Below are 143,549 nucleotides of genomic sequence, written 5' to 3'. Positions count from 1 at the left end.
ATCTGTCTGGCATGCCTGGCTGCTGCCTGGAGTGGCACTCTGCTAATGCGCTATTACTCAGTGTCATTAACCCGCAGAAGTGATGCAAAGGTGAATTTATATTTGCATCACGCTGCTCCGAGCAGGCGGGACCCTGGAGTAACAGAGTGTCCTGTGAAATGGTGCTGCGCGGGGTAAAATGAGCCGTGCGTCTCACAAGCGCATCCCAAACTCTCGATGGTTTTTTTTGTCATCAGAAGGTGCCTGTGTGAGTGTGTGTTCATTAACTGCCTGCTCAGCATCTTTGGAAAGCCAAAGTTCTTGTAGTTCCTGTGCCAAGCTTCCCATCACTCTACTCATTGGCAGAAAAGCCACATCAGGGGTTTTGCAACTCCCCATTTAGAGAAAAAGGAGGGGATTGCTCTCAGGAACGCAGAGCTGGCGGATTTTGTTAGCAATAATCAAATTGTACCTGTTCACACATAAGTTGCTTGCCTAGAGGCGACCATGTATTTGCTCCTTCCTTCCAAGTGAGTGGGTCTTCCCAAAAGGAAAGTGTTGTCCTCAGGGTGGTTTGGGTGAAATCACAAGCTGGAGACTATTTAATGGTCTGGATCTCGGGTTATTTTTGAAAAATGTACTTGGAAAACAATTTTCCAGAAGAGTTTACTTAGTAAAAGCCCAAGTTGACAGGCTTTCATTTACACTTTTGTGCTTTTTTTTCTTTTGGAGCTGCAAATGGATTTGCTGCAATTTGTTTGCACTTGCAAGAGGGTAAAAACCTATAAAGCAAAACAGTTTCTTGCTGTAGAAAGTGGCAGGTGGTAGGAAAAGGGCAGAGAGGGAGGTTATTTCGCATCTTTCGCCACTCCTTTCTCTTTGGCTTTACATTAAAATTTGAGACTTGAAACAATTACTCTAGTGTTTATTTGGAGTGGGGTTTTTTTTCAGTAGTTTTTAAATACCTGTGTATCTGTCTCTYAAAAAAAAGGCACTAGGAGCCTGAGCTCTTTTGCTTCACAAGACATAGAGGAGTGTGACAGACCTCGATGGTCACCCTTGGGCATACCCCAGAACTGGAAACATTTCCGAGTACCGAATGAAAGGGGTTTTATTTACTCTGTTAGTGACTCTAGGCTCCCCCGCTCCCTTTTTCTGCAGCCAAAATCCCAGTTTCTTCCCCTTGCAAGAGTTTTGCCAGCCCAATCTCATAGTAAGAGGTTTTGCCTGTGCAGAACTGAGAAGAAAAGTTTAAGTATCATTAGCAAATCATAGCAAGAATAGAACTGCAGCGCTGGTATTAAATGAGACACGTTATGGTCTTTTTTTATGAAGCTCAGTCCTATTTCAGGGACTTAAAAATAATAGACTTGCAATTCTTCTCAATTAGCGCTTTGTTTTGTTTAATCAGACACAGATCGATTTTCTGTCATCGCTCCTTAATAACAATAAACGCATTAACGAGCTTAATTCTTCTAGTAATCAGACCTCAAACGCAGGAGCAGCAACCCCTAAGTTTTACTGTGTGGGAAAGGAAACGTGCAGAGCAGCCTTGAATATCATCCCGTGCCTTGCTGAGCAGCACAGCCCAAGGACTGGCAGTCTCGTGTGCGTTGCCTTTGCGGTTATTGAATGGCAAAACAAAGAGCAGAAATCCCAAGGAGTGCGTCTACATTGACATGATAGATTACAAGGGCTTCTCTGGGGGCATTTTTTCATCATATATAGATAAGCTTAATCTCTCTCTCCTTTTTTCTTTAATGGAAAGGTTGCCACGATGTGGGAGTTAATTAGCAGAGCTGTTTATGAAAAGAGTTTTCTTTGCGGACATGGGTAGATGGATGGATGGATTGATGGATGGCTAGAGAGATGCCAGGATGATTTGAAATTCCAAAGAAATTGGAGCATACTGTATACACAGAATTGCAAAAAGTGGCGTTAGCTCACATTTATAGAAAGAAAATTCCCACTTACTGTCACCCCTGGAAGRGCATTTTGCAACAAATGGTTTTGGTGGGTTTTGTGGACGCATGCGTGTCTSCATCAGCTGCAAAACACTGTCTGAGTGTTGCCTAACCAGGCTCAGCAACAGGCAAAGAAGGGACCTGCTCACTGACAGTAATAGTATTTACAAAGAAAAGGCAACTTTGCTCATGTGGCTTGGGCTTTTAAAGGCAAAACTCAATCATATTTAACTTCTTTATTTTACATTGTTGAAATTGGAAAAATACTAAGAATTGCAACTAATGCGTTTGATTTCTGCATTTTACTATAAAAAGGATAAGGTGATACTGTCCTAGTATTGGTAAGTAGATATTCCCAGGAAGGAGATACTTCTCATAGTTTCAATTTAATGACTAATACCAACATAAAGCTGAACAGACTCAGGCCTTTTCTGTTTCAGGCTGGTTTCCAGTCCTGCTTCTAATTCACTAAGAGAACACTCTTGTACTTGGGTTTCCATTGCTCTGTTACAATGTTTATTTCATTTTTCCTCTGTTCCAATGCTTATTTCAATTTATTTGGTTTCTTAATGAGGTCATTGTTCCAATTTAATTATAAAAAAGAAAAAAATCAAGGCGCTTGTGAAGTTGAGAGGGTGGATAAAATAATTTGTTCCTGTTGTAATTGTTTTTAAATAAATGCATATTTTAAAGAGATAGGTGAAAACTTTTTATAGATATCTAGGTTTAGCTCAACAGTGTTCTTGTGAGTTAGAGTAATTTTATTACAAATAYAGATGTTAAAAAAATATTCCCACCTCCTAAAAGCACTCAAGTTATTTGGGAAATTTCCTTTGTGAAAGCGTAAGGTTCAAAGTGAGAACTCAACCAAAATTTGTTTCAAGCTGGCCCATGTTYAATGGTATATGTAAACATATAGAGAAACATGGATGAGGGCTGCATAGAAATATCTTGAAAATTGCTGTGAGACAAATGATAATTGCCTTGCTCTGAATGTCTTATTAGCCGTTGATTGGGAAGAGACTGTTGTGTTGAACATGGGACCAGCATGTCCCTTAGCCACACAATTATTTCATTTTCCAAAAATTCAGTGCATAAGAAAAAAAGGGAGATTAGAAATATTGCTTAGGAGGGATCTTGAAGAAGAGTGAGCTCGTTTGTCTCCAGCATCAGAGCATAGCTGTGCCAGTCACTTGGCCATCACCCCACATTGGAATTGGGAAATCTCAGGACGTTTTCTGTGAACACCATTACTGCTYGGTAGAAATGAGCATCTCCTGCAATTAGCTCTCCCTACGCCAGTTCTTGGTGTCTGGGACRCACACTGTCTTCGGGGAGGCCATGGGATATGCAGGTGCCCAGGACCTTCCTCATGCAGCTAGGACATCTCCTCCGTGTCTCCCTTTCTTCCTTGAGCGGTGAATGCTTGATCACAAAGTGACATGATTTGGTCACCAACAGGCACTGTGGCCTGGCACTAATTATCAATAAATTGTGCCAGATCCTCCACAAGTTTTCTAAATGTAATGATAGCCATGATGGTGGGACTCCTTCCACCCAGAAGAGCATTATTTAGGTTCATACTGAGTGCTCATGTAAGCATGTCTTCAAACATCAGTGGCTGAGATCCTTCTCATTAATGGAATGAAAGATCACCAAGAGTTTTACAGGCCATAAACTGGTAAAACTCAGAGAGGGCAAAAATTTTGCTATGACATGGAAATTAAAGATGTATTTCACTGTGAATTAAAGATGTATTTCACGGTGCATGTGGAGAGGTCAGCCCTTGGGAGAGGTGGGGACTCAGTCCTTTGTCCACATGAGGAACCACCCCTGGTTGCTCCCCGCAGGTGCTGCTGGGGCTTTGCGAGTGTTGGATTTAAATTTTTTATTGTTTTGTTAGCTTAACCTGCAGCTGACCCATACAGATTTCATATAGAGTGGTGCCACTTAGCAGTAATGCGTTTTCTGACACCCTGCAGAAATTACGCTGCCAGCACCGTGGTTTGGGCCGGCGGCACCGGCGTAGCTGCTGGCTGCCTCGTCCCCTGGTGAGGAGCTTCGTACACGATTTCTTTTTTATTATTTAGCACCTTGCTTATGGCATTGCACTTGAACTCTGGAACTTTTCAAGTCGACCTCCCTGGAGCTTGAGGGCAATTATTAACTCTTGGAATGCCAAAAGGCTCAAAGAAATGGGCTGTGGTCATGGCCACCTAAAGGCAAAGTTTCCATTAATCTGAACGTGGCAAAACAGAGGTATTTAGTGCAGCTAATTCTAGCACCTGCCAACATACGTTACTGGTCGCTTCAAGTGGGACTTGTAGCAGTGTTTTAGGAAAATCTGTCTATGAGAGTGTAATGCATGCCAGCAAAATAGGCTCATTACCACACTGATTACTGGTGATATTCTGTGCTTGATGGCTTCTTGCAAACGTGATCCTTTAGGAAATCAGTTCTAATTAAAAAAAAAAAATCCAAATTAAAATTAATGTTTGCACTCTGCCTTAGCCTTTGAAACAACCAAAGGAACTCAGAATTCAGACTGTTTTCTAGACTGTGTGAGAAATGAGAATGTTTTATCTAATGAAGTAGAAGTTAAGAAAAATAAGTACATTCATTAACATTTTATTTTGAATTTAAAGTTGCTGCTTGGAAAAGAACCAAGCAAGAGAATTATAACAACAACAAGCTTGGCTCCAAGCAAGAAAGACTTTGGGGGCATTTTTCTTTTCCTGTGGTGGTGTCTTGTGCTTCTCCGAGGCTGTGTGCAAGTGTGGGGAGAAGAGAGGGAATTAAGGGATCTTTGTGTATTGCTGGTTTGTCAATCGTTGTGCAAACAAAGAGTGCACCAACGTACCACAGAGAGACACATCTCTTTGGTTCCATCTCATTCATACTTTGCCATAAGAAGCCAAGCTCCTTCCCAACCAACCACTGGCATTTCGTAGCATTTATTGTTTGCATAAAATACCTGCATTTTAATTCTTTAGCTCCCAGGGCTGTTTGGGGAATATAATTACTAATATTTATTCATTTTAGTATTATTTCATTAAGACTAATGTCTAACATTTTAATTTCTAACACCACTTCTAGCCTACCTGGTCCTGGAGGGAAAGTCAGGATGCTCTTGAGAAGCTTTCTAAATTCGCAGCTCACCTCCTGGTATGAACTAGCAGGCTTTAGAAGAATCGGAGCTTCATTTTGGTGCCTTCTTCTGCAGGCTTTTAATGGGCAGAAGCCCTGGGCTTCTGGCAGGTAAATGGAGGAAAATGATGACGRGCTGCAAGAGTCAACAAGGATCCCGTTCCAATGTCAGTGTTTAAATGTATGTCTTGGGTCCTCCCCACCAAATAGGGCAGCTGGGTGAGCGTGTGGAGATGACAGAAACGTTGCCTGTCTTGGACAGATGGTGGGGTCTAAGCAGGATCTTAACTGCAGTCCATGGACATGCATGTTCTGGCCTCTCTGCAAAGTTTTTGCTCACTTTATTTTCATTCTTTGCTTGCCATGCTAAAAAAAAACGCCTAGTAGCAGAAGGTCTGAGACTGACATTTCYGAGTGAAACAGAGAGTACAAAATTCCAGTTTGACCCTGGCACTGCAGCTGCTGAAATATTAACGGCGCTAAATGCAGGTGAATCGGAAATGTGTGCACAGGCCAAAGACTCCCCGAGGCGGTTTCCTGCGAGCCGCGCCGTTCCCGCCGGTGCCGGCGCCGCGGGACTGCAGGCCCGTCGGCCGCGCGAGGAGTGACAGGAGTGGTGAGGAGCGGGGATGCTGCTGGATTTCTGGCATGAACTTCCTCAGCGTGAAGCCTAGGAAGGGAAATACTGGGGTTTTTTGCACCAAAAGCCTGGGAAGGGAATTATTGGATTTTTTGCACAAAAATAGCCCCGGAGCTGTCCATTTCAAACAGTAAGGAGAGTGGTGCGGCTACACGGTTGTCAGGCCCCACGTTCCTGTTAGGCACCGGATTTCCATGGTGCTGAGAGGGGTGATATTTGGAGATGGATGCTCTTGTGGCTCCCCGAACCGTTTGAATTGTTAATTACCATCAATGTCATAGAGGCCTTTCCATGGAACCGGCTAATGAAGTGAAGCAGTCATTTTGGTATTGCCACATTTAGGCTGCTGGAAAATCTGCTGTGACACAAACGGGCTTAAAAAAGGAAACAAAATAACAGGAAGCTTCCTTAACTASCCCCTTTCCTTTATTTGAACAAAATGAAATGCTAAGAAGGGGGTTTTCAATTATTAAGTATATGCCCAAGGCATGAGTTTTACTCCTTTCCAGCCTAAGGACATGCATAAAACCACAGGAGTTTGTGTTCAAAGTTAGTTCTGTATCCGTTTGTTTGATTTTTCTTTGACTTCCCGTTCTGGAGCTTTCCCCCATCGCTCTTCCTTCCCCCAGCCGCCACCGCACACTGCTCCTGCTCGCTTTCTTGCAAAGCTGCCAAGAAACTGTGAGCAAATTTAATGTCTGAATAACTGCCTGGTCTCTCAGTGACCTTGAAAAAATTACTTTGCATCATTAAAAATTCATAGAAATGAAATTTTTGTGAGGAGACTGGCACATGCAAAATTAGTACTTGTTGAAATGCAGCTGGGGTAGTCCAACCTAGTGAACTTTCACAATTGTAATTCTTCCGGGAGCTAATTGCGGCCACCTTACAACTTGGATCAAGTGGTGCTGTTTGACTTCCTCGGAGAGCGTTGCCCTGCGCGCGCCGCCGCTGTGTAGCTTGTTCCAAACGTACGCGGGGAATGTGTGCCCAGGCGAGGACGTTGGAAGGTCATTGAGGGCGAGTTGTGTCTCTCCGTGCTCATACCAACCAGTTTGGGGTCCACAKGGTTCACCCCCAAGTTGCGGCTCTCCCCATTGTGTTGGTCACCCAAGCTGTGAAGCCTTGGGGGGCGTTTGGGGGCAGAAGGAGGAGAACACGGAGGAAAAGGCGGTGTTGGGAGCATGCTCGGACGCTAACGGCATTCCGTGTTTTCTCACTTTGCCGCTTCATGTGGGGAGTGTTTTGTCGGAGAGGAGCATAAACATAATTAAGTAATAAGCACTGACGGGCAGGGCAGGGCCCTTCACCGCGGGGTGCGAGAGCGGCTCTCGCACATGCTGCTCGGGAGCCATTTGGGGATTAAGACGAYGCTTAATCAGGGACAGCCGTTCCTGTGCCCAACTCTGAGGCTGCAGCCCCAGGATGCAAGGATTTCCTTGGAGCCGTTTGTAGCAAGGCGCTTCCAGGACACACAATTCGGGGAGCAGCCCTCGCTCCCTGTTGATTTTTGCCTTACGCCCAGGCCGGCCTCGTGTCCTGCCTTTGTCTGAGCGTGTCTGGGGCTCCTCCAAGGCGCCGCCGCCTCCGCCGCTCCCCGCTGCCATTAGCGAACGCGGGGCCGCCGCGGGTGCGGAGCTGTCCCCAGGTGAAGGGCCTGCTGGGCCGGCGGGGAGGGAGGCTGCAATTTGCCGAGTCCATTATCACCTCTGGACGTGTGGAATGATAATGGAAGTGACAGAGGTGCAGCTGGAAATTGGCTCTTAATATTTTATGCGTTAAAGCTGAAGATTGGAAATCTCACACTGCTCTTCTGGGAAAATGAAGTGTGTGCGCGTCCCTTCTCCCACCCGTCTCCCTCCCCCTTCCATCCAGCGCAGCCGCCGGGCACGTCGGCTCTCCTTTTACACCCACATGGGTCTTTTTGAATGAGATACTCCTGTTCTTTCCACAGTAAAGGCTTAGTATGTGCCCAGTTGTTGCCCCCGCAGATGAGTCTCRCCGTGACGGGCTCATGTGCCAGGCACTGGTGCTATTTAATGCCACCAATTGGCCAGAGTTGTCCTCGGCCCTAAATTCAGCTTGATGCCGTGGGTTGCCTTACTCGACGCTGAGCGGTGTTTCTGATGTCCTGCCCAAAGCTGGAAATGCTGAAATATTAACGTGGGCCACCACTTCGTGCCCGTCACTGCGGCGGTGGGCTGTGAGTTGTGTAGATAATATGTTAGATGAGGATTGTTTAAGGAAGCAAACACACTTTCTCCACAGATTTGCTGTGATTTAACAGTTCATAATTTGGGGATCGCCATTACAACAAGGGAAGTACTTCCAAAAATCTAACACTCCTCCTCACTTTATGCACCGCTCTGGAAAGAGCATCAGCACAGGAGAAGTTGTGGCCTTGTGGCTGTCCATGGTTTTATAGCATTGTGAACTAATTTCACAAAGCTGTAACCCACCCCACTCACATTTCCCGTCCCTCGTGTCAGCAGAGCTGAGTTAAGTTGCTCGAATCAGCATTAGATGTAGCTGGTTGGGCTGCAGGAGTGCCAGTTTGGAGGGGGGCAAATTGCCAGGGTAATAAACATCCTTCCCTCAGTGGCTCCCACTTGACTGTTGTGAAAGTTATAGGGGTTTTTTAATTAACATTTGTTATTACTGAAATGAGCAACCCTGCGTGCCATATGGGAACAGATAAAACATAAAGTCCACCCTTTCCCCGCTATTTGTATTCTACGTTTTTGCTTGTTCTCTGTTAAATAAAGAACTAAAGAATCGCCCCATTAAGATTTAATTGACTTGACACATGCACACCCACACCCCTAAAATCCTAGCTAAGAAGGAGGAGCCAATGATTCCAGTAATCCTGGGAATGTTTTATTTCACATTAAAAAAAGAAAAAGCCACATTGAGTTTTTGCTATTTAACAGCCATGTTTGTGCACAATTTCTGTGTCTCGTGCCAAGCCCTACTGCAAAGAGGGAAAGAGATTTCCTCATACAGATGGTGCGAAGGCTCTGTATATTTGCAGGACCTTACAAAAAGTCATAAAAAGTGCAAGAAGGGGCATGTGGGTTTGATTAGCTCAGGGTATGGACACTTGCAATAATATTTGAGTGCGTCAGCCTTTTTGAGGATGCTGCTAAGCTGTTCCTATGTGAGCTGCCAAGTGCGTCGGCTCCATTCGTTCTGGCCTCCCATGAAACACTGTTTTATGAACAGACAGGCTCCTATGGAACTGTGTGTCTCTCTCACTTCAGAAGGTGCAAACAGGCTAAGCTCCTTTTTTTAGGGCTTTCTGCAGCTGATGTTTTCTTGACACTTTCCAGTGTACGGATGTCTGTGTGTGTGGTAGCCTCTCGGGTTATCCATGTGTTGTGGCTGAGGCAGAGAATAGAAAGGGAATCGGTGGGAAGAAATCCTCAGGATTTACAAACAGAGAGGGGGCTGAGAAAGTAAAACACTCATCACAAATATTTTGTGTAAAGAGAAGCATTGATTTAAGAGAGGGAGAAGAATTCCACCGTAGCAGCTGGGTTTTCAGACACTTCTGTAGCAAATGGCTTAATGGTCTAAGCATCTGGTTTGAAATATCTACTTTCCCTCAGGCCATTCGCTCAAATTGAGGTGAGCTCAGTTTTATTTTCAAGCAGAACACCTCTGTTTTCAAGCAGAACATTTAGGCTGAATGTCTCCCTGGTTATATGAAATTTTTTTATCTAGATAGTTTCATTCCTTTTAGCTCACGGGGTTTTGTGCCAACTYCAGGGCAGATTTTTTTGACTTAACCTTAAAAATTGCAGTTCAGCCTGCTGTATTGGAGGGCTGTTTAAAAGGATCCTCATGCAGCAGAAGAGTTTGTTGAGAACTTCTCTCGTGTCACTGCTGCTGTGCAACGTTTCTTGYGTGGGTGAAGTATTGTTCTTGCTTCTCTTTCATGCATCTTAGAAGTGCTTCACCTTGGAAATTGTATCTCAGCTTGGACTGGAAGCTGATGTGTGAGATAATTGTTTGGCATGAAGAAAACCTTACCCTTAATCAGAGAGCAACACGGGGGTGTTGCATCCTTGGTGCAAGTTTCRTAAGTTTTTACAAAGTAAGACTTACTACATGCCTTGGGTCGCACTCAAGGCTGTGCGCTTTGCTATCTATCATGCAGAGCCCTCTCCCAGGCACATTCTAATAAAATCTGGAGGTATATTTTCCTGTAATAGGCAAATATGAAACAAGAGTCATCGTGATCATTTTTTTAAAAATTGCTTATGCTTTCATGTAGTGCTGATATAATGTTATTCTCATTGCTGAAATCATCCTTCTAACAGATTTCCTGCAAATTTTGTATTATGCCGCGCTACAGCTGGTGACCTACATGCTGCTGTCTGCATGTTGTTTTTATATTAGGAATTTGCGTTTGACTTCGTTTTCTTCTCTTTTACTTATTGATAGCTTGTTTTTGAGAAACCAAGGAGAAAAGATCAAATAGCAGGGAGCTTTATAAGTCAAATGCTGAGAACAGAATTTAGTTGTCTATATAGTAATTGAGTGGTGAAAGCAATTCCCCCTGTTGTAGAGAGATCCATCAAAAGATTAACCAAAAATACTTGCTAACGGCAGGTCTTAGGACCATCCAGAATATGTCCTAGACAAAACGAATCCTTCAAAATGGCAAAGAAACTCAAGGACTTCAAGATTTAACTCAAAGTGTTAGAGTCAATGAATCATTTCCAATCACTGTGTGAGATCTGTCGCTCTTTGCTTTTTATGTTTTGCATATATAAAATTGCACCCAAACTTTATCATTCATGTTGGTAATGGGATGAGATCTCCGAACTCAGTTGCCTTTGGGCTGTGCTGGACCCGTGGTCTGGAGATGCTCCGGGCAGCACCAGCATTATGTAACTAATACAAAATTGTGCAGCAGCTGCTGCTTTTTATGGCATATGGAGACTTCCTTCATCTTGTGCTCCGTTGCYGTCTTTTCCCATCTCTAGGACTAATCACAAAGCAGTTGACGTAGGCACAACCTTAATGGCTTTTAGTCACCTTAGGATCTCGCTATATAAGCAAAGGGATCCTTCATTAGTCAGCTGTATTGATTTTACATTGGTTTTATGCAATTGCAACCTGCTGCAAAAGAGGTCTTACTCCGCAGGGTTGGATGTCATGGAGCTTTGGTGAACACTGAATATCTCTAGGGATAGCTCTGCTGCTCRCAAGATCAAGGGCTCTGATGAAGAGCCTGCCTTCTTAGGGGGCATCTGTGTCCGCTAACTCAATAGGTGACCTCAATCATTCCATAGAAATATTTAGCCCAAATAACTCCTTCTGTGATCTGGATTTAATCTGATCTGTTTCTCCGGCTGAGTCCCCATGAGTTTATTACAATCAAAGGAAATTAGGGAAGAAATGAAAAATAAAACGTGCTGCAGAAGGAAATGGGAGCCTTGCAGAATTCATAGCGCCTTTTGTAGTGCAAGGGGAAAAAAAAGCAGCAGAAGGCAAATAGCTTCTGAAAAATTCACTGAAATGTTCTGTTGTCTTCAGCCTCTTTCCACTGCCAAAGCAAGCTGAAAATCACAGCAAACTGGGAGTGAGGTGACAGCTTTGTCATTTTTTTTAATTGGTTTTTCTCTTTATCTTCATGACTGACATGCTCAGTGCTTTACTTTCAGAACTGTCAACTTTCCTACCCAAAATGCTTTCGAATACTGTGGAGACCCTGTTAAGGATGTGCCCATCTGCTTCTGATACAGCAGTGTGCACAAGGACCTGAAAAGGGTGCTAATTCCTCCCTGTCTTGGCCCACTTTTCTCCAACTCAAATAATCCTAGCCCTGAAGCTCTGGTTCTCCTCCTCCATAAAGGGCTGTGAAAAGCCATGTAATGTGGGTCCCTGTCTTCYTGGGGTTAAGAAGTGGTCTAAAGAGCGGTTTTGCTTTTGGCATATTCCAGTTTTGAGCTGCGGGCCTGCCCCAAGACATTGGGTGGATTGAGGAGAGCTTTAGTTAAACTCGTTTTGATTCGGCACTCTTGGAGCTAAGGCCAAACAAAGCTTTCTTGTTTCCTGAAGAGCGTGTTATCCTGAAAACCCTTTATTTGCACCCTCCACTTTTCCTAGGAAGAGAGGCAGCACTGCTTTCCAAAGCCCGGGATACTAGCAGGATTTATTCCCTTCTGCCTCCTTTGCATCCTCATGTCAGCTATACCAGGGGGAGGGTGTTATTCACCTGTATTTGCCTGCAGGTCTTTACAAGTGTATCTTACCACTGAAGAGTACAGCCAGCAAGAAGAAAATGACAGGAATGGAGCTGGGGGGTGGATATTCTGTCCTGTTCACAGTGCACATCTGAGAGGCTGTTTTGTCAAGCTGTGGCTGCGCACAAGCAAATCTCCAGAGTTTAAGGGGGGAGAAAATGTGCATTAGTAAATAGGTGATAGCGTTTCGCAAATAAGACAAGGTGAAAATGCCCCTGCAGTGGCAGAGGAGCAAGAACATATTATCCATCAGCACTGAGAAATGGGTAGAAAGTCTGGCGGTGGAGCTAGGCAGACTATTGGAAAAGGAATCCTCTGGATATTTTCCCAGGACTAATCTGATGGTCTCGTTTTGCTGCTGAATGTTGTCCTTATTTTTAGCCTTGGCCACCACTTATGAAGCAAACTGTCATATCTAGGCACTACTACTAATAATAATGATAATAGTGGTAATTTGCAAGATGTCTTTTTCTAGAACTGGAGGGAGGAGTGGGGCTGATGAGCAAGGCAAGTCTAAGTGCCTGCAGTGCTCACAGAAGTGTTGCAGAGATGTTCTCTGGGAAGAAGAGGGCAAGAGCAGGGCATGTGCTTTTTCCATACAGCACAGCTCCTTTATTATCTTTTCTTCTGGGCGGGCTTGTTTGGTTTCAGCGACTCAATGAGATCTGCGCGGGTTATTAATGGAGTCAGGAGCACGAGTGAGCTGGCTCTTACCCGCCGCCCCRCCGTTATCGCTAGCGCACAAATAAACTACGGCTAAATTGCAGAATTAATCACACTAAATTCTTGGGCCCCGATAAGGAGATTGCCACTCTATTTTTATTTATTTGGAGCCTGGGAAACAATTCAGCTGCGTTCTTCCGGATGTGCTGTTTTTCTGGGCTCCTATGGGGTCACTTTAGATGTTATCGGGACTGTGTCAGGGCAGTGTTCCCATGATGATATCCACCTTATTCGGCCCCCCTGCTAAGTGAACTGGGACAGAAAAACTAGTTAGGCCTTTGCTATGGAGCAGGATTTTCTATTACTCAGTCTGCCTGCTGCAAGAGAGATTACAGGGCTACCTGAAATAGGCAGAATATTTGGGAGTAGTTTTCGTTGACCAAAACCTTTCAACTCTGAAAATTATACCTAGGTTAGAAGCCACATCCTTTATGGAGCATGTGTAGGTCTACTGTGTGCRCAGGCACACTCAGCACTGTAAGCATCGTAAACCAGAGTCATAAAAAATAACAAACATGTCTGAGGAAACCATGACCTGATTATAAAAAACATTTTAGTTTCACTGAATGAGCTATTTCCTGAAAATGATTAACTCGCATGTAGTAGTAAATGAACTAATAATTCTCTCCATTTGATCCTCTGAGTTTGGTCCACGAGAAAAGATTTACGAGTGGACCCATTAACTCTTGTGTTGGCAAAATGCTCTTTGTCTCCCATCTGCACGACTCAGCTTGGAAGGTTTATGTTTAGGCAGGTACTTCTTGAGTTTCACTTGGAGGAGGGAAAACTTTGTGAGTATTTCACAGAGTAAATGCTCAAGATAAGATATCAAAGCAATGCTCTGCTGATGTATGCAGTGTTGTGCTAAGCTTTATGAAATTAAGTTATGGTCTGACTGAGGCTTAAAAAAGGGAGGAAAATCCACTTAAAGCTTCCAGTCCATTCTGCATTCATGCTTCTGTTGCCAAATGGGATGGCTACGARATGACTTGTGTGTCTGTTCCTGCGTGAGAGAAGACCGTATGAAGAGCAATATCTCATCCTAACTGGGTGTATGATGAAGAGAATGGAAGACTTTGCGCTTCACTSTCTCTGTGGATTTCAGGCAGTCTACTGCAGTCACGTTAGGCAATTTGAGGAGACAGCATATATATTTATGCATTTTAGTAGTCCAAATTCCTGCAGTGAGAAAGATATTACAGCATATAAGTGTACTATATAGGAGATTCAGCCAAGCTGCAGTGCCAAATCTCAACAAATCTGGGCTTTAGGCTGGTTCAGCACCAGAGATCAGTTTTAGGCACTCGTGAGTGACAGAGAAATGCACTTGTGCAATGGCTTGGGTTGGAAACTCTATAAAAGACATCCTTGTTTCTTCCTTAAATTGTTTGAAAGTGACCTCTTAACAGCGTTAAAAAAAACACACCTAAACAACAGGAACACAGCTAAGCTAGAARCAATATCTCATTTTAGAGTTCATCATCAGTGAGAGCTTAACTAGGAAGTATCAGCTCCCCATAAGCAATGTTACGTGAGGGAGACATTCGGAAGGACAGCTCCAATTGCTCTGATGTCCCTTTGGCTGCTCAGAAGGCACCTACTCTCAAAGCACATGGGAAGGGGTGATGTGCCTGGCGTCTGAGCAGCCCACTGACACCAAAGCAAGTCTCTGGGAGATAAAAGGGAGATAAAATCTTAGCATCATACGGCCAGCTAGAATTTTACCTAGGGCTGCATGATTGAAAGCAGGTAGGCATTTTTTTTTCAGTAGATCTTGGACTTACGGCCAAGCAGTGTCCTGAGGTGGAGCTGCTCGAGCCTTCTGAAGGCAAAAAGACTACAGCTGGCGGCACTGCTAAATGTCTGGAAAAGAGAGAGTTTGTCCTCTTTTGTTCCCTTTTTTTACCCTTTCTTGTCCCTTTTTTTTTTCCCCTAAAGCTTCTGAGATGAGAACACTAAAGGATTGGATTTGGACAAGTATCTAGGAGGTGATTTAAGCTGCACACACATTTCCAACGAGCCTTATTTGATCATTTGTGGCACTCGGTGTTGAGTTGAAAAAAGCAACATGCTCAAAGGGTGTCCGGGATCACACCGTCAGTGCTGGGGTGCAGCTGACGTGGACAGGGTTGACACAAGTCTTTTGAGATCAGGATGACAGAGACTGAATGCCAGGAGCTTTTTGGGTCTGCCCATGGGGCGAGGGATGAGGGGGAACCTCAGGTAAGTGGTCTGAGAGGTGGTTCCTTGGCAAGCAAACTGGGCGACCCCTTTCTTGTCCTTGGGTTTACTCTTCCAACCTCTTGCACCTGGGAATAGTCTGTTTTGAGTTCGTTCTTCCACCTGCAATCAAAATGCCTGCTCACATCAGCTGTGTTTACAAGATCAGATCCCCTTCTTTGGGAAGATGAGTTAATCTCTGCTTTTCTTATTCAGCATATCTGCCCAAGAGAAAATGGCCAGAAAATGTGTTACTGGCCTGCAGACTCACTCACCTACCATTTAAAAATGGATGGAAAGAGTTTCTCTATTTTTATGTAGAGTGCAGATGAATAAATCTTTAATAAACATCCTTTTCTTTTTTTTTTAGATAATGCATCTTTTGAGCTATTGGGAATGCTAGATTACACAAACAAAGAAGGGCTTCAGTACCAAAAAGAATAGAAAAGCTCATACAAAATTTCAGCCCTGGGAATTTTACATTTTAATCAGTTTGCTTAATAAAATGCAATAAGGCTATTATAGTTGTCAACAGAATACTTTTCAGAAATCTAGCACTTACAGCTGTCTYATTTATTAATGTAAATCACAGAAATAAATGGTAAATACAAAGCATTCAGTTGAAGTTGCCCTCAACTCCCAAGATGCTTTTGTACGTGATGGCCTCTCCGGCTTAAGTTTATAATGACAGCACTGCCAAGCTGATGTCTTTACGCTGCTTTTTTAAATAACCCTTAGAAGAAAGGAAGAATCATGGCTGAGAGTTTGAACTTGGAGTTACAGACACCTCAAAGAGAGTTTGCCCCAAAAGACTTTTATTGCTGCGTTTTGTGTTTGTAAGCAAGATTGGCTGGTTGGCATTTAAAAGTCATCTCAACAAGCTTGAGATGGTGGTAGCCATGAAAAGTAGTTGTGTGTATTATAATAAGGTAATAAATAATACATCTCTGTCTATACCTATCCATCCATCCATCTATCTGTCCATCCATCCATGTAAAACTATTCCTCTTGACTGTGAAATCGCAAGCAGCAAATATCCGTAAGAGCCTGCGTTTCCTCCTGCAAAGGCTTCTGAACCTAAACCTGGGATTTAGTGGAACAAGGCWTGGTTAAGGAGCTACGTTTTGTGTGCGACACTGTGTATCATGTATACGCACTGCGTGTGTGCGGAGAGACGCTGGCCTCCCATCCAGCCCTCTCAAAGCAGAGACGGATGCGGTCGCAGGACCTACCCCGTCCTTTTATTCTGACTCGACTTTCGCTTCTAAAACGTGGCTGCCATGGGGTGCATTTCCCCGGTGATTTGCAGCGAGCTCAGGTTTTCAGCAGGGGATTTGTGGCTGGTTCCACCATTGGCCACTCTCCATGGAGCCCATTAGAGCTTTCACGCTATAGTTTAGGCTAAGAAATTCTATTTTATCAGTTTTATTGTCCTCAAGGTATCAGGGGAATGTCAGATGCGATTATACAAATGAAGATGGCTTTCCTGAAAGCCTGTGAAAGGCACTGCACTAATTTTATAACTTAGTTTATAAAGTGCTTCTGCTAATGCTGAGCGAAAGGGCCAGAGGGGCCCTGGCTCTGTGGGGAAGCTGGGTCTCCTGCCAGAGGTGCCCCAGTTGTGGAGCCTAGCGGAGAGACCCYGACCATTGCGCTGCATTCAGCTGCTTGCAATCCCCGTGCATTTTCTCTGCAAACATCTTCCCTTCTTGGATGTTTGTTTTCGCTGACCCTCTCCAGCGAGGAGGCAGCGCCGCTTTATTAATCTGTAAATCAGGGATGTTTAATTGGCTCCTCCGGTTTCAGCGTGGACTTGGTCACGTTCCAGGTGAAGTAACGTCGCTTTGAGCAGCCACTGTGATGTCTGCGCTCCCGAGCAGGAGACAGAAGAAAAAGCAGAGATAAGATAGAGCCAAACAGAACCGCTTTTGTCATTTCCAAGGCCCCTTCTGCTCTGTGCCGGGCAAAAGGCCAACTGCAATATATTACGTAATATAACAACATAACCATAACCATCTCTATATATATGGTTAATATAAGGGAAAACATGTGAGCTTACAGTGGCTTAAATAGAAGGAATGTGCATGTTTCTTTTGAATAAAGCAGTAATTGGTAGAAAGGAGGATTTTTCCTCCCTTCCCAGCTCGCTCTTGCCTCGCAACGTACTCGCAGTGCTGTTTACATGTACAGCCACCCGCAGATCAGTGGATAAGGGAGGCAGAGGAAGACAGGCTCCTCTAATGATCGAGAAGAGCCCAAAGAATGTCAGGAATGTCTGAGAATCTTCCTAGTGGGTACTGCAGATAATTAAAGACAAGGAGCAATAATAATGATCATTATAATAGTAATAATAAAAAAAACAGGGACTGCTGCACTAACCTCAAGGGTTGGTCCTGCACCCCAGCTATTTTCACTAGATGTTTTTCTTTTTAAAACAGAGAACTGCACTTATTTTCCCTTTTGTTTTCTTGTGTTGATCTCTCTAGCATCCCTATGTAGATCTTTCCTATCCAGCAAATATGAATTAGGGAAAGCAAATGGGCTGCTTCTTCCGTGGTAGGCAAGCATTAAAACGCACGCTCGAGCCCACCACCCGACACATCTTTTTGAGGAGAGAAAGGGGAGTGAGCAAGACAGAGCGGAGAGGTGCACGTGCCCTGCATGTGAGGCAGATCTCCTTCACCCAATCCCCTTTTTAACCAGGAACACAAGTGCTCCGGAGCACATTTTTCCTTTCTGCCGGTACAAGGCTTTGTCTCGAGATCAGACCTTGGCACTGCAGTGCAGCACTCTGAAGTTAAGGGCCTAAGAGCCTTGAGAGCAGGGCCAGTGTCAGAGCTGAATGATAAGTTGAGTTTGAAACCTGTTCTCAATTTAAAAATGGGTCTTTTCGGTGGTTTTTTATTATTTTATTATTTTTGTTTTTTTTTTTTTTCACTAGCAAAAGCTAGTGAAAAAAATGGAACTTTTCCATTTTATTTTTTAATGTTGTCTTCTATCCTCCAGACTTTGAAGGCTGGATATTTTCAGAAAAAAATAAAAAGTAATCCCATTGGGCTCCTAAGAACTGAAACTTTTAACAGTTTTCACTGTGCTGGCTTCCTAGCTTTCAGTCAAACTGTCAGTTTTTTATTCCTCTCTCTGTGTGTTGGCGATTCCCCCTCCCAAAGCAGTGTCTACTTGTTTTGCTGTTCTGCTGGCTTGAGGTCTTTCTTTCGCAGCCAGTCTCATACGTGGGCAGGGTGGGACAGTTCCTCTGACATTATAGGCTGCAGATTACAGCAAAATTCTCACGTAGAAGGTAACAATATAGTTTATAATCCCCAAACCTTGATTGCAAATCCTCTCGTAGCAGCGAGTACTGCACTGTTGGGTGCATGATGGCCATGTCTCTGGGGAGCACATGGGGTGCTCTTTGCCGAGCACCTCAGCATAGCTGCTGACATGGCTGATTTCTTCTCTGTGCAAGTTTATCCCAGAAGGAACCTGCCCTCCAAGAAATCAATAGGGTTTCTATATTTGCCCAGGAGTTTTTGTTGCGTTGCTTAGCCGCACCGACACAAATCCAAACCAGGAAAGTTACTGGAGCGGGAAGATGGATTTCTGCTGGCAATACCTCATTACTCAGAACGCATGGGGCCCACCAGGACGACGGTATCACGCTGTACATGCAATCTGCCTTGTCTGGCCTCACCAGCACTGAGGTGTACGTTCAAGGAGCTGGTTTTACATCTTAAAAAGAGAGAGAGGAAAAAAAAAAAACCAAAAAGACGACAGCAGTGCTTCATGCTGGCCCACGGTACCTTTGCTCCTAGGAAATATTCAGGGAGCAGGCAGGGCTTAGCCACACTGCCTCCCTGTTGAGGGGATCTGCTCTTCTTACCAGCAGCAACTGAATTTCTTATAAAATACCCACTCCTATCTTAGAGCTTGTTTTTTCTCTGACTTTTTCCTGCCTGCGCTTCTGTTCATCCAAGGGTTGTCTTTGCCCTTCCCTCTGCAACAGGGCGTAAAACCTGTAGACTCTGAATAACTCATCCTTGCCGTAAAAGTAATGAAGGAGCCTGCAGGATTAACATGCATGATGCGAAAGCAGATTGCATCCTCTCCCGAGACCCTGTGGAGAGAGAGATACCAGGACCTTATCGTAGGAGCACCGGGTCTTAGTCAGGACTAATTGAACTGTCATAAGCAGTACATCAGTTAAGAAGGTCGGATGCATCTCCACTGTGAAATCCACTATGTACAAAGCAGCTTGCTTCGGAGAAAATCCTGGCCTGTGGTGAGGCCTTTAGCTTCAGGGGTGGTGAGGGGTAGAGAGAAGGTCAAGGAAAAGAAAGAAGGAAAAAGAAAAAAAATACATATAAGACCTAACTGAAATTAGAAGTGATCTCATTTTAGAGCATGTTTTCCTAACAGATTGCTGCGAGCTTCTGCCTCGGGGCTTCTYGTTGCATTAATGGCGGTGGCAATAAGCACCATTAGCGTGGTTGTTCCAGAGGAGGATTTTGCACAGCCTTTCCGAGCGAGTCTCGGGTGTAAGCAGGGAAGCGTTAATTGGGGCCAGAGCAGGCAGCGAGGAAGGGCTTTGCATTACTATGCAAATGTGGGCAATCGAGGAAATTAACATTTCACAAGCGCATCTCTCCATCGCAGGAGCCTGGCTGGGAGGGAGGCCTTGAACCCCGGTCGTGTGTCATGTCGGCCATGTCATGTCGGCTGTACCGGAGCCTAGTGGATGGCTTACGCAAGGCCTTGCATGTCCTTCCCAAGGAGTGCGAGCCCACTCTGGCCCACACCGTGGTTTAATGAAGGGTTATCGTGTAGCAGATACTGGGAACTGGGACTGGGAACACCGCAGGTCGATGCAGGCCCCRGGCTGGGAGCRCGTGGGTGCCGCTCGGAGGCACTCRGCAAGAAGGAGCGAGAGCCTCCCACTGTGGTCAGCGCATTAATAAGCTTAAAGTGGGTTTGAAGGGGAAGGTAAGAGAATTGTGAATTAAATATTGATCCTGGAATCTCATTGTTAAATTACAGACGTTCAACTGCTCATGGATTATGCTGCCGGGGTGTTGTGGCGGCTCGGCATGGAAAAGCTTCCCAATTATCCCATTCATCTCCCTGCCAATGGAAGAGTGTTCCCCATAGCACGCTCTCTTAGTGGTTCGAGTTGATTACTTAATTCCAATTACTGACAGTCTACTAATTGCTTAGGCTGTATTCCAATTTTTGTCAGCCCTCCCATCATGTTAACTCCTTATCTAGAGGTCTGTCCTTCTGGAGGGAGATCGTGTGACTACTACTGAATGGGATTTTTCTATTAATATTTAAGCCAAAGATTTCACTTAATTTCCTTTTTTTTTTTTTTTTTTTTTTGTTCACCTTTATTTCTGACTATATATGCACTTTATCCACCTGCACTTTATGAAATAAACAGACAAACTAAAATGCCTCATCTAAGGGGAACGGGCATGTGTCAGCATTCCCCAGCCATGATTATTTTCCTCCATGTGTGCCCTGGTCACTAACCTCTTATGGATGAGTTTCTGATGCTTCATACTTCCAAATAAATTAATGCAAAAGACCTCTAGCATCAGATTTACCTCATTTTTTTCCTTACATTAGAAGATTACATCCTGTAGGAATCCTTAGTTTCAGAAATTAGTCTTGCCTAAAAGAAAACAGTAACTTTCTCCTGGGTGCCCTGGTAAGATTATACCTCAATCCTTCACCATCTTCTCTCTCCTAAAACTGCCATATTTTACCCTGGGCCATTTTACTGTCAGGGTAAAATTAGGTGTGCCCTGGTAAAAGTCAGAGGGCAACGGGCAGTTTTCTCACTGCCCACATTCCTTTAAATCACTGATTTATTCACTCACTTGTGTGTTTGGCTCGAGACTGTGCATGAAACCGGGCTTCTTGATGGTCCTGGGCAGCGGGAAGGGTAGCAGATGGAAAGGTTGGCAGACAGGCGGATCACTGGAGAGCAAGGACGAGTCTGTGAAGTTGGCTTAAACAGGAAAAGTGCTAGTGATGGGGCTTGGGGGGAAAGGTTGGCATGGATGCGGGAAGAGGTTGGAGGGAGAGGATGGACAGGGCTGCAGAGCTCCTGCTTCAAGAGGGCCTGCCCTATTGTCACAGCTCCGCTCTGTCATCCCAGGCTTTCCAAGGAGAATTTTCATCCCAATGAAGTCAGCTAAGCAAAAGGAAAGGGAAATGCGTGAAGGAAAAAAAATTATCTGTCTGCAACTCAAGTTGAGCCTACAGTTCAGATTACAGGGTGAAGCAAGTAAGGTCCCATTTCAGGTTGGTAGGAGTTAGATGAATATTTTGGTAATTTTGGCCAAGGTCATGGTTGTATTTATGACAGCCAGCATAGAAAAAAACTGCAAGAAAACATCTCTCCTGAAGAATAAACAGTCTAAGATAGGTCTGCTCTAAGTTAGCCCAGAGTGTAATATTAAAACGAACTAGTAATCTCCCATGATAGTTTGTTAGGAGAGAACTATATTGCCTGTCTCTGCAGTTATCCTCTGTAAAACCCAAAACAATTTCCACCATCACCTCCTTGCAGTACTTTATGGATTTTTATCTTCCTCTGTTTGATGATTCACATGGCTGTGCTCCCAAAACGTGAATTGTGTCTCCATCAGCTATGGCTGCCTACAGCAGGAAATCATCCTCCTGGCTCTCTGCACTTACCTTATGTTAGCCCCTATCTTATGGCACATTCCCTAGACACACTCAGACCTCAATATTGGCTGTATATTTCTATGTCCTTCGCAATCTGAGCCTAAGCTGGAAGTGTGATTGTGATCAACGCGGTTTTTGGTCATGCACTGTGACCATTTATGTTTGGACACCATATTTTTGTTTGGATAGTACATAATTTTATGCTTTCAGCTATGCCCTTCTTTAATTAGAGACTCTTCGTGTTTAAGAGGTTTTCAGAATTCACTTCCTTTCTGTTTTCCATTAATTTCCATACTGATTTTGATGGTGAGATATATGTATTTACACAGGCATAAAAGGCTACTATAAAGAAGAAGGGATTAAACATCTTTCTGTGTTCCCACAGGACAATGCATTGAGGCTTAGAATACAGAAAAGGGGATTTGGGCAGGTGTTATGAAAATCTTCCAAAAAGAGAAGGAGAATAATGGGGCAGGTTGATGCAACGTGTACAGGAAGACAAGAAATGCTTGCCCAAATGACACCTCCAAGATGAACAAGCCATATCATTTTTTCCCCCKATCCTCAGTGCTGAAAGCTCTGCCTTTCCTCCTTAATAGATGTCAGTGTTTGATGAAGCTTTTTGAACTGGCTAAATGGTCAGGTGCCGGGGATCTATAGGCAGCTGGTGTTTGCTTAGTAAATGATGTCCCTGTTATTGTAGTAAAAGGCAGGYCTCAGTGGGCTATAAATACTCTTGCTTCCCATTCATCATACCTCTGGCTAGGGGTGCGTTTCAGACCTTTGCTTGCTTGCTCTCYGGTTTCTTCCTTTCTCATTGTATTTCTTCCGCCCTCTCTTCCTCCAGATTACTACACTGAAACAAGCCCAAACCAAGTAATTTGTGTGATAACCCCTTCTGATTGAAGCAGAATCCTGCAGATGCAACAGTCTCATTTGCAAAGTGTCACTTCTGAGCAAGTGATGGTCCTAGGTTACTTCAATAACAGGACAACGATGACCATGAACACATATGAGTGGGTAGCASTGTTGCAAAAGGCACTTTTCTGCATTAATAAGTGTGAAATGGAAATAGCAGATGTTAATCCCTCTTCGGAAATGGGTTGTGTGTCTGCATGTTGCAGGGTTAGGAAGGAAGCTCAGCTGGTCAGAGAGTATATGAGGTTTTATGTAGATGGGTGCCCATAGAAAATGTGTATAGTAGGACTCTTTCCTGTCCCTTCCTCCTGCTACGAAGGTTGTTCTCATGGAGATATAGAGGAATTTCACCCAGATGTGAATCAAGAACCATTACCCTGTATATCTAAAGCTGCAAGGTCAGGAAAACAGTGGCTTTTTGGAGCCATTATTGTATGAGCACATAAAAGTTTCTGCTCTTTCTGGTTCCACATATACTCCCATTATTGTAAAAATAGCCTGACCTGTGGTGTCTCAGCCACTTTCTTTCTGGTTCTGTTTGGGACTTTCATAGGTAGCTGGATCCTGWTCTGTAAAAGTTGAAGCTTGGTCCAGGGCTTGAAAAATAATAAAAAAAGGGGACTCCTGCAGTAAATAGGAGCTAACTTTCTGTACATTTTTGCCTTGGCTAGTGCATGATCTCAAGGAGCCCTGACTTGTCCAGAGTCTAAGGGTTGTCTCATCTCTTTTGCCTTTTCCATCTTCTAGTGCTGCTGACTCACATAACTGAAACAGTAGATGCAGTCRAGTGCTGACATTGAATGGTATTTTAGATTCAAATCCATCCCCAATTTGAAGACATCTGAATCCAGAAGGAGAGGGTATTTGAAAGAGGAAAGCAAAATTTAAACACTTTGAACCTTGGGGAGATTCATGGTCTCATCAGACTCTGAGTGTAAGCTTTCTAAAAAAGAGCAGTCTCTGCACTTAACTCTTTACACAGTAAATCTGAATACCTGATAATTCACCTTTGGCGACTAACTGGCAGAAAGCCCAGGAACACGGAGACTCAGACTGTCCTCCAATTAATATCTCAAAGTCTMCAGACCTCTGAGTAGGAATTTGGCGTCCCATAGGATCTAGGCACATCCTGCAGCTAGGTACTTAGCAAATGCATTCATCATTTTAAAAAGAGATTCACAATCACATCTAGCTGCTCAAAGGAGTCCTCCCTTGGTTTGCAGAGAGTTAACTACTCTCCTTCCCAAAAGGTCATGGGGACAAGAGCGGGTGACATTGCAGGTTGTGAGATACCTTTCTGGAAGAAGTGAGCCGTTTGCTTGGTATGGAGGAAAATGCCTGACCCTTTTCTCTTTTTTTTTTTTTTTTTTTTTGCCCTTCAAGGATATCTGGCAGAATTAGATCTGCAAGAAGGCTATCCTGATAATGAAGCAAACTGGCAAAATTGCAGAGCTTCTTGAGGAACCCTTTGCTTTTGTTTCAGTCCTCTTTGGCTGTCAAACCTGCTGCTACTAAGCCTCTCCCTCCCCTAAAACAACATTTTATTGGAAAGAAATTTCACCACTTATTCCTGACTAAACTTTCCATCCTCTTCATTGATACTCCAAAGAAAAATCTTTGAGGGCACCAAATAATTGGGATCTTCAGGGTGCGGATTTCTCGTTTTTTACTAAATATGAAACTCATCATGATGAACTGTGAATACAGCAGGATACACTTAGAAGGTGTACAAAAATGAAAATAAAAGAACACCGATTGAAAGGAGAGGGGAAAAAAATCATGAAAGTGACATTTCCTCAACTCATCCTAAATATACAAAACTATTTTAACAGCTTTCATAACAGATACCATGCAAAGAGACACAATTAATTTTATCTTCATGCTGCTACACAATCCGTATAATTCTTTTGGTCACCAAAATGTCTGAGATACATTATATTATTCATACAGACTTCAATCTTTAGAAAAGAAATCACATTTAATCTCTTTTCTCTTTATCTATGGATTGATCTGTCCATGAACAGCTCCATATCTTAGCAGGAAAGAAGTGTGCGTAATAAGAGCCCGACAACTTCTGGAAGCAAACAGAAAGTATGTTCACATCAGACAGGGATTGACGGGCAAACAGAGGAGCACAGAACTGTGTGGAAGTGATTGTGTTTAAAGAAAAAATGTCCCCCAAGATCCTGTGTTGAAGAGATGAAGTTCTTTTGCAGGAGGTTGCGGCAGCCTTGCAGTTCCTGGGCTGGTAATGAAGGTTAATGAAGGCTGGTAATAAATGATGGCAAGTGAAGACCTAAATCTTTGTGTAGTTGCCGGTGCTTAATCAATTCCGGCAATTCCCTGGGCCAGACCCACTCTTGGTTTCCCCTGCTGGAAAGCAGGAGATGGGAGTAGCATAGCTTTCCTGGGGACCCAGCTGCTTTGGGACAAAGTCTGTGAATCAGTAAAGTGAGAGCCCCCAGGTTCATTTGAGCAGCGTGCAATGAGGAAAAAAAAAWAATGAAATTAATTAATTAGGGAACTCTGGRTACAGGGTCTCCAACCTCCTCATGTTGGAGAGAGGAAACAACACAGTCTACTGGAAGTCTGTTACGGCCACAAAAATGAACATGATGTGCAGGTGGGCGCATAGGTGGGTGGTGATTTGTTCTCCACAAGTGTCTAAGATGGATGGATCATTCATTTCTAAGTAAAAAGCACCTATAGGCCAATGCAGGCTGTTCTGCAGGGGGCTCAAAAGCTGGTGGTGCTGTGCAAGCCCACGTTATTCTTAAGCTCCAAAGAGAGAATATTTGAAGCTGGGTGCTTGCTGCCTGGTTTGAATGCAAGTGGCCGTGTTGGAGCCTGTGTGGGGCACAGCCAGGGGCAGCCTGCAGCCCTTTGGATGCAGGAGATACAGGAACTGCTGGCAGACATGGAAAACAGGGGTCACGGAGATGGGGGAGCATCTCAGTTCTCGCTGAGGATGTGGGGTGGCCACAGGGTCCCCTCCTTGTCAGGTCTCCCAAGACCCTGAGCGCCCTTCACAGATGACGGAGTTACGGCCTAGCCTACTTTCCCCTTTTTTAATTATTTTTAAGATAGCAGCATCTTTTCCGGTCTGGCCCGGTGTGAGCCACACACTAAGCATGTACCTGTTACGACGTGGGTGGGAAGCCGCCTGGAATATAGGACAGAGCCTGCCCTAGATTGCAGGTTTTTCCTCCTTTAACAAATGCTCATTTATCAAGCTGCTGAGGGGGGAACACAGCTGCTTCTGCACGCCCGCTAGGATTTAAACACCTTTGCAAGGTATAAACAGGCAGGGAATCCCTAGGGTTTGAAGCACAGACACAGAGCATAGGCAAGATTGTAGAAACGCAAGGCACTAGTCCGTGCTTCTACTGATTCAAAAAAAAATCATCATARAACAGAGATTTAAAAATGCTGCCTGGTAATACTCTTTGCTTGGCCGACTCATTTCAGGGATCYTTCCCTTGAAGCACTGGGTTTGGACAGTATATCTCTTTGTCCTTGTTTTTGGACATTTCCTTGGCACTGATWGCACTTCACTTCTATGCCTGAACGAATATGCTGAATGGATGTAATTGGGCACCAAGAGACTCAGGATTTTCTTCTCTTTAGCAGTCAAAGGCTAGCTGTGAAGTTTAAACAAATACGTTAGCCTAAAGTGAGCATCACAAGCTTGTGGGTGCCGACAGTTGCCTTTTGCAGGTCTTTTAATATATGTGGTATCTTTATGCTTCTGTGTGCAGCACACCCGTGCACACACAAAACTACTGGATGAACCATACGTACTTCTTCTATCACCTACTTGCCGTATTTATTTATAAGTATAAAGAACAGGAGAGTGGACCCTCCTTGGGCATCTGACTTGGATCATAAGATACTGAATAGAGGATCTAAATGGTTTTTGGAGGATCTGAAGAGAAAGAAGTCAAGGCAGTTGAGCGCAGCAAGGAGGGTCCTGTTAGGCAAAGGTAGGTTAAAGGTAGATCCCTCGGTACTGCTTTTCCCTTCCTGGTGCCTGATCCAACAYGCACATCCCAGCTCCATGTACGGCTGCACTTTCTCTTGCCCTCCCTCAGAGCCAGAAGCATAAATCTTGTTTCTCTAATAAAGGCATTTAAAGCGGAGCGTTATGATAATATTCTCTGTATTTCTGCGTCAGGTATGTCGCTGGCAGTAGGAAGCATTTATCTTCCCTGTCACTTARTTTCTCTGCGAAAGTCTCCAGGGACGGCAACATTTTTTGGAACTCTCAATAAAGGACAGGCAAATAACGTCTGTCTCTCCTACGCTGCCCACACTCGGTGTCTTGCAGGGGCGACTGAGCCGCGCTGAGGTGGGCACTGGTCCTTCGAGCACAGCCGTGTAGGTCACTCTTGTCACTRGAAAAGCAATGTGCTTCTCTCCCCAGGCAGGCTGCTTTGTGATCCTTCCTTGGAAGCTGGTGCTCTCCAGGAATCTGCAGAATCTGTCAATATTTGTTGGTAATATTTGTGTTCCTTGCAGGGGAGATGCACACACTGCCACCCTCATGTCCCACGGGTCCCTGCTGTTAGAACTGCACAGGTTTGGTGGCTAAGGACATGAATCACTTCTTTCCTCCCAGAAATCCCCTCCTTGCCTTGGGCACTAAGTACTCCCTTCATCAAGAGCCCCGGGCTCAAAATTCCAGGTCTCCTGGCATCTCCGGTACCACCGAGTGGGAAAGGCCTCCAGTTGCAGAGCCCTAAAGACATGGCATGAAGATGTGGCAGATTCCTCGAGTAAGAAGTGATAACACCTACGTATTTCACGGAAACTTATGAGCATTTAATAGGGATGTGAGAAGTCCCCTTTTTATGTGGAAGTTTTATCAGAGCTATAGGTTCCGGACCGCGATATTTATATCCCAAAGACATATGGGGGAGCCTGTGGGAACCTGAAGCTGTACAAGCATCAGAGTTGTTTTTAAAACATTATTCCTCCCTTCCCCCTTTCTGAAGGGTCTCATGAATCTAGTTGGAGCTAATACCTTAATGAGGATCATTATCTAGCTTGGGCTTGCGATAACATATGGGGGGAAAAGCGTCAGTTTGCAAATTAGATTTTACAAACTGAAGTAATTCAGCTTTTTCTGACATTAAGCATTTTCTCCAACCAGTCCYGTCTATTAGGAAGTTAACTTTCTGCTTTGGTGTGTTAACTGTGGCTAGAGAGTCTCCTTTCTCATCATCTCCCATCTCATGGGTAAATCTTGCTACTTGARAAAAGGCACTTAAAACAGTACGTAAAACAAAAATGGATTTTTAACTCAAGCCAAGCCAGTAAAAGCTTGTTTTTTAGGAGAGAGAATTTCAAATGGCCTTAGATACCTATGTTTAGGCAACTGATTTGAGCCCTTAACACGGTGCTGGCAATATAATTAATTCATACTATATAATGAAGTATGTATAAGTAATTCATACCGTAATGTAAAGTGACGTTCTTTTTGTCCAGTGTTCATAGAAAGCCCTGGCATTGGAACAAGCCTTCAAGATTTCCCTTATATACATGAACACATATGGAGAAAACATAAAAATACAGGTTTTTATCTTCTTCCAGTGTTTGGCCATAAAACCCAACACAAAAGAAACCAGTTTGTGTTACAAGAGGTATAGTGGATCTGAGCCTTGAAAGCACTGTTAAATATGGAAATTCATCTGAAGTTCTCTGTGTGTGTGCTTACAGGATGAAGTCAAAGCTATTGGCAGATAAGTTTGAAATAGGTGCTCAGGGAGGGCTAGGAAAAGTGTGGAAATCTGCATAACGAAAGGGAAATAGAAAGCTAATGCTGAAGTGTATCTGGAGCTGGAAGCTACACAAATCAGGGAGCAATCAGAGAAGATAAGAATACTGTAAATGCTTTGCATGATTTCTTTACTCGGTCTTTACTGCAGAGAACAATGAATAAATTCTCAGTGTGACAGTTCTGGAGGGTAAAGGTGCAGGGGTCTTTGACAGGCATCTGCTAAAAAAAAATTGTCTATATGTGTGCGTGCGTGTAAAATGGAAGAGCTCAGGAAATTAAATGTCAATAAATCATTGGGATCAGATGGCATTCATCCGAGACCTCTGGAATATCGAGGACCTCAATTGCCAAATTACTCTAAGTGTAGATTATCACTGAAAACAAGCTCAAGTATCTAACGAGAATGGCTCTCGGTTGCAAAGACTTTGTGAAGGAGAGGAGTGTTATGGTGGCCAGTGAATCTGTTCCCCGTGACAGGGAAAATCACTTGTTGTGTCACGTTGTACATTAATGCATTAATGTACCTCTGCATTTTAGGTACTACAGCCTTTGTTTAGCTTAGCTTAACAAAAATAGCCAGTAAAAATATATATTTTTTCAAAAGTCATGTTATAAAGTTCTTTCTACAAAGCCTGTGAGTGAGATTTGTTACCTAAGGGGGGAGGATGAAGTGAAGRCTGCGCGTGGGTGCGCGGGGGGAATTAGATTACCCAGATAGCGGACGGAGGAGAGGAGGACAAGGCCTCCTCTGTGCGTCCCGCGCGGGGGGCGGTGATTAATGCGGGCTGCAGGGTTCAACCCTGGAGCAGGTGCTGCCCAACATGTTTTGAGAAAGGTGGGGAGTAATGAGGTGCCTGCTGACACGGTAGAAACCCAGTTACTTCATAGCGGGAGTTCAGAAGGGCATCGAAAGTTCCTAGGAAAGCTGGGAAGGGGGGGCCATATAATTCAAGATAGGCAGTTGCAATGAAATACACAGGGCAGAGCCTACATGGCGAGCAATCACACGCATTTTGGGTTAAGTGTAGCCTCTCCTCGAGAAGCTACCAGGCTGCTTGTCACAAACCAGGCCATCTCTATGCGATCAGTGCTGCCCCAAGGCCTGCCAGCCATTCCCATTGAGGACGGACCTTGTCTGTGGAGCTGCTCTGTCAGGGGGATGTAGTGGTCGGAGATGACTGCTGCCTGTCTTATTTTTGTCAAGACWGCACTGGCAGCCCATACTGTGTCTCTGTAAGGAGCATAATTAATTAACCTTCTGGATCTAGGTTATTAGAGATAATGTGTGGCAGGGGCAGAGCACGGAAACACTGCACGGTGTTTGTGAAGGAGGAGATCACGTTGTCTGTTGCACGTTTTTTGCCTTTATTAAGGGACTCGTTTTGCTCTTYCGTTCTAACAAAAGAAGCAGCAAAAGATAGGAAAGAGGAGAGYGATGGGAGGCTTGCCAAAAAGGAGAGCTGTAGACGGGAGTGAGAAGAAAAGCTTGAGCAGTACAAACTCCACGCAGTGCTATGAAATGGATTTGTCTCCCTTTCTATGCACGGGCTGGAACTAATGATTTGGAGAAAGCTCCTGAAATAGGGACTCTCTATGTACCCCAGGCTGACTGAGCCATCTCTCTTCAAAGCATGTGGTAGGAGAAAAGYCGTCCGCATCGGCTCTGAGCAGGCTAGCGCTCGAGTCCTGCTCACACTCCTTTCACTTCCCGCAGGAAGTCGGCATCGTTGAGGCTTTCAAGCCAAGCTCTGCAAAGAAAACATCTCAAGACCATTTTTTTAAAATACAAGCTGAGATCTTGTTTCCTCCATGGGATCAAAAGGCTGGACTTTTCGCAAAAGATTTACAGGCGTCTCTTCCAAGAGACTCTTCCAAGTTCTCCGTGTTTGGCTGAATAGGGAGTCTGCCTGCTTAAGAGTTGAATTGATAACTCGATGCCGTGGGGATAAAATATTAAGCTTCTTAGGCTCGCCAAGAATTTTGCATGGGAGCATCCTAAAGGAGCGGGACTAAGAGCCTCTGGGCCTGACATTACAAAGCTCCTCTCCCCAATCGAGTACGTTGTAAGTGCAGAAGGGGCCACGTTTCGCTGTGTGGCGCTGAGCGGATCGGGGCGGTCAGCAGAGCGGGGCTTCCCACCACTGCCATCGCGGTCTCGTCAGACCAAAGCCAAGATCCCTTCGGAAGGCAAGGCGGCCTCCTCCGGATCCTCTGGCTCCCCGCGCTCTGTGCTGCTGGCAGAGCCTGTGCTTTCTTCTGCAATCATTGCTAGCAATTACACAGTAAAAGCCATCCCCCTGAGAAAGGGTAGACCAAACTTTATCTCAYTAAGACAAAGTCCAGATGCTCCGTTTATGTGTTTTAGAATCGGTGCAGTAAAGTCTTCCAGATACATGTAACTGGCAAGAGAACATGGAGTACAAAAGGGTAATAGTTCCACAGTGTTGTTTTAAATTAACAACTGTATTGCTATTCTCCTCTCCAAATAGAGATTTGAGCAAGGAAATACACTGCATGGCAAGACAAAAAAGCTTCAGAAGTTGCAGGAATGAAAGGCAAGGACTCTCTGATGGATAGGAGATGCGATGAAGGCGTCCTAAGACAGAGTACAATTGGAAAGAAATCAAGACGTCAAAGATGTGAGAAATTATGTCAAGTTTCAGGCTTCATTATTTTCAGGSTCCATGGAGGAAAAATATCCCTCCACGTATCCCACCCCATGGCAGGGGTGCATGGCTGGGAATGTGGGGTGGAAAGCCCCTCTCCTGCTCAGCCCCACGGCCTGCAAGCCCCAATGAGGAGACTCATTGCAGGCACCGGCTCCTTCATCTCCATTTAGATGTTCCCACCAGCCCCGCTTCCCTCCTGCCCTGTGGCAGCGAGCTTCCAGGTAATGGAGAATTGCATTTTACCCAGGAATGGGGGGAAAACAAGCCCTGAAATCCAGTGTCTAGACTGTTCTTGTTGGAAAAATTGTAGCCCAAGGGTGCAATAGGGATGCCAATTGCTTGAGCTGAAAGAAGCCGTTGACACGCTGAATTAGGAGGTCAGAGGAGTGCCAACAATTAATAGTAAAATTGCTGTTCACTATAAATCAGAATTTAGGATAATGCTTTTAATGATAATCCTCTTGTAATAGTGCTCGCCGTGCACAGGACTGGTTAAACGCCTTCTATTCCCCCAGGCCAGGCTCCGGCGTTTGTGGTAGGCCCTGGTGTCAGTCCTTATTTCCTGAGCTCCTGGACGAAGTTTGACTCCATTCAGGCTTAGTGATGAATTTGGCTGGGGCTCCCTTGGCTCCCGGTTGTATCAGCATAACCACCAGGATGTGGAAAATGATCCACAGGGCCGAGATGGTGCYGCCGCTGGAGCTTCCGCTTCCAAGGGAAACAGACGTGCAAGGGACTGGCCATTGGGCCTCAATCAGAAATACGAAAAAAACAGAAGAAAATGTTTGTTATGAGGGGTCTGCTTGGAAGGCAGATGCTGGGCAAATCACTCAGTCTCTTGCTCTGAGTAATCCTGCARGGTTTCTGAATGTGCCCCTTGGAATTCGTACCCTGGAACCACGGTGCTGGGATTGTTGCCTTATCTACTTGATGTTGGCTCTGCACAAGAGCCTGGCGTGAACGCAGGCCCCAGTGTGTGTCCCCATGGAAGGCTGCTAGCAGCCCAGTCTTGCTTCTGCTCGCCTTTACAGAGCATTGAWTTTTTCTCCTCTCTTAGGAGCAGATAAAGCTCTCAGTAAAATCAAGCACAAAATCCCTGTTGATATCAGTGGGAGCAGAATGCAGCCTTTGTGATTTAAGTGGTATGTGCAAGGATGGGCCTCTGTCCCGGAGAAGAAAATGTCTAACTTAGTTGCATTTGTCCTTACAGGCAATCCAAAATGGGTATTTTCAGCATCCTGATTCCCGGAAGTGCTTTCCCAGGGAGACATGAAGTGCACCGAGCTTCATGTTATTTCTCCTGCCTCCTTAGAAGAGCGGCTGACTAAGATGTGCCAATGCAGCAAAGAAGCAGGTCCCTTTCATGCTAAAAAATGTAGAATATTGCTGTGAAATGTGAGCACCGCTCATGTCCCTGCTTCTGGACCGTCTGTGCCGTAAGCAGGAGCGAAGGAAAGCAGTGCCTGGCCATTATCTTGCTGGGGACAGGGTTAATTAGCTTTTTTGGCGTTGGGAGAGAAAGGAGGAAAGTGTGACAGCTGTTTCATTAGGCGGGATGTTGAATAAAGCAGGCAGGACCCCGCAACCCCCTGGCGTCACCTCCCCTGCCTGCGCTTCAGCAGCGCGGCCCGCGGGTTGTGTTTGGAAAGGCTGGCGGGGTTCGGAAGCGGAGGTTAATGTGTTTTACTGGAGTCAGCTGAAGGAAAAAAAAATGCTTCGCTTTCTTGGTGACCTGAATTATTCTGTCCCGGTATAAATGAGATGACTTTCACCTGGGAAAAGAGAGAGGGGGTTTTCGAGCCAAATAATGCTTCATAAAATCTATTGCCACAAGATAAATAAGTTGCGAGGAACATCTAGTGCTCTGCCAGCTTTGCTACGAGCAGAAAGCTTATAGCTGAAGGCCATTAAGTGAATTAATACTGTGCCATACATCAGCGCTACTTCTCCCTGACGGAAGGTCAACTCAAGGGAACAGTGTCCCAGGGCGGCTGATTTACTCCAGCCAAGAAACCACRTCCCGGGGCCACAGCCTACTCATGTTGGGCACTCCGGGTTTGCATGGYTTGGGGCAACGGTCTCATTTTGGAGTGACTGCTGCCAAATACCAGCAAATCCCGCTCCCCTCCACATTGGCCTGAACCAGGCCGCAACGCGCGGCCTGAGGCGCTGGCGCTGTGGGGAGAAAGGGGGTGGCCGCAGTGGTTCTTCGGGATGAAGCGACACGTGGGGCCAGGTGTCTCCRTGGCCTTGTCAAAGGGCAGGCAGGCCTGCAGCGGGGAGCCGGGGCGGGGGACAGGCTCGCTTTGAATGTTTGCCCTTTGAATTAATGCTGGTTGACCTACTTCAGCAATGATTGAAGAATTTTTTATTCGGTTCGCCCCGATCTATCCCCTGGTGAGCGTGTGCTTGTTATTTTTTAATGAAACCATTTTCACAGGCTGTTGTTTTAGGTGTTGCRAATGGAGGGGAGCGAGGTTATTTTTTGTTTCGTACTCCTTTTTTTTTCATCGTTGTTGTTGTTTCTTCAGGATTCCCAGTGCCACGCAGTTACTTTTAACTGTGCCCACAGCGCACTTTGCACTCATAGCTTGCAGCTCAGCAGGATTGTTTTCACAGCAGATAAAAATAGTATAAAGATATAATCAATGACTTAGAAAAAACCCCAAAACTCCCTTACAGGAATCATAAGCGAATATTTTTGAGGCTTCCTGTGAGTCATGTGGTTGTAGCCTTGAGGAGCATCTCACTGCAGCACTTAGCTTCTCTGGAGCTTGGCACTGGAGTCTCCAGGCACACATAYGGGTGTAGGATGGAACAGGCTGATGTAACTGTGAAAAATACCTATTAATTTACACCTGGTGTTGAGGTCAGACACAAAGAACCTGCCATATGGGATGAGATCACTGATCCATCTCTTTTTTGGTCTTCCATGCCGAGGAAAAGGCAGCTTCTGTCATCTCCGCTCATGGCATGCGCGCACATACTGCCCCAGCAGCGCCGTTTCACTGCATTGGCAGCGCTGGACCTGAGCTCCTGAGGTACCGGCCCGCGGCCAAGCTTCCCTTCCCAAGAACTGCGCTTACAAGCATAAGAGAGTGCACAGGTTTAAAAAGTTGCCTTGCTTCCTTTCCCTTTATTTTGTTTGCATTTTCTTTTCTTTCTTGAAGAAAGTAATTTACAGATACCTGGCTGCGAAGGAGATGCGGGAAATGTTGGCTCTAAAGATCCAAACAGCTAGGAGTTAAATAAAAAGACACTCCRTTTTCCTTTCAAGTGAGTGTTTCTTAGGCAAACTTGCGTGGATCACAGATTAGAATGCCTATTATTATTGAATTAAAAGGAAAACTGACCAAAGGCAGAAAACCTTTTTCTGACAAAGAAATAAAGAAGATTATAGAAAGGAATAACGTAATATAGTGTTGTTCTTGGTTACGTCTTATCACAGTGATCAGCCATGCGAACTAAGGGACATACTGCTTATTTAACACATATCGAAAGAAAAAAAAAGCAGCCTTTATCACAAACAAACAAAGCCACACAGCTTTATTCCCCCTTCTCAATATAACTTGCCTAGAACAGCTTTCATAATGGGGCACTATTATCATAACTTTAATCTTGTTTAAATTCAAAATTCTTCCTGCAAGCCTTGAGGCCTAAAGGAAAGACCTTTAGTAAGTTATCTTAAGAAAGCAGATTGCCTATGAATCACTTCTTATAGTCTATAAAATCCTTTGTAATTTACAGAACAGCTGTCCATAATAAAACATCAGAAAAGCTCTGCTTTGAGTCCTTAAACTGAAATAAATATGCTGTAGGGAAATACAGTTATGCGGAACACATTTACAAAGGTGCATGTGGCCGCTGTAAGCCTCTCCCCACTTTTGCCTCATGTAACAGGTCAGAAAAGGATGTCAGATTAAATAATAGTCAACAAAAAATCTGCTCAGAAGCATGAAAATGCTCAAAGGTCATCCACGAAGGCTTCCTGAGAAAATGTGACCTTCAATGATTTTGAGAGGAAAAAGATGTTTCTGAACGTCGGTTTTGTTGTACTATTGATCTGCAGAATTTTAAGTTATTCTTCCTTTTGCTGTTCTTACAAACAAGTTCCAGGGTATTTTCAAGGCTGACAGAAGAGTTGCTGTAACATTTCAGTGTAATAGGTGTTCACTTAGCATACGTTGGCCATGAAGAGAACAAATGGAGCCTTTTTATCCTGTAGCTATTTAGAAAAATAGCATTCACGATATTGATCCCACATAAATGTCTTAATTGCTTAGAGATATGTTTTCTTTTTAGGGGAAATTTCCCATAAAGTCAGGTACTGGTTAAAACAATATTGATGCCTGCTTTTCTACCACCTTCGTTCCTTGAAGACACTCAACTTACTTTGGCATCACAGGGCCATCCATAATTCAGTGACAGAGCCCAGGGCACGGTAGGATGGGGAATAAAATATGGACCTGTAGACCTGCACACCACTGAGCAAATCTCTTGGAAAGCTGAGAGGAGTTAGCATTCAATCAAAGCAATTTAAGTTCAACAAAAAAAAAATGTATCATCCTTTGACTCTGGAGAAGGAAGAAATAGGCCACTTGATGTTGATGGTGAAAGTGCTCCAGTCTCCCAAGGGTGGCATTTCATTGTGATTTTTCTTTCTTGAGATGGGGATTGGCCTCAGAGAGACTGGTTTACAGTAGGTTTGGGCACCTGGTGATAGACTAGGTGGAGTTTGCAACATGCTGGGGCCTTTTTGTGAGACAAAGYGATACTTACATTCTGTCGTCTGCTGTTTTCCCATCACTAGGGAATAATGAGAGAAAATGGATGCATAAAGACCATGTTTTTCTTCCAAGCAACGTGCCTGGTCTTACTGTGTAAATAACGCAAAAAGGCGYAGTTTTCTTCACGGGTCTGGCAGTTTGGTCAGTGCGTATGGAGAGAGGGTTGCGATGAAGAGGCACAGCTTTCTGGAGGGCAGGAGGTGTATATTTGTGCTGGTATGTGCCGAGCTGGTTAAAAATGTTTGTTTAATCGAATTGCAGAACTACAGCAACTCCTTCTCTCAAAAAGTAACAGCGAGATCTGTCAAGGACAGATTTCAAAGCAGCTTTTTATCTGTTTTCTCTTCAAAACCCTGTAGAGCTATTATCCAAGTACTGGCATTGAAAATGCATTTGTGGTCTGATAAGCAGATATACAGTAAATGCAAAGACTGAATTTAGCAAATAAACTGTAAAATAGAAGGATTTTCATTCTGTTGTAAGAAAAAAAAACTTGGCACAACCCTAAGAATGAACTCCTACATACTCCTACATACTAGAGCTCCAGTATGGGCCTCAGACCAGTGAGCGGCCTGGGAATGAGGGAAAGGAGGAACATCACTAGCCGCAGTATTTCAGGCAGTATTTCAGGCAGAGGAAAGAGAGTGGGAAATCAAATCAAAAACCTGATGGCAATAAAAAGGAGGGTGAGGAGGAGGTGTGCACAGAGCCCGGACTGAGCTCCAGATACGTCTTGCTATCTCATGTGTGAAAGGATCTCCCTGAAGATGGTTCTGCCAGGAAGGATTAAGTCATGCTCGAGCAGAGTGGCTCAAGTGTGGTTTTGGTTATTCAATAAGTGCAGCGACTCTCCTCGGCTTTCAGAGGTGTTTTTATCTGTCTGTCTGCTCATGATAAAAACGGGCAAGAAGAGGAGGTTGAAAAGGGTGTAACTTCCAGCTGCCACCAGCGCCTCATACCGATAAAGGGATTCAGGACTGCTTGTTTAAGAGTTTTGTTGCCGTTTCCTAACCACCACAACGCCGTGTTTGCTGAATTTGTTCCCTCTCCAGCGGCACAGGTTTTGGTGGGCGCTGCCTGCGCGTTCGTTTGGCAGCGTCACCTTGACGGGGCGCTGACGCGGTGCCCGCCGCTGCAGGCCTCGTGGCGACGGCCTGCGAGGAGGCAGCGCCGCCCAGCAGCTGCTTTTTCTAGGTTAGTAACATTCACAGCAGCTTGTTTGCACTGTGGCAAACTTAAGCAATTAGTAGGTGCACTTGACATCTTTCCGGCATTCAGAGTTGGTATCTGCGATCTACGCATCCCTTTTTTCTCCTCTTAGCAGCTCAGCCCCAGGAGGCCCCCGAAGCCTTTCCRTGAACACCCCGCGGGCGGGTAGAGATGGCAGGGGAGGAGGAGATGAGCGATGGAGGAAGCGGCTCTCCCCCACGCCGCCCTGCTCCAATGTTACACAATATGGGAGACGGTGCAGCGGCCCGGGCTGTGATTTAGGGTGCCCTGAGCCGGTGAGGGCTCGCAGTGTCACGGTGCCCCGTATTTATTGCTCCCACGCAGCTTCCCGCTCTGCAGTCTCGGCCCTCGGTTTGCCTTTGCTCCCTGGAAAGACAGCAGCTTTCCTCCCATATCATTCCATGCAACATCTGTTCCAGTTTATTAGCTCATTTCCTACAAAATCAAGAGGTTTTAGCCTGCTATAAATGACGTTTCAGCTATCAGCAGCTGACAGTGGAATGTRTTTTTGCGGAGCATCTCACGCCTTTGTGCAGGATTTACACAGCTCTTAATTAAACCTCCCTGGTCAGGAGAACATGCCAGACATATGGCCCAAGTGCAAAGCTCATGCTGGCCCAGAGAGGAAAGTGAAACTCCCAGCTCCCACAGAAACTTCTGCCGGGTTAGCAGCATTCCTATCTGTATATATTGTAGTCAAGTGGGGTGTCCCGCAGCTCAGGAGCTTGAGGAGCACAGCCTCACATTTCCCTATTGCTGTTATTTTGAAATTTTATCAGCTCCTGCTTTTATGCATCCAAAAGTGACAAGCTTAAAATACRCTTTTCTTCTGGTGTCCTCCTTTCCCAGATGCAAAATATCACTTTTTTTGAACTCTAGTAAACACATACGCAGAATAAAATACTGAGCTCTCCTCACCCTCCCATCTGCAGATTGCTCCCCATATGTTATCTTTTGAGATGGAATTTCATAATTCGAGAGAACTAATACATGAAAAAAAATTGGGCAGGAGTTCTTAGTGGAAGGTGCTGGATGGACATGCAGTGGTAGAGAGAGACCTTTCCTTGTCGTCAGAGGCCCTAGAACATAAGTAGCATCAGGGTGGAGCTCTTCACATCCAGCAAAACGGTGTGTACCCTTCTGGAAAGGGCAGAGGAGGTGGCTGGCAGCTCCCGCACCCCTCCTTGGATGCCTCGTGTTTGCAGCATGAGGATACGAAGGCAGCTGCAGATAAGGGGAACTGATATTTTAAGCATATCTAGCTCAATATAGTCTGTGGTTTGCGGAGATTGCCAGAGTATTATGCGGCAGAAGTCTGTTTTAAACCTGGATTTATAAACTAATCCCCCCAAATACTATAATGAATAGTAGTTTGGGCTTTTAATCAAGATGTGATCTTTATAGCTACAAAAATTATTGCACAATAGTATTACATAATACTTGCACATTAAAAGGAAAAAAAAAGATGGTCCGGTACCGATAGCTTTTGCTATCTTACTATTTTGCTGTTTTTCAATCTGTTATTTACTGGCTTGCTTGTTTATTGGAGCTTGCTTCTAAGCAGCATCATAGGTTAGGTTTATGCTGTTTATTTAAAAATAGGTCACCAACAGTACGTATTCATCGCTGTAAAATTATCTCTGTTTTCTCCCTGAGTATGAATTTGCCTTTGCACTAAGCCACGTTCGTACCCGCAATAAACTGAAGCAGGATCCGCAGGGTTTTGCTCAACTGCTTAACGTCCTGTAATCAGGATCTGTGTGGCTCGTGTGTTCACCTCAGGTATTATTTTTAAGCCTTCTTTGATAGAGTTTTTTACACCTACGTAACGCGGGGACGGTTTTTGCAGCTCTCTTGCCAAGCTGCACAATGCAATCAAGGTAGCAGAAAGAGCCGGCGCTAACGTGCGCAGGCAGAGAGGGGCTTTTTTTTTTCCCCTCTCTTTCAACCTAGCTTTTCCCTTGATTAACAATACCCGATATTCAAGTTGGTAACAAAGAGCTGGCATCGACGCTTGATATAAAAAGCGCCCAAAGTGCCCGTCGCTGGAGCGTTTGACAGCTCGGCCCCGGCGAGCCGCGCGCCCCGGGATGCTGCTCGCCTCCGCGCTCGCCGGAGCGGGAGGCTCGTTTTCCAGTCAAATAACGGAGCGGCTCCTTCTCCCGCTGCCGAAAGCGCCTCTGTCAAGCCCTGCTGTGTGGAGGATGCTCGCTCGGCATGTTTATTCAAGGCAGCCCTTGCTTGGCTGCTTGTTCTTTATGCATCAGGTAGCGTGGGGGTTTTATTAACAGAGAAACGTCCGAGGGGTTGGTGAGGACGGTAAAAATTGTTGCCTGCTGCCCGGTCTCGCCAAGTTCATTTGGGCAAGGTGGCAGGATGACAGGCAGGCTCGCTGTGCAGAGGGGGCCTTGCCAATGTGCGGGAAGGAAAACGCCATGGGACAAGGAATACACATGTATGTATAGATATACAAATTCATGTACATTTACATATACATATACACACACATGAGCTGACCTGCCTAATCGGTGCTCAGCACATCCAGATGTCAGAGCATGGGAGTAGCTTAAGCAGCGACCTGTAAGCAGGGTAAGCGGCGCCTGCCGGCCCCGCCGAGTGGTTAATCTCTGCTTCCTGGGGCTTTACAAGCCCAAGGAGAACCATGGCTTTACGAGTGATCGGGATTGGGATTATCCAGGCCTTAATATAGCTATTTCTTTGCCATGACCTCTGGTCAGTACGCAGAGCAACACTGATCATCTTGTAAAACTGCAGGGAAAATCCCAAAGACAAATTGAAGCCCTTGTATCAGAAAAACAAGGGAAATTGCACTTTCCATGCAATAAAATTACCCCAAATATTTTACACTTCTTCGCATGGGCTACATAGTTTTTCCCTTTATCTTAACATGTGCCTTTTTTCTTTCTTTCTTTTTTTTTTTTAGATTCAAGACAGGTTAGGGTATTTCGTTAAAGTATTTCTCCAAAGTAAAGATAACAGGTACTTTGAGAAGGGGCAGCTGAGGGACTTATCTGTGATCAGAGCTCAGTTCATCTTGCCAGCATTCATCTCAACTTTCCACAGACGTCTGCCTCCTTTTTAGGTCCAAAAGTTCTGCAGACAGCTACTTGCTCTCTTGCCTATTCTTGTGTTTTCTTAACCAGGCACAAATCTTTTAGATTAATTGTGGCTTTTTTTACATTARAAAAAAAAAAAAAAAAAGACTTGCAGTGCTGTGATTCCAGTATATTTCTACTAAAATGAATAGAATCTGTATCTGTGTAAAATGGTAGTAGAATTTGGTTCGTATTGCTTGTACATATGCATATGCTATTTTTAATCTCCTTCATTATGAAACTAAATACCACGAATATTTCTGAGACAGCAGGTTCAGAAGTCTGGCCTTTAAGATGCTGCAGCTCCCTCGGTCCCCTGGCCTTCCCTTTCAGTGTTGTTGTTACACAACCTCTGCTCAGATGGAGCTACTGTTTGGCTGTGTCGCTCTTGGATTGCTACACGCGGAGCTGTGACCTTCAAGGAAGTGTCAGGTTTAGAGCCTGTTAAGTGGTTGTACTTTGGTTGTTAACCCCAATCTGCGCCATTGTCTGCGTGAACAACCGGTGTGTGTTACTGCATCCAAAGCCTGTCTGAATTTCTGCCCGTTCTCAACCTAATATATATGTTGATGTATCAGAGTTCAGTAAAATAATTATAATGTTATGTTATATTTCCAAGTAAAACTTGGAAATCCTTATCATTTTCCATAAGGCATTTCTTGAGGCACTCTGTGTGTCTCTGAAGGTTTTCTCATCATGATGCCTGGTCCAATATTTCTCAGATAACAGGTTTTAATGATAGTTGTAGTTTGCCAGAGATCATATGTCATCACATATGCAGTCTACGTCCCTCAGAGTTCCTGAGACCATCAAGATCATTTTTGATGCTTAAAAAACACAGCTCAAAGTATGTAAAGGCCCTGGAAACAATCCTTCTGCTTAAAGTTAAAACATATGAGCCCTGAAAGCTGCCCTACTTCATATCTTCCCCCACACTCCACTAAATATACCTACACATCAACACATACGCTTCTTCCTTTGATGAAGATGACCCATTTTGAGATATATCTAAGTTTGGGTTTTGCCAAATAGTTGTTCCTGTGTTTTCGGGAAGTGGGCCGTGTGCCAGGCCTGAGGGTTGAGCGGGGATGACAGTACAGAGCCGAGACCTCAGATCAGTTCCCTCTCTTTTATGGGCTAAAAGCAGGTCTAACTGTGCCTAAGTCAACATTTGGCAGAGCACGGGTATGGATGGTGGGTTCTGAGCAACCTTTTGGGAGTCCCTAGACTTGGATGCTGGATTTCCCATAGCATCTGCAAGTGGAGGTTGCCACTCCGTGACTCTGCACCAAGAAAACCAAGTTCATTTTCTTGTATTTGTTCTGTACCTATATTGTAGCTAATTATGCTAATCAGCACAGCAGGAAATAGAAAAGTTAGTTCAATAATTAAATAGCTTCAACCTTTTACTCAACAGAGCTGAACAAATCCATGTCGTGTAACATGTCCTACACTATATGGGCCTTTTAAGATCCATTTGTGTTAATAACCTGTATTTGTGGGATCCAAATAAAATGTTCTAGAGAGAGCGCTTTGATAACATGCTTTTCCAGTTGAGTGACAGTGTAGCATCATGAGATGAGACCTTACTGCCACTCCGCTGTCATGTAGCTTCTTTAAGAATGAGCAAAATAATAATAATAAATAATAATAAATAATATAAACTGCATTACAGCTGCATCTTGATGTGCTCCTTTCTAGCATTAAAATTAATTAAAATTACAATTAAAAGGCAGCAGTTTCCAGAGCCAACAGTAGTAGCGGCTGTGGGGGTGGTTGCATCTGGCTGCTTCTGACTCTGTAGTTTCAGTAACACCAGACGTGTTTTAATTAGGGTGAGATGGCCACAACTGCCATGGATTTTCAGAAAGAGGTCCAAATTTGCAACCCTGAATCTTTAAGAAGGTCTCATCCCTAATCCACTCTTTCCTCTACCTCATCTGTGGCAGTTCCTGGTTATGCTGGAGAAGGACCTTGAGGAAGCAAGGTAGAAGTGATGCCATTTTGTCAGGGGCTCCAGGGCTCTTGAGTATTTCTTATTTGTGGGAAGGATGRAGGAAGAAAGAGTGTCACGGCATCTCTTGAACTACTTCAGAAGCACTTGAATTCATTTCCCCATCATTTACAAACCCATCTACTGGTTTCCATAGAAGCTAAGAAGSTGCTTTGAACCTGAGGTGGATAAACTTGTTGTTTTAAAAATGTGAGTTGCACTATTGAGTCATGTTATTGCCGGAGTTGGGAACATAATGCCAGCTTGTTGAGAAACACAGCAAAAACTTACCATTTCTCACAAAATGATACAGTGATTTTAAAATGATGCACAGTGGTTTCAAAAAGCGAAGTTAGTCAAAATACCTGTTTTCTGGCAAGAGTGATTCACCCTGCTTCTGTGGCAACCTCTRCATGAGAGGCCATCAGTGGGAAGCATCTGTGCACGCTTCCAGAAGCACTTATTTTTCAGACAGTGTGACATTCCTGGGTTTTCAGTTTGGTTTGGTTTTGTTTTTAAGCCCCAGAAAGGTTTATCTAAGCCACGGCTGCATGCTATTTGCTGTATGTCATAACCTTATCTTCCTAGCAGATTTTCCAATACTGCACAGTATGCATCTGTGACTGAGACAAAATCAATGCTTATGGATTTAGCTGTGTAATCCTATCAGTTGTCCCRCTAGATATGATTTGAAATGTAAAGTTCGTTAAGGTTTAAATGAACTTGAAGGCCTACGGTCTCTAGAGGAGTTTCCAGTTTCTCAGAGACTAATCCATTTCTTATCTTTTATTTTTTCCCCTTCTTGTCACTGTCTGCCTTTTTGTCTCCCTAATCATTTAAGACTCCRCAACGCTCAATCATGCCCCAAGTACATATTCAAAGAGAGCAGCAGAGAGGTTGCTAATCATGTTACCAATAGTTGCTTAAACCCGTGAAACACTTGAATTCCTCTGTAGGAATCAGRGTTATGATCATAGACGTGAATAACTGCCTTTTACTGCTTTTGTTGTAAAACCTGTTACAAATCCACTCCCCTTACAGAGTCCTACTCTTCCCTCCCTTAAAACTAGGTGCTTTCCAAGGGTACTCCAGCTTATGTGTTTTGGCAGTAAGTCTTTCAGTGGAAATGCAGTAAACACAATTTATTTTATTTAACTTATTCTCACATTTATTGGAGTATATATGCCAATTGGCAGCATAAAATAATAATAATGGGGGTTCTTTAAGGGAAAAAATTCTGTATGAATTTGTAGGGGAGGCAAAATCATCTTGGGACTTGTTGCGAGTCTTGCCAGCCCCATGTGTTTCTAGCTGCCTGTTACCCATGGGTCAGCTGCTAATGTTTAGAAATTGTACTGTTTTTCTGAAAAGAATCCTCAAAAGTGTGTTTGTGTGTGTAAATGTATCTTCCTATGAGTTCCTATGAGATCCTAATAGGTCCTGAAATCCCAAACCTAAGGCAAAGAGGAATCTAAGTGTGACTTAAATTTTATGGCTTTTTAGGGCTGAGGGTGTCCAAGTGTCTTGCCTTAACTCAAGGCTAATACYGAGGCTGTTTGCTGTTCCCTTTACTTATTGATATCTATCTCTTCAGCAGGAATGTAGGACTTAGGAGGGCTTGGGGATGGGAAATTCGCACTTGGTGATCCTGCAGCAGCACTGCCCTGCTCAAGCCCGTGTGTATGGACAGGCTCACTCTTCTCCCCCCTAGCTTGTTTTCATAACCCAAGTACAGCAGAGCAGTGACAGAAGAGATAAGCATGTTTGATCCAAGCTAAGTGTCTCAGATCATTTCCATAACGCGCCTGTCCAGCTCCCAGGTGTGACAGCAATTTCAGTGGAATTGCTAATAAAGTGATTTTTTCTTTTTCTTTTTTTTTTTTTTTTGGTCTTGCGGAAAGAGTGTGCAGATAACAGGAGAAAAAAGCCTTCCTTTGAAAGCCATTATCAGTGCGGGCAGATGCTCGTGTGCATGTGCAGGGGCGGTGAGCAGAGCTGTGATGGGAAAGCTCAGGGCCAGCCGGCGCGCTCCCCGAGGAGAGGAGATCTGCTCCCTGCTCCCAGCCACGCACGGCCTGTGCAATATCCACGTTTGGATGGGGGTTTTGATGGCCACAACAATGGGGAAGATTCAGGTGACAAGTTTCCAAGCGTTTTGGAGCCAGTGCTCTGCCTGTGCACTGTGAATTAGCAGGATACTGTGACCAGGTTTTTGCAAAAGATTGTGGAAGTGGCATCAAGAAATGCAACTTTTTGGCAAGGCTTGGGAGGGGATGGATGCAGATCCTGATTACTCCCTTTACAGAGCAAGTTCTTCTAAAGACATTTGAAAAAGCTCCAATTCTTTTTCTTGGAGGCTTATCTTAGAAAACGGTGCACAGAGTGCACACACTGTACACGTTTTCTAAACTGGCCGCCACGAGTTTGTGATTTTCCAGCTGAGACGGTTACACAACCCCCTTATCAGAAGTTACGTGGCAGCTGGGCCTCTTCCGCGTCCTCTATGAAAATCTAGACAGTACGTGGGGTTTCTACAACACCCGTCACAGATGGCTCTCAAAACAGCTCGTTAACTTTAATGGACTGCACCTGGCCGCACAGCCCCCCAGGTGAGGCTGCTGCGCGTGCTGCTGGGGTGGCCACTTTTGTGCAGTCATTGGAACTTGTTCTTCTTTTGGGTTTTGGAAGGGGAAAGAAGTCAGCATTGTAGCTTGAGCATTGTGGAATTAAGAACAAGGTGGCTCTGTAGAGGTCCCACAGGGTCCCTACAWGGAGGCCCTGTGTAGACAAGCAAGGCCCATCACCAGTGGGTGAGCACAGAGGCATCGCTGCTGACATGAGGGCCAAGGAAATCTGGAAAGGCCCAGCCTGCCTCTGCTGGTGTTGTCACTGACATCGCTAGTGAAAAGGGTTTTTTAGATGTGTTTGAGTAGTGGATGCTGGGGCGAGACGTGGTTGAGAAAGGTGGTTATGGCTCTGCAAGGGTGCAGAGTTTACTTTAAAATCCCAGGAGGCTGCTGTGTTTTTCTATAACACGGAGTAGTGACAAGGAGGAGTCAAAAGTAACTGTGAAATAGAAAAAGCAAGTTGTGCCTTTCTGGACTCTAGGCTTGCTGGTGCTGGAAGATCTAATGGTGCTTGTGCAACGTGCAGTGTGTTTGGGCCCTGCTCTAATTCTGATACCAGAGCAGGACGCCTGAACAACAGCTACATCAGCGACAGAGCCACACAGACACATGTATAAAAGTTTGAAATACTGCAGTAAGTCTCAAAGAGACTAATCTGTGGGCAGGGGATGTCATCAGGCATACAGCAAACTGCACTGCCCTTCTGATACCTGCCTCTCTACTGGTCCCATAGAAATCCCCGTCACAGCTCGGGCAGATGCAAGTGCTTTGCTGTACACGTCTTCCTGTGCACCTTCTTCTATCACATGGCCTGAAAATTGACCCGTTTTGTATCATAGGTTGCTGTAATTTTGACAAAAGAAATTTTACCACTGCAAATGAGTTAATAAAAAGCGATGGTGATTATTTGTAACTCTTTTTTATCAGAAACCCAAAGGGGATGGAAGTTAAGGATGTTTATCAAAGGTGTGATAAATTACACCTCTTTCATTTCATAACATTGTTTTCTACTTTGGGCATGGTGGTTTTAATTTTCTCCATTTCTACATTTGCTAAAGAGGGCAGATAAATCAATTTAAAAGGGCAGCCAACTGGAGTGGATCAAAGTTCTAGAGAGTTCTTAGCTTCTCCTGTGGCTTGCGTTCAAGGAAGCAGATCAGTGAACAGAAGGCAGGTAAAAAGGCAAAATCACATGACAGATTTGTTACAGAGTTCTGAAAGACATTATAAGGTTACACTTCTTATATTTAGGATCTGATCCTCAGGTTAAGGGTGACAAGTAACTGTCCTGTGGCCCTGGCACTTAGATGTGATGCTGATACAAAGCAGTTGTTAAACCTTTCCTGCATGAGCTACGCTTTAAAACTATGTAAAATGTACACTAAAAAGGATATTGCTAAAGGAAAGCTCACCTGGGAGGACTGTGTTGGACTTGTGCTTTATTAAATGAATGCATTGAAAATCATTSTGTCTAAATTGTGCCTCTTAAACGTAGGTATAGCATCTGTAATCTCCTGGAAGTCTATCCTGTTAGTAATAATGTTCTATTGTTTAGTTTAATTTAGCCCTTGAAAACAAGGAAGCCAAACACTTAGAAAGCAGCTGTTCATCTGAATGTATTAAGCAATTTACTTTAGGTAATGTAGCCTATAAAATTTTAATTTTGGATTAAATAAACCGTATCTTTCAGCATGACTATTCTACCTCARTGTTCAGAAAATGAAATATGGGTGCATTTAGTGAATTTCTTTTCCAGGATGCTCCAGTGGAGAAGGGTCAATAGTTTCCTAATGAAAGCAGTCAATAGCAATTCCTCATCAATTCCTCATAGTAAGCACAAAGAAATTAGCATTAAACACCAGGCAACAGTGGCAGAAGTTATATATGATGATGTGGTCAGGGAGCTACGTGCTTTAGGAAGTAGCTGTAGCAGGTAACATTACTGACTAGTCAATAGGCAGGAAGCAGTTTAATTCTATGACAGTTGACAGGGCTGTATCGTCCAAAACGGCACCTAAACCAGATGGCAACAAATGCACAAGTTGATGCGTCTATGTGTGCAAATGCAGGCCAGTTTTCTAGTGTTTATACTATGCATTTTATGGCTTAAACTTTAGAATGAAACAGATGTTTTGCTGTGTTTGAACGGTTGGATTGGTATTTTTTTCTCAGCATTGTTTCACAGATACCCTTCTCACCTCAAAAACCTGTCATTTCTTGCTTCAGTTACTTTGGCAAGGTTGTATGAGTTTAACCTGTGCTCCTCCAAGGACAAAACCTTCAGGTGGCATTGAAAAGCTTTGCTCTTCTGACAGTGATTGAATGTCATTTAGAGCTGCTGAGGATCGTGGATTTCTGCCCTTCATCTAGGAATAGCCCAATATTGGAAGAATGCAATCTCAGGCATTAACTGAGGCTGTTCCCTCATATGAAAGAAATGGATACTATTTCCTGCGTGCCTGATCAAAATCCCACGGATCGCCAAGAGCATCTCTCCATTGATTGGAGTCACAGGGATTGAACCATGAGGGAGTTCAGGAAAGGATGCTCCTATGGGTGCAGGTAGTGAGAGAGATAGACAGCAAGTTGACTATGTCCAACAGGTTGGCTTTTAATTTAACGAATCTCAGCCAAACACATGTAGCAATTTGCTGAGAAGAGAAAGGTTGACCTATATCTAAAGCAGTTTCATAAACACATGTAAAAATAACCAACCCTGCGAATCAGTGAACACCTCCAGCTTTTGCTTACTCCGGTTTATTTTTGATACCAAATTAGCTTTTGACCTGTGAATCAGCAGCACATGTAGCTTCTGAGGTATGGAAGATCAGGATTCAACAGATTTCATTAATTTAAGTAAGAAGTGTTAATATCCTGTGAGGTTTAGTTAAGTCTTTTGTCATCTGTTTTTAACCCCATCTTTTAACATAGTCCTTCTAAATCTCTCTTCCATAGAAAAACAGAAGCCTCGTGTGTTAGACGTCTGTTTGGACAATCTGTATCACAGTATTGATTAGTGGCAGGTTGAAAGTAGATTTGTTGGACTTAGTTCCACCTACTCTGCAAACCCTATTTCTTCGTGAGTTTGGATCTTTCGTGAAGTGTGGGGTTTCTTTTCTCAAGCCTCCCTAGCCTTGCATGGCCCATGGGAGGGATGTTCCCCTTCTGCAGGGTCCACCGGTTCCCCTCTTCACTAGAAAGACTGCTCAATCCCTGCTTGCTCACTGCTAAAAGGTTGCATAAATATGCAAAAGTGTGCATATGCTTCCATCCTTTCGGAGAACATATTCCCGAGTTTTTCTTACAGATTGCACAAATGTGACTTATGATTTGAATGGCACCCTGACGTTTTCATTATGGTGCAGAKGTAAAATACAGGACTGTAAGTGCCTGTGTCAGCAGGTTGGCACTACCTGCAGGATGCCAGGGGGAAGAATTGCAATTCTCTCTCAATTTGGTATTCATGATTTAGGGATGTTGCATTTTGGAAGCTGTAGCTATCTCAGTTGAACTGAACTGAACATACGCTTAAAATTGATAGAGTGGCAAGGTCTCCACGTAGGCTACCAATAACATACTGAACTAAAAGGCAGGTAAAACTTGAGGCTAATACCAACTTAATCTGTTGCTTTTAAAGACTAGTGTTTTGTCTCTTAATATCTTGAGAAAATCTAGCTCTTAGAATCTTGCTAAGATAACTTAATAGGCAAAAATGCTTTTGGAATGGCAGAAAAAAAAATCCATTTTTGATATGATGGCACAGGGAGCAGTCATTTTTTTCATGAGTTTCAAGACCCACACTTTCATGTGCTTGTTTCTTTGATGAGAAAAAGTAGCTTGACGCTTGTATAATATCATGTGCTGTTAGAGCTGTTGTTTGATAGATGAAAAACGTAAGGCATGGATGGATCATTGAACTCTTGATTTTATTCTCGACAGACCGCCGATTCAGCCAGCAAAGTAAATTGTTAGGATATATTTCTCTTCTGCATGATTCATTCCAGAGTTCCCTTTGTGGGGTGCACACCTTTATTATATGTTTCATCTCATTCTCTGCTCAGACTAAGCTGCAGAGAGACATCCTGGTGGTGGGAAAAAGCTTTGCTGTCTGTCAGMTAGGGCTCTGAATAACTGGATAGGAAATTACTCCTGTCTCTTATTGAGGGGGTCTTCGAATAGGGGCTTCGTGCAGGTGGAGTTCAGGCCACACTACAGTGAGCTGGCCTGGGCTGCCATCCTTACAAGCACAGGTCAAAAACAGGAGGTTTTGGTTTCCAGAGCTACACAGCCGCGCACTGCATGGCAAAACACGTCCAGCTGCTGTGTAATCACCTTACGAAGAAATGGATTCCAGTTTCTCTGCTTAAGGACAGACTTCTCAACAAAAGAATGTGCAAGAGCATTATTATTTATTATCATTTAAATCCCAATTTCACCGGAAACCAGTTCTGTTGTACTAGGGTAATACTAGGTCTGCTTAAAACCTTGCGCAGGCCAAAGGCTGTTTATGACCGGGTTGGATCTCTGAGTCAGTTCAGTCCAAGGGCACGTGCTCCCTGTTGCACGTGTTACTGAGATGCTCAGCAGCTGGTGCAAGGCAGTGGCTCAGAGTAGCCAGGAGCCGGGTGAGGAGTCATCCGGACCTGCCCCAAAGCCCGTTGCCGCTGGAGGAATGGGAGCTGATGGGTTGGAGAGTGTTGTGGTGTTTAACTGTATTTTTGGAGCGAGGCCGGCATTATTATTCATGGAATAATGCTAGCATCAGAATATTCAGCTGAATGTAGATGTCTGTAATGGAGATAGAAGCACAGTCCAATTATCCCCAATCAAGGCTGATAAATGCGGGATATTAGGCGGTGGTTCAGAAACCCATGCCTGTCAAGGCAGGGAAGTTCTCACCACCCAAGCAGTCTTCACCTTCCTACTACCTCCYGCCAGCAGCCCTATCACTATGTGCGAGGCATTTGATGTTTCAGGCCCAGGACAAGATGAGGCCTGTTTTGTAGAGCAGCTCCTGCAGGTTTATCTCCCCTGGGGCACAGTGGGCTTATTGCTTAGCCAAGCCTGTAGCCTTCCCTTGGGCAAATGTGTTCTTGGGTTGACCTGCTCTCCTTTTCCCTTCTGCTCTGCGCCTTCCTGCCCCACAGTTCTCCATGCCTGCCCCTTTTCCTTTTCAAGGCTCTTACTGTCTCCCCTTGGCCGTTATCCGAGTTGTGGTGTWGTGCCCTCTCTTTCTACATGACCGTTTTCTTGATTATTTCCAGAATAAAATATATATGTATATATATTATCTAAAGGAAACTGCCTTTTTCAGGAGCTAACGGTAGCCTCAGTCCCCTTGCGAATCCTGGGAAATGAATGTTCTCAGAATAGCCCACTAACAGCGGGAAGAATATGACCTTTGTCCCTCTCAAAGCAGTGAGAAGGTGGAGCTGTTGGGAAAGACGGCAATTCCACATGAGGTTCTCCATGGTCCAATCCTCCTTTTGTGCTAGGGGAAAACCAGCTGCCTAATGTGAAAAAAAAAAAAATGGGGAAAAAGCTGAGAGCGCCTTTCATTTCCCTCATATCCAGTGGCTTTGTGCTCTTTCGCTGAGTCCCTGGTTGCCCATGAGAAGGTTTCAGGGCATGAGCCTCAACTYAGGTGCCTGGGGAAGACGCCATGGCGGGCAGCCGGGACTCGGCCTGGGCCGCTCGCGGCACACCCCGGCTCGCRCTGATGTCAACATGAGGCGGGAGCTGCTCTCCGCACGGCCCCTGGGAGGGAAAACAGCAAGCGGATGTGCTAAACCGGCCCGGGCGGCGCCAAGACATGGCACCAGCCCGCGTCCGAGCTGCCTTCCTCGCCGCCTCAGCTGCGGCCGCCCCGGTAATGGCGGCCGCGCCGGTAATGGCGGCTGCGCCAGTAATGGCGGCGTCAGGAGGCACGCGCGGAGGTGCCGCAAATGGGCTGCACGTGTGTAATTGCTTCAAAAACAAATCCGTAATAAAGGGAGAGGGGAAAATTGACAGGAAGAAATGGCTTATTGCATGCTAATTTCCTGCAGCTTTCATATTCTTTCTCTGCTCTTTTTTTTTTTTYCCCTCAATTGGGTGACTCCATCTAGGGAGAATCGTGGTCGGAAAACTGAATGCGGGGAGGATTATATGTAATAAATAATTACAGTGATGCCTTTTCCMCAAACAAGGATCAAGTTCAGGCAGATGGATTTGGCTCGTGAGCTGTTGCTCATCTGATAGCTGCTTCAGATGTACATTTACAGTCCTTTGAGTTTAGAGGCACAGGAAAAGATAAATTAAGTGACTTAGAGGGCCTAATATCTCTTGGCCCATGTCTTCTGAAGGTCCCATGATAGTTTGTCCTTCTGAGGGAAACAAGATCCTGCACCTTTCTGTTCCTAGAAAGGACAGCACGAACAGGAGATGACAAGTGTTTTATTTGCCCTGCCCACAGTCTATCAAGATCCATAAGGTCTCCTGAGTTCTCGTGCTTTGCCTCCTCCACCCTCTCAGTAACGTTGTTAGTGTGCATGAGCGTTTGCCTAAGTGGGCATTTGCTGAGAGAATAGCTGAGAGTATAGCTGATACATAAGCTGATATGTACGACTGATAAGTAATCTAGGCCATTGGAAACTGGGTCGTTGCAGAAATAAGATTAAAAAGACCGACYGAAAGAGAGGAATAAGAGAAGTGGGTGCATGTAGCTGATGAGACAGTAAGCTAGAAGTAAATAATATCAGCAGAAAATGGTGCCAAGTAAAGGGATCGATGCCACTGTCATTGGAGGTGATAGTTTTTGCATTGCATTAGTGGAGGCAGCGGCAAGGCCAATAAATACAAGCTCAAGAATGCCCTTTTTGATGCTGTTTTTGTTTTTCAGAAGGAAGCACTTGCACGCTCGGGTGCAAGTGGCAATAACCAACTGGCAAAGGGCATATGTGAAAGATGGGGTTGGTAGCGGTGTAGGAATATTTCCTGTCTGCGTTGGGTCTTTGTTTATTTTAGTTTATTTCTAGCTCAGGTGGCTAAATGTAAAAGTTTCTATTGCAAAAACTGAGTTATGCTTGTGGGTTATGAAGCTGTGCTCTTACTGGCTTTATAGGGAACAGCACTTTTCTGTTGTGTGAATCTCAGCGTCAAAATTGCTCATAATTTTCAACTATGAGTTTGATTGCTTCAAGGCTCGTGAGCCTTTAAAATGCTCCAGTGGGGCTTCACAAACTACTTCTAAAGGAATGTTTGGTTGTAAATAATCTAGGCTTCTATGGAAATCTCAACCAAAGGGACAATCTTTCCCCTAGAAATGTTTCCCCAAGTGACCGGATCATGTCACTTGGATCATGTAGCAGAACGAAGAACAAAAATCTGCATTTGACTGCTGATTCAACCATTTCTTTCCAGTCTGGAAAGATCTCTGCWATATAAAAAAGGACTGAGAAATTAAGATGGCCTCAAGATGGCACCGACAGCAGGGTGGACATGCTGTCCCACGACGGGTAGGATTCCCATGCACTTGGAGAAATCCTCTGATTTAGCCGCCATCCGCACAGGTCCCCATCACCTAATTGGTGACCATAGTCTTTAGGATCCATTATTTAAACAGGAAGGTGCCAGGGTGCTGGTTGGATTTGGAATAAGATTCCCTGTACATAGCCATTCTCCATCTCGGCATCTTGGCCCTGAATCTTTACCCTTTTGCAGCTACATAGGGAGGTTCCTGACCAGGCTGTTTGGCTGAACCGGAGGCAAAAGGAGGGGAACATATCAGGTGGAGATTTGGAAGAAACAGGGAAAAAATAATAAAATGAATGAGGATGGGGAAAAAAGAAGGGGGAGCGTAGACAGCTTAAAATATATAAGTTCTGAGCTCCTATCAGCCAGGCAGCTTAGGTCTGTGTTCCTCTAGCGATGGCATTTATGACTGGGACTCAAGTCACCTAGGGCTGGATATCAATTTCCAAGGGATGATGGGGAGGAAGATTAGAGCACTGATTCATTGCTCCCCAGCTTGAATCTCGCCTACTGGTGAGYGCTGAGTAAATAAATACGGTGCAGCGATACAACCTGTGCCCAGCAAAGCCTGCAAGTTAGTTGTGTTCCCATTACTGTGCCGTAACATTAGTTTTTCTTCATTTYGTGGTCATTCGTTAACATCTATGTGTCTTCTTCATGCAAGACCATGTTTAAAAACCACARAGAAAGGGATGTGGTCTCTCTGGGTCAGGGCCAGGGCCCTGGCATGGGCAGCCAAGTTACCCGGACAAGGAGTTGAACCCCAAATGTGCATTTTTGGCCTGGATCGAGGTGCAAATGCAGYTCCTTGGGATAAGTTGGGCAGTTGTTAATGGATACCTCTTCTGGACGCATGGGAGGCAGTGGCAGGTGCAGACTAAGGCGCGTCCCAGTGACGATGGCGCGATCCCAGGGACGATGAAGGGCCAGTTTAATGGTGTCTGAGTGGGGTGGTCCTGCGTGGTACCTGGTGTGTTTGCACCTCTGCAGGGAGGGAGGAGGCCGATTAAATCAGCCCTTGTGTTTCAAAAGTCAATACGCCCTTTTTTTTGCTTTCCTTTCCCCCCAGAGGGAGGAATAAACATGATTATTTTGTACTAGGATTTGGCTGAACACCTTATTATTAGCTCTATTAGCAGATACAGCACGCTCAATCTGTTGCTATTTGTGTGAATGCAGCCATGTTATTCCAACAAGCCTGTGCTTTTTATCTGCTTATGGAGTCTTATGTACTTATAAAATCAATTGCTAGTCAAAATAAATAAATAAATGTCTGAGTCATATTTCTCATCCGAGGCTATAATCTGTATTCCTCCATCTGGCTACCTAAATACCTGGGTGCTTAGTTCAATAAGAAGATATTTATCTTTTTCTTTTCCTCCTCTTTTAAAGACTCTTTTTTTTTTTTTTTTTTGCTTTCCTGCATCTGGCACTCGATTCCCAAGGCCCCTCCTTTTGCTCCTCTCCTCTCCCCAGAAGCTCCTGCTTAGAATTTAGCTAATGGGTTTCTAATTCAATTTGGGCTTCTGCTGGGATAAATCAGCCCCATACGAAATAATTTATAGTGCTTGAAAAATTGGCCGTGGGTGAAATTAGGTAACTAGCACCAGGCAGCTGAGCTATGACCCTAGGTATAGGCAAGTGTCCCGAGTTTCTCTGGGATGGAGCAATCCCGTGAACTACGTCAACTCTACGCCACTGATAGGTCATGAAATGAAGCTCTGTAACACCCAGCTAGACCCAGGTTGTAGCAGTCATGAAGAGCTGGATCAAACCCTGTGCTGAGAAAAATGCTCGCGTTGGAAGTATCACAAATATGGGAGCAGAGCTTTGCACTGGGCTTATTAATGGGAAGAGAATGGATAAAATCCTCATGGAACCGAAGGACTGACATTTTAACCCCAGAACCATGGCCCTCTAGAAAGCAGGCTAAATTATTAATATGAAACAACAGAAGTCAGAAAGCTGAGAGCAGCTGCAAAGTCCCACATTCATTTGCATTTCCTCTCTCAGGCCATCAACATGGGATTCCTTTTCCTTTTGCAGGAGCCATCGCCCTGTACACTGGCATTATACACAGGCATTATTATTTAGGCATTATACAAGGCTGTGCTGTAGGGTAGGATTTACCATCGGCCCTACAATGCCAGTGCTTGCAGCCAAGCGCTCTCTAGTTCAGGCTCTGTTGCTGCTTCTAGCAAAAAGCCGTAGAAAATTCCCTGGTGAGAAGGGGTGGGATCATTCCTCGTTTGCTCCTTGTGCTCAGTATCACACTGGTCTTTTGGCATGCAAAGAGCCTGAGTCTGAACTCCAGATCCTAAAAATACACCCAGAGTTAATTATTCCCAGATTTTCCTTCGGCTGTGTGCTTTGGATGTTGCCCGGGAAGCCCAAGAATATGTTCCTCGTGTTATAAAACACATCCCATCTTCTGACCACAAAGGTTGGGTTGGCTCTGGTAAGAGGAGGGTTTGCATACTACTGTAGCAGGCACTACGTCCACGCTCCTGTAAATAGGGCAGTTGCTGTCCTGTGTGACACAGAGCGCCTGAAGGGAGCTCGGGAATGAATAGGTTTAACGAAAAGTATTTTAGCCTAAGCCTTGTCCGCCTTTAATTAGTTATCAGGGTTAAAGGAGGGGTCAAGAGCCTGCGGCTGCCTCAGGACTAATGTGTCAAAGAAAAGTGAAGCCTAACACTGAAGAGGAAACGATGCTCCTCAGGGGTTTCATAATTTTTTGACCCCGTGTCAACCATTACGGCTCCTAATGGCAGCTGGGGCAGGAATGCTCAGCGTCAGGCTCTGCAGGTGGCTGGGAGGGGATCCCGTCGCGAGTGGGCGTCCGAAGGGAGAAGAGGCTCCTGGMGCCTCCCTTGTCCTTGGCAGGTTGCGCTCGGGCTCGCGCGCGTTTGCTCCTCTCCGCCTTTGAGAGGAAACGTGGCCTTAATTTGCAGGCCGGCGGCACGAGCTCTGCTGCTGAGGCTGCCCCTCATCTGAGTCGTGGCAGCTTTCTAGTTAGCGGCAGTGCCCGGAGCTCTCGCTTGTGCCGCTGCTTAGTGAGGCAACGCCTATGTACACAGGTACAACAGCAAAAATTCCAGCAAAATTAATAAACTGCTGAGCAACGCAAAGCTCTTGCTAAGCTGAATATGATGCAGGCTGAGATTTCAGAGGAGCCTCCTGCCTTCTCCTCAGTTCCAGCTATCCGCCTTGGTAGTGGTGGGAGGTGATGGATCTCTTCTCTGCAAGGGGGCACAATGGGCAGTGTGGTCTTGGCTGGATGCTCTGCCCACTCTGCTGCTCTGAGATGGCAAAAGAGAAGGTGACTGATGGTGCTCAGGACACTCTCTTCACTTTACATTTCATTTATATTTACATTTCTTGCATATGGAACCTGCAGTCGGATGGAGTTTCCCTTCAGGCCATGGGAAGTTTCTGGGTACAGAATTTGAAATATCATGTCTACACCAGCAATTACTGCCTTGGATTAGCAATATGATAAGGAAATATCTCCATTTCAGGGGCTGGCAGGAGTCATTTTGAAGATACATATTTTCTCTTTGGTTTTGGTTTGCCCCTGATCTGACTGCTGATGAAATTACCAGTGGGCTCAGGAGAAGCAGAAACTTTTAATTATAATAATGAACTAAATGAACTGGTCGAAGATGCATTTTTTTTTTTTCCCGGGCAATAATATATAACTTGCAAGTTGCTCAGTAAAGCTGGTGCATCTCATTTAGGGTAATGAAAAAGAGAGTTTTCTCTCTTTGGGTCTGTCAATCCCTTTGAGAAGAATTTGCTTCAGGTCCCACGCAAAGAGCTGATGATCCAATTTATTACGATATAAGCAATAATAGTTTAAGTCTTGCAGTTTGGAAATATAGTGAGTGATAAGCTGGGCTGATGAGAGTTAAAACTTGATATCTGGTAATAAAACTACTGATCTAGAGATGCATAGATTGGTGTATGGAGCACAATGTTTTCCTGCCACAGATTAGAGCTCGGATACTTGTTCATAAAAAGTGAAGTATACCATAAAATCTCCCTTTGCACTTGTTGTGCATGGAGAGCTATGATCCACACTGCTTTACAAACAGAAGCATGAAAATAATAAGGGCCTTTCTTGAAATCAGAAGAGTTTTGACTTGGGGAAATATTTCTTTTGCTTTAAGTGAAAATTAAGCTGTAATTATTACACGTTATACCCATACTGTGTTTTACCAGTGCTAGTTTCAGTGACTCTGTTGCTGTTTCCGTAGGGTTTGTGTTTGACTTACATTTAGAAAAGAATGCAGAAGTGGGATGCTACAGAAGACAAGTACGAGAGCGTGTCTAAATTCAAGCCAGCACCTAAAATAGAAGATCCAAATTAAATTTTTTAGATTAAAATGGCTTTTGTAAATCTATTTTCCTAATATGAATGAATTGCATGAGTGAAACTGGTTTAGCAGTATCATTAATCAAGCCTTTTGTCTTGCTAATACAGATCAGTCAATAACAACAGATGGGCTGTACACTTTATTATGTGAAAATAAAGATGAATGGGGCATATTGTAGAAGTAAACTTGCAGTTCAAAGTTTTGGGGGAAAAAAAAAGGGGATTTGCTTCAACAGGGAAGCAGCGTGCGGGCTTCACGTTGGGGTTTGTGTCTGAGCAGGGTGGTAAGGAAATCATTTATTATAGATGCAGGAGTAACCTCTAGAAAAGCTAAGTCTGAGCTGCTCCCACCTCAGTGGTGCATGCTGCTAAATTTTATGTGCATATATCTAGATATATATGTGTAGAATACGTTTCTTACTGTAGCCGATAAGGAAGCTGGTTTACAGCAGGCCACTCAATACCTACCTTGTGGAGAAGCAGCTATAGCCTAGCTGAAAAGTGAGATTATACTGCAGTGTACCGGGCCATGCTGTGAATCCACTTAAACATAAAAACAGTATTTAAACATTGCAGACCTTTGGGAGGGAAACCCAAAGCCCACACATGCTCTTGGGGTTGATTAACCAGCACTGAGGAAATAATGAGGGAAAAAACACCTTTTTTTTTTGTCTTTTCTGCAGCTCGCTGATCCCTCCTTTTGGACTTTTTAGTTATGTCTTTGATGAGATACAGTTAATTGGTCCGGCGGTGTTGGCGTCGCCTTTGATAACACGCCGAGATCTATCGGTGAAAATAAATACATTTGTTCTTCCAGTCACCAGGAATTAGTGAAGCAATGCTGCTTTAATTATAAAACATATGTGTGCTTTGTTAGTTTCCATCTGCCAGCTTGCTGATTTGCAATCAAATGACCAGAAGAAAAAGCTACGTCCTGTGGCAATGCAGGGGAAATGATTCATTCCTAATGTTTCTGGGCTGAGGATGTGTGTGCAGCAGCAGCAGCCCCTGTGCGAGCAGCCCAGGAGAAAGGGGAGCAGAGGGAAGATGTCCTTGTGGAGAAAGGGTGTGAGTGAAAGGCCTCTTGCTTTAATTCAAGTRTGTCCTGTTGTCATAGATCCACACTTCGGTGCGGACTCATCTTCCTCTTTTGTGAAACTGGGGAGGAGAATGGAGCAGGAAATACCGAATGGAAATGGGACTTCCCACAAAAGGAGGCTGGTGTGGTCAGAATGTAAAGAATGAGGATCTAGTCCACCTAGATGCTCTCCATGATCACATTGAGTTTGCAAGGCTTTTCTCTCCTCCTTTTCTGTGGCGAGAATGAAGAGGAAACCACAGGAAAGAAGGAAGGAGGAAAAGTGGTTTAGAGCATTGAGGTGGCYCCGATCAGCTGGAGAAGGCAGTTGAAACATTGCTGTATGTCCCCATTTTTCCCTCTGCACGGCAAATATCAGGGCCTGTGTGGCCCGTTCTTCTCTCCCTGCAGCAGCCGACCCGGGTGTAGCGAGAGCCAAGAAGGGAGCCGCTTCCAGCTGCCTCTTCACCGAGCCTGGTGAGAACCAGGCGACCGGCCTCGCGCGGTGCTTTCAACCTGGTGTTCGGGGCTGTTTTATCCATCCTCAGCGCCGTCCGTCACTGTGGGTAACAATAACCGCTTCGGAGGCGGAGAAAACCAGGCTGAATTGTGGTTGTTTCATTTGTCCTCTCTGTCTTGTTTTTACAGATGATGATTTTTTCCATGAGCTTCCGGAAACTTTTCCGTCTGATCCTCCCGAGCCCTTGCCCCACTTCCTCATTGAGCCAGAAGAAGCCTACATTGTGAAGAACAAGCCCGTGAACCTGTACTGCAAAGCGAGCCCTGCCACGCAGATCTACTTCAAGTGCAACAGCGAATGGGTCCACCAGAAGGACCACGTGGTGGATGAGAGAGTAGACGAAACCTCCGGTGAGTTTGTATTTTATCTTGAGAGGAAGGAGAGGGAGCAAGTTAAGATGTAGATGTATCCTGCTCAGTCTGAGGCAAAGCCATGTTTCCAAAACGTAAAGCCAGGCACAAAAGAAGAGAGGCACTTGGCCAAGTCACCTCCTTGTTCAATTCTCCTGGGTCACCTGTGTTGTAGTCACCAAGGAAAGAACACGTTTTCACCAAAGTGTTGATGAGCGTTTGGGTTTTTCTTGGAATGTGGTCTCCTGGAGAGCTTAGGAAAAGGAGGAGAAATTTAATCAGCTTCCAGCAAGAAAGCTCCTGGGGACACAGCCTAGAACAGGGCATTGATCTGCAGCAAGCCAGTGCCCATACTCCATTATACTCCTTCTCCTGCTCCACGGTATGCATAAGAAGAACTGCTACCTTAGGTTAGCTGGGAATTGAAGGAAAAAAAGCCAAGAACCCCATCCTTCCTCAGGCAATATCAGAAACCTCACTGACATTCAGGACATTCAAATAGGAGCCTCATAGTACCAAAAAAAAAAAAAAAAAAAAAAGAGTGAAAACTTGAGCTGTAAACAAGTCTGTGTCAAAGATTGTTCCATTTGGGGAAGACTGGTAATCAATAGAGTTTGTGACACGGAAGGAGAGAAATAAGACTTAGTGCTGTCTTGAGGGCTGTGAAAAATAACTGGCTATCAAGGAAGAAGGTAACTTTCGTTTGGGAATTGCACCACCACTTGGTCTAATTACTTAGAAAAATAACTCCACCAGATGTCTTGGAAGTCTCTTGTGAACTGGGTTTTATTTGTTTCAGCTCATTTATTTGCACAGAGATCAAAAGCCCAAGCTTTTAATGGTGCTGTGGTGCTAKCAGCTTGAGCAAAAAGGAAGGTGGGTTTAGCGAGGGAAGGCTGTAGAATGAAAAATATGTATTAAACTTTGGGTCTGTTTATTTGTTAGTAAGAACAGGTTATTCCAGCAGGTTCACTGCAGCAAAATGACTAGAAAGAGAAAAGCTGGTTACTTAACACGTCTTCTATTTTTTTTTCCACCTGTGGGAGTCCACTGGGCTGAATAAGGACAAGCAGGAGAGCAGCTATCACTCACCTATTAATTCTTTAAGCTTTTATTGACATCAGCATTCAGAGACTGAATTGTGCCTTCTGTACAGCACAGCCAAAGGCAACTCTAAAATGAAGGGTCTGATTCTTCTGAGTGACCCTAGAGGAAATAGAAAAGTATTTCCATTGAACTCAGCAGTTCTGTGTTGAAACAGGTGAGGGAAGAATAAGATTGGAAATTATTGTTTTCAGGCTTTTGTTTTTTGTGAGAAGACAGATTAGCATTTCATGTAAACAATGAAGAAAAGTAGGCTTAGCTTTCTTATTGCGGCAGCAGCAATTCAAGACCTTTAGGAAACCTGTTGTGAATTATGTGCCTCAAAAATAACACCCTGACAACAAGTTATTGTCCGTCTTGGTTGACCCAGTTACAACACAGAACTGCTGAATTAAGCACTGCTCTTATATGAAAAGAAAATGGTTGAAAGTGCTGCAAACTTGTAAAGTAACTTAACTGCTAGAAATTCAAAACAGGATGAATATATAGCCTGATATTAGTATGTCAAGTGCAATTGGTGCAATCATGCCAGGTAAGATGAAACATGGAGAAAAAAACCCCATTATATTAATTCCCCCAGAAGTGTAATGATAACAAAAGAAAGACTCTCTGGAAATACCTAAGATTAATGCATTCTGTAAGCTTCAGTGTAGGAGGAAAGTTACGCTGTTAAGAAAAATACCAAATTAGTAAAAAGCTTGAGTCAAAATATGAGTAGTAGGTTACATCGCTGAGTTCTCATGTTAACACCCTTTCTCTGGGGCACAGTTTATAGGGCTCAGAAAAACTCTTGTGGTCACTATATTTTTTGATACAAGTGTAGAGTTCTCTGCAATGCAAGCTTTTTTTCCCCCTCCTCGAGAGATCCCATTTTCGAAGAGCTTCATGATGCCACAAACCAAATTACAGCAGGAGCCCAGTCTTGAAAAGAGATCCATCTGAACGTATTAGATGGTGAATGTGTTTTAAATAATAAACAGGAGCAACTACATCTAAACAAAACCCATCTCCAGCTAGAGGTGAAGTTAATCTCCTGGACTTCTAGGAGGGGAAGGGAGTCTGTGCCAAAAGCACATCAGATTATTAGCCTAAGAGCCACACAAACCTGCCGACCTTCCCCTCTCCTGCCCTCAGGTAGAAAAGCAAGAGAAAGGAGAATAAGACAAATAGATTAAAAGACATAAGAGAAAAGAAGTAAAATATCACCTATGCATTTGTTTCTGCAGCACTGGCTGCAGGAAAAGGAAGAGGGCTGGAATGCAGAGGTGATGCTAGAGCTGCTACTGCCTCTTGGGATGGTAAATGATGCATGAAGGAGAGAAGTAGGTTTGGGCCTGCAAAGGATGATGTGTTCATGGACTCTGGGCCTGGGGAGACACTGACCGTGAGTGAAATTTATGTAAAACTAATGAATTCCTCTCATAAGGCAAATTTATTACTGTCACTGACAAAACCAGAGGTGAGGGCACAGCAGTGTCACAGAAGGCAGAATGGGAGTGCAATGTGACTGTTGTTTAAGTAGGCTGCTAAGTAGAAATATTGCATCTATTAATAAGGCTAATTTTATGAGGGGGGAAATATATTTGTATATTTTGCCTATACAAAAATATATACCTTTAGAGAGATTTATTTTTTTGTTTGTAATAAGAAAACCTTGGGCTTGGTTACAAACAAGGGTTCCATGTATACACTCCTTTGCACTATGGGGTATTTTTAAGCAGTGGGTAAAGCACTGCACAGGGTCTCAGTGGGAGCTGCTCCCTTCTGGTTGGAGAGGATGAGAACAGTAACAGTGACAGGGTGTTTTAGTACCTCTTTGTTTAGTTAAATTAGCCTGAGAAGAGCCTCTTCCAAAAACTCCAAGCATGGCACTTGAGAAAACAGAAGCTCTGTCTATGAGAACATTTAAGTCTGTTTTTTAATCTCCAGAGCCAATGGAGTTTTTCTTCTTTGTGAAAAAGTTAAGTATTTTCATGACAAAGTCCAAATGGGTGCTGTGAAAATCTTTAGAGGGCATTTTTGGCAGCTTCATTTTCTAGGTACATGAAGTACAAGGCAGGGCATGGTCTGTTTTATGTTTTTACTGAAATATTTTCCCATTATCATGGAAAAATATATGTAAGGAATATGAACACTGGTTTTAAAAAGCAAAGATGAAAGTTGTTTTGAAGGAACACATTTGATTTTATGACTGCCTGTCATAAAAGATAACAGCACAGAAAGTAAAAGGGGCCCTGCAGAACTGATGCTTTTTGGACCAAGTAAATTCCATTGCCACAGAGCAGGAAGCTTAAGAGCATCAATAGTTATTAGAGCAATTTGTGCACATTTTCCAAATTACTGTGTCTCTGAAAATGACTGTAGCAAGAGGTTCTATTTTGCATATGTGCTTTTTATGGAGAAATGTTTTTGACAGGAAAAAAAAAAGCATTTCTGCAGACGTATAGAAGGCAGTCTTGCACCCCATACATTTGTGTGCAGAAGGATTTAATGCAGCTAAATAGGAACCAGCTTCCTATTGCAGGTGACACACAACAGAAAAATCAGGACTATAGGGGTCATGGTTTTTTTCTTTTCYATTTGAATATGCATTGTAATAGTTTCGCCTCTAGTGGCTATTAAGGTGGAATGATCTATAGGCCCCTTCTTGCCCTCTGCAATGCCAGTGACATGCTCTTCTTCCCTCTCTCCTTAAAGCAAGGAGAAAACAACATTTGCAGCTACTGTAAGTGCTAATTTAATAGACATATTGGGCAATAGAGCCAGTGTTATTGTTCGCCTGCCCTTTTGCATCTTCTTTTGCTTGGACGTGTGGGGAAAGGAGGGCTCGGGAATCTGCTTATGACCTCCTTGCTGTTCCCAAAAAGCAATGAGGTCTCGTGACATCCCAGCCAACGCGAAATGGATGTTATGAATGCTTATTAAATAGAGAGTTTATGGGAACATTGGTGTGGAAATGCTCATTTTGGAAGCCCAGGTGTGGAACTTGGGAAGGGCCCCGATAAGCCCAGCTCTGTGAGAAGGCAGCAGCCGGGCACTGCTCCGCTCGCTCTCTGCGACCCACACATGTTCCTTCCTCACTTCTCCTTTCCCTCACCGCATCTTCCCTTACCCTCCTTTCCCCTAGCAGTGGCCTGCTGCAGCCTCCTAATTCTCTCTGTTATTTTTCAAGAGCCTGAAAGACAGGGAAAAAGGCTATTTTTTTCCTGACAAATATGGCCAATTTCCCCCATTAGCTTCACTGAGGAGATGCCAAGTGGTGCTAAGTGCTGCAGTTCTACTTCAGCCTGCAATATTTTGGCTCTCTAGGGTAGAATACCTTGGGATTATGTTAGTAAGGGGAGCCGCATATCATAAATAAGAATTGTTTTCATTCCCCTGTTGTCACAAGTCATCTTATTTTTCGTTTATCATTGGATCAAATCCATTACAAGCACGAAGCACCCTGATTCGAAGTAATTATTTCTCAGCAATATATTGCTGGTTTTTAGCTGTGCTCCTTCAGTGCTCACCCGTAATCCGACTCACTTCAAGGRAATTTAAAAATGCGTCCGTGTATCTTTTCCCAAACGTTCCTGTTAATAGTTTTGAGATGCGGGTTAGAATTGGTACTGCAGTTCATTTTTTTGCAGTAATTCAAAGCGTGCCCCCTCTTTGGAAGGATAAGTGGAACAAGTTTATATATTGCAGATGGGGATGAATGGAGCCAGGCAACTCCATTTCTCCAAAGAACTGGAGCTCTCTGGGGAAGCAGTGCATGTTTCCTCACATAAAAAATGTGTGTACAAACTCATTTTTTTCCTCCTGTTTGACATTTAGGCTACTAGTATTTTAGATGTTGCTCAGGCTGCCTTTTGCCCAGTGTGCCTCATGAGCACCTCTGCTGGGTGTCGGCACCCAGCACCCTTACAAGAAAAGGTCTCTCTCTCTCCTCAGTTATTGGAGGTCCTCAGCAGATGCAAACCAAGGGGGTACCCAGCAGCAAAGCTGCTGCAGATGCTTTTGCAAGAAGTTGTTTCCACTTTTGAGTAATCAGTATATTCCGGTAAAGGGTGTAGTATAATCTGATAGGGATTGATGGACACACTCACACCCCCTCAGAAGTCACCCTCATCTGGAATTGTGGTTGTTTTGGTAGAGGTAAGGAAGGAAATCAGCTTCTGCTTCAAGCAACTTGAAACTGTATTCATATAAAAAATAAGGACACTGGGCCAGGTTGGTCTTTTCTGAGGAAAAACATCTTGCAGGCAGAGCAAACCCACCATCCCAACGCAGGGAAGGTTCTGTTCTTGCCTAGTATGTGAGAAGGCCCAGTGGGCCTGGCCTATAATTCCCAACCCTGTGCTTCCTGAGACCAGTCCTTGGGAAGGATCTTTTTCCTGTTCCAGATTTCCTATGTGCAGATCACCACATATCTTTGTTCAGACCACTCTGCTTCCCTCTTATTTGCTTGTTTTGGAGACCAGTAGATAAAAGCTTTAGGGTATTCACTTCTTACTGCAGAATTAACTTGCTATCTGCAGCTGTTCCCCTGAATGTCCCGGAGGTTTCCTGTGGGCTTTTCAGAGAACAAGCCTGAGAGAGCAAATAAAGTTGTTCAGAATAACAGAAAGAGGAATATGAATGTTTACTGCATTCATCTGAACCATGTGAGGATAGCGGTTTGAATACCTCCAGCCTCTACTTTATCTTCCCCCAAGTCTTCTTCTGTTGAGAAGTCCTTTGTTACAGACTCGTAATCCTGTTAATCCCTTCAGATTCCCGAAGGGCAGCTTCAGGAATCGGTCCACCCACTGCAGCTTCCCTCTGGCCGTAGCTTTGCTTGGTGCTGCATCGTTTTCCCATCCTTCGGAGCCCAAAGCCTTTCCCTGTGTCATTCCTGTTATGTTGTACATAAGCAAGCAAGCAAKGGGATATGAATCAACATTACTGGCCCTCCCTGCAGGTTTATGTAGAGCTCTTCTCCCTCAGGTTTGGATGGGAAGCCTTTTGTACTGCCCTGTAAGTGGAAGGGAACTCTCTGTGTTCGCATGCATAGTGCAAAGGGTCCCTTATCCGTCGCGCCGAAGGCTTCTGGATGCTTCTGGCACGCGCTCAGCGCCGTGCTGTGGGTGACGACATGGCGGCCAGGCCTGGCCGGGCACACAGACACACCGCAGCTCCTCCGAGCACCCAGCCGCCGTTCCGTGCTCCCACGCGAGGCACAGAGCCCCTCCGAARGCCACTCGCCTTCCCTGCCTGTGCGTACGGGTTCTGCGGGATGCCCAGGCTGGCTGCGAGAGGCCGCACACAAAGTGCGGGCAGGCGGCGGCCAKGCCCCGTGAGGTAAAATGGTGCTGCCTTTCCCTCGAAGGGGCGTGTGAGCCGAAGAAGGCTCCGTAGTGACCCCTTGTGTCACATCGCGCTCGGCCTCGCTCCGGAGCCGGAGCGGCGCCGGTGCTGCCTCCTCTAGCATTTTCCCCCACACTCCGAGAGCTGTGAAGAGGTGCCAGCATCGCAGCACCCCTGCTTGGCTGGAGCAGCCACATTCCCGCTGTCCCTGCACGGTGCTGTCCTCATAGGGATGTGTCAGTTCCTTAAAAAAAACCAACAGATATATGTGTATTTTTTAAAGCGTGCATAAAGCCGTTCTTAATTTCTCCCATCACCGTGTGGTGCAAAGGGAATGTAAACACGCTGCTCGAAATTCAGATGTTCTCCGTCAGCTTCACAGATGTTTGAAGTTCAATAGATTTCTTTTTTTTTTTTTTTTTYCATAATTTTCTCGGCTYCTTCTAGCTGAAGTGCTAAACAACCATTATTCCTTTTTGCCTGCGCGTTGAGATTCATCCACAAGCTCTAAACAGCCTCCAAAGTGCTTCAATTTTGCATGAGCACTAAGCTGAGGCCTGGGAAGCATTACCCACCGCTGACGGCCCAGATCGTTAGAAAGAGCATGTAAATCCTCTGAACCAGAAGTAAAAAGTGCACAGATTTCCCTTTGTGAAGTCTCATCCGCAGCTTTATGTAAAACATGAACCTCTGGCGGGGTTGTTTGGGTTTTTTTTTCCCCTTTCTTTTAAAAAAACAATGTTTTCCCAGCCGCACRTGCCTCCACCAAACAGGGCTTGGACTGAGCTGTTCGTGGGGTGACTGCAAGCAAGGCCACATTGTCCTGAAGGGTGGTTCAAGGCAGCCCCCCAGGCCACCACCACCGTGCCAGGGGACCACGACACAGATATCCAGGTTTCCTCATGCCCAGCTTGGTTCTCCAGGCRTTCCTGGGGATGGATCAAAGAGCAAGCAAGGCTCAAGCAGAACGCGTGGCGCTCAACTCCAGTTCAAAGCAAGATTCTTCCACAAAGCAGGGCTTTGTAATTGTCACAGAGCATGTAGGTCAGGTAAAAATAATAGGGGACTCAGCATTTTAGCTTAGCTCACTGACTGGTAATTAGCGGCCGTAGCTGGCTAGGTGGTGCAAACTAACGTAAACTGGTATTTGTGGGGAAGTTGTTTGCGTTGCTCATGCAGGGTTTTCATACCGCCAGCCAGCCATAATTTACGGAGAAGCGATGCCGAGGCAAAAGCAGGTGCGTGCAATCACAGCGTGAAGGATTACTGGCTCTTAAAAGTTGTTTTCCTTTTTTAAAATATCTCTAGATAGCTATCTGTCTCTCTGTCTTTTGTGAAGATTGCTGCTACTGTATATAGAAAATAAGATATACACAAAGTGTGCCGTTATGCAATCATTTCTCTCGCATTAAGATGCACAGAGAACATTTTTTCTCAGCAGGAACTTTTATATTTGAAGCCATTCTTCTTGTGCACGGCCCATTTATTCATTTTTAAAACACCCAATTCCATAGCATAAGTACTCAGCTACATTTGAAGAGAATTACTCCGTGACTGTGAGGGTTCCATCTCTGCAAGGGTGTAAATAACTTCTCATTCTGACACAGCCCTGATTTTATTTTTACCTTTGTAAAAAGGTTGTTTCACTGAGTAGAGTAATGAGCCTCATATTACGGAGACAGGCTCTTTACGGCACCTGTGCTGTGCAATTTAATGAATCAAGACAGGTAATTCTGGATTATTGCAAAGTAGAAACATCATCATTCCTGGCTTGGGTCACTTAAGTTTTACCTTCAGAGAGTAATAAGGTGCATGGAGAGAAAGCAGTCCAGGTGACTTTTCCTTCTTGTGTCCGTGGACGCACCACTCTGGTCTATAGTCTTGGTCACGTCCATGAAGCAAAAAAAAATTTTGTTTTTTTTTTTCCCAATGTTTGCCAAGTACTGGGGAGATAATCCAGCCCCTCCTAAAATTCCTGCAAAATTCCCGTTTTATTTTTCGGCTTCAGGATTCTTTTTCCACCCTCACCTTACACTAAAAAGTATGTCTATTTATATCACTAAAATATGTACCAAGTGAGCAATTTTCACAAAGCATTCACTCACCTATCTTATTCCTAATAGTCAGAAAGAGGAGCTGTGAGTCAGAAAGCGTAGACTGTTTCGACTGGCACTGATTTATTTTAAGGCTGGGCAAATCACTGTGTTTTTCCCAGTGTATGAAAAGAGGATTTGATTGTGTAATTGCCGTGTTTTCCTCCATGCAGCCCTAAGCTCGGTACCATCAGATTTGATGCTCTGCTAGAGGGTGCTACGTGCACATGCAGAGAGGTCCTGCCAACCCTAGTTGTTKTGCTGCAAAAAGCCTCTTGTTTCACCCCAAAACACCCTTCCTAGTGCTGCAAGGCTGAGAGTAGGGGCAGCAAATCCTGGGGGGATGCTCTGAGTAGGGATTTCAAGAAATGGAACTTGTAGAGGGTTGCAGGGTGTGAAAACAGGGTACCTGTGCATCCATCTTTGCCCCTGCAGCCCATACACACCTATGACAACGCTGCCTTTTTCCAGAGCAGCTGGGCATGAAGTTCTGTCGGCTTCGGCAAAAGAGATTGCTAATTAATGAAATGCCCTTTGGGCAAATGGAAGCGCAAGCGCTATTTGCGTTTCCACGTGCAGAGGGAATAAATTATCCATCCAGTTTCTTAGCACGCGGAAGCACACGTGCCAGTGTGACAGGAGAATTGCTCCTTCAAAGTCCTGAAGAAGATTTTCATCCGTACAGGTTATTAATATAAAACACCTAATGTTTGTGGCAGCCAAAAAGCATCGCACCAGTTTCTTGGCACAAAGATGCCCGTTGAGGTGCAGATACCATTAATTCTCTGACCTGGGCTGACTCCAGGTGGGATAATTGCATCTGATTAATTGAATTTTTCCTACATTTTCAAATGGTTACAGCGATCATTCCTTGCCATGAGCTGTCACATCCAGCTGCAGAGCCCTATACGACATTTCCATATCCTTACTGGCAAACCTACTGCTATTAAAATCATTGGGAAGTTTGCCAGTTGTTGCGGTGGGTGGAATATGGAGCCCACAAATTGCCGTGGCAGTGAGTAATAACGTGCCATAATACCATACAATTACCTTACATTTGCATACATTAAAGAAGATGCCACTTCCACCCCTGAAGAGCAGATTATCCGTCGTGCAGCCAGTTAAGGGGGGGAGCGCTTGGGGTCCATGTGCATGAAGTGAGTGTCTGTCCCAGGGCCCAACCGATATGGAAGGGTCCGTGTGTGGCCCACGCTTCGCTCCTCACACTCCTTTGCTCCAGGAGGGACTGTCATTCCCTTCCGACACCTCTCCCTGGGCTGAGCTGGGCGTCCTCCTTTTTCTCTGGAACGCATCTTTAGGTATAAATCCCCCCTGCACGGAGCAGCCTTCGTGACTTTCCCCCTATGACTCCCCCAGCAGCTACTTTGGGGGCTCCTTACTCAAGTTTTAAAACTCCTGACATTGYGTCTGTCTTGGGAAACCCGTGGCTGTTCACTAAGTTCCTTTGACAAGAAACTCTTGTGCAGAAAGGGTCCACCGAGCTAGGAATGCGTTTTTAAGAATTTGTGTTTTTTCCAGTGCACAGTCATAAGTACAATTACCAATTGTTTTGGAAAATTGCTTTAAATTACTTCGATTTTCTCCATTTTCATTTTAAAGCTCCGCTTTCCRCTGTCTTCCTATTGCCTGAAATAGAGTGGTGATAATTAGACCCAAATTGTACACTTATCTGGTGGTGAAAATTAGACCCAAATTAGACATATGTTGGTATCCATACCCGAGAAGCAGCTCTCGAAGTGCTGAATGCAAATCAAGTTTGGACGGTGCAGGCAAATGCACTTAGACCCGGGCYGTGGTTTCTGAGGCAGAGAGAGGGATGGTGTGGGTATGAAATGCAAAGGCAGAATATCAGCCCGTCACTGGCGGTGCTTGCAGGGGTATCCGGGGTGTTTCCTTGCACTTAGGGGAGGCAGAACCCTGGGGTGCCTGAGGGCCAGGCTGGGGACACCCTCAAGCACTGAAACGTGTTGCACTGCTTTGCAAAAACCTTCTAAAATGCACTGTGGTGTCTGCAGTGAGTGGGACGGTAGGGACCCCGGGCTGAGCGCTTGCAGGAAGGGCCGTGCAGCAGCTGAGCCCTTCGTTACAGAGCAAGAGCTCTCCCCGTGGGGCGGCTGTCTAGCAAAAAGAGATGAAATACGGGYGGGCTGAGGGATCCGTGTAAGTCAAATGATTCTGTGATTTTATGATATTCATACGGAAATAAAACTGGGCTGGATTGTCACTTGATGTAGATTGTCCTGCGGACGTGGTGCCATTTATATCAGCCGAGGTGCTTGTCCTCCTGTTTGTCTGACATTCCCACGGCCTGTGATAAAAGTCACAGTGACAAGGGGTAGTTTTTCATTCACCCACTTCTCTTAGTATGCAGATAAAATTGTCGGGTTTTTTTTCTTTTTTTTCCCCCCACATCCCTATCGTGGTCCAGGTTTCTAGGTAGATATCGATGGGGAATTAACAAGGAATTAACACCCCATGCAAAGCCATTTCTTGTGCGCAAAGCCACGCGCCACATGCATTTAGCATGCAATACATGAACGGAGCAGCATGTCGTGTGTGCGTGTTGTCGTGTTTGCGAGCACTGATGTGTGTCCCTCGCCCCGCGGCAGGTCTCATCGTGCGCGAGGTGAGCATCGAGGTGTCCCGGCAGCAGGTGGAGGAGCTCTTCGGGCCCGAGGATTACTGGTGCCAGTGCGTGGCCTGGAGCTCCGCCGGCACCACCAAGAGCCGCAAAGCCTACGTCCGCATCGCCTGTGAGTACCCGGCCCTGCACGGGCCTTCTCCCTGGAATCCCACTGCTTTTCCCGGGAATCTGAGGGGCGGGGGATTCRCATGGATCCAGCTGGTTGGCCGACACTGAGAGCGCTCGTCTCAACCCTTCATCATCTACATCTCTGTTGCTCATCTTTGCTAACCCCAGGGTGTATCTTGAACCACTCTGAACTGAGCCCCACGCAAAAGACAGGGCAGCCAATTCCCTGAAAACAGATCTTCATTTGACTGTACAAATATTGAACGTGCATTAATTTTTTTCCAGGAGGAGCTCTTCTTTGAAATAGGACAGTCRCGCTGGGGCCTCCTATTTCTCTTTCGCATGATGAGATCCTCCCTTGTACAAGGGAGACCGTAATTCTCCCTCTTCCACTGTTTTCACATCAGCAAAAACACAATTTGTGGGGAAATCTCATTAGATTTGCAGCATASTTCCATTTCCTGCAAGGGGCCTAGTATTATAATGAGAGAAGAGAATTCCTCCAGTAAAATTAAYGTTTTGCACAGACACACCAAGAAAGGGACTGGATCTTACTCAAAGCTGTCCATTTAGATCTTGATCCTGGTTTTGGCCTTAATCAGTGGAAAGTATCACAGGGTGAAATCCTCTAAGCCTGGTTAACTTTCATGTAAGTACCTAGATACGGATGGAGGAGTTTGGGCATTTTATTTTTCTGTACTGGAACAAAAGAGAGAAATTCTGAGAGAGAAATTCTGAAATTCTTCTAAACATTAKTTAGCACTTCTGAGAGGTCTATCAACGTCTGGAGATATTGTTATGTTGTGAGCCCTAAGTTAATTCRTTAAGTAGATTTGCATGTCCTGCCAGTTAGGCCTTAGCAGATGACCACTGAATTGACTCCGTTTAAAAGTCTGATTGAATTTCACTTGAAGATAATGAAGGGATATTAGATGGGTACTTAAGTTCTGTGAGCTGCCATACCTACGTGCTTTATTTATATGTACTGCATATGGCAATGTATGTGTATGTAAGCTGTTTTGCATCCATTGACATTTCTTCCAGTGTGTCTATTAATGGTATCAACCCAAATTTCTTTTGAAGAAGCTGATGATTTAGAACTTGCTTGTTTTTCTTACCACATTTTGGAGAGAAAGGAATGATTACCTTTGTAATTTTTGCAGGGTCCTGGGGCAATCTAATTTGGAGCAATCTAATTTAAGAAATCCTGGAGTTTTATGTACCTGTAACTCAAAAATGCTTTGTTTTTTTTGAGTAATTCTTTTTTTTTGTCTTTTCTGCTGGTTTTGCCTTTCGTTCCTTAGACAGCTGTGATCGGGCTAGTCAGCTTGACTCTTTGGGAGCTGAAATGTTAGGCCTTTTAAGAGCAGACTCGGGACGTATTTTTGGAATTCAGGCATATGCTGTGTGGCAGGAGCCTCACCCGATGTCATTATTGTCCAGAAAATCCCTGCTTTGAGCTGAGCACCCACATAGGGCAGCRTTCATCTATACACACCTTGGTTTGAGAGGACTGGGTCTGGATTGTCAAGGTAATGTCCAAGTCCAGTCTAAGCCTAAAATGCACCTGCCAAGGCTGCCGAAGGCTGCACGGTGCCCTTTGCTTTCCCAAGGCACTGCCATGCAGCCAGGGGGCCCTGCAGCATTTGTTAGTCTGGAAAATTGAGCACATCCAAGCTTTGAGATGGGCACAAGAGCCCAGCTCTCACCTCTGCCTGCAGCGACACTTGCAGCTTTGTGTCACCAGTGCAGGTTGGCCTTGCATGGGGACAAAAARTGCACATTGAAACTTGTGGGAAAGGGGAGGAGTGTGAGGAGCGTGTGGAGTGCTCCGCTTCCATTAAATTGTTATGCTTTAACAGCTAAACCTGGTGATTTCTTCTCAACTTGTTTGATAACAAGCCATTCCTAGAACAGTAAGTAAAAAGCCTCCCATCATCTCTACTATCTCCTACCTTCTCTCTTGTTCTCCTTTTTTTCCCTTTTCCTTGTCCATTTCCTTTCTTCCTTTTCGCTTTCTTTCTTTTCTCCCTTTTCTCTCTCTTTCCCTTTCTCTTTTCCCCTGTGACTCCTGACGTTATTGCAGAGTCCTCCCAAGGACCGGAGCCTGCTCTCCATTAAAACAGGCCAACAGAAGAATAGCATCCAGCCTCTCTGTTCACTGAGCGTGTAATAGAATTAACTGGGAAGTAATTGGGAAGTGTGAAAAACGCGCATGCCGGAAAAGTGGCTGGTGTTTGTTTAAAGCGGGGTCAGGCGTGTGTCAGGGAGTACATAACAACCTACTCGGCGTGGAAGTTCTCCGTGGAAATCAACGGCAGCCAAGTGGAGAGCCTCGCTCGTGCGGGAAGGGATCATCCGTAAATCAGGAGCGAAGATGCCTCTCGCTTTCAGAGGGGGCACATATAGAGGAAGATATAGAGGAATAGAGCAATATAGAGCAAAAGAGCCTGATTGGAAATCCAAGGTCCTGCCTCAGAGAGTTTGAAGATGTTTAAGAGCATCTATGGAAGCGCTGCRCTCCTGGGAGCCCTTCCTGCGCCAGGAAATCCTTCCCCTCCATGCAGGAGGATTCTGGCAGGGGTGGAGTCAATGGGTGGCAGAAACAGCGTGATTTCCAGCTTCTTTGGGGTTCWCGGAGTCCCTTTTCTAGAGAGGTTGGTCTCCCCATGAGAATGGAGCTGAGCTTTTCATCCTCTCAAACTAGCGGATTTGTTGGAACTAATTTTCACTCGGCCATTCAGAGTATTTTAATAAGTTTCAAAGTGGAGAAACCAAATGTCTGCATGGATGGAGCTGGAAAAATATGGCATAACTTTGAGATATGGGCTCCTGAAAGTTCTAAAACCCATATGCTACTTATCTTCCCATTTCCTATATATTCTAGGTACCTCCTTTCAGGAGCAGCAGGAGGCACCAGTATGTTTTCATACTTCAGATTTCCTGCTTCATTAGGGAAAAAAAAAAAAAAAAAAACACGGTTTATTTTGTGGACAGAGGAAGTTGAGAGTTTAGGTGGCTTTACCTCTAGATGGAAAAAAAAATAAGCCTAATATAGTAAGTTAAGATGAATTTTATGTAAGAAGGGCATTGTTGTGAAACAGATAAAACCTCACAGGGCAAAATTCCTGTTAGAGGGATGAATTGGGCCTGTGTAGCCAAGAGTACAGTTCGACCTGGTGGAAAAATACTCCAGATAAAGACAAAACAACAGCTGCAGGATTCAACGTAAGTTTTAGGTCAGGTAATAAAGGGCTGGCTAAGACAAATTGCTTTGAGCCCATGTGCACAAAYGGCCTCACTTCTCATTTGCTCCACTTGGGTATTGCTGTAGCCTCAGTCACTCCGTGGTGGKGACCAAGGGTGTCCTTGAGAAAATGCAAGGAGAATACAGACCCTACGTCTGCTTTGGGACTCTAGATTTGTTGAAATCCTGTAAGAAAATAGCAGCTTTCTCTGTAATTTCTGTTGAATAATCRCTTTGGGTATAGTGAATCTGGATATGCTGTTTTTTTTATCCCCTGACCCAGTAGCGTAAAATAAGAATAATCAAAACAAAACAGGTGATTTTCTTTTTCATTTAAAAAGCCCCTACTTATAAGGAAGTGTGCTTGTTAATCTTTTATATATTTTGACACTAGTTTCCAGCGTACTCATCCAAAAGCCTTTTTCCCCAGACATTTTTGTTGGAGGATTGGAGCTGACATACACGTGTCATATACTGTATACTGGTAAGACAGATGTGGTACAGCAGAGCAGGCTAGTTCACCTGGTGCATTATCTGCACCTACAAGGGGCCATACAGTCATACACAGACCCAGGTATGAAAAAAAATTCCCAGATTCATTCCTGGCACGCAGTTATCTAGCGGGATCACTGCCGATCCCGCTCCGCTTCCCAAGCTGATGCCCAGACTCCAGGATATGACTGCGGTAGCAATAAGTACAAATCCCGTTGTTCTGTAATTAAGCATAGAGACTTAATAAATGCAGGTGGGCGTTGACCTCAGTGCTAATGCTGCTTAGAAACAAATGGAAAAACCCTAACTGAATTTGGATGTGTTTAATCCCGTAATAGGAGCCTTGAGAATATCCTCCCCAGGCCGTCACGGCCCAGAAATGAGCAGCTAAGCAGGAGGGTCTGCTCAGTGTCGAGGCGTGAGAGAGAGGTGCAGTCAKGAACAGATCAGTTAACAAAAGTGTATGTGTGTTTTGGTGGAGATGAGGCAGCTCCTAGAGATTAGTGAATCAGAAGACCTAACTGTAACAAAATATGGTGGATGTACAAATTGTCTCTCATTTACAACAAGGCTTCTAGTATGTGTTGTAAATTCACATATAAATTGTCCTGCACGGTCACTCTCTCAAATGTCTGCCTTACCTGCAGTCCACCTCTCATGCAGAAGGGGATCCCTTAAGATCAGGCCATTCACATTTATAATTATTTGAAAAACAGGACATTTAGATTCCATCTTCAATCACCAAATAAGTAAATAGATAAAACGACTAAGATCAAGTGTATAAGTTGGTTTGCAGGTTAATCTTGGTTAAAAAATCAAGAAATATTCAACTATCAAGTGAAAATGTAAGAAGGTGCRGGTGGGGGGATGTGTGTACAACAGGAAGCCACTTGCTAAGTGATTCCATGTAAAGGTGACGTGTTTGCAGTTTTTACAGATGTATCAGAACTGCATGTGTTGAGCGAGGTGTCCGCTTTACGTGTGGCCAGCCTGAAGCTGTATTGCTGAGGAGTATTTTGCCTTCCCAGCACGTGGCTCTCCCTGTCTGGACCAGCTCAGGCTGGAGTGACACAAGTGATTTTCCTGAAGCGGTGCCGACAGTCAATCTCTGTGGAGCCTTCCAGGCTCGGTGCAATTCCCACTTGGCTGAAGATGCCACTGGAAGAATCAGAGCCTGACAAGTCTGAGGCTCCCTCCTGCTCGGGCTGTAGATACACGGTGAATAAAAGAAGAGAGGTGGTCCCGAGGACTGGGCTCGATGCAGTGCAGTAGCCTGGGCCCTCGCAAGTGAAGGGCATTCGGCACATACATCAGGAGGGCCCCCGCTGCGTGTGCCCCATGATTTTGGACAGGCATCTCTGCGCTTCTGAAAGGATCAATGGAGGTTCCAGAGGGATTTCCTGGGTTACAGACCGATGACACGGCTGCGACCGTCTCCTCTCAGGGGAAAAGCTGCTGGGGTCTAATTAGCAACAAAGAACTGCAGCTGCACAAGGGTGAAATCAAAAAGAAAAAGGAGATTTTTGTACATAGCCTTTGCAGTGCTTATCCACCAGTGCGACTGATCCCCATATGAAGGTCACAGACCCGGCCATGAGCAGAGGACAGAGGCCAAAGGATGTCCCGTGGCACTGGGTCTCGAGATTTGGGAGTGCAATTCATGTGTCAGTCTCTAACACCCCCTTGAAGGAACAGGAGTCTCTCTGTTGTCACGCCAGAGCTGTGGGAAGTGACGGGAGAAGAGCAGCCAGGCTCTGCAACATTACTCACGTTTCTCTAGCTCCGTATCAGTCACCCATTTACTTTGGGAAGTAAATGCAGCGAGGTGGCTTCTCATAAGCATGATGAAAATGAAAAGCATAAACACGACCTTAAGATTCATAAGATCATGTTTCGCTTCACAGAGCATCTGTGGAGCTTTCCCTCTTCTTTGTCCCCAGTTATTGCTCTGTTTTGGTCTCTTCCAGCATTAATCTTGCCCCTGCACAACGTTCTCAGTCACTGGAGATAGACCYGAGCGGGTAACTGATCCACCCACTGGTCCATTAACAGTGGTTAGAAAAATACCATGCCTGCCTACCTGTTTTCTAGCATTTTCAACCCATATTTGGTTGTGCATGGATGTCTGTCCACACTTACATGGGTAATGAAGCAGACTGTTTGATGTATGGGTAGAGGGACTCGTTGTGAAGGATTTTTCACTCAAAAAGTTGCCTCTCTGCAGGCATACATCAAAGCACTAATGCACTTCTCTCAATGGCAGTAGYTAATATGAAAGCTGGATAGAAAATAATGGGGCTTTGCTTTTCGTGTGCTTAAAGCTCGCTCATTTATTTTTTTAAATGGCTGGCATGTTTGTTAGAGAAGGCAAGTTGGCGCGGGAGTTACTGGAAAGAGCAGAGAACAGAGCACGGAGTCTTTAAGGTCTACCAAGGGCAGAAATCCATCTTCCCCTGACAGTAATGCTTCATTGTTCACCTCGTTTCTGGCTTACATCTAATTCCTGGCTGACAAGTGTCCGTGTTTCGTGCTCATTCATTAGTCACCCCTGCGCKGGCGCTGCCTTCAAGGCGTCTGGCCTGCCCTTATCCCGTCTCTCCAAAATGATAAAAGATATCCCTGAAGTTTTGCCCACCCACCCATCACGGCAGAGAGCAGAACAGCAGCAAAGAGAGAAAATACATGTGATTAAGAAGCAGAAGAGGGTCGTTCTTTGCTCTGTCTTCAAAGGTGACAGCTGGAAAAGGAAGTGGGGAAATGCCGTGAGGTCACACAGGGGCTGTTAGGCTTAGCAGCTAGAAACGCAACTTTCAAGTTGTTTGCAAGCTACAAATGAATTAAACTGAATTTTAAGTCATTTAGCAGTGCATCAAAACTAAAATCTAATGCCCTTCTCCACAGAGAAGCAGAGGAAGTGAGGAATGAAGGCAACAATATGATTTACACAGAGATTTTGACTTCCCATTGTGCTGTTTCACTCGTGTATCTGTGGAAATCCTCTCATTTCAGCGCAGCTCAGGGCGCAGCCATCTCTCCTTAGCAGACACACAGAAAAGAGGCAGATTTCCCTGCAAGTCTCCCMTCCCCAAGGCAAGGTCAGATGGGGCTGTATTTTATTGGCCTTCTGCCATTCCATGGGAATACATATCCTGTTCCTGGCAGCTTCCTGAGCSGTTCCTGACCACAAGCAATTGCAACCTATGTGAGGCTTCGAACAAGTGAAAAGTCCTTCCCAAAACACGGTGCTTGGAGAAGATCCACCGTCCCTCTGCACTGAGCCACTTGTGAGCGACAGGGGGAAATTGCCATGATGACTGTAATTGCCAAATGCGAAGAGGAAGTTGAAGATTGAAGAATTATAAGGAAATATCCACAAAATTGATCCTGYGGGGGTCTTGGGGGAAAGAAAAACGAAGGGAAAGGAGGGATTTCAGCAGCCAGCAGTGCCCCAGCAGAGTGTTTTCACCTCAGGAGCAGATGGAGATGTTATTTGTGCAACCCTGCATTTCCTCGTGGTCCGGGGAGACCCACAGTGGCCACTGGTGTGTGTTTTGCAGCCAGCCCCCCATGCAGCTGTGGGGCTGCYGGCTGTGGGTCGCTGCTTGCAGGAGGGGCGGGCAGCTTTGCCACCCGAAACGGCCCTGAGAGCTCCCCACGTTGTAAATACACTATTATCTACTGCTGGGTTTTGTTTGGKKTTTTTTTTTTTTTTTTTCTTTGTGGTAATGATTATCATTTACTCAATAGTGTACAATGGCTCCTTTGGGGACATTACTGTCTATTATGTCAAGGCATCTACTTAGTGTATTTTTAGTTTGTGGATCATTGACCCACTCCAATCCAATGGCGCCTTTAAAGCACTGCTGCTTTTTTTTTATTACTACTACACATTTTTGAGATAATGCTGTTTACTGTTTTTTTTTTTTTTTTAAAGCAAAACATTGTATGCGTGAGCTGATCACTGTGCCCATATGGGGTGACTGAGATAACTTCAGCGCCCTGTTAATGCTTCAGAAAAGCGGAGACCAGCAGATCGATGCGTCAAGGAGAAACCTTGGAGGATCATTCGTCTGCTGTAGCTCTGCTGTTGCTCATCACCCTGTTTCCAAACATCCGAAGGCTGTTATTAATGAACTGTTCCTTACCGTGCTCGTGTGCTGCATTAGTGACRTTGCAACTTTCCCGTTTTGACTCGGCCAAGATGCTAGAGCACAATACCAGTTATAGTGTTGTGTATATTGTATGGCTATAGRTGTCAGGTATAGGTGCATGTTAGGGGGTTTGCTAGCCTTGCTGGCCCGGGTTGCAGCAGAGACCATGTGCAATGTGAGGGCAGGTTTTGGAGGGGCTGAGGATGGTGGCAGATGTCCCCATCCTCCTCCATTTGTGCCCTACGTTGGGCCCTTTGCTTGTGTCGATGCTGCTGCGTGCAGGGTCACCTCTGAATCAGGTCTCGGCGGCAGCCTGGGTGAAAAATAACACATTGGGTGGGTTATTTGTAGGCTGGTTCATTCCAGTGATCTGGCTTACAGCTCAGCCTCAGGTTATGGCTCCATAATATGAAATATTCGGCTTTTAAATTGTCCCCACACTGTTCATCTCCATCATGGCACAACTGTTTGTGCAGCCAYGCGGTTAACTGGCTTGGGGAATTGGGGTGGCCTGAGAGCAAAAGGAAAGGCAATCGCCCTGCTGCAGCCTGCGGCCGGTGCAAGGAGGGGCATCCCCAGGCCCTGCTGCCACCCAGGTAAGTTGTCCAAGAGCCGCAGCGTGTGGCTGTCCCGTAGGCTGAGCTGGGGCTGGATGGAGGCGTCCGGGTCATCTGCACCCTTTCTGTGGTGCTGGAGAGGTGAGCTTAAAAGAGCTGAGCTCGTGTGCTTTGGTTTCCGGGGTTTCTGTGATTTTCTTAGTGCTTCTGCAGTACTGTGTTGGTCCAGGCCACCAAAAGGAGATGACCCGAGGAGAGGACTTCCTCTGGCCTCGGTGCTGTGCTTGGCCACRGACTTTCACAGGGAGGTCTTGTTCCCTCCCCGCCTTCGCACGTGCTGCCACAGGATAAATAACGGGTCCGCTGTGAAACATTGGGCCACCTGAATGAAATGGAAACATGTCCCACTGCTTTGGAAAGGTGCTGTTTTCCAGGGAATGGGTGTGCTCTCTTCTCTGCCTGGAGAGATCGCTCACATTTGGTGCAGAATTGGAATCAGACCTCACGTATATTGCCAGCTATAAATACCGGCACTAAATTATGTTCTCTCTCCTCCTCCTCCTCCAGATCTCCGGAAGACTTTTGAGCAGGAGCCCTTGGGGAAAGAAGTGTCCCTGGAGCAGGAAGTGCTGCTGCAGTGCCGGCCCCCTGAGGGCATCCCCGTGGCGGAGGTGAGCGGGCACAGGCRCGGGATCTCCAATCCCAACCTTGGATTCGGCGCCTACGGGACCCAGACCTAGTGGGTCCTGCTGATACCAGCCTCTTATCCCTCCTCTTATTCTTAAAGAAAGATATTTCAATGTTGTCAGGTGTTATTTTCCTCCCATGCCTGCATGCATACCTACCTAGCGTCCCATTCTGTGTATTTTTGGGCTTGCTTACAGCATTCAAAGGACGGGCAGGGAGTGGGCCTGGCCTTCCAGGCAGATGTGCACCCACCAACAGCAGGGGCTTTCTCAGCCTTAGCTGGAAACAGCTTCAAACTCATTGCCCACGGGAGGGAGGGCTCTGTGGTAGAGGGGGGCCTCTGAAATCATAAATCCACCGCTGCTGTTAAGAGAAAAATTGATTGTTAATGACGGTAATTCCCCCATCTGAATTCTCCTCGGTTTTCCCCTGCCACGCGCAGAAGAAACTGTTGCCAATTTGCATTAGGATAAGTTAGGCTGTCATGGCTAAGTAGCAAAGTGGTTGTCATTCAGTGCTCATGACTGATTTCTCAGGGGATGAAGCTTAAAGTGTTACCTCCCCGCCTAACCCAAGTTTAGATTTAATCAGCATTGCAGCAAAGTGTCCACAAACATCAGACGGGATAATTAGCATAGAAGATTTCTCCTATTCTCTTTTTCCTTAGGCTGTTTTCTTTCACTGTTAAGATCCCCAAAAGTGTAAAGAGTGCTTAGGTCTGCTGAGCCAGCTCGCTGACAACCACAATATTAATCAGTTGTCTTTCCTCTAGAACTTATCGACTTATTCTTTTTTCCCCTTTGCTTCTTAGCATCAAATCAGCTGGCTGTTGTGCCATGACAGGAGTATTTGCAGCGGGGCGGGCTGGTGTGCAGATCCCATGGTGTGTGTGGCGGGGAGAGTTAACCCTTGCTGGCACCTGAGGCTGCTCCTCACGGGCAGCTCGTGTGAGTGTGGGGCAACCGGCCCCTCGGCGGGTTCAGCAGTGGCTGCAGATATTAGAGAGCAGTTGCCTGCTCTCTGATATCCCGGCTKGCTTTGCCAGTAGCAGGGATCCGTGGCTGGATGTTAACTGGCTCCGAATCCTATTTGTACCGTGGTCGGGGCAGACACCAATTAACACTTGGCAGGCTCGGAAATCACATCCAGCCCATCTGACATTCAGAAGAACCGTTCTCGGCGTTGGTTTTTTTTCTCTGCTGACTTTTGAAGTCAGAAAGAGATCAAACACCCGGATTGGACAGCAGCCTAATGCAGCCTCTTTGTAGATTCTTTCCAACACTATTAAAAGAACAAAGACCTGAACGATAATGAATATGAATCCCTTAATGTGACACTTTATTGCAGCCACTTGCTGAAGCTAGTAAGATAAATTTTAAAATATGGAAGGATGAAAGGTAACTTAGTGGGTTGAAGGATTACACGATTATTTTAATTTGGAGATGAACGATTTCTTTGTTTAAGGCTGCATTTATTTGTTCAGGGAACTTTCTGATAGGATGATACAGGTAACTAAGTGCAAAAGGACTCGGGCTGGCAGTGAACTGCAGTTGTTGTCACGCTGTAGGAAGACTGGCTCGATTCCTGGTGTCCCAAGTGGAGCGGGGTAATGGAAATGCAGCAGCTGTTAGCAATATTTCCAAATGCTTTGGTGAGCGAGTACCTCAAAGTCTTCCCTGTTCTGGGCACGGAGTTTTGTTTTGCTTTTTCAATTTGCTGGCTTCAGAAGTGATCACTGGCTTGAAAAACAGAACAGGAAGAAAAAGCTTGTGCTATGGAACTGTGTGAGATGCACATTTAATGAATGCCAGAATCGTGGGTCTGGAGTACTCCCCTTGTTTTATTTCTCCTTTTGGTTGAATTCTCCCTCTCCRTTTTGTTCTTCCTGGTATTAACAAGTGGTGGGAACGACTACATTTAGGCATATGCCCTTTTCCCTTTCAATAGCTAGGGAATTTAGCTTTATATTTCCCAGCATATTTGATCACAATTATCCATGTCAAGCTCTTATGGATCAATGCTAGAGCAGGTCTTATTATTATGGGAAAGTGGAACCTCGTAGCAGCATACAGATGCTCCAGAGGGCAAAAAGGACAAAGATGGAGWTGGCAGGCAAAGCTCTTAAAGCAGCGCTTTACTAGTCCCTCAGATCCACTAGAGTATCTCGAGCATTAAAGTAGGCTCAGGCAGCAGCCACTAAAAAAAGTAAAGAAAAGCCCAAGATCCAAATAAAAAAAGGTATGTTCAAATACACCGGTATTGCCAGCTGCAACCTGCCACATACGGAAGGCAGAAGGGGAAATTAGCAGTGAACCTACAGAATTTGAGGGAAAATCCAAAGCTTGGACTGTCCCAGATTTGCAGCGTGTTGCTGCAGGTCTCAAAGCATCATTATACAGAGATATCTACACATACCTGAGGGGGCAGAGGGGCAAGTTCACAGGTGAGTGCAGCAAAAAGGAAATTGGGGTGGAAATAAGAGTGAGCAAAAGCACAAGTGGCTGTAAGACTCTCTGCCCTACATGCACGACTCCTGTGTTTTTCCCTTGGTGGAGGCTAAGGTGACGGGATGAGCTCCCACGGGAGCTGCTGCTGCTGCTCAGTGCATCTTGTCTTTATTCCCCTTCCTGTTGCCAGCAGAAACCTCCACTGTGGTTTGTGTATGAGTGTTCTCAAACTTAACTCAAGCTGCCAGGAAGGCTCCTGTTCTTTGTAGGGTCCTGTCCTGTGACGCTCTGACAGTACAGGCAGGATTACTAGCAATTAATCCCTTAGCTCATTCCATTTGTTCCTTGAGAGATGCCAGCATTGTACTGCACACGCAGTACAAAAATACGGGGAGAGACGCCAAGTCTCATCAAATTAGCTCGCTGAAATAGGTTATAGATTAGGGCATCCACGAGAYGTAAGCTTAGTTAATGTGCCAGAAGCAGCTCGGTGAACTTTTGCAATGAAATGTGTGATTTGCCACACCTTCAACAAGGAGATAATTGCTTCTTTAATTATAATTGAGCTGTTTCACGTAAGGGGTTAATTGGAGAACAGGGTGCCCTGTACACTTCGGTGACCCAGCTGAGTTTAGATCCTGACGTGATATTTATCTACATTCATGTCTTTAATTAGGAGCCAGGGCAAGGAGGAAAAAAAAAACAAAAACATTCGTGAGTCGTGAGGCAGAACAAGTTGTTTTGCCAAGCCAAGATGACAGTGACTTTATTGGGCTGCTGTTGCACGGGCCAGAGCTGGTGGCAGCTGGCGGCTGCTCCAAAGAGKCAGCATCAGGTGGCTGCTCCACCTAATTGATTATTAATACGACTGCTGTTTGCTTTGTTGCGCCAGAGCCGCGTGTGCTCTGCCGCAGTTATCCCTTAATTGGAGCTTCATGTGTATGCAGCTCCACGCAGGTGTGTGTCGCCGAGGCCGTGTTTTGTATTCCCGGCAGGAAAGCGAGCTCTCGGAGAGCGGATCAGAGGAGCCTGTGGCTGCAAATGCTGATGAGCCGCGAGACGGCGGTGCCTCTGCTGGTGCCTTGCCGTGTGTCATGGAATTGCCTCCTGCTGCTGAGAGGCTGGGAAGAGCGGCATGGCAAGCCCGACCTGCTTCCCCTCACTTCCCAATCCACCCCTCACTGCTTTTAATAGCGTTTTTCCATGGGGTTTTCCGTCTGGTCCTACTTTGACACTGCTCCCGTAGCCGACAGCCCTGCCTGTGTCCRAGGTACCAGCATTAGCACCGGCAGAGATTGCCCAACCTCATTCCCTACTGGAAGCTGAGTCCCATGGCGTTTGGCTTCATCAGTTCCTGCAGCAGTAAATTCTGCAGATTTAGTGCACGCCATAGGTGTGAAGAATTATGGTACTTCCATATTTTAACTGAGGTATTCCCAAAGTTTTGTGTACAAAGTGTACTTTAGCTGGCAGTCATGAGTTGCCTGATCAGATTTTGCTCCTAAATTTCCAGGTGCCTCTAAAGCTGACAGTCTTTTATCACCCAAAAATACAAATCTTACCTGGAGAAAACCCTGTATAGCCTTAAAATTGATAGGACATTGGAGGAACTGTCAATACAGCAGACAGTGGAAATGGATGSAGGTTTTAGGAAGAGTGCCAGTTTTAGGGACCTCGGTCACCCCATCATCTTTTTCCCTTACTGAATCTCAGCATCATAGAAAGCAAATAACTTGATGCTGTGAGGAAGGAGGTTGCCTGCCTGTCTGTGCATCCATTTCTGTCATAGCTGAAGAAGAGCAGCAGCATCTCTGGCGCTGAGCCCTTACCTGTGCAGGGAGGTGGGCACATCAAGGGACCCGTTTCCTGGTGGCCCTGCAGCCGCCACTTTTGGCTAAGGATGCCTTGAGCTGTGCTTGGTTTTAGGGCTGAACAATAAAGTTCTCCGCATGGCGTTACTTGAGCCGTGCGGTCCCCCCTGGCCTCTCAAGTTTATCCTTCTGTGCGGCTTCCCTTCCCCGCCGTGCGTAAAGCGAGGCTGCAAGAGGCTCAGGCGCATCCCGCAGCTGTACACACACTCCATATAGATTTTAGTGCTCAGGCGGCAAGCTGGATGTGTGTGCAATTAAGGAAGTGTTTCCACAGCAGGAAAACAAATCCCCCTTATTGGCAGCAGAAGCAAAGTGACAACAACAGAACAAAGTGTCACTGTGGTTTGCACTCGCTGTCTCGTTCCCAATATGTGTTTTGTGTTCTCTCCTGGCTGTAATTTCTGCCTTTTGGGGGGTGACTTCTTCTTTTAACCTTAAAACAAGTAAGAAATCTGTTTCCAGAAACCGGTATGCAGTGGACACAGCATCCTCTTCAGTGGGCARCTCTAGGATTGAGTACGATGGAAACCAAATCCAAAAATCAAATAACRTTCCTCAGAAAGGCACTTAGGTCTCAAGGTACCCGAAATAGCTGCAGCTATACTAGGACAGGCTGGTGCTGTGCTCATTCCCATGGATTTCCTCCAGTGAGAGGCACACGGAGCACTTGCTACTACCAGAAGCCGGGACGCTGACGCTCTCGCCTTTCCTGCGGGGCGGCATGTGGCAGGTTCCCTCTGTTAATTAGAACAAATGTGCCAATTATGTTAATGCCTCTCCTGACACCAATCAGCGAAYAATTAGAGACAACACATCTGTCTCTCGGCGGGGCGCGCGGCGACAGGAAAGGCGCCGCAGGGCCTGGCGCGCAAAATGGCGGCCGCCCCCTCCCTCCCGCCTCGCGTGAGGGCCCAGGGCGCGCGCCGCGGCCTTACTCGCGCTCCGCCAAATGCGGGGCGAGTTCCTGCGTCAACGCGCTCAGCAGCCCACCTCAGCGAGGGGCTGAGACCTCAGAAGCGACAGGACGTCGACCAAGATGGTTACCTCCAGCACTTCGATAAGAGCCTGCGTAGTTGTCGCTCATAAATCACGGCGTCTCCGTGTACCGTTGCTCCCTCCTCTCTTGCGTTTCCCCACATCAGCTCCTGCTTGTGTAAAAATGCGGCACTGCTCCCACCATTCTTGGCTACCTGTGTCCAAAAAGAAGCAGAACCTGCCCCAAGGCCAGAGGTTGTACTCTGCAGATATCCAGCAGCTCTGGGGAAAAAAAACAGGTCATTAGTAACTGAAAATATCTACTAACCAAGATCTTATTTGAATATTGTAATGTGTTTTAATTGGTTAGCRTTTGTTCAGGGAGTGAAGGAGAAAATACACGTGCTAATTATCATTGGAATGGGGTGCTCTTTTTTGTGCTACTCYTTATGCTCATTGCTGAAATGTATGYGAAAGGAGACATTTTTTCCTCTGAAATCATCYGTCATCTGTTCGGTKYCCCCCTTGAGGATGAATACTGAATAGTATTATATTTTGCTACATGAACAGACTTAGGACCTCATAAACACTCTGTTTGGAAGCCAGTTCAAGAASGAATCAGGTATGTTAAAGATGTGTCCTTAAGAGATTGAGTTGAAAAACGCACACACACACAGATTTTGGGTTACCGATATACTGCCAAAACATATTTTTCAGGAAAAAAAAGGAAGCCTGATATTTTTCAAACTTAATATTTGTTTTTGTTAGCAAGTTCTGTGGGCCATTAGGCGAGAAAGATCTTTTTCTTAAGAGACTTGACAAACAGCCAGAGGCTGGATATCGAATTACAACGAGTCTCTATTTTCTGATATTGGCAACTCCTGTTTTSCTGCAATCTTGGGTTTTGCACAGATGAAAGGGAATTTAATGCTCACAGCTTTAATTTGGCCTCATCAACTGAGAGCCAGGCTGAATTTGCACGTATGTGCGCTTGGAGAGAGTGCCACAGGAATTACTAATGTGAACGTGGGCTCTGCGTTSCTCTGCGAGGCCGGGGCAGCTCTGTTAGAAATGGAAGGGAGGCCTCCATGCCCAAAGCTGGGAGAAACCCTGGAATGTGTCCCCATGGTCCCCATGGCCATCGCTGTGGGCTGCATCAACCCCTCCATGTATGTGAGCAGCTCTGCACATACCTGTGGCAGAGCGGGTCTGGTCTTGCCAGCTCGCACCTTGTGATGACTTGAATGAGTTTGTGTTTTTCTCCCTTTAATTAAATCCCCGGCACAAGCTGGAGTGAGGCAGGGACGTGAAGGGCCGGCTTTGATCCGTGCAGAGCCCCAGCCCTTCYCTGCAAGCAGCTCCCCTCAAATGAAAACAAGCTACTGGATTTTTGGCCAAATCATATGGGGGCGGCTCAGCACGGCCTGCTGGCATATAATAGGGTTTTTCTTTGGGAAGGCAATAAAGGGAACATTGTCTGGATTAAAAATCACATAGAAAAATATTTTTCTGTGTAAGCAAGGAAATTGCACTTTATTAAAATAAAGTATAGCTTACCCAGAGAAAAAGGAAAAGCAAGTATTTATGTAGTCTTTGTGATTCCCTATTTCCTTGGCAGCTGTCTTTATTTTGTTTAATCCTGATTCCAGTGAAACGATAATAGGCATATACGTGTGAGTATGTGTATAAGTTAAAATATTTTTGCATTTGTAGTTTGTTTGTAATTTCTTACCTACTGCGGTAGCATGGCGTCACTGTGCACAACCCGGTATGGATACATACAAGTTTACCACGTTATTTACTATCTAATTGGGCAAGAAATGCAAAAGAGCGAGGAAGAAGCCTTGGGGAGCCGATGATAAAGAGGGATTTGTGTTTGTAGGTCCAGTCTTAAGGCTTTAAGGCTCGGACATGCAGTGTTTTCTGGGACACGTCACATAATCCCACGCATTTGTCCTGGTGAGGACTAATCCTTGCCTTCCCTCTGTCCCTTTGAACCCCCCAGGTAGAGTGGCTCAAGAACGAGGAGGTGATCGATCCGGTGGAGGACCGCAACTTCTACATCACCATCGATCACAACCTGATCATCAAGCAAGCCCGTCTCTCCGACACGGCCAACTACACCTGTGTGGCCAAGAACATCGTGGCCAAGAGGAAGAGCACGACGGCCACCGTGATCGTCTATGGTCAGTGCCTGCCTCGTCCCGCAGCTCCGTCTCCATCCCGGCCTCTGCCTCTGCAAAATCCCTCCTACCCAGGGAGTGAGACCTGCTCTGACAACGCGCCAGCTGACTGTGCTGGTGTTCCTGGCAATCAGCTTAATTATAGGATAGAGAAGTAGGGGGAGAAAAATCCCTATGATTATCCCTAATATTCATTTCATATGCAGGGCGGCAGTTGGATTTAATTGTAAGCAGTTGCTTCCCTGAAGTTACAATGAGGGCCTTTTAGCTCAGTTTTTATAGAAAACTGGCTGAATTGAGCTGATTAGCAGCGTCTGTGATGCCGAGGGATGGACTTTGCATGAGCGCTGTGTTTTGTAACGCTGATGAATGCAGCATTATAAAGATGTAGGCATATTGCAACTCTTCTTCATACATATATGATATTATTTTTTGGTGTGCAGTCAAGAGACGTATGTAGGGGCAGCCATTTATATGCCTTCTCAAAAAAGAGAGTCGGCAATAAATCCCTTCCCCTGCTCCAGAAATAAAAAGCATATTCTTCCTGAGCAGCTTAAATCCTGGTCATAGTAATGCTGGGACGTGCGTACGCACCAGCTCTCTCTGTGGAGGGTGGATAGACTTGCCCTGACAGCCTCAAATTGCCTTCTGCAAAGAAAGGAAAAGGAAATCATGGGCTCCTGATCAGCCTGTTCCAAGCACTGCTGTGTCTCAGCGTGTGTGGGTTACGAGTTGTTCTGAGCACAAGCTGGACCAGGGCTTATCTTGCTTTGGGAAATGATGCAGCTTTCGGAGTATAGGCTACCGGGCTAGCGCGGCCCTAGGTGCACCCCGAGCACCCACGGCTTCACTTGCACACACTCAGCTTGGGGGTTAGTGCTGGACCAGAAAGGGACAAGTCACCCTGCAGCTGTAATRGCTGTCAAATGTTTTTTTTTGTTCAGTGTCAGCATTTCATGGGCTTGTACACTGACTTTGGGTCACGGCGCATTCTGTACATTGGAAGCGTGGCCTTGTGTTTATTCAGTGGTCCTGGACATAGTCTTCCCCAAGGCATCACTTGTCACCGCTCTTGGAGACAGCAGGRCACGGGGCTAGAGGCACTCTTGTGCTGACCAAAACGACTCAGTATATTAAGCCACCCTATTCTTGTGCCTTGTTTTGCAGTGAACGGAGGCTGGTCGACGTGGACGGAGTGGTCAGTGTGTAACAGCCGCTGTGGGAGAGGCTTCCAGAAGCGCACGAGGACCTGCACCAACCCCGCGCCGCTCAACGGCGGCGCCTTCTGCGAGGGCCAGAGCGTGCAGAAAATCGCGTGCACCACCCTGTGCCCAGGTTCAGTATATAGCCCCGGGGGCCAGCGTCGCACACGGCCCTTGACACCAAACACTTCAGGAGGCAGATACTGTTTGCCCAAACCTCCTTCTCTTTACTTAAAAACAAAGCAAAACAACAACAAAAACCCCCAAGCATTTCACTGATTTAACATGAAATTATATTACATAAGTAGATAAAGCAGTGAGCAGACATTATACTAAGCAGCAAGGGATTCAGACCCACTCCTGTACAAAGCTCGCATCGTTGACTCGGTCCTGGTAATTCAGGGGATTTAGGAAACCGGCAGAGCTTCAAATTGTAGGAGCTAAAGCTCTTTATGGGTTGAAAGGTCTGAACGACCAGAATTTGAGTATAGAAAGTGATTGTGATCTAAATATACTTGCAATGTCCGTTCAGACCAACTGTCACAGTGGATGTTAAATTGGAAGCCTAGGTTTACCTGGTGTCAAATGCAAAGGCATTTATGCTGGGCAGAGTCCTGTATCTGCGTCTTTCAGAGGATTTCATATACTCGCAAGTGCAACATTATTCAGGACACACAGGGTTTAGCTGGTGGCTTTTCTGCCTCTGTCGTATTGTGCAGGGCTTTCCTATGTCAGTCCCACTGAAATCAATGGCAATACTGATTGCACAAGGTCRTCTTCGGCTTGTGAAATGTAGAAAGCTAAATTTTCAGCTCCGACCATTGTTTCAAGTGACGGACTCCTAGCTCAGTCTTTTTCCTTGGAACAGTTACCTAATCTATTCTTTGGCTACTGAGTAATAATTTGTTCCTGATCCTAAATCCTAATTTGTTCCTTGGCTATTAACACTTTTGGAAATCATTTATGGGATTTTGAAAAGTGCTARGCATAGCTCTCACTCTGCTCAGGCGAAATATATCACAGCCTTTAGATATTTCTTTTAGTGTACCGTATTTAACATTAATTACCTCCCCATTAGAGAAGACTTTCTTGTCAAGTTTAATTTTAATCTCTGCATTAAAAAATCACAGACTCCCAAGCCATTTGTCTTCTCATACGCTTTAACCATGSATAAACTGCTGGCAGTTTTCTAAAAAGGGAGGGGAAGGAGCAGAGATGGGGCAAAGAGAAAGGAGAGTAGGTGAAAGTGTGTTGCTAGTCCAGGAATATCACTGAGGAAGGTGAGGAGTGACTTGTTTCTGCGGGTTGGTTGACACAGCCTAACGACTTGCATGGAAAGGGCTGCGAGCTGCAGGTTGGTGTGTGCAGAGGAGTGCCCATTGCTGGCTCGCTGCCTCTTGCACACACATATGCACACACACACGGTGCCCTAAAAAGTTGCCTCCTTCCCTTGTCTCAGTGGATGGGAAATGGACGTCCTGGAGCAAGTGGTCCACGTGCGGCACGGAGTGCACCCACTGGCGCCGGCGGGAGTGCGCGGCGCCGGCGCCCAAGAACGGCGGCAAGGACTGCGAGGGGCTCGTGCTGCAGTCCAARAACTGCACGGACGGGCTCTGCATGCAAAGTAAGTGCGCGCGCGGGCACGGCGCCCCCCTGGCCACGTGCCCTAGGGAGAGCGTCCCGGAGAGCTGAAGGTGCCCCTCCGGAGGGAATATCCTGCTGCCAGGCGAGGGGAAGCATCTCCCGYGCTGCGGCTCGGCAGGGACGGCAGCCACCCCCTTGTCAGGCTCTAAAGCTGCTGTTTRTGCTGGGCGCTGCCTCCCTCCGGGGGAGGAAGCCTGGGGAGGGGATGTCAAGGCAAACAGAGGTGCACACGTAGCACGGCGAGTGCCCTCCCACACAACCAAGGAGCCCATGTAGCCATACCAGCCCCTGCGATATGATCAGGGCCTTCACAGGAAAGGTGCTCACGGTGCCTTTTTGATCCTYGCTTTGTACTTGGGTGTCATAAACGCTTCTGTTCTGAGCCGTCTTGTCCTTGGCCCTTGAGTAGGTGCTCCAGCAGGGAAAGAAAGAAAAGCTCTTCCTGGTGTCCTTCCCCACCTGCGCAGCTGCACAAATGCCAAGGGCCCACGCAATTCTGTGCTGGTTAGGGATACCTGAATTAAATAAAGAAAGAAAAGAGCTCTCTAGAGGAAAGTGGTTTTGCCTTCGTCAAGGTCCTGCACATGCATGTGGCACACACCAGCTGATGCTTCTCTCTAAACCCCATTCAGCATCCGAGCTTGGCAATTGAAGCAAGTGGCTTGAGAAAAGACTTTCAGCTTGTTAAAACTGTCAGTCCATGGCAGCAGCACAAAAAGCTGTAATTCTTCAGTTTTTATGTGGAGGTGAGAAGGCAAGATTCRGATATTCTTCTTTTCTCTTTTCCAAAGAGAGGGAGAAGAAGAGCCATGTCTTGTTGCATTTTTTATAGTGGGAGAGCTAACGTGCTTGTAGCTCCAGTGTTGTGAATAAGCCACTGTGATAAATTAGGAAAAAAAGGTATGTCCCCCATGCAGAAGAACTCTTTACTATCAGATTGTATTTAGACAGGTGCATGTCATTTTTGTGTATGTGCATAGGGAGAGTCATTTAAGCAGAAATCTAGTGGAAAAACAGATATAATGGCACTACCGAATAAAAGCCCYGTAGGGATCTCATTTATCTGTTGATGGTATATTGCATTTTATTTATGAAAGTGGATACTGAGTATAAAGCAGAGGTCTTCAGCAGGGCAGGGAGCGAGGCAACTGTGAGTCCTGTGCTGCTTCATGAATGTGTGTATAAAAATGGTAGTGAAAACTGCATAGTTGCCTATTGAGCTGCTCGGCTCCAGGTACCTTCAGGGCTGGGATTTGCTGGCGCTGCTGCAATAGTGTCTTTCCACCCGYGGGGTTTCGTAGAGCTCTGAGACGTAGAGACCTCTCTCTGCTCTCCGTTCCTGAGACGCAGTGAGTGTTTCAGGGGCCCGTGGGGTTGAAGCTGCTCCCGGCTTGGGGACCACGGCACATCCTCCGTAGCCCCAGCCCGTCGTGCACACCTGTGGGTTCACTCTCAAAGCAGATATAGTCGGGTCAATGCACTAGGAGGCAGCTTCTGCTCCTAGTGACCTACTCGTCACTAGGTGTTGCTTTGGCCAAAGCTCCCTTGTACCTCTGTGTCCCCGTATAACTGTAGATASCCAGGAAAATAATGTTGGATTGAATGAGTCTAATTTACAGGCCCTTTCTCTTCCAGTCTATTATTCACAAACACGGCATCAGCTGGGTAAATCAATAAGCTCTTTCATCAGACTGCCCCTGCTCCAGCAAAGAGCAGCAGTCTGCACCACTATCGATTTCTGTGGGGATAAAAACTGTGGCGCTTTCTCCATCCCTTGTAATTACAGTATTTTACACYCAAAGCTGTAGTTTGTGCTTACCACTAGCTGTGGTATTTCTAGCACAACTCTGCTGTCACATTTATTCAGACTAATGATCTTGCTAGTACACACACACGCTCCCTTATTCAGTAGTTAGTATTTTTCCCTTAACATGAAAGGATGAACAGTCATTAAACTAGAGAGCCTGCAGAGAGACAGAAGGCTGCATCGGAAAAGAAAAGCAGCTGTGGTGAAAATTTAGGGCAGTCATTACTATTTTAAGTTYCCAAATACACGGCATTGCCTAGCAGGCCCCATTACGACCTCCTCGTAATTGGTGTAATAGCATTAATACAGTCTCTGGAACAAAACGCGCGGCAGGTACCAGAAGAACTGGCGAGTTACCSCCCACTCTGGCTGCATTACTGCTTCCCTCGCTGCATTATTTCCCACTCGAGGGAGGAGAGCTGTGGTAAGTGCCTCGGTGCACTTGAACGACGCACTTGAAAGAGGCCCCACATCTCACGGGGGGCTGCTTGGAGCAGGAGCCCTGCAGTTAACCCTCCCAAATGCCTTCAGGGGTGCTCAGCACAGAGCCTCCCAAAGGCTGTGAAATCCTCTCTCTGAAAGACTGTGTTTCCTCCTATAACGGTAGCAATCAAAGCATGAGAAAAAAAGCCACAGTTTGTCATGCTCGTGCACTACGGGGTGCCCTTTTCCCGACTTGTGCTTGTTTATSCGCAGAACCTGGAGCAGAAAGCGAGGTTAACCTGGTGCTAATATCTCTGTCTTCCTGCAGCATATGTATTCTGCACATGCCCTGCTTGTTTAATGCGACGTGCCAGAGTCTTCTGATGGAATAAGCGTTTGTTTCCCTTTTTGGCTTGTTTTGAAAGCAGGCATTGAGTGAAGAATTATAGAGCAGAGCAGTTTGTCGAGGACCTCTGGTCCCGCCGAGCAGATTAGTGTGTGAAGAGCCGGGCAAATGTTTCTGAGGCTGCAGGAGGCAAGCCAAGCCCTCTCGAGGGAGACTGCAACACAAGCCTGTGTGTGCACGGCAAGGAAATAAAACCTTTTATTAGGAGCACGTGGGTCAAGAGAGAGCTCCTGACGTGCTCAGCCTCTCGGCGTAGTGATCCCATCCACCTGGCCTGGCTCCCTCGCAGGGGGAGGTTTTGCTCGTCTGAAGAAATCACCTCATCTGCTGCTGCAGGAGGTTGTCCCTAATGTTGATATTGGGATAGGAGAAGGGAGAGATGTGCAGCTCTATTTTTAACCAGCTGCTGTGTAATGCTGTGGCAGCCAGGGGAATTTGTATGTGCTTCTCTGAGTTACAAGTCTTGGTTATTTATATTACTAAAGCAGCAGGAGGAAACCCCAGCTGGGAAGTGTCCACAGTCTGGTGGGCACTCCAGAAATGCCTAGTGAGAATCCTTGCCCACAAGAGCTGCTGCTCTAAATAGATTAAAGCTTTGAGAGGAAACAGCAGTGCCCGGCCACAAGCCAAGACCAGGGCAGGGGGGGTCTGTGTCACTTACCCCAGTCACTCCAGAAAGGGCCTCCCCCCCATTAATTTTAATGAAATGTAAGTCTTCTAAAATCTGTAGGCTCTTTGGAAACAAACTCAGCTATTTCAAAAACATTACAGCCATGCAGGGAGAGGGAAAAGAAAAAGTCTTCCGTCTATAACTTTCATCCTTCTAGTTCCCCTGTGTTTTTCTGTTACTCTTCTCATATTCACTCTGCACATTAAAAAAAAAAAAAAAAAAGAGAAGTTTCACAAGGAGATGAAAGAAAAACGCAAACTTATAATAAGATCTAACTGATGCATTGGGAAAAGCAGCAGCACAGTGGCAGAAATCAGCATTTAGATGGGCTTTGCCCTGGGGGGCTGGCAGAGCGAGGTTGCAGGAGCAGCCCAGGACTCCTCAGCAAGCCGGAGGCAGCATCAGGAGCAGAAACCAGATGCCCTTCAGGATCTGTGCCTGCGTGGAGGACTAGCAGGAGCGTTAGCGGGATGCTTAAATGCAGCTCCCGTTAAGGCAGGAATTTGGGGGATAAACAGCTGGAAAACCAGCTCCAAAGTCACCACGATGTCTAAGGCCGCAAGCCGTAAAGCCCGAGTATAGAGGTTTCCCTGCCTGTGTGCTTATAGCCCTGCCAAAGATCTTGGTGCATGTTGTTGAACACCCATTTGGAAAAGCCCTGCTTCCCAGGAGCATCTTTTCCAACAGTCCTGGCAGCCTCGATGCCCTCTTTTCATTCGCCCTTCGGCTGCTGCTGCCTTCCCCAGCTGCTTGCCCTGCAGCCGCTCCTCAGTGCTGACACATGTCTGTATTTCAGCTCCCTCCAGGGCCAGCCACAAAGCAGAGCAAGCCCAGGACATCACTGCAAACACGGGCTTGGCAAGCAAAAAATTGCCATGCTAGACGTGTTTGTTTTGTTGTCAGACATCCATAACAAACCTAATGTTAAGGAGCTGTGCTTCCGAGGTATTAAAGAGCGGCATAAGATTGAGCCAAAAGGTCAAAATCCTTAACTGTAAACACTTGCATAATGTCACAATTGCCTGTTCTAATCCACATCAAATTTTAGTAACAAGTTATCCAGCTCATCCATCTCTCCCRCTGCCTATATAGATGATATGCATGTTTAAACCGAAGCAAGACCTTTCCAACAATGTTAGTGAAATGTCAGAAATCTAATTTAAAATGAAAACATCGTTGCAGTCGTCATTATAGAATATCATAAACTCCTGTTCAGGGACAGAATGGGAGAGACTCTGCATTTAAGCTAGCTACTCTGTGACGATCTCAGATAACACCTAAGTAAATAATCTGTCTCAAAGCCTCCAGCTCCCTGTTTATTAGCCCGCCCTGAACATGCCAATAATTAGTCCTCAGAAGGAAAATAAATTACTGTGCATTATCTCTGGGCTGCCTGATACCATATCTGACCTTGAGCATCGTTACTGTGCACATGAAGGGCTTTCTTTAGAATAAAAAGTGTAGGAAGGGCCTGGGCGCATTCACTCCGAGGCTTTTTGGCAGCTCTCAGGACTTTGCTTTTTCCTCCTTTTTAACCACAACAAATCACCCTGTATTGGCTGTTTCTTCTTGTTTATGTGCTACAGTTTCTAGGATTTAGCAGGGAAGGGAAAAAATTAGCAGCAATTACAGTCCCCAAATTATTGTTAATACTTATTCCACGGTAAATCTGCATTAGCAACGTGTTAAGTGATGAAGGCAGAGCACTCACAGTTAGAACTAGCAGTTTGCTTTAGGTAGCTCTTGCACCCTTAACTCCGTCCCTTGCAGTAAAGGACGTGATAGAAGTTTGTCCAGTTTGCTACAGTCAAGGCAGTGTGTTTTCTTCTCTCAAAAATGTCTCTTTATATTGGTATTGTGAATTGAAAACTTCTGGGTGCCTGTTCTGAGCAGTGTGGAGTTTCACAGAACTGCAAGATGGGCTGGCTTTGAGTTGCAGATAACTGCAGGACAAGAGGAAGAAGCTAGAACCTCCGAGGGAAATACCGAATTAGGGCTGAAAAAGACCTTGCTATGTGAATTTAAACCAGAAATAATTTAGCGCTTGCTGTTTGCAACTGCTCAGGAAACAGAAATGTGGACGTGTGCGGATACTGGAGCTCATTTGGCAGCAATAAGTGCCATAGGGAAGCAAAGGCTCGTTGCCATCAACGCTGATGCCACCGTGCACGTGGCCTTAGTGTCTGTGGCTGCTTTGACTCGTCCTAGAAGTGTTTGCTACTGATTTTAGGCACCCGCCTGTGCGAGCTCATCCCTGTTCACCATCAAAGCAGCGAGCGAGTGCCCTCCTCTTCCCCTGCAGGCAATTTGAGGGCTTTGACTTCCGAACCAAACGGGGTCGGGGAAAAGGACTGTTAGGATGTATTAGGATCAACCTGTTGGRCTCGTTGCGCCAGGATGGTAGAGAGACACGTCGTGGGGCTAGGCTTGCAAAAGGGCCATGTAATTATGTGGCCTGAGCTCCTTTTGAAGCCGCAGCTGCGAGGATAAAGCACCGGGTRTCTGGAGATCAGAGGCAAATAGTGCCCGATTCAAATAGGGTGCATTAAAGGAACGAGGAGCGCCGAGTGTTTTGTGCAATCTTTGCCTTACTAAATGAAAGCGCCTGCCTGAAACACTTGCTAACCTTGATGCTGTCTCAAAATGCGTGTCATTCACTGTGACCGCTGCAGATAATGGCATAAAGCAATTGCATTGCAGGGCATTAGTAGGTATTTTTGTAAATATAACCGAAATTGAATGGSAGCAGTAATTAAGTGCCAAAAAGATCACCTTCACCTCCACTGCCATCCCACACGGTTACCTGCAGGGAAAAGAGAGAGGGCAGTTACACAGGCAGCAAAGTAAAGCACAAAAGGGAAATGTGGAAGTTTTTTCTCCTTTTTTTATGTAAAGATTTTATTTTCTGCGCGCAACGAAATCCTTTTATAAGGTGAATAATCCACACTAAAATTGCTAGGCAGTAATACAAATTGGGCCTGCTCCAAAGGCAGCTACTAAGAGAAAGAAGGGGTTACCAAGTTTAGTATGGAGGAAGCCCTGCCAGAGACCTTGTGTCTTGTACTACAGGGAGAAAAATTGCCCCTTACATGAGCCACTTCCCAAGCCAGGGCGGGATATTCATGCCTTTCTCCATGAAATCAAACACAGGATTTCAGGATGTTTCTCATCCTGATACATGGTGCCAGGCTGAGCACCGAGGCCCCAGCCCCAGATGTGCCGTGAATGTATCGAGAGGTAGAAGACATTAGAAAAGTTGCTTTGGTGACTGTCGGCCTGCTTGAGGTTCAGAGAAGGAGTCAGTGCCAAAATCTCCACACGTTTTCCTTCCCAGATCCCGAATTTTCCATTGCCGCACACTTGGGGTCCCCCTGAAGCTCAGAGCAAGGTGTGTGAGGCCACGCTGCGTGCAGGACGTGTGCTGCACCTCAAGCTGCACCTCTCATGGCTGGGGTGCTCCGCGCTCACGCTGCTCCACATCAGTCAGATGAGCTTCAAAGGCAGTACGGATAAATGGAGACAATTCCCCAGTGCAGAATCGACTCATGCCGAAATTGGGTTRGACTAAATTGATAAAAAGCCTGCTGAAGTCTTTTCTGTGTACCCAAGTTGCATGCTTTTAATTTTTTGCACTACAATGTAGCATTCRGCCCTTCTCCATTTTTCTTCCCAGCGTGTTACATCAGTCTAGAGCTGTTTAACTGGCTCTGGATAGTTCTTTACAGAAAGGAAATAGGCAATGCCTACTTGATGTCCTTTATCAGGAAGTATCTGCTTTTGTACAAAGGATTTGTGCAACTACCATCACTTTAGCTTAAAAAGGCCACCTTGAATATTTCACTTCCACAGGGACAGAGAACATGTTTACAAGACTATARTAGAATATAGAGTAGAATACGTGGAGAAATATCAACTTAATTAAAGGCTTTTTAACAAATGCATTTACTGTGTAAGGACAGKGGTACCATGTCTGTGCACAGCTCAAGCCTCCGCCTGATTCTCTAGGTATGCCTTGGATCAAAGTTTTTGTAAGAGAGGGAAAATAGTATCTGGTTCTGCTAAGCCTCTGAGCTCCTGTGTAATGAGCTCATGTGCAAAGCGTCCTCCTCTGAGCTCATGTGCAAAGCGTGAGTATTGATATTTTAGTGGTCCAGCAGCAGGTTACACAACAAAACATCAAAAGCCCCTTTGAAAATGTACATTCCCAACGAGCCGTAGGGAGACGCTTAAATAACTTTGCTCAAAACAAGTTGCTCGCTGGGAAACCAGCTGCTCCCGGCGTGAGTCAGCAGCCTTCGTAGAGTGTGACCCAATGGCACCTTTCCACACTCCTCCTTGTTAAAAATTAGGATGATCCTGGTAAAAGTCCCTCAGGTACTTGCTGAGCAGCGCTATTGATACAGGAAGGGGGAAAAAAGGGAAACAAGAGAAAGATCTCTTTTCACCGCGGCTGCTTTGAAGAAAGAAGGGAAGTCGTTTTTCATTATTTCAGGTACTGATCTCAGCAGGTCACCCTCATTATGTGAAGAGAATGTCCTTCCTGGCTGCTTGAAGGCGCCGCCACAGGGACCCGCATGAAAGCGGCTTCCTCAAGCGGTGCCCGTGCTCGGCGGCCGAGCGGCCAGCCTCTCATGGGAAGCAAGTTTCCAAAAGTGCTTCTGTTCTCCAGCGTGTCTCTCCCGGCCGCCAAGCAGTGAAAATTTACCTCAGGTGCCATGAAACCTCCTGCCCGGGTGCCTCGTGGCCAACCTTGACTCTTGGSCAACCTTGACTCTTGGCCAACGGCCTGTGCCCCAGGTTCCTGCATGCCTCTCGAGCAGGAACCCCTTCCACCTTGGCCCTGCCTTCCTTACCTGTATCTGTACAGAATATGTGTTTTCTAGGCTAAAAACATGTCCTCGTGGGCCCCTGAGCAGGCTGGTTTGCGCTGAAGGGTTGGGCAGGAATTCAGCACTTGGTTGGGTGCGAGGTGCACCCGGGAGCCTAAAATCAGGCCTGTTTTGCTAAGCCTGCTGCTTTGCAAGGCTAATGGGAGCCACGAGCAGCATTCCCGCCGTTTCCCCCCGTTTAAGGAGACGTGCCGTTGCATATTGCATAAAGGAGCTCTGGCGAGGAAAATTGTGTCGCTCGTGTGTAGCTGCAAAGACGCCCTTTGTAGCGATCACGAGGAGGATCTGTGTAAAAYTGTAAGATGCAAATAAGCGTTTGTGACAGGCAGGGCCTGTGAGGAGGTTGCAGAGAAGTTCATTTCTCGCAGCCTGTTTGAAGATGAGACTTGTTTACTTTGCTGAGAAGACTTGCATTTGGCTTTCCATTTTCCCTGCAACGGAGAACACAATTTCAGTAGCAGCCAAAATAATCCAGGCAGCGTCGCTCTTTGTGCTGCTTCAGTGGCGGCTGCTGGAAGGAGGCACCGCCCTGGGTGCAAAACTAGCCAGAGGAGAGAAGAAGTAGGGAAAGGGGGATATGTTTTCCTTGGAATGTGTTTCCAAGGGGCAAGCAAGGGCTCCCCAGGTGGAGCAGGCCCCGCTGGAAGAGCCACGCGGGGAAAAGCCGCAGGAAAGCGGCCTCTGTTGCTCACCCGGTCCAAAGTACAGCCGTGAATTGTGCCACGATTTGGTCGATTGTAGGGGGCTTGCAAAGATTTAAAACAAACAGCACGATGGCCCCCGGGGGGCTTATTGATTTTTTGATAATTTCCAGAGAAGCTACTCGGTTTCCAGTTTGCTGACAAATTCCTCGCTCCCCGAGGAATTCCTATCGAGCGCGTGGTAAGAGCGGATAAAATAATTCCAAGGAAATCTAAAGCGAGGGCTTTCTGCGGGGCCTCGGCTCGGCAAATGGGTATTTAACCTCTGACCGGTGACGACAGGTCTCCTTTAGCTCTATTAGATCAACAGCAAGCTACCGTAATTAAATAAAAAAACTGTTTAGAGCCCTGCCGAACATGTCCTGGGAATTAAAGCATATGGCGGGGATATGGAAAAAAAGGCTTTCCATATGCTAATGACCCTTGATGTCTGAAATAAATTAGATCCATTACAGTTTATGCCCAATAAAAGAAAGACTTTAAGCACTCCAAAGTTAGTGACTCGAGACCGATTTTGGCTCAGAAATTCAATCTGCCTACTTATTAATTCTTCGTAAGGCTCTGGAAGAGACAGGGGATGCAAAATCATATTTCTGTGCTGTATCAGAGTTTTAAAGTGCCATCAGTTTCTTTTCCTTTTTTTTTTTTTTTTAATTAAACCATTTTTCATGCTTCCCTTTTTTGTTCTCATCATTAATTTGATTTTCTTCCCTTTTTTTTTTTTGTTTAATTTCTTTCTTTTTAAGGTTTCATTTATCCTATTTCAACTGAACAGAGAACCCAGAATGAATATGGATTTTCTTGTAAGTTTGATGTTTGATTTTATGTTCCTGGATGCTAATTTGGGTGCCGTTGCTTGGGTCCAGCCTGGCTGTTGCCCAGCTCTATGAGATCAGGCAAAGCGGGACGTATTCAGCAGAGTAAGTCACAGGCTGCTTGCTTGACAGCAGCATTTTCGCTGTCAGGAAGATGATTTAGAAAGATAACAGCCCTTATGTGCAAGGGAAATAGGAGGGGATGCTGCCCGAAACACAAGCTGCAGTGACTGCACCTTCTTCTGAACCAAAGGGAGTTGGAGATGGAGCTTGGAGATCAACTTCCTGAACTACCAAATTCATAGGGAAAAATCCGTAGCATTTCCAGCCTGGTACCTTGAAGGTACCGGGAGCTTATGGGGCTTGATCTGCCCCTTGCAACATCTGCCATCTCTCACCCTTGTGGTTAGAGGAGCTTGAATGGCTAAAAAGCATGGAGCAAAAAATATAGTAAAATATTCCACATATTCTAAATGAACAAAAAGCGGGTACTAAAAAGATGTGATTTGTTTTTGCAGTTCCATTATTATTATTATTATTATTATTATTATTATTATTATTATTATTATTATTATTATTATTATTATTTCCCTCTCTCCCTAAAATTGGGATTCTTCACTGTACAGAAACCCATCAAGTTTCGATCATGCCTTCAGACCTTTTGGGGAAAAAAAAAAAAAAAGACTAGTGGATAATGATGTTGGAGATTAGCCTGCAATGAGCGCTGAAGATGTGTTATAAGCACATAGTAGAAATAGCATAGTCGTTTCCTCACCAGAGAGCTGTAATAAATCCGYGTTCCTTTGGGGAAATTGCCACATTACTTCCTGTGCTTGCTCCGGCTTGCATCCACATACATACGTGTTAATGCCAGTGGGGACAATGCTGTGTGTGATTCCCTGTTTTGCTGGGGGAAAGAGGTTGTTTTCTGTCTCGTTTTTGTATTCAAAATGTATGGAAAGGAAAAAATGGCTTGGCGTATTGCAGCTCGAAAAATACAARCCTGAAAGATAAGTTCAAATATTCTAGGCATTTCATGGGAAATAGAGTTTTCTGGGTTTTTTTTAATATTATTGTTAAAAAAAAAAATAAGGGTCATGAAGTTTAAAAACGGGCAACACAGGTTTTGTTACCAGATGAACTACCAACTATGAAGCGCCCACCTGACATGGATTTCACTCCATCAGGCTGATGTGCTGCATAACACTAATTATGTAAGTGCACATTATGCTTAGTAATCAGCTGCCGGGGTCCCGGCCAGGTGGACAAGTAGATAGGTAAAGAATTAGAGCACAGGTTGCGGAGAGAAATTGAATATCATTCTCCACCAAAAGGGCACAGACCTGTTATATAGCCTTGGAAATGGATTTTAAATACGCCTATAAAAAAAAAAAAAAAGCAGTAAATCCCCGCGGGGAACGAGAATACAAAGGCTGTATTTTCTTGGACGCGCCGGCGCCGAGCCGCCTTTTCCTCAAGGTTCCCGCGGTGTCTCCCGCAGCCGCTCCCGACTCGGACGACGTGGCGCTCTACGTGGGCGTCGTGATCGCCGTCATCGTGTGCCTGGCCATCTCCGTGGCCGTGGCCCTCTTCGTCTACCGCAAGAACCACCGCGACTTCGAGTCGGACATCATCGACTCGGCGGCGCTCAACGGCGGCTTCCAGCCCGTCAGCATCAAGGCCGCCAGACAAGGTCGGGCTTCGCGTCGCCCCGCGCGAGCTGCAGGAGCAGCGTAGGGATCTGGTCTCTTGTCCTCGCTGCATGTTCCTTGGCACTAGGAGAAGGGGAGGGAGAGGAAGGAAATCCGTTTGCTTCCGGTGCTCGAGGGCCAGGAACGCACGCTGGCCTTTTCCAGTTATGCTCAAGAGCAGAAAAGAGAGGGGTTCCGCTTCTGARGTAAAAATGGGAATGAGAGGCTGAAGTGCAGCAGCATTTGCAAGAAACATGGGCCCTGACTGAGTTTAAATAAAAGCCAAAGGGAGGCTGGGAACAACAGAGGCGGGATTCATCACAGGATGCTGTTGCAATAGTTTTGTAACACATTCCCCCTTTATTGCTCTAATAGCCTTTTTTATTGTGCCCTGTCTCCACAGGCATAAATATAGTGTAGGAAATACTGTGCTTTCCATAGACAATGTAACAGAAGTGGCAGGAGAGCATAATTTAATGATGAGCATTCTTATCACTAGTGCATGGTGTGGTCGTTTTCACACCTCACTGGTCAGAAAACAGATGCTGAAAAGCTGGGACTGGCTCTTGCAGTACGCACRTTTAGGCTGAGAGTTACTTTGTTTGTTTATTTCCCTCTGCACATGGGTGTGAAAAATCAATCAAAATAAGAGCCGAGGTGACAGAAGMATTTGCAACATGGGTGACCAGCAGAAGCTTTGCTTTCTTTGTTGATCATACTTGTAAAGCTGCAGAAGGTCGTAACTCCAGACTAGCTGGAAGTCATGGCAAGATGACTTCACAGATCTGTTGTATCTTTCATTTTAAGGAATCTGCCTTTAGGCCAATTAGATAAATCAGGTAATGATTCTCACTTAGCATTTAGGGAGTGAGYACTAGTTAGTAAAACTAGGAGGACTGAGTATGGAAAACATTTTGCCCTGAGGCCAAACATGCCATACTTGAAATCTGAGTGCATCCTGGGAAATAATCCCAAGGAAAAATCCCTAGAGCAATGTCCTTTAATTTTGTGTAACAATTAGATTCCGTAGAGGCTGGGGCTATGCAGTGCCCTGGGAGGCAGCTGGGGAGCTGCACAGAAACGAGATGGAGATCAGGACTGTGCTTTCGTAACCTTTGGTATGAATATAAAATGGTTACCCCAAAAAAAAAATCTTTACCCAGAAGGAAGYCATCGCAATAGGGTGAAAAAAACCCACAAGTAATAAGGTTATTCCTTCTCATTTCCAATGCAGACCTCCTGGCAGTGCCACCAGACCTCACCTCTGCTGCAGCCATGTACAGGGGGCCTGTCTACGCCTTGCATGACGTCTCTGATAAAATCCCCATGACCAACTCTCCGATCCTGGATCCACTGCCTAACCTGAAGATCAAGGTCTACAACACCTCTGGGGCGGTGACCCCGCAGGATGAGCTCTCTGACTTCTCCTCCAAGCTGTCCCCGCAGATTACCCAGTCCCTGCTGGACAGCGAGACCCTCAACATGAAGAACCAGAGCCTTGCTCGACAGACAGACCCGTCTTGCACTGCCTTCGGGACCTTCAACTCCTTAGGGGGCCACTTAGTAATCCCCAATTCAGGTAAGGGCAGCTCGGCTTAAAAGCACAGCTGTTTTGTGGGTTTACGTGCAGTTAGSTTTGCTTTCTTTCATGCAGGAAAAAAASAAACGAACAAACAAAACAAAATCCAGGGTCTCACCTTGGACTCTCCTTTTCTCTACTGAGACCCACCATTCAGGGCTACTCAGCTATTACACRTGTCCTTTTCCCAAGTCCTGGCAGTCTTCCGAATAGAATTTCACAGGCCTGGTAACTGCCTTCCTGGATATGGGAGGCTTCAGAGCGTGCCTGTGTGAATTGAGATTCAGCATCCTTGACCTTTCCCTTTCATGCAGCTCTAGAAAAGGGTTTTCAAGCCAGAAAATCTCCATCTTGTCATCGTACATAAAAGAACAAATTAATTAAAAAACAAATCGGTTGTTCCACTTCCAATTCATCGCAGACTGTGTGGTATTGAAGTAAGACACCAGAATACTAATTCTCAGAAGGCTTTTTTCCTGCCTGCATTACATTCCGCAGGCAAATATGGCTCAGGCCAAAATATGGGCAGGCTCAGGGTGGCACTTACATCTCCTAGCTGAAGGAATCAAATATAAAGCACTTGACCTGCTGGATATTCAGGCCTCCACCTGTGTGCTGGGCAGTCCCCTCAGCCCTATTTYTTTAGTTGCCTAGATCCATGGGAGATCACAGCTCATAAATACTTGACATTGAAGCTCAAGGTCTCACAGATTTTCTGCCTTCTGCCCTTATTTTGTGCTTTTTCCCCAGACCTTTTTTGCTTGTTGACCCTAAGGGACAAACAGAAGGTCCAGGTGGCCCTGGACCAGTTTAATTCTTCTAAATTTCTTCCAGTTCTTTCAGCTCCACATTTTACAGAAGAAACCAAAAGTGGTCCACAAGCGTTAACCCTCCTCTCTGAGGTACTGGGAAAYTTTTTTTGACATTGGATGGCTAAATTTTGAGTCCCTCTGCAAGACGGGGCATCCTCAAAATGCCAGGGAAGCCACTTCTGTCTCCCCAAAAGCCTAAATAGAAACTGAGAGCATGAGGAGACAGGCTGTCAATCGCAGAGCCCATCGTTCAGGAAGCAGACAGTTCTTGTTAATTCCTAGGACAATATTCCACTGGATTTCCCCCTGTTTCTTAAGGGAGAGCCTTTTTGCCCCTTYTAAAGAAAGAAAAACCCTCTTCCCCAGTGCAGTACTTGAGCACAGACGCACTGGGGGAATAAGAACAGAGCRTCTGGCAGTGAGGGCAGTCAGGCTTGCAGCAAACAGTCTTTCTCAGGGGTTGCTGCAGTCTTTTAGAGCCTTCCTGAGGAGCCAGGGGAAAAACTGGCACCCTAGGCTTCAGCCTCTGGTTCTCCTGTCAATCTTTGTCACAGGTTGCCCTTTTTCTCTCAAATCTGCTTTTTTTKTGTGTCTTTTCTGTTCTGCAGGAGTAAGCTTGCTGATCCCGGCAGGGGCTGTTCCCCAAGGGCGAGTCTATGAAATGTATGTGACAGTCCACAGGAAGGAGAACATGAGGTAAAAGACTGCATTTATTTGCCTGGGCTTTAGCTGGGGGGGAAGAAGGCATGGGGAAAAAACACATTCAGTAAAAAGCTGTGATAATAAGCTTAGGCAGAGCCGACTGCATTGAGGCTGTTTGCTTGACTTTGAGGTAAATGCAGGCAAAGCCAGGGATAAACTTGGCCACRAAACCAAAAACATTCTTGCTGCGCGCCTATATCTGCACGAATGGCCAAGTCATAGCGTAGCTTTCCGTGTCTATCAAGTGATTAGGCAGCCGTGGTATGAAAGAGAGCTTTCCAAAGGCCAAGATAACACCTGCAGCAGTCTGAGAGTGCCTCATGGAGAGGAAGGGGATATCCTGGTCTTCAGAATGGGCTCTTGTGATGGCAAGGATGAAACTTGGCCATCATTGCCCTGTGCTGCACCTCTTTTCCCTCCTCGTAGCTAGATCTAGTTTTTGGCTGAGCCCTGCCATGGCCTTTGCGATGCGCTGAGCCGCAGATGGTTGTACCCTGCGTGATACTGAGCACTATTCTGGAGCCTGGTAGTCTGTCGCCCATGCTAAAATAATCTGCTTAAAGAAAAGCATAATAGGCCTCCCACCCCTTTGCATGCATTATTCACAGCCTCTTCTTTTAAAGCAGCTAAATTGCAGCTGCAGCAGTGTCTTCGTTCATAGCTGGTATTGATTGTATTCCTATTACTTTTGGCACACACTTTTCTTGCTGTTTTGTGCAACTTGAAACAGGGAAGAGCCGGGGGAGCCTTGWCAGGATTTGGATCAGTGGCTCCATAGCACATGGTCAGGCCAGGCTTTGGGTTGATGCTGTTGAAGCATCCAAGCTGATCAATGATTTTGACCCAAGGAGCGATWTTGCCTTTTTCTTTCCACCAGTAACTCTAAGCTCAGTAATGGGAAACAGAAATAAGGGGAGCCTTCCATATCTGGTTTCTCCACCTTCCTTTTCTATCCCAGTAGCATAAACAAAATTACTTTGTGACCTGGAGGCAATTTCATGAAGTGCCAGTCATTTTAGTTGAAAAAATTCAAGACAGAGAAAGCCCAGAGCCCTTGCAGAAGGGGAGGGACAGTTTCCAGCTTTCCTTGCTGCCAAGAAGACAGCAAGGCAGAGGAGCCAGGAGGCCGGCCCAGGATATCGAGTCTGACACTCAAGAAGGAGCATGTAGTAAGAGGAAAGCCTCGGCCGTGGCGGGAAAACCAGAGAGCAGAGCAGGCTGGGGCAACAGGTAAAAAATGCCTGAAGGCCCTTGGGTTTCTGTGCACGTCGGCAGTCGTGGCAAACACTGGATTGAATTTCACTCTCAGTCAGGTCTTCGTAAAGCAAAAATATCTGTTGTGACTGCAGCAAAGCGACCTCAGAGTGGCAGACACGCAGCTAAGGGCCCCAGAGCTGGCCCCAAAAATTCTGAGAGCCCAAAGCAAAGCACGGGGGGAYGCACTTTTTTTGGAGAGGGATGGCAACTGCGGCCTGAAAGCAGTCGGGCTGGACCCACGCTTTCCAAGACATCTGCTCATAGACATCTCTGCTTTAGAGGAGGTAATTCCCTTGCTCCGGAGCAGCCGGAGGGGCGCCTGGCGTGGATGAGCACCCCCTAACCTGTCCTCAGGGCAACGAGCTGGTTTGCTGAACCCATCGGCAAACGCTGGGGCTACACCTCGAGCAGCAAGACTAGTATCTCCCGTAGGACGTATCTTGCCCGCTGCATCTGTTCCTCCTCTCATTAGCTGTAGCACGGCACAATCCTTTTGTTTTAAGATGGAAATTGGAAGCAATTAGATGTAACCATCAGGAGGGTTTTGTCCCTTTATTTTTCCCTGTCGCTTGTGCTAGGGCTCTTCTCTGCGGCATCCCCTTGCTCACACCGAGTCCTCTGGCTTTATTCCCGATATCCCGTGGTGCTCCCACAGCCCACCCTTAGAACTGCGGTGGTGTCGGATCGGCCTCGGGAAGGCAGGGTGGCCTCGGACATGCCTTTTCCCATATAAACCCCCAAATTACTTTTCCCTCTTGCCCTGATRAGTTTTGCACAGCCTCTCCCGGCTCCGTGCACTGCTTCTTCCTTTGGATTTGCACTGATCTCGCAGGAAATGGGGAAGCACAGAATGTCATCCTCCATCGGCGTCCTAAAATTTAACGGCTAACAGAATTTTGTCACAGAGCAGTGGCTAAATTTAATTCCACTCTGAGACAATTTCAGGCCCTGTGCTTTATCAGCGCTCTATTATTTTAATGACCTCTCAGCTTTCTTTAACCGCGCGCATCAGTGCCCAGATTCTTATTGATTTAAGCTCATTTTTTTTTTCATCTAAAAGGCACTGTATGAAAATTTCTACAGCCATCACGATGCATTCCCTATTATATTCTTTTTGTCCACTGGTTTTGTAATCCAGCCCAAAAACCTATGGTGGGGCTTCATTTTTTTTCCTCCCTTCCTCATGGTCCAGCAGTCGTTTAGATGAAGGTAGGTTAAGCAGATGATGAAGCCCATTGCTCATCGTAGCTGTAGCTTTCAATACAAATATTGTGACTTTCAACAGTCTCTCTCCTAAGGTGTCCTGTTTTTTTTCCAAAGGGGACTGGAGGGCAGTATTGTACTGTCTGTTAGCATACAGGCTAGTTGGAATACATCACTTTGTGAGCAGCTTTTAAGCTGTTTGGTTTTTTTTTTTCCATATGAGAAACACTTAAGAAGCCCAGAAAAGAAACAGCATTTTATTGAAAATCTGCCCAGTGATTTATTTACTTCTGTCTTAAACGAGGATGATCCGTGATTTTAGCATAATCCASAGACTCCTGCAGCAGGTGCCAGGAGCCTAACGGGGTGCTCTATCTGATAATACTTTCTCGTTTGTGTCCTATTTGTTGGGCCAGAACAGCTACCCTAATCCATGGTAGCTGCCCAGATTGCTGTATTTTTCTTCCCTTCTGAAAGGCAGCTCCTGCAGCTGTTTGTTTCCAGTCCACGGCGTTTCAGAAGCAATTGTTAAGTCATTTGGTAAGCTCAGCAGCTAATTTCCTTTAGGATCCGCAGATGCATATCATCTGGATTGACTGATTTACATAGATTGCAATTTTTCCGTGCCAGCCTCTTTTTCCTTCTAATTCTGTTATTAAAAAAAAAAAAAAAAAAAAAAAAAGCAATTTTATCAGCAAGAGACAGTTTTACGAAGTGCCTCCATCCCACTTTCCAAAGGGATTTCTTAAAAGCTTGGCTTTTGTTTCCTGTAGGATTTTCTCCAGGATAGGTGGATTATTCGGGGAGAGGTAAGGTGGGCAAAATTAGGGTCCGYCTGTAGGCTTATCTCTGCGCTAGCCCTTACAGGTGTAACTGTCTGTTCTCTTGCCTGGACTAAAACCAAGGCACATGCAACTACTTATACAGCCAAGCTGGCCCAAAGCCTTAGCTCAAGGGCAAGACGCGGAGTCCTGGGGACGGCTGCAGGSCTTGGTTTGGTGGAGCACACGCTGAGCACACCCAGGGCCCCAGTTTGAGGGGTTCTGCATCATGAACTTGCCCTCTGGGCAGTTAGCTGATGAGCTGCCCTCAGCCCCCTTTGCCATTTTTCCAGATAAAGTCACTCGTGTGTCCTGGCTTTTTTAATCTCCTCGGGAGTTGGGATGGGATAGTTTGCACACACATGCACAGGCACAGACGCATTTGCAAGCAGCAGAGTGTATATATAGAGAGTGTGCGTATATTATGTATATATTTAAAAGGCTTTGCACGTCTCCCGCTCCTGGTTACCTGGCACTGTTCACTCTGTGTGTTTTTAATGGGGCAGCTCCTTGTTACCCCTGGAGCTTTCCAGGGGTAACACCTGGAGCAGGTGTGCATGTGTATCCTGGTGCTTCCCCCTGCCTGCAGCTGCTCCCAACAGGCCCATTTGCCACGGGGTTTCTCGTGGGTCTGAGACCCTTTTAAGCCGCAGGGGCAGCTCTGGCTGCTCCTCTATAAAGAGCCCCGGCACCCGGTGCCCGCGAGAGCCGCTGCTCCGCGCGCGGGGCTGCCCGTGCGTCCCGGGCGCCTCCACGTGCCCTTTCCCTGTCCCGTGTCGCGCAGGCCGCCCATGGAGGAGAGCCAGACGCTGCTGACGCCCGTGGTGAGCTGCGGGCCGCCCGGGGCGCTGCTCACGCGGCCCGTGGTGCTCAGCATGCGCCACTGCGCCGAGCCCGCCACCGACGACTGGCAGATCCAGCTGAAGCAGCAGGCGGCCCAGGSGCCCTGGGAGGTGAGCGGCGCGGCGCCGTCCACGCGCGGGACCGCCACAGGGTCACCTGGACTTGAGGGCAGGGTAAAGGCATTGCCCGTGGCTTTGTAAAGTGCCCGGGAGCAACTGCTGGTCGCAACTCAGGCCTGCATTTGCTTGTAATTTCCACCCTCACCCCTGTGTGCTGCAGCCTGCCTGCGTGGCAAGGAATGCCACTAGCTCCAGGAACGATGCCAGGAGCAAAGCCACAGCTAGCCGAGGTCAAACCCCGGCAGCAGGAGCAGGGTCCTCCCTGTCAGTGTTTCACACGGGTGGGCTTTCTTGGGACAGTTCTGCTCTGGGTCCTGAAACACGGCCTGCCTTGTGGCATTTTGGAGTGGGAGCTTTGGGGCCTGGCAGGACACTGTGCCGAAATCACATGGAGAGAAAGGAAAAGAGAAGGTGAAATAAAAAACCTGAAACAGCTTCAGATTCAATGCCAGGGGAAAGAAAAAAAGAAACTTTTTTACCAAGCAGCTCAGACTGCCCTAGCTAATAATCAGTGTTTGGGAAAGTGATAGGAATGCTGCAAGTGATCCCCAGCTTCAGTGTCAGGACTCTTTGGCCAGACTTAGTACTGGCCAACAAAGGAATAGTTCTGCAAACCTCCTGTTCCATAAGCTATTGGTGCTATTTTGCCTTATTTGCCTAACGGCCCATGGCTTAAAGACAGCTCCAGGTCCCAGCTGCAGGTCTGGAAGTGAGGGTGGGAAGAGGTTTCTTCCCAACCACTTTTCCCCATGAAATCCTCCCCTCTCTATGCCCACGCAGGAGGACAGCAGGAATTGGGCATTTTGKCTCTTGAGTAACCTGAGGTGAAGGGAGCAAGATGCTTGAAAGGGGGAGRGGGGTCTTGCTGTCCCAGTGGGGCTGAGCAGCAGCGGGGCATCGCGCGGCCTTCACGCGCTCTCCCTCCCGCCAGGACGTGGTGGTGGTGGGCGAGGAGAACTTCACGACGCCGTGCTACATCCAGCTGGACGCGGAGGCGTGCCACATCCTGACGGAGACGCTGAGCACGTTCGCGCTGGTGGGCCGCGCCGCCAGCAAGGCGGCCGCCAAGCGCCTCACGCTGGCCCTCTTCGGGCCGCCCGCCGCCGCCGCGCTCGAGTACAGCATCCGCGTCTACTGCCTCGAGGACACGCGCGACGCCCTCAAGGTACGGCCGGCGCCGCAGCCACCCGCGGGGCTGCCCTGGCACCCGGGAGCAGCGCTGCACCTTCTGCTCCCTCGAGAGCCTCTCCCGTCAGGAGGGCTCCACAGCAAGCCCGGGTCTCACAGCTCAACCCAGCACAAGCCTCCACTATCATTTTCACATAGGGCGCTCACRCTATTTTCTGCCCCCTCTCTTTCTTCTTTTGTTTACCTGTACCGTGTCCTGCACCCTAAGATTTCGGTGTTCTTAACGGGCYGTAAGGTAACCCAGCTTCATTCGCTATTCATGTATTTTTCATGCTAAGTGCCAGCTSCCCAGAGAGGGGGAAACATATAAATGCCTCTCTGTAAATAGTTGATACTGATAAAAGAAGCTTYTGGGTGGTTAATCACTGCCTGCATTCACGGTGCTTTATTGCACCTCTTCSTGTGCAGCGTTGTCTGAGTTTCTTTTTTGGTGCTGGAAATCTGCAACTAAAATAACCCAAAGCTGTTGCTTTCTATAAGCGTGCACCTTAGTCTCACTGCATAATTCAGCTGTGCTCCACACGCACATGCACGCCCAGCCTCAAGATAAATATATAGACAAACATACTCTCTCTTTGTAAATGTGTATTTATACAGATGGCATCTATAATAGATGCACTCATAAAATATGTAACTCCAACTGTACATGCAGGAACGAAGGTTATTACGAGATTTCTTTTTTTCCCTTTTTCCTTAATCACGATCAGTGCAACTTCCCAAAGGCATCCTGGCAGCACGGCGAGTCGAGGCCGGCCTGCGGGCAGCGTCATCGTCGCGCTGAGCACGGCCTCGGCCTCTCCCCTTYGCTGGGGAGCTCCCCAGACTCGAGCCCACACGCAGGGGCTGGGGGATGGTTGTGGGTCTCAGCAGGRGGCTCTCAGCAGCGTAAATGGCACAAAACGTTTTCAGTGCAAGTGGTCTCTGACACCGAGCCCGTGCGTTGGCTTTGGCACCGGGATACTRGGAACTCTCTGCCTGAAGAGCAGGAGGACAGTGACGTGTTAGGGTTGCAGTGAGTGTAATGTTCAGGCTGCTTTTTTCCCGTGTCAAGGTGCTGATGCTGTCAGGGTTTCATGAACCATTATGTTCCCTCCTCCGATTTTCCTTTCTTGTTTTTTGCCTTTAAAAATTGGAAGGGGCCCTTTGTGCTGATGGAGTGGAACCACTTCAAAATCCACAACAACTTTATGCCTCTGCTCTTGAGCGCCCACGTTGCATAATGCAATTTTCTATGGTTCCTCAAGGCCCGAGGTAATAATATGTGACTGAGAGTGGCCTTGAACAGGGAGTTAATGCAGGCAGAGCGGGGGAATCCGATTAGATCTTACTCAAGAGTTGTTGGCTTGTTTCTAATAGACCACAGGGAAGGCAGGGCAGCAATTCATGGCAGCAGCACCAGGGATCAGTCAGAGAGCTGAGTGACACATCTCTTACCATAAGAAGCAGCAGCGAAGTCCCTGGGGAAGGAGCAGGCTCATGTGAGGAGTTAAAAACACCACCCTGGGGCTCCTGCTGCAGCTGGACCCCAAGTGATCTTGCAGTTTWTGTGGCTCCTGGACCCCCAGGCTGGTAGGAGGATGTGGGGGAGCCCATGCACCAGCCCTCTACACTGACGGATGTCACCTGCAGGTAGCTCACACGGGCCATGAATCCTCCTCCAGCCATTCCAGGAGATAATTTGGACATAATGAAGATCTATAGTAATCAGATAATTGCTATTGAGCGCTCTTCAGGCGTCTTGACGAGGTAGCCGGGGATACTGGAAAGATGCTGGAACTGATTCATTGGCACAACCCCACTCTAAACGGTTTCCTAATCACGTTCCTTTTCTTCCCACGGCTGATAAACAAAGGTGGCTTTACCTGCATAAGATCTGGGTACGGGGCTCAAGAGGGACCTGAGGGCTGGCTTTGCCTTYGCCCCACGTCCCTCAGCCCCACACGTGCCGGGGCTCCATGAGGGGCCTCGGCAGCCGCCCTCACAGCCCCACCGTGTTTTGCTGCCCCACAGGAGGTGCTGCAGCTGGAGCGGCAGATGGGCGGGCAGCTCCTGGAGGAGCCCAAGGCCCTGCACTTCAAGGGGAGCACCCACAACCTCCGCCTGTCCATTCACGACATCGCCCACTCCCTGTGGAAGAGCAAGCTGCTGGCCAAGTACCAGGTAGGCCGCGCGGCCCGCTCCCGCCGGGGTCTGGGCCTGGGCAAAAGCCTCGCCTCACCTGTCCTCTTCCCGCTCCTGCAGGAGATTCCCTTCTACCACATCTGGAGCGGCTGCCAGCGGAACCTGCACTGCACCTTCACGCTGGAGCGCTTCAGCCTGAGCACCCTGGAGCTCGTGTGCAAGCTCTGCGTGCGGCAGGTCGAGGGAGAGGGGCAGATCTTCCAGCTCAACTGCTCCGTGGCCGAGGTAGGCGGCACTGCACCCCACGGGGGGCGAGCGCTGCTGCTTCCTGACGTTGGGAAGGACGGGGAGGCGACGGGCAGCAGCTCCCGGGGCTGCAGGGACCCTTACCCGCAACATCTGCTCGCTCATTGGGTGTAAACTTACATATCCAGCTGGGGAAAACACAACATTAAGGACAGATGGTGAAACAAGTATCATAAACMATTATTGTAATAAGCGCGGCATTGAGGTAATCGCTAATTTAACCTAAGGAAAGAGAAAGAACTGAGAGGAACTTTAATGTGATGCAAGCGCACGCTATAATTATCTTCAGCTGCTTGGGTGTAAAAGGACCTCATAATAGATTCAAGGGGAACGGGATAATATTCCTGTCTTGTGCTGCGATCCCATCCAGCAGGAGTGACTGCAGGGAAGGAATAATACAGCCCTTGGTGAGGCCGGGGAGACACGTGTGTGTGTGCAAGGGGGGACAGGGACCCTGAGTGGGTGTTGCCAGTGTCTCCCCAGGCTTCCTGGGGCTGCTGGGGGCATCGCAGACCAAGAGCAGTCCAGTTTTGACCCAGTTTGGGCTTCTTTTTAGGGCCTTCCCACTTTTACACAAAGCAGCTGACCGAGAAACACACACACACACCCGCTGAGCTGTAACATGGAGCCTTTTRCACCAGCTCTTCTGCTCACTCGGGGCCGTGATCTGGCAAAGGCAACGGCCTGCTGCCCCCTCCCCAGCAGGGCTGCACTGACCAGTTCAGTGCTCAGCTCTCCGGGCATGTGGATCCTGCCTCCAGCCTTCGGGAGACTTAGTTTCATATTAGCAGAACCAACTCAGCCCTGGCAGCAGCAGCAATCTGCTAAAACATACCAAGTGCCTGATCTTCCCTTATTTCGAGTAATTGAGAGCATTACCGCTGGGCTCTGGGCTCCCCAGCTGTGGCGGTGCTCACCCTGCAAACGCTTCTCTCTCTCCCCTGACCAACAGAACACGCTCAGTAACAGCACTGTGGTGTTTCCCCCTTCCTCCCTCTCTCCCTCCTCCTTGCCCGCCTGCCTCCATCCCGACGGCAGGAGCCGAGCGGCATCGAGTACCCGCTGGGCGAGGGCGCCACGACGCTCGCGGGGCCCGGCGCCTTCAGCATCCCGCTGCCCATCCGCCAGAAGCTCTGCAGCAGCCTCGACGCGCCGCAGACCAGGGGCCACGACTGGAGGGTGCTGGCCCACAAGCTCAAGCTGGACAGGTGAGCGGGGCCGCTGCTGCATCCCTACCAACTCGCTCGAGTTGCTGCGTGGAAAAAAACACCACASCCAACCTGCTTTCCCCTTGGCTTCTTGCAGGTATCTAAATTATTTTGCCACCAAGTCGAGCCCCACTGGGGTCATCCTGGACCTCTGGGAAGCCCAGAATTTCCCYGACGGCAACCTGAGCGTGCTGGCAGCCGTCCTGGAGGAAATGGGCCGGCACGAGACCGTCGTTTCTCTGGCAGCAGAAGGAAGCTACTGATGCGGCCGTGGTGAGAGCAGGATGGGCGGGTGCACCCAGACACGGTGCCCYGTTACCACCCCCGAGAACTGAGGGGCTGCGAGAGCCCGAGCGAGAGCGGCGGGAGAGAAACGGTCTCGGAGAAGCGGGCGAGCAAACACGGCACCCCCGGCCCCGAGCCGGGCTCTCCTTGTACGTTATTGCCACAGGATCTGAAAGCAACCGCGCAAAGTTGTACCTTGAAAAAATATAAACCCCCGTGACGTTCCTCTCGGCTCGGCTGTACGCTGCTTGGTACAGGATCTTACAGTTTCCTAGGAAACGCTTTTTATTGCTATCCAGATCTATGGATAAACTTTCTTACCGATCCCAGTTTCTATGGACGTTGTTTACATCCAGTTCTGGACAGGGGTAAGGAGCCTGTCCCCGGCTCCCTCTATTTTTTGCTCAAAGCCATTCTAGACGCAGCTCTGGACAGCAGGTTCTGGCTCTTTCCAGTCGATGGTTCCAGACTCCGGCCGCGCTTCCCGCGCATCGAGGCCTCGCCACCACCCTCCCGCCATCGCTCCCGTTTCCCAGACCCACGTGTAAAACAAAGGAGCACCGAGGGGGCAGGGGGGTGCGCGTGGAAAGCGGGAAGCCTGCGTGCTGGGCGGGAGCGAGCGCCGCCTCCCCGAGGAGGGGGATCCCTCTGGGAAAGGGCTGCAGCCCGGAGGGAAAGGCGGGATGTACAGTTCAGAGCGGTTGGGGAACACAGGAAATCCAGAAAGAAGAGAGATTTTTCCTATGGTGATTATTTACTAATTAGTACCTAGTGCAAGGATTACGATGATTGGTATTACTGTTGTTATTGCCACTCTTACCTTATTTCTAGCGTTGCCAGCAGCAGGGTGGCTCATTCCCTGGGAGAGGCCCCGCTGGGCCCTTCCTGGCGGAGGCYCCCACCTCCTTCCCGAGCCCCCGCGTGCTCCGGCCGCGCTCGCGTCCTGCCGCATCCCTTGGGCGCCTGGCAAAGGCGGCTGAGCCCTCGCCTCTTCTTTGGGTAGTCGCTGCAGAGATTCCCGATTTTCAGCTCAGTGAAAAGGCTGACTCTCCCATACAGCACGGAAAAGAGGAGTTTTCCAGCAGTTTTCATTCCCGTTTTGTACCAAGTTGGGAGACATCCCTCGTTTTCTGCTACTGCAGRTTTTTGCCACCACATTCTTCCCAGGACCCCAGCTGCTCGGTTTCTGTTGTGGTTTTGCTTGTTTTTCCTCTTTGCCCTAAGGCAGCTTTCAAGCCCAWACCTTTCAAAGTAACTTTGAAAATGTCGTTGTTGAAAACGAAGGGGAAATTTCACCCGACCTTTTCCGCGCTTGACATTTCCACAGGCTTGGGACCTTTCTCCCGCCCGAGAGGAGCCTCCGCAGCAGCCGTGGATGGCCCCGGCGGCAGGGAGGGCCGCTAGGTTGGCTCCAAACGCTGTTTCCCAGGTGGCAGAAAGGGAGCAGGTCCGTGCTGCCATCTCGTGGGGCAGAGCTCCAAAGCCAGGGCCTTCCCGGAGCCCCGAGGAAGGTGCTCCTAGCAGGGACTGTTCCATGGGGCGGCCCTCCGAAACRGCACGTGCTCTCAGCAGGCAGACCCGGCTCTCGAGAGCCGGGGCTGCATTTTGTGTCAGGTAAGCAGATTTATTAAGAACAAACAAACACAAAACGACTGCAGGCTTCCTATCCTCCAGCTATTATTATCTTCCAAAAAAACCCCTTAACCTTTTAGTTATCCACTTTTGGTTACTTGCCCTAGCAGCTTCGCTGCTCCCCTACACCATCTCCTCAGTACGTGGTGATTGCTAGTGGTTTAAATAATATATATATTCTATAAATAYATATGAAGTATCCGCCGACATCCCGGAAAGCCTTCGGTTCCCGCTGTGGGAGGCGGCCCCCCCACGCGGGTCGGTTCAGTTCCTTTGCGGTGCGTGGCTGCAGAGGTGCCCCCGGCGCGGGGCGCCGCCGCCGCCCTGGCTCTCGCCGCGCTTCCCGCCGCGGCCGAGCCCCGCTGCGCCGCGCCACGCGGTGCGGGGCCCACGCGAGCGCTCCCGGCGTCCATCTCGGAGGTTTGGAAGCACTTAGGTAGGGTCTCCGAGGGCAGTTATCCATGGGAGGCCGAGGCGTTTTTCCACATCCCCCGGCAGAAATGCAGACGCTCGTGAGACATGTTGGAGTCTGGGATGCGGACTGAGCAGGACATGTCTGTCACCTGGGTTTCTTGCTATTTCTGTTGCCTACATATAGAATAAATGTATTTACATGCTGTAAGCCCGTCATTGTGGACAGTGTCCTCATGTCTCGTATTGCTACCTGCAATAGTTGCTTCTCGGTTCTGCTTTTCCTCTCGTTTTTTGGGGCGGGGGGAGGCGTGGGAAGGGAGGGATGGGGACCACGAGACCCCTGTACCTTTAGCCAAGTAGTTCCCGCAGCACCGAGGTTAGTGTTGGACGAGGTGACGCCCGTGAGGTTTCCTGTGTCCGTCTCGTGTCCGGAGCACTTGTGTAACGGAGCCGAGCGAGGGCCTTCCAGGCCAGCGCGGCGGGAAGCACCTGGGCTGGGAATCCGAAAACCCCCTTGCGTGGGAGCCCCTCCATGAGCTCCGCCTGCGGGACAAGAAAGCAAAACCAAAAGGAAACGCAAAGAAACCCCGGCCCGGGCGAGCTGCACGGGGCAGAGGCCGCGAAGGGTCCCGCTCCGCTCCCGCCCCATCTTCTATGCAAGCCCTTGTCCGGGGCCGCGCTGCCGGCCGAGTCCTCCCTTCCCTCCCCTCCCTCTCTTTGTAAATGCCTGCGTTTATGCTGTCGGCCTGACGACGTGTACAAAGTGTAAGAAAGAATTTTTAAACAGGTAATAAATTATATTTATAAGCAACTGGAGAAAAAAAAAAAGAACAAAAAAACGCGCCAGCACCTCGTGTCCGGTTGTTGTTGCGCGCCTGGAGCCTCGGGAGGAGCGAGGGGCGCCGCGTAYGCGCCTGCCGGCAGCGGAGCCGCTCCTGCCCCAGCGGAGCCGCCCCGGCACGGGCAAAGCGGCGGGCAGGGCGTGGGGTGTCTGGCACACGCGTGTGCACCGAGGCGGCGGGCGGCGCTTGCACCTTCACAGAATCGCCCCGAAACGCCAGGGGCTCCCTTTTCTTTCTTTTCTTCCTTCTGTTTTCAGTGCCGCTGGAAAGGTCTGCAACAGCCCGCAGCTTATTCATCTGCTGTAAGGGAAAAGCCTTGAAAAGCCACACGGGAAAATGAGGCAGGGTCAAAGTTAAGCAGTGCAAGGAACCGCAGAGCAGTTGTTTTCAGACACGTGAGCAATAAAYGAAAAGCAAAAGTCATCCCTTTCACGTGGGGAGATGGAAACAGTTTTATTTGGGGAATGTTAAAACAGCCATATACAACTTGAACAAATACAACATAACAGTTTGCTCCCCAATTTTTTTTTTTCCTAATCACAGTATTTACAGGTTTCATAAGGCACTGGTTCTCAAAAAAGAACACAAATGAGTTTTCTTCAACTGTACATTGTTCCTTAAAAAGAAATAGCTCTGTTTGTGCTAGAGAAGGAATAGCAGTTGCTAGATGGCATCTCTTTCCCTTTTTTCACAAAAATTCCTCTCCAACGTCTCTTGGCTGTGCCAGCAAGTCATTAAATTAAACCTTCTTCAGCGTTGCTACATCCGAGAACTGCAGTTCAAAGSGCGCGGGCTCCGAAGCCACGAGGATCTCGGCCCCGAGGCCCGCGTCGGCAGGTACCGCGTCMCCGCTGGAGCCCAGACACGGCCCCAAGAGCCGAGCGCCCGACAAACCCGCGGGCGCGGGCGGGAACGCACCTCGTGAAGCGCGGCCCTGCGAGCGCCGCTGCCCCCAGCCCCACGCTCCGCTCCTCCCGCTGCTCTCACGGCCGAATTCCGGCCCCTCTTCTGGCCAGAGAGGGGTTCCTCTAATGGTGACCTSGCCTACAGCGAGGAGGAGCTTTTTGAGGGCTAAATCCGGCCCTGTAGGCTTGGAGGAAAAGGGCGGGAGACCAGCTACTTAACTGCAGAACCTGTATTTTCCTGGATACCTGTCTCCTCATATGTATATACATATATATACATRTATATRTRTATATAYATAYATATRYATATATATGTATATACACACTTTCCTACACAGCACTGTTGCATTGATTTGTCACTTATGTATTTTCATAAATAAATATTACACTTTTATTTAGTGCTTCATCGTCCCTAATAGCTTACTGTCAAACCCACATACCGGAGTGATTCCAGACTCCCAACCAAATATATATATATATATATAATAATATATATATATTTCCTTTCACATATATATATATATGACACACACATGGGGAGGGGAACATTTAACGTACACACGTTACGTGACCTCTCAAGCGGTACCATGTCGGATCCCATCGTTCGGGAACAAAGACGCCCGTAGCAGCTCCGGGAGCCGCGGTCCCCGTGCCGGTGCTGGCACTTTCCCCCTCTCACCCCGAGCCATCGTGGCCCCTGGGTGCAGGGGACTTAGTTTGCAGAGATTTCTCTTTCCCTGCTGCTTGGCCTCCTAGGGGCACTGCAAAACAAGCCCTCTCCTTGATGAGAGGCAACTTAAATTTCACCGCCTGCAATCACGCAGGTCCTGCTGCACTGCTTGAACCTCACACCCTTTTCTCTTGGAAATATTAAAAAAACATTAATTTTTCAAACAGGAAATTCCTTCAGGGAGCACCARAGCTGCACTCTAATTACATTTACCCAGAGAAGGGGGGAAAGGCGCAGTGCACAGACGCCAAGGCTAACCGCGGCGCATCGCTTGCGCCAATGCTGACGATTCGAGCTGCACGTGCAGCAACTTACATCCAGATGGGGCTAACATCCGGGCTTACATCCGACGCAGAGGAAGGGGCCACGCGCGGCTCCCTTGCAGCTCGGCTCCACGTCACCACGTGGGCCGCGGGTTCCGCATCCCGGCGCCACCGCCGAGACGCCTCCTAGCAGGGCTGCAAACAGCTACGGGAAGAAATAAATCAGACCGTGAAACGAAAGGCAAACGGAACGGAGCCGTGCGTGTCCTCCGGTTCCTGGGCATCCTGCGTGACGAGGGGCTGCCCCGCGGGAGGCCGCGACTGGGACTCGGCAGCCCGCCTCTGACAGCAGCAACTCGCGGGGCGCTGGCTATGGGGCAGGTAACACTGCAGGTGGCTCCCTGTGTGGCTCCTCCGCGCTGCCCAGGCTCCCTCCCTCCGCTTCCATCAACGCTCGAGTGCAACGGTCTCTCTACARACGAGAAAGTCACTTGGCCTGTGTTTGTTTTTCTCAGCGCAGTTTCCTCCAATTCTTAACGTAACGATATACATCTTTTTCTTTTAACTTCTAACCCAAGCTTTTATTTTCATAAAATTTAAAGCAGTATCTCCTTTTAAAACAATCAATAATAATAACAATAATAATAATAACAATAAAATAATAAGCGGCTTTCACRGAAAGCAACCTTAGACCCGTTAGTCCAACTGCACGTGCCCGTGCAGACACGGGCAGCGGAGAGGCCTCCTCGCTGGGAGCCCCGGCCCCCGGGGCTGTCCCTCCTGCCGGGGCCGCTCTCCCGGGGGGCTCTCAGGAGGGCGGCGGCGGCGCGGGGGGCGAGCGGCGGCGTCAGAGCTTGATGTCCTGCGACTCTGACATCTTGGCGAGCGTCTTCTTGACGCGCAGGGCGGTGAGGCGCGACGCGGGGCTGTGCGCCCAGCACTCCAGCATCAGCTTGCCCATCTGGCGCAGGCACTGCGGGCGAGCGGGCGAGAGCGCGTCGCGGCCGGCGGCCCTCGCGCATCGGGCGCGCGGGACGCGGCAGCTGCGCTAGTGCTCGTGGCCACCCCTCCGCTCCTCCCCGCCGGCCACCCAACCCAAGCACCTTCCTTACCTCCCCTCTCCCAAACGCCTGCAGCAAACCGCACRGGCGCTACAGGTGAGACTGGAAATTCAGTGGAATGAGCTGGGCTCCAGGGAAAGGGCTCAGCAGGAACATGCGGCCTTCCCAGCCCTTCTAGGGCTTCCCCCAGCAGCGGATTTTGCCAACAAGTCCCAGCTAGGCCATTCTGATCAGYTGCAGGACACCTGGTTAAGTCCTTCCCACACAGGCTGCTCCTGCAGGTCCTGAGTCTCCTGAGGAGGTTGTTTTATTTTTCCCTGGCATTYCCCAATTGCCTACAGCTCACGGGATGGGAATCTTCTACCTATTTGCAGAATATTCACCCCAATCTGCTGTTCCCAAATGTGAGCTGCCTCCTGCTCTCGCCAAAGCCATTACAACATTACACTGTACCAGTTAGCTTGATTAACGACTCCTCCACAGCACCATGACAAGAGTCAGCCAGTTTGCCTGTCGCRCATCCTCCACTCACCTGCAATCCCCAACGCCTGACTTGGCTGCACTAGAGGTTCCCAGCTATTTGGGCAGGGCGCAGATGCCCCCTCACGCTGCAAACACCCCAGTCTTACACTGCAAGGCGTTTTCTCGGTCTTACCCTCTGGCCCTCGCACGCGTAAGGCACAGAGCTAGGGCACGCGAGGGACGGTACCTCATCGCTGCTCCACCTGTTGGGGAAGGACGGGCGGAGCCGCTTGATGCACACGATCTCCCGCATGTCCTCGTACGAGGGGTCGCTGGGCACCACGTCGTGGTAGGGCAGCTGGTATTCCTCCACGATGCCTGGCAAAAAGGCACGGCACGACGTGCCCGTCACGCGCCGAAGACGCCAGCCCCTGTCCTCCTCCCTCACGCAGGCGCTTCCCCAGGAAACGCTTCGTCTAGGCCTGATTCTTTACCTCCCGACACGCATCTCCTTGCGATCTCCCAGAGGATGAGCCCAAAACTGTACATGTCGGCCATGATGTACGACTGGAAGTGGTTTCTGTTCAAGCTCTCGTCCAGCACCTCGGGGGGCATGTAGCGCTTGGTCCCTACACGCGTGTTGGGAGGAATGTCCACCTCGTTGGTGTCGCTGGAAGACAAAAAGAATGAAGTAACAAAAAGCAGACGAGGCATCAGGTGTGCAACAAAGCAACGCTCAAGGAAAGCGGCGTGGATGTGAGCACTGGCAAATTCAAACCACATCCAGGCTGGAGCAAGGTCAGAAGCCAGGTGATCTTAGTGAGCAGTTCTTGCAGGGAAAGGCTCCGGACCCTTCCATCAAGACTCCCCTACCTCGGGCAATGCTGAGCATTCCAAGGCACAACTGCACTGGAGATGAGGCTCACCAGGGATGCTGTAACATTCGGGAAATTTCATCGCCATTAAGCTAAACTGCTGGTGATAACAATCAACTCTTCATTAAATGCTGCTTCCTTAACATACTCTGCCTCCTAATGCTCTAGTCTTAACAATTAATGGGGGAGACTAAATAATTGGGGACCATAATTCAACTCTTCTCAATCAGACCTGCAGGGAGAAGGAGTTTGGCCAACTTATTGTAAAATCCTGGTCACCTATCAGTCATATCCCAAGAGTAAAACTTGCAAAAAAATAGTGAAACAAATCTTTCCACATTCCCAATCAGTAATATACATCTGCTGGTATATGCGTATATATGTATATATGCACGCATATGTGACATGTAGAGATATATATCCACATATGCATGATAGACATATGTGTGTATATGTGTTTATATATTTTCTGGTTTATATATTGTAATAACACATGCTCATATATTTATAATTAAAATATTTTTACATTTGTGTGTGCATGTATTTTCAAGCATATGCACACATGTATACAGACATATATGTGTGTATATACATGCATATATACACATACATGTATACAGACATATATGTGTGTATATACATGCATATATACACACATACACACATCTGTTGTGAGCAACACTTGGCAGTTTCTGTTCTCATTTCATACCCAAGAAATGTATTACTGTATATTTGCCAGGCAAAGTCCACCTGGAAAGGGCAAACTGCATTCCCTGAAACTTTTACAGCAAAGGGCATATTTCCAAGCTGTTGTTTTTCTTCCCCAAAGTAAAATTATTTCTTTCTCATCTCCCAGAGGAAGGCCAGGTTCATAAAGGAAAAGCTTCACCAAGGCACCTGACTGAGGAGTGCGAAGAGCACATAAAACTGCCTTGACTCACACTCTGAATAATTTCAGTTCAAGATCCTGTACAGAGCAGTTTTTTCCTGTACTTCAGGGAACCCACATTTTCAAAGCTGACCTCTGAGACCAAAACCTTCACTTTATTGTCCATGTTTCTGAGCTCAGCAATATCACAGGATTTTGAACATACACCTGCAGCAGGAACAGGCCTGGGAACTCCAGCTCCTTTCAAAGGGAGCAAACAGCTGCCAGATAGCAATGACTTCTTTATGAATCCCAGGAGTGAGCAAGTTCTACTTCTCTGGTCCTTCTAAGTTGTTTAAACACATAACCATTTTTAAAAATCAAATTTAAAAGCCATTTCAAAAATCAAATCTGTACCTCAGCAATTTGATTTGTAGGAAATGAAACAAAACACAGCTCAAGTGGGGTGCTTTTCAATAAATCCCAATTTGTGGCATGTGCCAATGATTAATATTGTTCTGTATAAACTGCGAGTGAATTATTGAGAGATGAGGCAAGCTTCACAGACAGGCTTAGGGAGATGCCTCCCACTGGCCAGCACTACGTCCCTTTGGCGTGTGGCAAGAGTACCTGGCTGATAGGGAGCAGAGCTGATGGAAACCAAAGTGGTTATAGTAAATGCAAATAATGATCTCAGCTATTACAGAGCTATCGCTTATGTATATGTTTGTGTTTGCATATAGATACACACACACACACATTCAATAAGCAACCAATCTGCCTCRTTTCTGTGCTATTCATTAGGGCACTCACCTAATGAATTTAACAGCTAAGCCCAGATCTGCTATACAGCAGGTTCCGTTCTTCTTGACCAGGATGTTCTTGCTCTTGAGGTCCCGGTGGGCGATGGCCGGCTTGCCTTGGGTGCTGAAGATCTCCGTGTGCAGGTGGCACAAGCCGCTCACCGAGGAGTAGGCCAGCTTCAGCATGGCCTTGGTGTCCAAGGTGGTGGATTTCAGGTAGTCGTAGAGTGAGCCGTTCTCGTGGTAGTCCGTGATGAGATAGAGCTGGGTCCAGGAGCCCGTACCTTTAATGTCTGCAGCAATGAATCCTGCCCCAAAGGAAACATCTACACATTAATGCCTCCCATGGTCTTCTCCAATGAACCACCAGCCGTGGCAATGGAATTATTTTAGCCCCATATCCACTCGCTTTTATCTGCCCTCCATGCAGCCACGCCGACGTTGCTATAGGCAATGCGCCCTTCTGCATGCACAAGGGCAGCCTCCAAAGCCAGGGATCTTCAACGGCACAGGATTCCTTAGCACATCTTCCCTTTGAAAGGTGCTGCATGGCTAATTCGGGCAGCCAAGCACATAGGAGAGGACATCGGAGCGCAACAAATACCAAACAAAGCTTAAGAAACCTGCAACTATCAAATCGTTATCTTCAATTTCACTCACCAAGAATATTTTCGTGCCTCATCAGGACGGTTTGGTAGATTTCTGTTTCTCTGAACCAGCTGGCCTCCTCCGTGGTAAAGAACACTTTCACAGCTACTTTTTCTCCGCGCCACTTTCCCATCCAGACTTCTCCGTAGCGACCTTTTCCAATCTGCTTCACCATCTGAATCTGCTTGGCTATGGTCCTCTGAACCTGCAAAATCCCAGGACGTGCGGGTTAGGCACAAAGTGTTCACCTTGGTGCTTCCTCCTCTCCTTTCCGCACGAGGTCCTGGTGAGAACAGACACTGATTTCTGATACAGCAGCTCCCATTTCCCACAGCAAACAGTTGTAAGCAAAACAGGAATGCTCTTAAACGCTCAACRCCCTTGATGTCAAGGCCAGGACTAAGAACTACCTAAGGTTGCTCAGTGCTCCATAACTACCAAAAGTCCTGAAAGCAGAGGACTAGGAACCATTTCCTGCAGCCCAACCCACCTAGTGATGACGGCTGAGGAGCATCTTCAGAGGTCACCTCCTCCTGCTTCCCTGTGGCCAGTTCAACCCACAGGACTCCCCAAGGTTCTCAAAGACTGTAACCTCACAGACTCTAGTATGGTTTCTTCTTTCTCTAAGAACTTTTAGCTCCAGATAGAACCAGGCTATCGGCAGAATCAGGACTAGTGCAAACTGAGGGTTTTGCCCCCACACGTAAACGACTCTCAAGGACCATCTTGTAGCGTGTTTGTGCTGAGTCCCTATGAAACTATATTGGCKCCATGTAAAATTGTATTTTTGCAGTTGTGGTTGACAAAGTGAAATAACAAAAAAAAAAAAATTTTTGAAAAGCACTGGCTTCCTTCGCTGTCTCATGGAATTGCAGTGGAAACTCCTCATTTTCCCTGCAATCCCCAGCATGGGAAGCACAGGCCAGCGATGCAGGAGCGCCACAGCCCCACGGATGTATCAAGGAATACTCAGATAAGATCCCTTATCAGTTTTGTAAATACATTACTGGGTTTCAGATTAGTCATCTAGAGATGAMTAACGTTCAGTGGCATTTATGTAAAATTATTCCAGAAGGTTTTTTTTTTTTATTTATTTGCTTCCATTTAAACAGGATCCCATTTTTTCACCAATATATTATGAGACTTCCAAGATGGTGGCTTCAGTGCCATTATTTTTGATTAACATCAGTGAAAGCCAAGAGCAGAGCTTAGCCCTAATTCTTAAAACTGATTTATTCTCCTTTATACTCTCATATAGTGATTGAACAATTGTTATATTACATTGGAATTTTGCTTTAACATTTGGTAATGCAATTTTAGCATTGTTGCTTTCTATTTTGCCCATTTTAAAAATGCATCCTGAACAATAACGCAGTTACATCAAATAACTTAATTTGTGCAAATATATGTAATGGCATCATAAAGCACATGAAATTACAATACTTAATGATGAAAAGTTCCTTATTAAATTACATTAAGAAAATGAAAAACACATTTCTGTTATAGGTTTTCAGGCAGCAGAATGCTATGTGAAGGGCCTTAACCTGGTTTCCTCTTGTTAGAATGGGTCAAATGATTTATTAAGAATTTTTTAATTTTTAACTTTTTTTTTTTTTAAGGAATTTAGCTCTTTGGGGGGGCTGATAAGCTGGTTGCGTTTTTTAAACACAGTTGTTAATCAAAATTGTGTTGGATGAATAGATTTTATAAGCCAGGTGAATGATGTGCCTGTGTGAATTATTCAGAGTGCTTTTTTGATTCCCTTCCAAATCCGCATTTTGCTGCTCGTGCTCTGTGACCAGCCAGGTAAAGTTTCACGGCCTTTTGTCTCCCCTCTTACCAACTAAGTCTACTTCTRCCAAAGCTTCTCCACCTTCTGTTTTACAGCCAAATAGGGAGGAAATTCACCCAAACGAGCCTTTTTGCACTACAACATCTTTCTAACAGAGAATGCGAGGGCTCCTGCTGGGATGCAGCCCACTGAAAAGCAAAATTCCTTGCAGGAGGAATGACAGAAACCTGGTGAAAAGGCAGGATGTGCACTTTGCAAGTGGGTAATAGCTCGAGAAGAAAAGCCTGCTTGCTGAATGGCAAGGTATTGATAACAAATTGATGTTTTGTAATAAATTTGTGGCTTGCTTTCCTGAAGTAGTAACATTGAATGTTTCATGCCTTGAGTAAGAAATAATGATGGTCATTTTTTGGTCTTGATGACCATCATTGATGGTCATCAAGAAATGATGATAGGGCATTTTTAATAGGCACTTTGCTTTACACTCGTTGCAGGCACAGGCCCATACGTAGCAARCGATGCATTTCTGGTGGCTCTTGGCTTAATAAATCAAAAGCTCTCATTAGGAAAGGTCCTCATTCCCGGACAGGATCCCTCCCTTTCCATGCTGCCGCAGGGACATCCCGATGGGAGGCCACAGAGCCTTAAAGCCTCTGTTCCAATTGCCAACACTTCCCTTGACAAATAAAAATGACCACAGATTTTCCATGCTTAGGCCTGGCCATCAAGCCCATGCTTCAGGTTCTCTTTTTTTTTTTTTTCTCCCCCTCAATGGCTATGGCTACCGTCAGAAAATCATATTAAAAATAATAAGTTAGCACTTCATTTAAGTGAGAACCTGGGCACTTATTCCTACTAGAACAAGTTCAAAGGTAAGTCAGATTTTAGCCAGTTGTTCTTTTTGTTTGTTTCATCTTAAGGAATTAAAAAATTTCCTCCTTTATTTCATCTTTAATATGGAGGGGGGAAAAAAAAAAGATCTGAGGGGAAAAAAATAGTGCTTAAATACTTGGAAACAGGACAACATCTGCTTGTTGCCTCAGATTGCTGCAAACAAGCAGGTTTGGAAGACAGAAGGAACATACAGTTYCTGAAAAATGAAAATAAAATCTTTTTTTTTTTCTGGAGCAATATTTTAAAGAGTCTGTTTTTCCTTCACTGCTGAGAAGTGTTAAAAAACTAAAACTGTGGTAAGCAGAAGCCTTTTGTTACAGAATGTAAAACTTCTGCCTTTTCACCATGCGAGCTCAGGGGTCTTGGAGCCGGTTCAGAAATAATGATAAACTGCACTCCGTTCCCAATGCCTTTAACCTCCGAGATTACCACAGTACAAGGGAAATAATTTGTTCTTGACTTCTGAATGCAAAGTGAAGTCCACACATAAAAAGGCTGCAGGTTTGATGAATTACAGTTCCTTTTCTATAAAGGCTGCATGTCGGTGTTTGAAATGCTATTGTGTTGGACATAAAAAGCATGAAAATGGGACTGCAGGCCAGACGCTGTCCTTTCCACTGGGGGAAAGCCCAGTGTGAGGTCCATTAATCTGAATTTATGCTATGATATCTGAGCTAGGCACTTATCCTATGTCATCTGAGCTAAGAACTAAGTGCTGAAGTAAAAAAGTTAAGCTTTTTTTGGCCTAGCCTATGTGAAATAAGAGTCCCTGGTTCTAAATTGTTTTCCAGCTTAAATATTTGCCATTTCTAGGGAGGAAAAGCCTAAATAATCTGTAYATACAAATATAAGTCTCATTTTTTCCTCCACTCAGGCCTTTCCTCTGCCTTTTCAGCACAGCATTAAAATCATATTTGTCTCTTACCAGGAGAGGGAGCCCRGAGCCGCTGCCAGAGCTCTGCGACTGCTCGATCAGATCCTTCAGGGATTCTCCCGGCGGGATGTAGGTCTCGTCCTGCTCCAGCCCGATGCTGTAGCGTGGCCGTGTCTCCTGCCTCTTGTACCTGCCATGCAGGGGACACGGGAATTAAGTTTAATGGATCTATTTGCAGGGTGTGTTGGGCTCACTAGCCAGTATGCTCAGCTTGGTTTTCACCGAACTGCTTGGTGCTCTGGACCACAGAACTCAATGCAACCTGATATATGTTTGCATATCAAGAGGAGTGCATTTGTTTTGAGGAAGTAAAATATGTTTAAAACAACCAGCGTAAATACCCTGTTTTATTTCACTGAATGCAGTGGGTCTTTTATGAGCAAGAGGAGGTATGATAATGGATCTGGGACTAATTAAACAAGTGAGGAATTATTTAAATATACTGTATGTATGACAACATTCTAGCTGCACTTACTTACCCTTTTGCTCYCTTCTCTTTTTGGGGATTACCTCTTCACTGTGTGAAGAGATTTAGAGGGCCTAGGTTTATCTGCTCTGTAACAAACTTCACCCTGTGACATTTTTCAGCTTCAGCAAAGAAAAATCTGTGCTTTTGCCTGAAAGGCTTTTTAGGAGGCCAGGCAAAAGACACTATATGAAATACATCACAGCAGATATTCTTAAGACCGGTGTGAATAAAAYAGGCATTTGTTTTCCACAACAAAATCACAGTTTTGTTTTTATTTAACTTTCACCTTAAATTTTTATGTCTGATGTCCATGAGAAAGATCAATATTATGAAGAATGTTTACCATCTGGTAAAATACTCTTTCTTTACCTGAAGTAGCAGAATATGATAATAAGCACCAGAAGAATACTGCAAACAGTCACTGATATCAGCAAGGCCTTGTGGTGAATATTTCCTTCAGCAAAGTCTGGAGTTTAAAAAAAAATAAAAACAAAGGAAAGAAAGTTTGGAAAGGTGGAAAATGGAAAAGGGAGGTGGTACCAAGTCAGCAACCAAAGACACACATGACTTAGGAAGACTTGATCAGTGCAGTTTTTATTTCCCTTGTAAAATACTCTGCAAGATATTCCCGGTTTAAAAGGTCATCTTGTTGGCACTTCAGTGGCCACAGCAAAACAGGCAACATGCAAGGGCCTCTTTGCTTGCGTAGACCTTGCCAGRGCACAAAACCCTCATTAGTAAAGCCGGGACCTTGCCCTGAAGGGCATCTCTCTCGGGCTCTGAACGAAGAGYTGATTAGTGAAGGCAAAGGAAGACCTACAGCTCTGGGTTTTAACCTCTTTGATCAAGTGGGACATACAAAAATGATGGCCACTATCCTACATCACTTTTATGGGCTGTGGACCTGCCAAACAGCTTATATTAAAAAAAAGAGGTAGCTGCATTTATGCTAGCAGGGAAGCCACCACATAGTCCTCAAGAACGCAGACCACGTGTTTACGTGTAAAGTAAACAATGGGAAATGCCTTTGCATAAAATTTCTCGGCAAAGAGACCTCGTGCTGTTCTTCTTTAAAGCCCCAAGTCCTGGCATTTCCATGGGCAGCAGAAGAGACCTCTCTGTCCCGCATCCTCCTGCTCTAGGAGCCCATCCCTGTATCCCTGTCAGCTCCTCCGGCCGCAGCACCGTTCCCTTGCGGATTTGCAAGGGTAATGAGACAYGGAGCCTCCTCGGGGACCCGGCGGGCGCTTTTCCTTTTGAGCTCTGGTTTCCCTGTCCCTTTTGCCCGCAGCTCTTTCCTCCCACCCACAACACCGCTCACCTACGGGGGCACCTTTTCACGGTGTGCTCATGTTCCGGGCTGCCCTCCCCTGCTCTGGGAGCGCTAACTACATAAACACACAGGAGGCGGCCGGCGCCCTTGAAAGGGGACCCGGCACGATGGCTATCGGGGGAACACGATACTCGGGGCTGCCCCTCGCCGAGCACACGCTCGTGAAGGCGCAGGCCGTGGTGCAGGGATGGTCCGCATGGGATGGGTTTGAGGGGAGGATGGGCTCTCCTGAGGGATGGCCTCCATGGGGGAYGGGCTCTCCTGAGGGATGGCCTCCATGGGGTGGGGCTGAGGGGAGGACGGGCTCTCCTGGTGTGCTGAAGCGGCCGCATGCGCGCAGGCCCCGTCGCGCCGCCATCCATCACGAGGGCGGCAGGCCGGCCGGCCGCCAGACACGGCAGCACCAGCGCTGCGGCTCGCACGGCTCTCCCTCAGCGCGGGCTCTCCCTCAGCRCGGACGGAGCGCTCCCCAGGCCACCATTGCCAGGAAGATCCCTTATTGTTTAAAATAGAGGTGTCCTTTCAGATCCAACTGGGATTCTCATTTCCTCAGCAAGACAGATGCAAGGCTGGGGACAGGGCTTTACAGCCTCCCTAGGGTACTACCCTGCTAGGTCTGCAACTAGGATAAGATTAAAATTTAAGCTTAGCTGTTGCTACCTTCTTCCACCTCGCTCAAGAGAGCCTTGCTGCAACCATGTGCTAATTCTCCCAATTTGCACCAAAGTGGTGCTCCTTTCTTTCCACGGAGAGAGGGCAAAGCCCCCATTCCAGCACATGCCAGATCTRGAAAAACGCTCTCAGGGTGCAATTTCCTTGCCTTAGTAGGTGTTACCTTGGTAATTTGCAGTTCAGCAACCTCTGACCCGCAGCTGGATGATCTCTGTGTCCCTTGAGAGAWGAGCCTGGACATAAGTTCACCAGAAGCAAACTTTCTTCTGTTCTTAAATGCTGAGTAGCACACAATTTTACTCAAGGAATCCTAAAGGTTGTGAGGTTGTTTCTATTAGCTTGTTTTAAGAGGTTTTTTTTTTTTTTTCCTCTCCTCTACAGCTCACAGTTGATGTTAAATTGGATTAACAATTCTAATAGCATTCACTAAATTGTACCCTAATTTTAAAAATCTCCAGCAGAAGAAATGATCACAGCCACAGTGCTGGCAATACTCAACACACAGCATTTGTGCAGGATTGCAGCAAGGATCTTTAATTTAAACTACAACTTTTCCCTAAGCTTTTACACTAGGACATAGCAGTGGCAAATTAAAACAGGTCTGCCACCAGGCAGGACATAAATAGTTGCATAAAACCTTGGTGAAGGTGCTAATTTCAGTCCTGTTCAGGCATATTTTATGAAGTATTTTCTGAAATGTATTTCCCCAGCACACTAACGGACAGGATACTACTATTGCAGGGCTCATTTCAAACAAGAATCTTCAGAACACGTTGAATGAATACATGGCCTTTTGCTTGTCATAACACAGCAGACAACTTTGCAATATGAAGCAGCTAGAGTCCTGTTCCAACACTATAAAATTATTCTTTCAACAAATACTCTCTCTGCTGTTTAATGGGTCTGCCAACACAGTGCCCAAGTGATGCTTTATTTACTCATTACAGGCACAGAGCAAACCCAAAAATCTATACAAATAGTGTCTGTCACTAGCAAAAGCTTTTTTTTATTGCTTTGGATACAAGCAGCAAACAAGACAGCCAGATAGCTAAGAGCTTAGTTAGGCAGATACCTTGTTTTAGACATATTTGTTCCATATTTTTAAATGGTTTTTAAGTTGGAATTAACTCAGTCAGGAACATGAAATCATGGCATCATTTTGAAAACTGAAATGACATTTATTGATACACTAACGAAGTGTGAACAAATACTGACTTCCTTTCAAAGCTTCTCTCTCTCCATCCAAGGAATTAAAAAAAAAAAACACCTGGCATATTGGGAGACCAAATTTTATGAGGCTTGACCGACTTAACAGCTTGTAGCAAATATTTACATATTAGCTTCCACAGACCTGATTCTGCAGCCCATCTAYGCAAAATTTCATAGATGTGAGAGGAACTGCTAGTATGCACCAAGTCTCTCTCTGAGCATGCATTTGGGGATCTGCTGTTGGTGTGAGGGTGCATCCGAGCACAGATTTAGATTTTGGAGCCACCAGAAGTGAATGCAACGATTACAGATTTACTTGCAAGCTTGAACTGATTCTCACAGACTCAACTCCGTGGTGGGGATTGTGGTCAAGGCCAAGATTTTGCTATGGGAGAACGCTACTTTTGCTTAGAAACCACCATTTTTAAAATACCCATTTTGCAACACTCAGCCAAATTTGCTGCAGCAACTTTCAGACATAAATAATTAAGACAAGCTACAACCTAACGCAAGTCTTACCTGGAATCCATTAAGTTAACACATTTCCATTTGTTCCCAGACAACAAATTAATAAAAATCACTGCATGACCCTACACTCTATTTTAAGTTATGTCTGGTCTCAGACGTGTCCGACAGAAATTACAAGGGAGTTATGAAAAACTGCCACAACTGATAGACTATTTAATACAGTTGATCTTTCTAACCATGCACCGTTGGTGGGGAGCTTTGCTTTTGGCATTGCTTCTGAGTTGCAAAGAGCAACAGGATATAACAGCAGGAAAAGATYATTTGGGGGCTGAATTTACCTCTTGCCCTTACCTCTGTTTTTCAGGGGCGGCAGTGTAGGGTGAAGATGTTTGTTACAGTAATCTTGACCCGTGCAGCATTCAATCGATCTTCTTTGGTGTGGAATGGGAGTGTCCTGCAATGAAAAACGTCATAGAAAACACAGTAATCACCTACGGAGCCCAGGGACACTGTCGTTCTGGTGCTTCAGAGAAAAGTGTGCTTGTCAAGTGGCTTGTGGTCACTAACACACTTCCAGGTTGTTGGAGCAAGCATTTGTGCCACCAGAAACACTTCATCTAAATCAGCAAGAGATGAGTTCATCCTTTGGCTATTTCTGTCGATGCCCCTATGCTGCAGAAAGGCTCTACTGACTCTAATRGCATAAGACAGAGCTCTGACAGTTACATATGTGCATGCGTTGGAGTTATGTTATATAAGTAAGTTAAGTAGCGTATTCAAAATAGTTTATCTGGACTAATACAAAAATTGCTGGGTGGATTAATTTACCTGTCATGAGAACATGTACTCATATAAAATCATCCACGCTTTACTGTAGAGAGGTTGAGTGCTTCAGAGGCATCTGCCCAAACACTTTCTATTCCTGCAGCAAGCTTTGCTTCAAGACAGGTGATTGGGGGACTCTAAATGAATCCCCTGCATCAAAAAACCCATACCCAAGGGAACTGCATGTAAGGCATAAAGGTTGCACTTCACTGAAAGCTGCCAACAAGTCAAACAAAGTGGAGGCAGGAAAGGCCTTCTTACCCGGCACTGGAAGTCTGAACCCTCTAATCCTAGACATCCCTTGGTGACTAAATGTCCACCGGCCTCATCTTCTTCTATGATGGTGAAGCAGTAGCCATCAGTGCTGAGGAGTGGAATAAAAGAACGAATGAGGAGTGTTTGTTTGTCTTTTTCAACATGAAAAACATGCTGCTAAAGAGAGTCTACAATGCTGTTTCTTTGCCATGCACTCCCATCATTAACAAATCAACATATGTCCTCCAGCAGCACGACAATATCCAAAGAGCTGRAGTACTGTGGCACATATGGAAAAAGGCAGGCTAAAAGATGAAGGTGCCCAGGGCAACTCGTTGCAATGCAATTTAACAATAAATGACTTTTCCATACACAAAGAAGGCTGTGCCTCAAACTGACACATCTCCCCTCCCAACACTTCTTAGTAATAAGACATTTTAATTTTCTGTAATTGCTTATAGGCACTACAGTGTTCAGACTTTGGAGACCTATACGGCTGCAAGCATCAGTGCTGCAACAGGACTGCCTYGTGCATGAGAATGAAACATGGATACTTACTCCATGGAGGAGACCTAAGAAACAAACATTTCTGAGATATTTTGAGATATTAACAGTAAAGTGCTATTAAGGGTGATTTGTGATACCTGTTTTAAACATAGTGCAAGCTGCAACACTCTTGTGTTYGAGTCCTTGAGTTATCATCAACACCCTTCATAACTGTTTACATGGCTTATAAGCCTAAAGTGATCCGTAATGCTTCCGTTTACAAGAATGTGCCCGGCCGAGGACAAGTATCCTAACAGATGGTGAGATGGAGCTGGTGATAAATGTCCTTCCTTGACGAAGGTCAAATGCCTGAGCACTATGGAAAGAAGGGGTGGAGGGCACAAAAAGAGCGGCTGCGTTTTACTGGGACTGCTGTACAATAATTTTAGTCCTCTGAGGGGGACATAAAACGACTAACTCGCAAGAAGGGGATCCAAAAATAAACTAAAAACTCTCTAATACGAGACATGTAAGTTGCATAAAAATAATATACTCCGCTGTTTCCCCAGCAAAACAACACTGGTTATTATGTTCTGTGAACATATTTCAGAAGAGAGCACACAAACACAGTTAAAAAAGGKAAATAGAAAGAAAAGAGGATTGGAAAATTTAAACACAGCAAAAGTTCAGGTGATTTGCTCCTCTCTTGAACAAGAGGAAAGCCTGGCAGAACAGCAGCAGCAAAGAGCATGGAGCCACAGGAAAAGAGGGGCACTCTTCCACACTGGCTGGCTAAACACAATTTGCAAGTATTAGCTACGGTACAGACAGATCCTGGATAGGATCACGTCAAGCATTTGCTGCGGCATCTTTCTATATTAGCGGTGCAGGGTCTAGCCACAGTAAGCTTATTACTTCAAATAATAATCTATCACCCGTTATTGACTGCTGGGCCTGAAAAGTAACCGGGGGTACGTTACAAATTACTTTCTCGGAGAGAGAAGTGATGACTTCTGCCCTTCCCTGACATTGTGCATGCGAGTAGGGCCAAGGAGACAGCAACCACCTCGACTGCACTGCCCCAGCTTAAGATAGGAGCGGCGGGATTGCCAAGGAGAGAGACTRTAAGGAATCCATTAGAGCAGAATATTATATTAGATTAGATTTTATTTGTTTGCATGGTGCCTTTGATTCAAAGTAATGAGTTCGTTTAACCCAGGGGAGAGAGCAACAAAACAATAAATTGCAATCGAGACGCAAAAATGAACTGCACAGCTAACGGTCCATGGCAAAAATCAGAACAGTCAGGTCTCAAAAGGAAAGGTGGAAGGGGAGAGGGAGGGTCAAATTGTTTGCAGAAGGAGAAGCAAGAAAGTTAGCAGCTTCTTTTCTTATTTTCCCAGCTTGCTAGGGGACACTCATTTTTAGTTCATATTCAAAAATGAGATTTAGGATCCTAAAGAACTTCARTCCCTCTGAAAATTTTATTTCATGTCTAGAAAGACAAATAAAATTAGACTGCATAGAGCAAAATGGAAAAGTCATAAAACTCATGTTTTGTGTAGACACCAGAACAGTAATGAAGGAAAACTGATAAAATTTTAAAAGGGCCTACAGAGCAAAACAAATAGAGGTACTGTTTGCTTATATTGCTAGTGGAAAAACAAGTTAGAGGAAAAAGTTGTCACGCGATATGAAAACCCTTTATTGTACTGAAGAAAACAGGGAGTTCTTGAGGGAAACGCCAAAAGTTGCTGCTATAGAAGGTGCTGCGCCCAGCGCAGCTCCCCGCTGCCCTTGACAGAGCCCTTTGCTTGGTGTCCAGRGAGAGGAACAGCAGCTCTGCAGCTGCCCGAGCAGGTGTCCTCACTGGACAAGGACTATGCCACACCACACAGTGCACACACTACCAAAGTTTCACTGCTGACGGCTTATGGTCCTGCCTGCTATGTGCTCTGGGCAGCAAGGTTGGGYAGAGAATACTTTGTCAAAGTGATGCTAATTCCATCATTTAGTGCCTGTGAAAAATAGGATGGTTAAATAACCTGATGAAAAGGTTTCTTACCATTAATATGAATTGCAGTTACGTCTAAAAGAGTATTTTTGGTCACACCTCCTTTTTGTACAATTTTGGCTGCAGTAACAGAATGAGTTACACCACCTTTACATTTCCATTCAAAGCAGTGTGACATGCACTGATTTTACACTTTTCTTAAAAAATGAACAAAAAACATTAGGCTATGTTATGTACAGAAACCTGGAAGTTCATACAGTTCGGTGAAGTCTGGCTGAATTAAACTAATTGAAAAACTGGCTTAGACTCCCAATTTGTGCCCAGTTCCTGTGTTKTGTCACATCCTTCACCCATGGAAGATGATGAAGGCCAAATTTAGCAGAACCTTCTCTTTGGATACTGTCCATAACAAAGAGCCATGATAAATGCATTGAGTGCAGGCTCATTCTCCACCTCTCCTGTAAAATATAACAAGCAGCTGTGCATCRAAGAGCCTGAAACCGTGTCAAGAACATCATGCAGTTGTTGAACCAAATCCACCTGTGGATGACTGTGCAGCTATCYGGAAGGCAACAGGGATGAAGGGATGGAAGGAGGCAAAAGTGGCTTACAGTGGCCCAGAGCTTCTGGCCACACAAGTCTCCAGCTTCCATCTCGAGGATGGGGCCAGACTATTTTCAGTGTGGCCAGTCCCAGGAYAAGAGGCAATGGGCGCAAACTGAAACAGGGGCAGTTGGGTCTGTGTATGTGGAAGAACCCYGAGTGCACAGCCCTGTTCCCTCACACCAGCCCTCTCTTGAGCAGCTGCCCCTGCTTTTGGTGCCCAGCACATGGGTGGGCTTGACCTCTGCAGGGCTGGAGGCCATCAACTGCAGACATTTTGAGCGAGGGTAGTTTAACACAAGGCATAGAAACCTCAAAAACCTACCAGAATCTRATTTTTTTAATCATCATTCAAAAACAAACCAACAAAAAAACCTACCTTAAATTCCAGCAGATTCAGGACTAAACTCCTATTTAACTGATTTGTGCAGATACGCCTCAAGAAAATGTACCAACTGCCTTAAGTAACTCATTTCATATAGGCTTAGTCTTCTTTTAAAGCTAAAAAGCATTTCCTGTACCCCCCACACACACACCCTGCTCAATGCTGGCAATGTTTTCAGCAGGGTTGCACTGTCAAGAGTGCTTTAACTGGAGCAGTTACTATTATTTCATGCTGAAATAGCAAATAACGTGCATTTGAATCTGTGGTGTTACCCCTAGCTTACTCAAGGGCTGCAGAAGTTACGCAGCAGTAGAAGGAAAGGGGAAATCTGTATCCGAGTGCAGCAGGCCGCCAGAGGATTTGAAACAGATGTGGCTAAGAGTATTGATTTTAAATGTCTAAAGAAGCAATTATGGAGAGGATTTCAAATGGCCACCAGATGTCCTCATTTTTATAAAAAACACTGAGCCTGCTAATGCTGCAGGTTGTACCTGTGAGACCAAGACATGCCCAAGTGGGCCCAAACCAGCACGAGGGCAGGCTGCTTTTCCATGAGGCATCCCTAGTGCTGGCTGCTGCAGGACTTTGCTGCTCCCAGCTTTCCTGCTGCCAGCCTGGCTAGGGGAGGCTGGTGGGAGCCCTSTCTGAGAGCCCCCGAGCCCTCCATGCAACCTTGCTCGGGGTTTTTTCTTTTGCCAGGCTGTGAGCAAGTCCRTTGGTCTTTGGAAAGCTTTCAGGGACTGCATACAGGGGAGGAAGGTGATTCACACAATAGCTTTTAATCTGAAACAGCTTAGCTGTCCTTCGGACAAACACTGAGCAATTGCAATCGCTGCTGTTTGCACTTGAGCATGGGGAAGGCTCTTCTGCAGGGAGGGTAAATGAGAACTCCAGATTGCTTTAAACTCGTGCCAAGAGTTAATCAGGCTCTACTGAAATAGGAAAATAACAAGCTGATTAGTATGATGATCCCAAAATAGAAGGGGGACGAGCAGTCTGTGCTTACCTGAGTGGTCTGAGCCAAATCTTTTAAACCTGGGCTCAATGCAGCTAGATATCTGGAAACCTAATAACTACTCCTTCCCAAAATTAGAGCCAGGACCCCCTTCACACRGTAAGCTCTGTTTTTGCTTTTATCTTTAATGCCAATTTCATAGTAAGGAATGCATGCCAAAATAGGAGATCAAGAGAGCTGAGCAAATGCAGGGAAAACAAGGGCTGCTGTAGCTTGCACTCAGCTGTAGCTCTCATGCATACAGGTAAGGGGAGCTACTGCAGGAACCATTACCAGCTTGGGAAGCACTGCAAAGGTGGGGTATGGGTATTTAATTGCAAGTTTTTCCTCTTCTCTAAACTCTAAAGAAGTTTTGTGGGTTTTTTCCTTCCTTTTCTTCCTTTTTCTTAAGGAAGAGATTGTGCTAGGATGACAGCAGCAACCTGGTAAAGAGCAGAAAATTTGGGTAAAAGGCTAGTCTTGTGACTTCACTTTTCTTGCACTAAAGTGAACAATAGTTTGATGGATAAACTCCAYATTCAGTCCTTAACCCAGATACCTAGAAATTAAATCTACCACTTGAATTACATAGTGTGAGATTAGTGTGTGAAGAGAGAAGTGGTTGCAATTTGCTACTTAACTGCTTGCACATGTCCATACTTGGACACCAATAGTTAAAAAGCAGATTGGGTTTGTGATACTGCATGGGACATCTGAAGACATTAGGTATTTTTTAAAAAGCATCACAGTGAAGGAAACTGCACAAATCTTTTTTAACAGGACATTTGCTCACAGTTCTCAGTCACATTGATTATACTTATTAATGATGACACCCTGTGAAGCACTGGGTAGCATCAGGTCCTGCCCAGCTGGGGTATAAACCTTGTTGGGTGGGTTTCTTAACATGATCCCGTTGTGTTTTCCAATTTGTGGATTAACTATCACCTGCAGCTTGCATGGGTGCATGTGTAAGACAGCCCCTTCCCACAACAGGAAACTGATGGCCGAGTGGGGCTTCCACAGCTTTGCAAGGGGATCTGCAAAGGGGCCACCACATAGCTAGAGCATCAGTTTGGAGGAGGAACGCAATAGAGGAAATACTATTTACAGCTACCATCTGAACTGACATGCTTCAGTGAAACTACAGGCTGAGCAGAACAAAATTAGACTGTGAAACAACACAGAAAAAAACAACAAAATCATCTGCATCTTCAAAATCTTACGGTTTTGTGACCTTTTTGAACACACAGCCTGGAAGAAGTAGCCAGTACAGGTAAAATAGTAGCCTGGTTCATCTCAAAGAGAATCACATTCCAAGCCAGCATGTGCAGCTGGGCAAATACACCTGTGTTGTGCTTGTGGCATTCCCAGATGCCCCCTAACTGTAGCAGCTGATGGTAAATACCCCTGTGATTTTACATGCCCTAAGCCAGCAGAAGGGRTGGCCCTTGAGGAAACAGAACTGAACACAAATGAGAAGTTTACTTTGACCAAGCAGTAAAACACAAGGAAGATTTCTCCTAAGAAAATATTTAACTTCTCCTCAAGAAATAATTTCCCTTTTATCACAGAGGCAAGAAAAAGCAGCACCTTGAAAAGCCTTCAAAAGGTAGTTCAGCTGTAGTAAAGATGAACACAACAGGTTTCTTGTGATAGTTCCGAAGAGTGATCGTGAATTTATAAGCATTCACAATTGTCTACATCCCTATTAAGTCTCTTATTAACTACACAGACATTTTAAAAACATACTCCCACCTCCTGAATATTTCATACMTGGAAAGCTTTTAAGGGTGTAGATATCCTAACAGAAATATAGATGTATAGGTGACATGCCCAAGCAAACGTCATCTTCTACACACAGCATGCAAGCAACTCTCCCTTATATTTTACTGCTAAAAACTAATGGTAACACCCAACCTGAGACATCCCCGGGCCTTCCCGTGCTTCGTGCAGATGATTTATCCCACTCACCTGCAGGTGCTGTTGACCGAGTCCTCAGGGCAATGGTGGTGGCACTGGCAGGACAGTTTCTTCTGCGGCGGGGCAGACGCTGTGCTCTCGCTGTCCTCCCTCCTGCTCTCCATGCTCAGCTTGCCGGAGCTTCGCARGGGCATGTTGTCTAGAAAACTGCCTGGAAAAACAAGACGGGGAAAAAGACACATTTCTAGGCCAGGCCGCAAGACTCGACGAAGGCTTTAAAACAACTGCACCCATCAAACCCGGAGTGGGTGCTTTGCGCCCGGTAAACTGAAGTGGGTATATTTGTTAAAGATCAGTTTTCACTAGGAGCCTCTGCAGTGGTCACCATGGTGTTTGGGGCTTATCGGGCCTCAGTGACATGAGATCGGAGGTGCTGATGTTCGAGCTGTGCCGGGAGGCCGTGCTTTGCCGAGCGCAGAGCACAGCTTGGCTCCCATTGGATTATGTAGGTCAGCTCCTTGGTTACACCTTTGCACTTTCTTTGTCTTGATACTTGGCACGCATCTATAGCCACTGAACCCTATAAAACAGAGTGGAATTTACAGTGCTTAAGACGGGGCAGAATGCAGGCATAAACCCGAACAAAGGTTTGAAAGAAAGTCRTGTTTCTTCAAGTTCTAAATCTCTGCAGAGGCACCTTGTCACTGAACTTAATGGGCATTACTTGGAAAACAAGGAAAAAATAGTTCATTTATAAATATATAAAACACTTGTTATAAACACAAAGTAAAAGGCTACCATGTGTCTCAAACAATGCTGAAATACGGAGGTGATTAGTTCTCCTAAAAATACCAGAGSGCTGGATCTCCATGGAGCTGGTGGGGTAGAGCTGGGGATGTTGGTGATGGGCTAGGAGCCTTTTAAGCAACTTGCTTTTTATCCCCACCAGCTCTGCTCATAAATATCAGGTTTCAGTGCCTGTGAATATTTTAAGCCTCAAAGACAAAAATGAGATCAGCTCAATGCAAAGCTTCAGCTGGCAGATTTGCCCTCGCCGCTCGCTTTGCTTCCCTGCAGGACATCCTAGAAACTGGTCACTTGCTAGCAGCTCCCTGCAACAGGGTGGCTCAAGAGCAGGCTGGAAATTCTTGACTTCCACTTTTAAATCCTTCAAAACAATTTGCATCAGTTTTTGTTGTCTGGCTCGTGGTGTTTTGGCTCTAAAGCCTCCCCTCTCCCTCCATCGTTATAGTCCTTCCATTCCTGTTTTATCAATATGATRTTAGGCAAGAGTCCTTGCAAAAGATAAAATACTGCCGTGATCTGTGTGAAGCACAAACTTCAGTGCAACAGCTTCTATGCAATAGACACGAACAGCATCCACGCAACAGAAAACTTGTATCAGCACCTACACGTCCCATTAAAACCAGCTGGTGTTTGGATAGCTCAGATAGGACCCCTGTGAGTCAGAGCAGAAAAATGAGTTATAAAACRTAAGACTTGCAACCCTTATGCCCAGTGTCAAGAAATTCACTGGGTGCAGGAGAACAACTGGCTGTAAAGTCCCTTAGTTTCTTTAACAACCTTGGCAAAGTCAGACCTGAGCACGTAGGTTCACACAATACGCTATGAATACACAGGTAGACAACGCTATCATCCAAGGTGCAGTAGGCTCTTAAAATGAGGAAAAACACACCATGATCTTTCTCCCTCTCTAATAGGATTATGACATCTTAAAACCCAGCCTGTGTTCAACAAATTAGCATCAACAGATGTTTGCTCTCTAGGTCACAGGATTAGAGATTATTAAATAAATTCTTGGAACTGGCTTTTTTTTTTTCCCTGTTTTACAGTATCCACAGTAGCTGGGGAATATTCAAGTATTTGAAATATCCTCCATTTTGAAAAAATCCTGTCAGATTTGCACAATTCTAGCTTGTGAAGCAACAGAGTTAAAATACTGATACGCAGTGAAACAGTATGCTCTACCTAGCATTTCCATGACTTTTTCTATGAGTTATCGTCAACTCCAGCTCCACTGCAAGCTGCTGGTCCTACAGTGATCACTGTGCCCACTAACATACAAGAATGAGTCTTCTCTCGACCATTCCATGYTAGGAGGCTCCAAAAAAACAAAACCTTTATCAGCTTGTTCCAGGGATCCCTTATTTGCCCCAGAGGGCAAATAATTAGCCAAAGCTGTCTCACAACAGATTGATTTATGTGCTGTCTGTGCTGTGAGAAAACTGGATTTTGCCATGATATTGCGTGGGTTTGTCAAGAGAAGAAGTCACCTACTCCTTACTGAAACAGATCCCAAGGGCAACAAGTACATTAGGAAAAGATTRCCACATGGCCTCTTTCTACATGGAGTATTTAGAGCTTCATATCCAGTAGCATCCACTCATGTTTTCCCTTGCCAGTAAAAATGTTTGGTTAGCTACAGCATCCCCTGGAAGTAAGAAGTCAAGCTTCAGAGAAGGTGTACCTAGGAAACTCAGTGCATAACAGAGCGTCCCGTCTGCTGCCTCACTCACTGTGCAAGTTAAATGCATTTGCACACAAATATTTGAAAAATTACAATATATATTTGCTGCTTGGAGTAAGAAGGTAGSAAGAATCCAGTCAACTAGACAAAACCCAACTGCAATTCTAAAAGAAATTAGGTTAACTAGATGTGATCTGTCCAATTATTATGCTTTTCAGCAAATCATAATTTTATTAAAATATGAAACTATCACATAACACCCTGCTAGTGTTTCCTATAGCACATCATAAGCTACAGACTGATGCCTTCCCACCAGGCCAGTGTTATACCACTGGCATGATTGTTTAAGAGAAAGGGAAATGACTGCTAAGTGAACTATATTTTACAGCCAACAGATAAAAGAATTTCCATGGGATACTTTTTTGGCAAATAGTCAGCAATGAAATCACAGCATACTTAAAATGTTGAAATAAATTAGACCACTTAACTTGCACTGATCTACTGTATAAAATAGTCAAGAGGTAACAATAAACCATTTTTTATTGGTGACAATCAGACTAGAAAGGGGTAAAAAGATTCAGGGCAGTTTGCAGAATATACAAGGTTGTCATAAAGTGGAAGGAAAGTTCAGGTGCCATAACTTGCACTTTTTTTAAAATGTAAATTCAAAAACGCAGTAAACAAAATCTGACTTAAAGCCAGGTAGATGCACATGGCGGTAACTTCAATAGTCTACTTTTCATAAAACACTTTTCCATTTAGTTTGAAAAGGGTAAGTTCCCTTCCCCCTGCAATATCTGTTTAAACCATCTTCATCACACTTCGCTAATTTAGCTAATAAAGCCAAGTTCCAAAGGGAATGTGACAAAACCATTTAGACAAGACCCTTCAAATTAACACGTATGCCACATTACTCGCAACTTAAAAATGCAGAGGCAGCTTTGGTGTCATGGCCCATAGAAAGCGCACATGTGATTTGCTGTCCACCATTACATCACTATTTGAGCATTCCTTTTTCCTGCTTTCTCCGCTTTTCTGCTCTCCATATTTAACTTTTTCCACTCTCTTCACATGGGAGGGAAAAAAAAATCTGGCCGATCTTTTTTTTTTTTTTAATAACACGGGATACCCTATCAAGAGATGATAAAAGAAGACACCAAAGACTTTGTCTTTTCCTGTTGAGATGAAGAGCACCTCTGGGTTAAACATCCTTTTATGCAAAGCACCGTAATTCCCCTTTCTAAATAATTCCTGCAAGTGTCAAAACTCTCACTTTACAGTCTCTCCTCATTTAGCTCCAACTGTAGATGCTTTGTTTAGACTGAAAAGGATTTTCAACGTAAATCACTTGCATCTTTTCACTCACCTCTGCAAATGTGTTACATCAGCCTTGCTAGACATCACTTGAAATATCTTGATACTCTAGTCTCTTTCCAAATCTGGGCTTTCCAAAGCCCAGATTTTAAACAAATTAATAAGTGGCATGTGTTGGGAGTTACCTCTGCCGTATTCTTTTCTGAATTACTCTCATGCTTTTCAGAATAAAGAAGAACTTGCTAAATTCTTTTGCAAAAAGCACTACTGTTTGATATGCAGAAATGGGTACACCAGACCAAAAATAAAATAAAATCATTAAAATAGTTTTTCCCTCCTCCATAAGAGGGAATTAAATGACATAGACATTACACTTACATGAGCAAAACTAATTTGACAGCTGTCGAATTGCACAAGCACAGCTTGTGTTATGTTAATTGTACATGTTAATGTGTACGTATGTGTATGTTAAAGGCAAATATACAAGTATCTTATGCATATATACATACAGATATAGATATATGTGAGCTTTTTTTTTCCACACCTAGTTTACCGATTAGCTTATCAAATGCTTCCCAAATCACTCATTTCTACCAACTCCCCTCTCACCTGTCCAGCAGAGCAGATTAGTATATTTGATGATTCATTTCATGGGTAGATGCCATTAACAGCCCCAGACACAATCATTTAGGACACTGGTTGTTCCCTCAACTCAGTATCTGGAGGAATTTGACTTCCCCAGGGCAAATGCCCCTCTGTCAAGTGACCAGGCCAACCAGCGTTTCACATAATTGAGCAAGCGACAGTATAAATTCTGGTACTGTGTAGCTGCCAAAGCAGAGGGCAAAGTGAACTGACTGCTGCTAATGTGGAGCTAACCACACACAGGGGATGGCGACTGGAACCACAGGTTTAGAAATAGCAAGTGATGAAGAAAACCCTTGTGTTTGCAAAGGAGGACCAAGGTACCAACCCCATCTGCCGAAAACGTAGCCTAGCTCAACACAAAGTGATGTCGCCTTACCCACCTTGACACAAAGCAAATAAACATTCAACAGCCAAGGAAACGCGTCTCTTCTTGCAAACCAAAATGAATTGCATGCACCAAACAACACTAATCAATGCCGACCACAGGCATACGTGGTACGGTTTGCTTCGAGTGCTCGAGCTCTCTAAAGGCATTTGTGTGTCTGAGCACTCAAGCCCATCCGCAAACCTCGCTCGCCTCCAGCCCGCAGCTCGTGACACCACTGCTGCCTGCCTTGGGTCAAAGAACACATGGCAAGAGCTGTCAGTTTCAAGTGATTTCTCCCCTAAAGTCCTATGGACACATCCTCCTAAATATGTAGCACAGCTATGTTTCTACTCCCTCAAAAGGCACAAAGTTGGTTGCAAACACCTGGAAGCACCTGGAGCCCAYGTGGACTCTTGTCCACTACCTGTCCCTACGAAAGTCAGTCCTCGTAATGCAAAGCAAGAAACGACATTCTGGGCCGACGTAATAAAACTGCTCTTTTTCTGGGCCCTGAGGCAGAATAAGCTTGGCTTTACCATTTGAGGGTTTTCTCAGTTAATTGGCATTTAAAAGTTTTCGTTTAGATATCACATTTGAAAAGCATTACTGGCATACATTACCACAATACCTGCAGAGAAGTGTCTATGGTTAAGGGTAAAAGCTGATCCAGCCCTAGGACAGATCCTAAAAACAAAAGCATGGCACCAAAGTGAGCATGACCACTCACTACTRAAATCTGTATTTCTTCCATTAAGAAAAACCTCAAGAACAAAGACTAATTAAAAAAAAAAAAAAG

At 46.1% G+C, this 143,549-nt stretch overlaps 2 protein-coding genes across 2 annotated transcripts; one reads left to right on the top strand and one right to left on the bottom strand.

The window, feature by feature from the left end:
• Nucleotides 1-55,321: 55,321 nt before the first annotated feature.
• UNC5C (unc-5 netrin receptor C) lies at nucleotides 55,322-114,970 on the top strand. Its single transcript, XM_026041760.1, has 18 exons — nucleotides 55,322-55,331; nucleotides 58,119-58,184; nucleotides 58,356-58,577; nucleotides 69,736-69,879; nucleotides 78,893-78,996; nucleotides 86,311-86,491; nucleotides 87,656-87,823; nucleotides 89,150-89,314; nucleotides 98,977-99,033; nucleotides 100,547-100,738; nucleotides 101,971-102,315; nucleotides 103,736-103,823; nucleotides 107,895-108,063; nucleotides 109,004-109,237; nucleotides 111,271-111,420; nucleotides 111,502-111,666; nucleotides 112,726-112,895; nucleotides 112,993-114,970. The coding sequence occupies exons 1-18, from the start codon at nucleotides 55,322-55,324 to the stop codon at nucleotides 113,156-113,158; spliced, it is 2,796 nt and encodes a 931-aa protein (XP_025897545.1). The 3' UTR covers nucleotides 113,159-114,970.
• A 3,825-nt stretch (nucleotides 114,971-118,795) lies between these two features.
• Nucleotides 118,796-138,143, bottom strand: BMPR1B (bone morphogenetic protein receptor type 1B). Its single transcript, XM_026041763.1, has 10 exons — nucleotides 137,988-138,143; nucleotides 131,541-131,643; nucleotides 130,806-130,908; nucleotides 127,142-127,238; nucleotides 126,295-126,433; nucleotides 122,696-122,888; nucleotides 122,046-122,343; nucleotides 119,984-120,159; nucleotides 119,737-119,867; nucleotides 118,796-118,939 (listed from the first exon to the last, which is right to left on the bottom strand). Exons 1-10 carry the CDS (start codon nucleotides 138,128-138,130, stop codon nucleotides 118,814-118,816), a joined length of 1,509 nt encoding a protein of 502 aa, XP_025897548.1. The 5' UTR covers nucleotides 138,131-138,143; the 3' UTR covers nucleotides 118,796-118,813.
• Nucleotides 138,144-143,549: the final 5,406 nt, after the last annotated feature.

This window comes from Nothoprocta perdicaria, unplaced genomic scaffold (assembly GCF_003342845.1).
Source record: "Nothoprocta perdicaria isolate Ctin4 unplaced genomic scaffold, notPer1 scaffold_291, whole genome shotgun sequence".
Lineage (NCBI taxonomy): Eukaryota > Metazoa > Chordata > Aves > Tinamiformes > Tinamidae > Nothoprocta > Nothoprocta perdicaria.
This window is presented reverse-complemented; position numbering and strand designations above follow the sequence as displayed.